At 40.5% G+C, this 144,179-nt stretch overlaps 7 protein-coding genes and 3 long non-coding RNA genes across 20 annotated transcripts; 5 read left to right on the top strand and 5 right to left on the bottom strand.

Annotated features, from left to right (window-relative positions):
* Positions 1–605: 605 nt before the first annotated feature.
* Positions 606–2,367, bottom strand: LOC121720303. Its single transcript, XR_006034493.1, has 4 exons — positions 1,578–2,367; positions 1,437–1,470; positions 1,207–1,278; positions 606–666 (listed from the first exon to the last, which is right to left on the bottom strand). It is a non-coding gene; the product is annotated as an uncharacterized LOC121720303 (long non-coding RNA).
* A 10,197-nt stretch (positions 2,368–12,564) lies between these two features.
* LOC121720247 (carcinoembryonic antigen-related cell adhesion molecule 1-like) lies at positions 12,565–18,037 on the bottom strand. Its single transcript, XM_042106239.1, has 4 exons — positions 17,924–18,037; positions 17,278–17,601; positions 14,751–15,026; positions 12,565–13,016 (listed from the first exon to the last, which is right to left on the bottom strand). Exons 1-4 carry the CDS (start codon positions 17,973–17,975, stop codon positions 12,892–12,894), a joined length of 777 nt encoding a protein of 258 aa, XP_041962173.1. The 5' UTR covers positions 17,976–18,037; the 3' UTR covers positions 12,565–12,891.
* Positions 18,038–33,552: 15,515 nt separating this feature from the next.
* On the top strand, positions 33,553–73,862 carry LOC121720197 (carcinoembryonic antigen-related cell adhesion molecule 6-like). Of its 4 annotated transcripts, XM_042106156.1 has the most exons (11): positions 33,553–33,628; positions 36,583–36,906; positions 46,028–46,300; positions 53,928–54,194; positions 58,732–59,007; positions 61,900–62,017; positions 62,674–62,702; positions 62,944–62,969; positions 64,163–64,303; positions 64,624–64,746; positions 72,580–73,862. In XM_042106156.1, the coding sequence occupies exons 1-11, from the start codon at positions 33,583–33,585 to the stop codon at positions 72,634–72,636; spliced, it is 1,680 nt and encodes a 559-aa protein (XP_041962090.1). In that variant the 5' UTR covers positions 33,553–33,582; the 3' UTR covers positions 72,637–73,862. The 4 variants fall into 4 exon arrangements, with proteins under 4 accessions (XP_041962090.1, XP_041962091.1, XP_041962092.1 ...); XM_042106157.1 differs by lacking the exon at positions 46,028–46,300; XM_042106158.1 differs by lacking the exon at positions 58,732–59,007.
* LOC121720322 lies at positions 51,965–75,704 on the bottom strand. Its single transcript, XR_006034514.1, has 3 exons — positions 75,506–75,704; positions 59,462–59,463; positions 51,965–51,975 (listed from the first exon to the last, which is right to left on the bottom strand). It is a non-coding gene; the product is annotated as an uncharacterized LOC121720322 (long non-coding RNA).
* On the top strand, positions 73,910–75,456 carry LOC121720323. The gene is made up of 2 exons (XR_006034515.1): positions 73,910–74,718; positions 74,909–75,456. It is a non-coding gene; the product is annotated as an uncharacterized LOC121720323 (long non-coding RNA).
* Positions 75,705–78,285: 2,581 nt separating the features above from the next.
* LOC121720232 (pregnancy-specific beta-1-glycoprotein 8-like) lies at positions 78,286–82,826 on the top strand. Its single transcript, XM_042106219.1, has 6 exons — positions 78,286–78,517; positions 78,780–78,824; positions 79,439–79,687; positions 80,366–80,629; positions 81,318–81,584; positions 82,384–82,826. The coding sequence occupies exons 1-6, from the start codon at positions 78,466–78,468 to the stop codon at positions 82,497–82,499; spliced, it is 993 nt and encodes a 330-aa protein (XP_041962153.1). The 5' UTR covers positions 78,286–78,465; the 3' UTR covers positions 82,500–82,826.
* A 6,159-nt stretch (positions 82,827–88,985) lies between these two features.
* LOC121720163 (hemicentin-1-like) lies at positions 88,986–101,931 on the top strand. 2 transcript variants are annotated; one of them, XM_042106074.1, is made up of 17 exons: positions 88,986–89,241; positions 89,866–90,171; positions 91,320–91,598; positions 92,078–92,341; positions 92,608–92,877; positions 93,075–93,326; positions 93,594–93,872; positions 96,243–96,494; positions 96,940–97,215; positions 98,012–98,263; positions 98,409–98,687; positions 98,902–99,153; positions 99,635–99,910; positions 100,190–100,441; positions 100,790–101,065; positions 101,276–101,509; positions 101,692–101,931. In XM_042106074.1, the coding sequence occupies exons 1-17, from the start codon at positions 89,184–89,186 to the stop codon at positions 101,787–101,789; spliced, it is 4,155 nt and encodes a 1,384-aa protein (XP_041962008.1). In that variant the 5' UTR covers positions 88,986–89,183; the 3' UTR covers positions 101,790–101,931. The 2 variants fall into 2 exon arrangements, with proteins under 2 accessions (XP_041962008.1, XP_041962009.1); XM_042106075.1 differs by lacking the exons at positions 98,012–98,263; positions 98,409–98,687 and having other exon boundaries at positions 88,989–89,241.
* A 3,861-nt stretch (positions 101,932–105,792) lies between these two features.
* On the bottom strand, positions 105,793–109,014 carry pafah1b3. 2 transcript variants are annotated; one of them, XM_042106258.1, is made up of 7 exons: positions 108,947–109,014; positions 108,718–108,831; positions 108,306–108,408; positions 108,102–108,191; positions 107,847–107,963; positions 107,444–107,566; positions 105,793–106,848 (listed from the first exon to the last, which is right to left on the bottom strand). In XM_042106258.1, exons 3-7 carry the CDS (start codon positions 108,399–108,401, stop codon positions 106,579–106,581), a joined length of 696 nt encoding a protein of 231 aa, XP_041962192.1. In that variant the 5' UTR covers positions 108,402–108,408; positions 108,718–108,831; positions 108,947–109,014; the 3' UTR covers positions 105,793–106,578. The 2 variants fall into 2 exon arrangements, with proteins under 2 accessions (XP_041962192.1, XP_041962193.1); XM_042106259.1 differs by having other exon boundaries at positions 108,306–108,387; positions 108,947–109,013.
* A 14,975-nt stretch (positions 109,015–123,989) lies between these two features.
* si:dkey-250k15.4 lies at positions 123,990–130,404 on the top strand. Of its 6 annotated transcripts, none has more exons than XM_042106117.1 (5): positions 123,990–124,119; positions 125,450–125,500; positions 125,616–126,802; positions 127,082–127,269; positions 129,546–130,404. In XM_042106117.1, the coding sequence occupies exons 3-5, from the start codon at positions 125,641–125,643 to the stop codon at positions 130,167–130,169; spliced, it is 1,974 nt and encodes a 657-aa protein (XP_041962051.1). In that variant the 5' UTR covers positions 123,990–124,119; positions 125,450–125,500; positions 125,616–125,640; the 3' UTR covers positions 130,170–130,404. The 6 variants fall into 6 exon arrangements, with proteins under 6 accessions (XP_041962051.1, XP_041962048.1, XP_041962052.1 ...); XM_042106118.1 differs by lacking the exon at positions 123,990–124,119 and adding an exon at positions 124,126–124,271; XM_042106119.1 differs by lacking the exon at positions 123,990–124,119 and adding an exon at positions 124,670–124,968.
* Positions 130,405–136,836: 6,432 nt separating this feature from the next.
* tlr21 (toll-like receptor 21) lies at positions 136,837–142,098 on the bottom strand. The gene is made up of 2 exons (XM_042106091.1): positions 141,958–142,098; positions 136,837–140,362 (listed from the first exon to the last, which is right to left on the bottom strand). Exon 2 carries the CDS (start codon positions 140,162–140,164, stop codon positions 137,204–137,206), a length of 2,961 nt encoding a protein of 986 aa, XP_041962025.1. The 5' UTR covers positions 140,165–140,362; positions 141,958–142,098; the 3' UTR covers positions 136,837–137,203.
* Between the last annotated feature and the right edge of the window lie 2,081 nt (positions 142,099–144,179).

Genomic DNA, 144,179 nt, shown 5'->3' with positions numbered 1-144,179 from the left:
ACCCTCGGTCTTCCCTAATCACTCCTTCGATAATTTTTACTTCTGACACCAGTGTAGCATTTCACCAAGAGCCAGAGTTTCATGAACTGGTTTATTGTCACAAAGCATACAATGCAGCATGTAACACACAGCGGGCCGTGTCAGGCCCAGAACCGAAAAGAGCAGAACTTCCTCGAACCGTAGCCTATATTCCCCGGGGGTCCCACCCCCCTCTCGCCAGGCTGCCAACCATGAGCGTGCCCGGGGTTATGCATAGCACGGGCACTCCCTGATTGACAGCCGATCGCTACAATACTGATTATCATATCACATCATATCAGAAAATATAAGGAGTGCACACACCAAATAATGTCAGTGATGTTTTCCCTCGTTGCTCTACACCACCAGTGGTGATGCTCAGAGTGTACTCCCCAGTATCATTGAAAGTCAGGTTCCTGAGCTCCAGTGAAGCCGTGGTTTTGTTCACAGAGACTCTACCAGTATAATCAGGATGTATAATCTCTCCATCACGAAGTGAAGCGAAGATCTCTTTATTGCTTGGAGAAGTCCAGCTGATTTTTGTAGGTGGTGCAGATGGAGGGTTGATGAGGGTGAACACCACACTCCCTCCAACTGCTCCAATCAGAGGCCCATCCAGCAGTAACTCATTTTGGCAGGAGCACAAGCCTGTTGGATCAGATCATTTACAGATTGAATATTTCACAGTGGCAATAAATGCTATAGCACCATCCACTTACAATAGGATTACATCACTTCCAGTATGTTCAAAGACAGTGTTTACAAAGTAGATAGAAAAACATATTAAAAATCAACGGTTCTGTAGACAAAATATGAAACAAAGCATGTCACAATAAAAATATCACAGAATTATAATTGTGTTATGTTTAGAAATACATTACCTAATAAAAGAAATGCAGTGGTTCTGTAGAGTAAATACTCCATAGAACATGCATACCGGTAACAAGCTGTAATCAACTCTTGAGTTCAATATTTGCAAATGCCCTACACTACAGTTCAGCTTCAAACAGGGGGGCCCCTTTTATAATGGGAACTCTTTTAACAAAAACCCCACCTCCCTGGTTGCAAAATAAGTCACATTGTCATTTCAGGGTGCCACCAGAAGTCACTTTTTGAACATTCCAGTATGCCAATAACTGTATAAGACGCCATGTGGTAATTTTGTGAAAAGTCAAAAGGTAGAATTACCTCCACATTATCCATAGCACATAATTTAGATACCTGACAGCAGCAGTCAGTCTGGCAGATACTGTAAGCCATCTGCAACACAAACATACTGGATCCAGACATATTGTATGTTATAACAAATTTTACAGGCTATTACACTGCATTGTTTTCTAGTCATTCTAAAAATCAAAGACATGAAAACAACAGCTTAAGATTCAGAATTCATATGGAATTTGGGTCTGAGAATGTACCTTGTTTTAGCCCTCACAGAACAGTAGAAGAATCCTGTTGGACAGAAACAAAAATATTAATTCATATTATAGGTTTCCACACACTTTTTTCTTGTTTGTGTTTTACAAACCAACTTTAATTTTGAGTCCAGCATGCATTACCTTCAGCCATATCTGCACTGCATGAAGTCGAATGAGCCTGTGTGAAGTACAGACAACAGGGCATTTCCTCTTGTTTTCATCACAGAGGGCGCTGTTGCATCACTTGTTCTAGCATGGCAGGGCACCAGGATAGGCTGTTGCTGAGTCTGCAAAATAAATCACCCACCAATTGCAGCCAATCACCCTCTTGAAATGCAGATATCTCAACAGGCATTCAGAAACAGAAAACGAATGTAATAATTGTTATAATATAAGCACATCTCCCAGGTTCTCTCCATGTCCTACTCCTGCAACTCCTTGCAAACTATAAGTCATGCTTTTATGTCCTCTCCATACCCTACTTCTGTAACTGTCTTGCATGTTCTCCCTTTCATTACTCAATCAGTGTTTAACAAATGTTCAGCAAGAGAAAAATACACACAGTCTGAACTACTCGAACATCAAGTTTGTGTGTGTGTTTGTGTGTGAGATAGAGAGAGAAAGAGAGAGAGAGAGATTGAACAAGAAAGGATTCTTTGGTGACACCCAATGCATGTCAGTAAATATGTTTCTCATGTGTATACTGTATGTGTGTGTGTGTGTGTGTGTGTGTGTGTGAGTACACATGGAAGGATTGTGAAATCAAGCTCCCCTAGACACAATAGCCTCCTGACACCCCACCCTAACGCAAACAACAGCTCCAACTCCAACTAAAAATCTCCAACTACGCTGTGCTTACAGGGGGATCATTTTAACTTTTAACTGGCAGTACTTGTGTTAACGGTGGTAATTATACTGGACTTGCCAAAGATGCTGAGATGCTAGACAATAACCTGTTGCTACAAATTCTGGTAACACTCCATAATAAGGTGCCATAATAAATAGCAAACTAGTAATTACCTTATATTAATAGTTATGTATTACTAATATATTAATAAAGCTTAACCAACTTTATTATAAGGGTCCCCCATACTGATAGTTATATATTACTAATATATTAATTAAGCTTAACCAACTTTATTATAAGGGGCCCCACACTGATAGCTATATACTACTAATATATTAATTAAGCTTAACCAACTTTATTATAAGGGTCCCCCATACTGATAGTTATATATTACTAATATATTAATTAAGCTCAACCAACTTTATTATAAGGGGCCCCACGCTTATAGCTATATACTACTAATATATTAATTAAGCTTAACCAACTTTATTGCAAGCGGTTCCGACAAGAGTGGCAGCATGTCAAGGTAGCTCCGTGTTTTTTTCTTGAATTTCCCCTTGGGGATCAATAAAGTATCTATCTATCTATCTATCTATTGTAAGGGTCCTATGGGGAGTGGTTCATATTGGGATGGGCAGAAGCACAGTTTAATAACAATTAGTTAAATAATAATAATTCATTAACTTTTCTATTAACATATAGTTTGTAAATAAACATTTAACATTTAAATGATGTAAGAAATAACTCTTAATTAGTGTCAAAAAGACATTAAGTTAACTCATGTTAATACAATATTAGTTAATAGATTTGCTAAAACATTAACAACTAATATTTCATTGATGATGAAAAAACTATTAACTTGTGCCAAATAGATATGTTAGTAACAATTAACAAATATTAACAAAGGGTTAGGTAATTACTAGTTTGCTATTTATTATGGCACCTTATTATGGAGTGTTACCCAAATTCTTGCAGATGAGACTCCAGACCTAAAATATCACTGACATAAGACACATTTCTAATTGATTTGTTTGGCTGTATGTGGGAGAGATACTGTTTATATGCCATTATATTACTACCCATAACACATGGTGAAACTATGATTCACTACAAGTTAACTCATATTTTATAACCCTCTTCTTCTGCCTTTTGGATTTCTAACTGCAGTTTAGATTAATAACCACCAGAGATCAGTAAATATTTATGTCCCATGACTATATCACAGATGAATAGCCAACATTTTTTTCGCTCAGGTCTTGTAGTTCACAATGAATTTAATGTCATTTTCATGTACATTTTAAAACTTCCAGACAAAGCTTCTGTTGTCAGTATTCTACATGTCCCCTTTACATTGACTAGTGCAGTGCCCGTTCAAACATGCCATTCCTGAACATTCCCGTAGCCCAATTACATGCCCACAGGTATGCCTGCTTTAAAAAATAGAATGATGGGGAAACATCATTCCAGCTAAGCATTCAATACTGAATACTGAATATTATAATATATTAGCCTATAATTAATGTGGCCTCTAATACATGTGTAGCAGCTAATAAATTTAGGCATGGCTGCATGTGACATTTCTACAGATCAGAATGACATATTAGCCTAACAACTGTTTTGAGTTAAGGCTAAATGTGTATTAAGCTTACTGAATAACTTCCTAATACCGAAGACAGACCATTTTGTGGAATGATGCGTCGTTTGAAATTTGCAACGATGTGACTCAAAAACAGTCTTTAGCATAAGTGACGTCGCTCAGTCTGCCACTTGTTGTTGTCTAGCTATGTGGCATTAGCCTATCGCTCGTTTCAATTTGGGACCTTGCAGTCGGAATTGTCGTTTTTTTAGTCAAAATCTCAATTCCAAAGTAGCCTGGGCTATTCGAAGTTTATTGCACATACTTTTATTTTGTGTGCTAACTACATAGGCTACCCGTGTTTGTTGGCGTGTTGTTGCAAAATCCGCGTAATCATTTTATGCAAGCAAACTGCATACAGGGAGTCTTTATTGTTGAGGTCAGACGTGATAATCATCTTGCATCTTAACCCACAATCAATCGGTTCCCGTAATCCGTTTTTTAAATTGTGACTGACTATCATCAAAGTGAAACCTGTCGGTACATGATCCATGGGGTGGAGCTCCCCTGAAACTGGTCCCCTTGAGAACAGTGCAGTGCAGCGATAAACGTCCTACGTAAATAAGCATATTTTGAAATATGCATTCAAAATTTTTCAAAATCGAGAATGCACACCTTTGTGCCACTCGCGAGCCACATACGAAATCTTAGGTCAGTCTGACAAACGGTCAGCGAGATATGCGTGCCACAGACACACACACACACAGACACACAGACGCTTCTTGCTTTATAGACAGATTAGGCCTACATCACTGCTGTGTCTTTAGGGTTAAAGTTTATGTATTTGAGTTGCGAGTTGAGAGAACACGGAAGTTCAGTGAGTGTTTCCATTGGCTTGTTGCACTTCACTGTGGTCACATCTCATATCATTACTTTCAGCAAGTGTCTAATGGTTCAAAACTGAAGTGCAGGGAAAACGAGGTGTTAAGAGAAGGAGAGACACCACTGATGATAGATTATAACTAGTCTATCAGACATACTTTAAAGATGGCACTATGGCATTATCTATATATATGGCAAAATAAATGTAACAATGAGTTCTCGCTCTTGGTTTTAACTGTTCAGATATGTTCAATTGTTAATCTAGTGTCAAGGCACCTAGGCATTATCAATTTAGAGACAGGCCCAACTCTAAGAAAAACATTTCTCTTTTGTTATATTTGTATGCAACTTCTATGTTTTGCATTTATATCAAAACTCCTCTCAACTGTTCTTTTGTCCATTAGACGTCACACAAAATGATCAGCTCAAAGGTAATTTCTGCTACACCTTATCAAAAAGGCAATCATTTCCTACTTGGTGAACATTGTGAACTTGGTGCACATACAGCAGTGAGTGAGTGAACACCAACAACACTACTCCCTCGCTTGCATTATGAACAAACAAATACTTGTATTTGTGAATGGAAAGAAATATTGATTCCATGATGAGTCTAATGATGTGAAAAGAGAAATGTTATAGGAGATAAGAGATATCAACCAAAATCAGTGGAATCAATGCTGGGGGTGGGGTCAAAAGAGGTATATTGAACTTGAATGTGAGGTCAGATATGGACAGGAACTGACAATTGAATATACAGACAGATCTAGACAGAAACAGAAAAATTGATAGAATATAAACAGGAACAGAAAAAAATAAACGTTTGTATTGTAATTGATAACTTATTCTCTGTTCATCCTGAGTAACAGCATCAACAATGATTAATTAACAATGTTGATGTCAAAGTCCAACACTCTGAGGCCTGCTATTAAATTTGATCATGTCCAAGATAAGAAACATTTGACTGCCATTTATTAGAGACCTATATGAGGGGGGAAATAAAGGCTCAGGATGATATTGGAGAGGTCAGCCAAAGATTAACCAGGTTTATGACGTTCGGTCACATCTCGCATCATGGTTACTCTCAGCAAGTGGCAAGAGTCTAATGGTTCAAAACTGAAGTGTGGCCACTGACAGGCAACAGCAGAAAAAGCCCCCCCGCCCCATTATACAAATAGTTTTTACTGGTGTTGCTGTTAACAAAGGAGGAAGTTTAAAGTCCAGACCTAAATGGAAAATGTGTCTGCTGCCCAAAAAAATAAGGTTAATTCATTTAGATAGACATTTCTGAGCATTTTAGGTAGGAAAGCATGGTGGATCAGATCTTTACTGGTGACCTACTAAGCTTCTACTTTATATCATTCTAAGATAATGTAGCTATCTATGTCTTTGAGTGTTTCAAAGTGTCATAGTTCAAGTCATTTCTCAGAGCCATATCTAGTGAGTGAGTCACAGTGAGTTATCCTGATCACTGTTGGTAATTGTGGTCTGTGTACCCCTGGTAATGTAAATGATTAAACCTGTGTACAAGTAAGCTCTTTAAATGTTCAAACCTGGAGTGAAGAGAAGGACACAGTCAAAACTATATGGTGAAATGCACCTCTAGCAAATACAGACACTGGTAGTGACTGGCTGCTGTGTATGAAAGAAACAATCATCCAAGACTTTTAACAACTCTTCTATCACAGATCATCTATCACATGTAAATTGTTACATGTTTTACATCACAATTCCTGTTTAAAAGTGTCTTGTAGCCACCATATATTTTGAATAGCGTAGAAGCATTTACTGAGTAAAATTTATAAAATCAGTTTAGGAGATGACAAATTTATCTCACTTATTTTCAATCTAATCTGTAATATAAATCTATTTCTATTTCATTTCTAATTATACTGTTTGACAGTAAACAGCTCAGTGTCACAGATGACCAAGTGTTAAATAATAAGACTTAGTCTCTCCACCATTAAGCACTACCATACGCCAGCCATCTTAGTGCCGAATGCTATTAAGCACACAACAAGAGCTACACCTGCAATGGTGCCAATAACAATCCCTGCTATTTCTCCATCAGACAGTCCACTGCTTGAAGTTTCAACTGGAATAAATTAAAGAGACAAATCATTTCCTTACAGTATGCAAGCTGGAATGAAGTCTACCTTTTATAGTTTTAAACCAAACTGAGTTTTTCAGTATCACTTTACAGTTAAGAGACAAAGCTTTTCATCACCAGTTATGGTAGCTAACATGAGGAGTCACTTTTTATCAAACTTAACTATTGTGTAAATATGGTTAGGTATTAATCAGCGTAATGTATTCAATGTGGCTATATTGATGGAATAACTGGTGACTGGTGGATAATAAAATAAGGTATCTGCTTGAAAACCCCAATGCAACCCTTAAGGCTGCATTATTGTTAATGTTATGTAAATATAAATCAGGTTTCTAGGCCAAGTATACTGTGTATACAAGGAATTTGGTCTCTGCATTTATCCCATCCACGAATTAGTGAACACACAGAGCACACAGTGAATACATAGTAAGGTGAAGCGCACACACTAACCCGGAGCAGTGAACTGCCTTGCTGCAGCGGCGCTTGGGGAGCAGTGACTTTTTTCACTAGGAGCTCAGTGGCCCCCGACTGAAAATTTAGGGGCACACACCGTAAATCAACATGCTAACCAAATATTCACATTTCTACTAATTTCCACTATATTACTAATAAATACTTATAATGGATGCAGAAATTACAATGTGCTGTTTCAAATTCATTGTGCACTTTTGAAGCTCTGGTTTACAGCCTCTTGTCTTCTAAAAGCAACAGGCAGAGTAAAGAAGGACAAACATCAGTGCATCTCTCCACCAATTAGGCCTTTATGGTAGAGTGGACAGGTAGAAGTCGTTGTTTGCCAGGAGTTTCCCAAAACGCACCTCAATGACTGTCAGACCATGAGAAGTAAAATCATCTGGTCTGATGAAACGAAGACTGAACGATTTGGCTCCCAACAGCGTGTGTGGAAGAAACCAGAGCTGCACTGATGTTGGTCCTTCTTTACGCTTCTCTCATCTTCTCAAAGGAACTCTAGATCTCATTCATAGTGACCATTGGGTCCTTGGTTACCTGTCTGACCAAGGCCCTTCGTCCCGGATTACTCAGATTTGATCGTGCTCTTGGACACTTTCAATGCTGCAGAAATGTTCTTGTATCCTTCCCCAGATCTGTGTCTTCACACAACCCTGTCTCACAGGTTTACGGACAATTCTCTCAACCCTTGTGGCTTGGTTTTCACTCTGACAATACACCAACAACAGTGAGACCTTATATAAAGAGATGTGTGCCTCTCCTACTAATGTCCAGTGAATTAATTTAGGCTCAGGTGGACTCCAATCAAGTTGTAGAAGCATCTCAAGCGCCATTGATAGAAGTAGGATGCACCAGAGCTCAATTGCAAGTGTCATAACAAAGGGTCTGAATACTTCTGTAAATGGAATATTTATGGAATAATATGTCTTTTATTTTTTTATAAATATACAAAATACTCCAAACACCTGCATTTTTGTGGAGTGTTGGAGTATTGTGTGTAGATTGATGAGAATTGAATCCATTTTAAAATCAGTCTGAAAAATAACAAAATGTGGAAAACTTGAAAGGGTCTGAAAACTTTCCGGTTGCACTGTACAAACGGCAATTTTTATTTTTTAATAATGATAAGTTATCTCTCTTCGTTTTGGTTGTTCAGATATTCTGTTCAATTGTTAATCTGGTGTCACGTCACCTAGGCATTATCAACTCAGAAACAGACCTAACATTCTTCATGCTGTTAAGAATGCTATTTCTCCTTTATTATTATGACTGCCGCGCAGCGAAGCGGCGGTCATATAGACCCTTTCAAGAGACTTCCATTATCAGCATCATAGTTGGCCCCACAAGATTTCCTTTTTAACATTCCATATGTTATCTTAATGCAGAGGAAGTAGATTGGGGCCCAAATAGAACGTTCAAGCATTGTTTTTGTTTTTATTGTTGAAAGGGTCATATAGGTTTAGTCAGATTATTTGTTTTTTTTCCTTTTTTTCTTTTTCGCATTGCCAATTTTCCGTCAAGGATTCCCGGGACACTGAAAGACTGGGGTGCACAAAACTTGGTGGGCATGTAGCCTCACAAGGATAGCATGGAACCATTGTTTTTCGTTTTGATCTGTAGCCCCCCCCCCCCCCCCGCTGGACTGGACCCCCCCGAAAGGAGGGTAGGGCGGACACAGTTTTCTCCGAAATTGGAAGGATCATTATTACACCCTCTGAATGCACGCCAAGTTTCGTGGAATTCCGTTCATGGGGGGCCATATAATATAATAATAAATCATTTATGTTACTGTACACCAACTGGCCTGTACTGTAGGTGGCCGGACACAGTTTTCTGTGAATATCTCGAGAACCGTAGGGCCTAGGAGGACCACCTTTTTGTGTATGTTGGTCTTAAGGGGCCATGTCAACCCATTCCATTACCACTTAATTCATGTATAGCGCCACCTAGTTAAAAATTAAAAAGCAAAAAATTAGGTGTTGTAATCACAATATCTCTGGCTGACATGGTCAAAACTGCATGAAATTCACGAGGATCATTATGACACCCTCTGAATGCATGCCAAGTTTCGTGGACTTTCGTTCATGGGGGGCCATACAATAAATTAATTTATGTGTACATTTAGTGACCGTACACCAACAGAGTTTTCTGTGAATATATTTTTTGCATATGTTTGCCTCCAGGGGTCATGTTAACCAATTCCATATGCACACATGTGCATAAACAGATATTCACACACACGCATATATTCACAGTAATCATACGTATGACACATACACACACAGTAGATATACTGTATGTACGCACACACGCACACACACACACATGCACACAATTCAACAATTTCTCAGAATTATGAACAGGCAAGATGGGGGTGGGTTTGTATAATATGTATTTTACATCTGAAATCTATGAACTAATCATGTTTTGGTACTTGTTGTCTAGCAGATACCAGTGAGAATTGAGTGTGCATAATGCAATTCAGTGAGACAGTTAGAATCATATATGCCTTTCACCTTTTGTTTTTAGCCAGCAGCCAGACCAGCAGATACCCTGACTTTGCTGAATTACTGACGCTAAGCAGGAACAAAGTAGGAAATTAACACAATGTGACAAGTGTGACTTATTTTTGTGGAAAAAATGTGCCAGACTGGGCGGCGGTCATATTTTGTACCGCTCTGCGGTACATCTAGTTTTTGTAGCAACTTTTATGTTTTGCATTTCTATTAATGGAAGCAAGACACCTCTTAATTTCTTGTGCATTACACGCCACACAATGACAGCTCTAGCAAATTACTGCTACACCATAGCAAAGGAAATATTTTCCCTGTACTTGTTATGCTGGTGAACATTGCTCCCTTTATACAGCAGTGAGTGAGTGAACACCAACACTACTTCATTACTTGCATTTTAATCAAACAAATTGTTGTATTTATGAATGAAAAGAAATATTGATTCCATGATGAGTCTAATGATGTGAAAAGTGAAATGCTATAGGAGGTAAGAGATATCAAAGAGAGGTATAATTAACTTGAATGTGGGGTCAGATATACAAAGAAATGTATGGACAGAAACTGACAAATGAATATATAAACAGATATAGACAAAAACTGAACAATTGATAGACAAAGTATAGACAGAAACAGAAAAAAACATTATCGTAATTGTACATTTATTTTCTGTTTATCTGTAGTGTAACAGCATTAACAACTAGAGAATGTAATTCCAGGGAATTACGAGTGCATGAAAATGAAGCTAGGACAGACCTAGCATAGCTTAATAAAAGTTGATAGTTTAGAAGTAGACAGTTTAAAAGTTGAATGTAGATAGTTTAACAGTTGTTAATAGACAGATCGTTTAATAGACAGATAGTTTAATGAATGTTGAAAGTTTAAAAGTTAAATGTAGATAGTTTAAAAGTTGTTGACAGACTGAAAGTTTAATGCGTGTTGATAGACAAATAGTTTAAAGGCTCTATATAGCTAGATAGTTGAAGATAACTGACAGTTGGAATGGCTCTAATGTTTGCTAGCAGTTATGCTAACAAAGCTAATTATTTTGACCAAGTTACTTAGCTCATATTTTCTAGCAGTTTTGAAAAACAATGCTAACTATGCTAACCATGTGACTTAGCTAATCATTTTTAGCAGTTATGCTAAAATGCTAACTATGCTAACAATGTTAACTATGCTAACCACGTTACTTAGCTAACTTAGCTAATCATTTTTAGCAGTTTTATTAAAAATGCTAACAAGTTAACTATGTTAACAATGCTAACATGCTAACTATGTGACTCAGCTAACTTAGCTAATCATTTTTAGCAGTTATGCTAAAATGTTAACTATGCTAACAATGCTAATGATGCTAACTAGCTAGTGAAGACTTTTATTTTGAAACAGTTTAAGGCAGAGGATACAGTTGATGGCAGTCATAGTTGACAAACAGTTACAACAGTTGAACAGTTAAAAAGTTGGATAGTTTAAAGGGACTTTTATTTTGAAACAGTTTTGGGCACAGGAAGCAGTTGAACAGGATCTGTAGTCTTAATACAGCCATATTGTATGCTTAAAGGAGAATTCCGGTGTGATATTGACCTAAAGTATATTGAAACATGATACCGAGTGTGAACGTATGTCTCATAGCCCATCTCGGCTTGTCCCCTGCACTCCAAAATCTGGCGCTAGTTAGCCGATGCTACCAACAGCTTTTTCAATAGTGGTGCTTCGGCATCGGGCTAGCCATGCAAATAAATCAGTGTTTTACACCCATTTACGAGGCTCAATGTATCTCCACACTTCATTGGTAGACTTCCGAAGGCCCTGACATTTAAAATGAGACATTGAGAACTTTGAAAAAGCACTGGTAGTTTACTTACAAGACTATTTATACAGACAGTATCTTCACGAAGTTTAGCGTTTGCAGCCATCTTGAATTTAGTCACGATAAGTCGAGCAACGAGTAAGAATGAACAGGTATGATAAGGGATCAGATTCCAAAAATAATTCAGTGGAAATGCATGGATTCCAGTTGCTGCTACTGGAAGAAACTGGAATCCATGCATTTCCACTGAATTATTTTTGGAATCTGATCCCTTATCATACCTGAACATTTCTGGTAGGGGAGCAGGGTGGATAAGAAAGTTTGATTACTGTCTCTCATCAAACACAAATGTTGCTATTACAGCTGATGGTTTACTTTCTTAGTGACCTACTAAGCCTCTAGACTCGTCTAGAGTACTTTATTTAAATTTAGCGTTTCAAAATGTCATTGTTCAAGTCATTTTCCTGAGCCATATCTAGTGAGTGAGTCACAGTGAGTTAACCTGATCACTGATGGTAATTGTGACCCGTGTTGCCTTGGTAACGTGAATGATTAAACCTGTGTATACAAGGAAGCTCTTTAAATGTGTTCAAACCTGTGAGTGCAGAAAATAACAGTCAAAACTATATGGTGAAATACAGCACCTCTAGCAAATACAGAAACTGGTATTTGTAATGATTTCTGTTGAAAAAGAAAAAGACATGTTTTATACTTCTTCTATCACATATGCACCCTTGGCATTCTAGAACACACTCATTGTGGGCGCATATATGCACCGTTGGCAGTAAACGGGTTAAAAAAGCATATCAAAACAATCCTTGGCTATGCAGTAAGGAAGGTGTCAAGGTACAATATTGTAAGATTTCGGTTAGGTCAGTTAGGGATAAATATGCCACCCATAACAGTCAAACAATGTGTAAAGGTGCAAGGTCCAACGTTGTTTCAACATTTTTATTAGAAAAATATTTCGTACACAATTACAAATGATACGTGTAGCCTAAAAAAATGTAAAATATATATTTTTAAAATCACAATGCCTGTTTTAAAAGTGTCTTGTAGCCAGTAAATATTTTGAATAGCATTGAAGCATTTACTGAGCAAAATATGTAAAATCAGCTTTGGATATTACAAACTTATCTCACTCCGTTACCTTATTTTCAATCTAATCAGTATTTGATTTCATTTCTAATTATTTGAGAGTAAACAGCTCAGTGTCACAGATATGACCAAATGTTAAATAACTACAGACTAGCTACCATACCCCGGCTTTCTTTGTGCCGAATGCTATTAAGCACACAACCAGAGCTACACCTGCAATGGTGCCAATAACAATCCCTGCTATTTCTCCATCAGACAGTCCACTGCTTGGAGTTTCAGCTGGAATAAATTAAAGAGAAAAATCATTTCCTTATATGCAAGCTGGAATGTAGTCTACCCTTATAGTTTTAAACCAATGACAAACTGTATGTCAGTATCACTTTACAGTTGCTGTCTGTCTTAAGAATTAAAACCCATCACCAATTATGGTAACTCACATGAGGTGTCAAGTTGTATCAAATGTACTGGTACCTATCGTGTAATAAGTATTAATCAGTGTTTATGTATTCAGTGTGGCAATATTGATGGCCTAACTGGTGACTGGTGGATTATGAGAGAAGGTGCCTGGTTGAAAACTCCAAAGCAACCCCTAAGGCTGCATTATTGTATTTTTTTTTATATATATATTTTTGGGGCTTTTTGCCTTTATATTCAGATAGGAAAGTGAAGACTGACAGGAAGCAAGTGGGAGAGAGAGATGGGGCGGGATTGGGAAATGACCGCAGGCCGGACCTGAACTCGAGTCCCCGTGGGCACCCGTACTCGCACATGGCATGGGCGCTGTAGCCCACTGCACCACAGCACCTCCCAGGCTGCATTATTACAGTGCATGAAAATGCACTGTACTGTTCTTCCTAGGCTTTTTATTACAGTGCATGAAAATACACTGTACTGTTCTTCCTAGGCTGCTTCTTCTTCTTCTTCTTCTTCTTCTTTCTAGGTTTCTTCTTCTTCTTCTACCTCATCTACCAAGTACCCTAGCAACAGCCTAGCAACCACTTCCACAGTTACAACCTAGCAACCAATGAGGTTAATCTAGCAACCACCACAACTAACCTAGTAACAGCCTAGTAACCACCTCATGTACTCTAGCAACAGCCTAGCAACCATGTCAAATACCCTAGCAACAGCCTAGAAACCACCTCAAGTGCCATAGCAACAGCCTAGCAACCATGTCAAATACCCTAGCAACAGCCTAGCAACCACTTCCACAGTTACAACCTAGCAACCAATATAGCAACCAATGAGTTTAACCTAGCAACCAGCATAGCAACCACCACAACTAACCTAGCAACAGCCTAGCAACCACTTCAAGTACCCTAGCAACAGCATAACAACCACCATAACTACCCTAGCAACAACCAAGCAACCAGCATAGCAACCACTTAATTTGGCATAACAACCAACATATGTACCCTAGCAACACTATTGAAACTATATCTGGATTATTTGTTTTTACTCTGTATGATATTTTACATCATATTTTTTGTGCTTTATTTTCATGCACTATTTCCTTCAGGAAATGCTTTTCTAGTTGTTAATGCTATTTTCTGCTGTTCTATGGTTAGGCAGTTATATTAGCTATTGTTAGCTACAGTCTGTAAACCTTGTAAACCAGACTCTTGACCACATCTTCTACTGTGAAGCAGGGCCTTTATGGATCTCAGGTACAGCATACGGTGCATGTTGCCGTTTTCAACAGCCAATAATGCATTACGTCCTTCGTGCTGCTGTTGTTTATTTAAGTGGGTTGATCTGCCACTGTGGGAAGTCCCCAACCAATCTCAGTAGGAATTATAACTTAAATTACTCCATCAAATGTAGGCCTACTGTTGGCTTACATCAAATGAGTTAGCAGCTCACTACCAGTAGCCTAATACTCACTACTGACAAAAAAAGTAACATAAAATATATTCCATCAAATGCATTATTGCATTGTTGATGCTACATTGTTTATGCAAATGCACTTTTTATGCTATCACTTCTATTAGTAACTCAATGAAGAATACTCACGATTGAACGCAAGGGTGTAGTTCTTACTATCAACGCTGAAAGGATTGCTGACTGTGCATGTGTACTGCCCATTGTCCTCCTTCTCTACTGGGCTGATGGACAGTATTCTGTTCTTCTCATAGAAGGTGGTTCTGTTGCTAGGAGACAGAGGTTTTCCATCCTTTGTCCACTCTCTGGTGACAATGGTGCCCTGAGCATCACAGGTCAAGTTGACAGAACGTTTGCCTGCCATGAGGGTGCCCCAAGTGCTTATGATGGGAGATGTAGATATTTTCCCTATAAGAGTAATTTACACAGAACATGTTTTAATATACACTTTTCTTCAGGTTTCTTCAGTTTAATTATAGTTTGGACATTAACATGACACAATCAACCTGATGAAGGTTGTATTAAACAAGAAACAAGTGTGTATATATAAGTTGTCCTACAGTTACAAATCTTTTCTGCAGGTGCACAGACTTTTGCACCACCTTAGGGGTAAGAAGCGTCTCATATGTATTGTGTGCGCAGCGAAGCGGCGGTCATATAGGTTTAGTCAGATTTTTTTTTTTTCGCATGGCCAATTTTCTGTCAAGGATTCCCAGGACACTGAAAGACCGGGGTACGCAAAACTTGGTGGGCATGTAGCCCAACATTGATAGCATGGAACCATCGTTTTTCATTTTGATCTGTAGCCCCCCCGCTGGACTGGACCCCCCGAAAGGAGGGTAGGGCAGACACAGTTTTCTGTGAATATCTTGAGAACCGTAGGGTTTAGGAGGACCACCTTTTTTTGTATGTTGATCTTAAGGGGCCATGTCAACCCATTCCATAACCACTCATTTCATGTATAGCGCCACCTAGTTAAAAGCAAAAAAGTAAAAATGAGGTGTTGTAATCACAGGTATCTGTGACCTAACATGGTCAAAACTGCACGAAATTGAAAGTGTAGGATCATTATGACACGCTCTGAATGCACGCCAAGTTTCGTTGAATTCCGTTCATGGGGAGCCATACAATAAATTAATTTATGTGTACATTTAGTGACTGTACACCAACAGAGTTTTCTGTGAATATTGAGAACCGTAGGGCCTAGGATGATCAATTATTTGCGTATGTTTGCCTCCAGGGGTCATGTTAACCCATTCCATATGCACACATGTGCATAAACAGATATTCACACACACACACATACATTCACAGTTATCATACGTATGACACATACAGTACACACACAGTAGACATATGTACGCATGCATGCACATGCACACACCCAGGCACACACCCACATGCGTGCACACACACACACACACACACACATAAACACACACACACACACATGCACAAAATTCAAGAAATTCTCAGAATTATGAATAGGCAAGATGGGGGTGGGGTTGTATAAAATGTATTTTACATGTGAAATCTATGAACTAATCATGTTTTGGTACTTGTTGTCTAGCAGATACCAGTGAGAATTGAGTGTGCATAATGCAATTCAGTGAGATGGTTAGAATCATATATGCCTTTCACCTTTTGTTTTTAGCCAGCAGCCAGACCAGCAGATACCCTGACTTTGCTGAATTATTGAAGCTAAGCAGGCTTAGTTAGTACTTGGATAAGAAACCTCCTTGGAAGACTAGGTTCCTGCTGGAAGTGGTGTTGGTGGCTGGCCAATAGGTGGCACTCTTCCCTGTGGCCAAAAGCCACCAAACAAATATCAATCCCAATGTCATATTGCAGTGACAGGGACACTGTACTGCAGTAGATGTTTTCCTTTGCATGAATGTTAAATTGAGGTCCTGACTCACCATGGTTGTTAAAGATCCCATGGCACTTATCGCAAAGAGTAGGTGGTTCCCTGATTTTCTTTATTTATGTACACATACATAAAGACACACACACATGCACACACACACACACACACACACACACAAAACACAAAAACAACCACACACTCTGCACACACTCAATTACAAACACACAAAAAAGGAACAAAGTAGGAAATGAACACAATTTGACAAGCGTGACTTATTTTTATGGAAAAAATGTGCTGGATTGGGCGGCGGTCATATATTGCACCGCTCTGCGGTACATCTATTTTATTATTTAAACCATTTGTTAAAATATATTATTTATTTTAATTCATATTATTAAGGTATTTTAACATGCATTCCTCTTCCTCAACTATGTAGTATATTTAATTTTGCTATTGTGACCATGTACTGTAATCTCGGCTCCATTGTAAATGAGGGATTTCCTCAATGAACTTTCCGAGAAACTAAATAAAGGTACACTACTACTACTAGTATTAATACCCATGGCACACATAGAACAGCTAATAGAAAATATACCAAACTGACTGCATTTTTCCAGTAAGGGAAAATTAAGAGTGCAAACATAACAAACATTTTTAAAAACTATCGGGAAAGTATCGAAATCGCAATTCTTGACTTGGTATCGGTATCAAAACAATAATTTTGGTATTGTGACAACACTACATTACAGCTTATGTAGCATAATTATACACTTTGTGTGGAAAAGTACGTACCAAACACTGTCAGTGATGTTTTCGCCTCTTGAGGTACACTATTTATGGAGATGCCCAGAGTGTACTCCCCAGTGTCATTGGTAGTCAGGTTGCTGAGCTCCAGTGATGCTGTGGCTTTGTTCAGAGAGATTCTACCAGTATAATCAGGATGTATCTTCTCTAAATCATCAAGTGTAGTGATGATCTCTGTTTTGCTTGGAGAAGTCCAGGTGATTCTTGAAGGTGGTTTAGATGGAGGGTTGATGAGGGTGAACACCACATTCCCTCCAACTGTGCTATTCAGAGGCCCATCCAGCAGTAACTCATCTTGGCAGGAGCACAATCCTAAGGCAACGGGAAATTCAAAGACTGAATATCTAATAGTAGAACAAAATACTACAGAGAATCCATCACTTACTATAGAATTTCAACATTGCAGTTATCCTGACTAAATTAAGAATGTGCTTGCAAAGTAGATGGACACACACTTACACTAACAGCTACAAAGGGGTAAAATAATGTTCTGTTATGAGCAAAATGTTTGAAACCTTAATACCACATCTGACATACATGTAACCTGTACAAAATATGGCATTTAAAAATAAAACGGCTAAAATCATGTGTGTTAACACATAATTACAAGGCATTATTTATCCACATACATTACCTAATACAAGAAATGCAGTGGTTTTGTAGAGTAAATAATCCATATATAGCATTTATAAGTATGATTGTTAGAGTACTGCTTAAAGTAGGCTACAGTATTTGCAAATGCCATACAATTCAGTTCCAAAAGTACTTTTTATCACAGGAACTTCCTTAACAAAAAACCCCGCCTCCCTAATGTGATGAATGAAGACACAATGGATCTTAAAGGTACAAACACTGAATTGAAAGTCCTTTTCTAAGAGGAAAAACAACAATATATACAATGTGATGTTTCATTGAAATGTGCTGTATAAATACATAACAATAATATTTATGAATGTTCAAGAGAGATGTACAGTAGTAGTAAGGTGAATGTGAAAGTCTGAAATTACCTCCAAAGTCATTACTTACAGTACATACCTCACTGGGATGCAATACGTAACAGGTACAGTCAATCTGGTAGATGTTCTAAGCCACCCACAAATATTGTAGCTGGAGCAAAAGAAACAAAGAAATAAACAATGCTATAAACAGTTATAAAAGCGCCACCATCTGGTAACTGGAAGAATGGCTAATTGATGCCTCAATATTGAAGCACTTCTCGACGGTTCATCCGATTCATGTAAAATTTAGCATACATGATGTCAAGATGTTGTTGATGGTAAATTGTGAAGGGAAGGTGATATGTATAATTCAAATATCTCACCAAATGAATGGAAAATGTGTAATATAGCCACAACGTATTGGTTGATTTGGCTGAAAATGCACAGGTTATTAGCCTGGCGGGCCATCCTATATCATTGAAATGTATAGTCTGGAATCGAACCATTTACCTCGCTTAATCCAAGGGGCGGGCAGAGAATTGTCTTCCAAACTGCCTAGGCATGCAATAGGCCAGCGCTACGACCATATCCGTATCCGGTTGGCAAAACGGCAAATACATCCTGCTTCGAAAGGAATTACTTAAGTGCATTGTGTTGCTCAACTTTCAAAGAAAAGCACAAGTCGAACTCCTCCAAAGTTGACGCCAACGCCGATTCAAACAACTGCTCTTCGTTAGCCATAGCCACCTTCCTTGTTGTTCACCGTCACAGGACTGTCGTTATCCTGTTAAAGGAGAATTCCGGTGTGATATTGACCTAAAGTGTATTGAAACATGATACCGAGTGTGAACGTATGTCTCATAGCCCATCTCGACTTGTCCCCTGCACTCCAAAATCTGGCGCTAGTTAGCCGATGCTACCAACAACTTTTTCAGTAGTGGTGCTTTGGCATCGGGCTAGCCATGCAAATAAATCACTGTTTTACACCCATTTACGAGGCTCAATGTATCTCCACACTTCATTGGTAGACTTCCTAGGGCCCTGACATTTAAAACGAGACATTGAGAACTTTGAAAAAGCACTGGTAGTTTACTTACAAGACGATTTATACAGACAGTATCTTCACGAAGTTTAACGTTTGCAGCCATCTTGAATTTAGTCACGATAAGTCGAGCAACGAGTAAGAATGAACAGGTATGATAAGGGATCAGATTCCAAAAATAATTCAGTGGAAATGCATGGATTCCAGTTTCTTCCAGTAGCAGCAACTGGAATCCATGCATTTCCACTGAATTATTTTTGGAATCTGATCCCTTATCATAGCTGTTCATTCTTACTCGTTGCTCGACTTATCGTGACTAAATTCAAGATGGCTGCAAACGCTAAACTTCGTGAAGATACTGTCTGTATAAATCGTCTTGTAAGTAAACTACCAGTGCTTTTTCAAAGTTCTCAATGTCTCGTTTTAAATGTCAGGGCCCTCGGAAGTCTACCAATGAAGTGTGGAGATACATTGAGCCTCGTAAATGGGTGTAAAACAGTGATTTATTTGCATGGCTAGCCCGATGCCGAAGCACCACTATTGAAAAAGATGTTGGTAGCATCGGCTAACTAGCGCCAGATTTTGGAGTGCAGGGGACAAGCCGAGATGGGCTATGAGACATACGTTCACACTCGGTATCATGTTTCGATACACTTTAGGTCAATATCACACCGGAATTCTCCTTTAAGCCCGCCTTAAGACTCTCTAACAAAATAGAGCGCTGTGATTGGAAGTCCACGGCGTCAGCCAATAGAAATCCCTATGGTTTGATACTAGACGTACAGGCTGAGCAAATTAATTTGCCGCCGCTAGGGTGCGTCTAGATTTCTAGGCTAACAGGTTATTGAATATTATCGGAATGATGCTATTCACATGCCAAAAATGCATGTCTGGCATAGTGCCACCATCTGGCAACAGAAATAATGACTATTTCACTGGTCTTCACAATTCCTACATGTTTCATCAGATTCATTTCAAGCTTGATGTAGTTCAGTGGTTTTCAAAGTGGGGGCCGGGGCCGCGAGGGAGTGCCAGGGGGGCCTCAGCAAGTTGGAAGGAAAAATAAAAGCAACAAATACATTTTAAATATACCTATTACTATGAGGGTTGTTATACAATGCCATTAGAATAATTTGTTGCATATCTGAACATTATATTGTCCATGATAATGACTAGGAATAATAGTAGAGTGATAGCTCTCATATAGCAGAAAGCCCCAAATGCAATTTTTACACACTGTATGCTCCATCGCAAAGTGCTTGTAGCTAAAATAATTATTAGAATTAACTTAATGTATTTTTACATTTGCCGTAGTATTGTCGATGGGTTTAATAACACATCAAGGGGGTCCTTGGCCAGAACCTAGTGGTATTTGGGGGGCCTTGTCGTGGAAAAGTTTGGGAACCCCTGATGTAGTTGACCTTTCAGGTGTCCTGATTTTCACCCGGCAGGTAGGCTGAAATCAGTGGTTCCTTTGGATGAAAACTCATGAAATTTGGCACATCCATCAAAGGTTTGGAGTCTTCTTGCCGGTAATACTGTCAGTGTAAAATGTTACGCCCAAAAAGAAGTGGGTAAGTGCTTCCAAAAAAAATGATTACACACATCAGAGGTGTGCATTTGACATGCACACCTCATGTGAGTGCATTGTTGGATGACGAAGTGCCACAGTTTGTGGACCGCCATCGCAGTTTGTGGTTATTTTTTTCCTTTTTTCTGCCACTAAAAGTGGTTGTGCAGCAAGATCTATAACTCACACATCAGGCTCCAGACTGGGTAAGTAGGTTCATAGTAATAATAATAAATATAGCCGCAAGCGGCAATGGCGGGCCCGAGCACCTGCGGGCCGCAACCCGTGACATGTCCGAATCCAACAAAGCACCGACGTGGTGCGTTTGTGAAATGTACATATTTGATGCGTGTGCTATTTGTTTTTGTATTTTATTTTCTGCCACATTTACTTGCTTGGCCAGGTGGGGGCGCAATGCAAGTCAGGCCCATTGGGTGTCATCATAATCATAATAAATATTAACCTGAGAAATTTCAGATCATTCATTGTAAGCAAAGAACATTTCTGATATACTTTTTGGCCAGATGGTGGCGCTATATTAGGCATGTGAATTACACATGTGAATATCATCACAATAATATCCAATATTTTGTAAAGTTTCAGATTAATCAGTTAAGGCATCGTCCATTTCTGGCACATTTCCTGCTTGGCCAGGTGGTGGCGTTATGCCAGGCAGGCCCATAGGGTGTCTGGATATCATCATCGGTTTTGAAATGATATTTTGAAAACCTGAACCATTAAAAACGACTGAAACACCTCCTTGCACACACCCGACCAGCCTATCTCTCTTCCTTTGTCACGTGAACTCGCGCAGTCGCGCGCAGGGCACGCCAGATGCGCAGCACCATAGCAGTTCAGTAAGCGTCTTCAGATAGCAGGCATGATCGCTGACAGGCTGCTTCTCCCGTGCCCCATCAGCCAGGTAACCTACAGATCAATCAAAATCTTACAGTTTGCCCTCTAAGCCCAACATGTAATAATTTTGTTGTGCAGTAAAATGTCTCATTCAGCACCAAACAAGCATTTTTGCCGACTGGTCACCTGATAAACTAGTTAGATGAAGCTAGATAAAGTTTCACGCTGTAGCCCAAATCAATGACAGATAACGTGACGACCACATACTAATAATTTCGGTAGATTTTGCAAATTTATGTGTTAAGAAGAACGTTTTCTGTTGTATGTTTGTTAGGCAACATGCATTAACACATTCATTTGTGACAGAAGAAACGGGAAGTTCCCCATTACCTGTGAAAAATGCCCATCTGCATTCATGTAATGACAACAGTCAGTAGCCCACTATAACTCCTTCTCGTACTGTTTGGTCTCTTTATTGTCTTACAGATCAAGTAAAATCGTACAGTTTGCCCTCTAAGCCCAACGTGTAATCATTGTGCAGTAAAATGTCTCATACAGCATCAAACAACTAAGCATTTTAAGTCACCTGTTTTACGCTGTAGCCCAAGTCAATGACGGATAACGTGCGGACGACCACATAGGCTACAAATAATTTCAGTAGAGTTTGCAATTGTTAAGACGAACGTTTTCTGTTGTATAGGTTTTGTTAGGCACATTTTGGTCTCTTTATTGTCTTAATTGTATATTGATTTACTAATTGCAGCACAAGTCAAATTTCATTCAACATGTGCGTGTAATTTTTTTATAATTAAGTGTTCCACGTGCGCTAAAAAGTGCCCCCCCCCCCCCTCCTGAGCACCTGCCCCCCAAAATGTCTGTGCACACCACTGATGCCAACCACAAGTCACAGTGACATAAGGGGGCGCTATGGAGTTCCTGGGCAATGCCCGGTGCCAAGCTTTTATCCCTGTCTATTCACTGTGACTGTACCACTTGATGTGTGTGCCAAATTTAATGCGATTTCACCCATGGGAAGCACCTCTTTTGGCATCATGATTCATCACATATTTCATCACATATTAGTCTGCACAAAATCCCAAATATCTCACTTCCTGTTGGGCGTGGCTAATGCATTGTACATATAAAAGTTGTTCATCTTGGGGAGATACAGACACCTACCAAATTTGGTGTGTGTAGCTGAAAGCATATGCCCACCACGGGATCAGTCACCTAAGGGGGCGTAAGGGCGCGCTAGCGAGTCCCTGGGCCACGCCCGGGTCAAGCTCTTGTACCTAACTGCATTGTGTGACACCTGACGTGTGTGCCAAATTTCAAGAGGTTTCGACCATGTTAACCACCTCAAGAACAGGACAGCAAAAAAGTAGAATAACAATAATAACTAGAAAAGCATTTCCTGAAGGAAATACAGTGCATGAAAATGCAAAAAATATGATGTAAAATATCATACAGAGTAAAAACAAATAATGCAGATATAGTTGCAATAGTGTTGCTAGGGTACATATGTTGGTTGTTATGCCAAATTAAGTGGTTGCTATGCTGGTTGCTTAGGTAATCATGTTGGTTGCTAGGTTGAAGTTGTGGTGGTTGCAAGGCTGTTGCTAGGGTATTTGACATGGTTGCTAGGCTGTTGCTAGGGTACTTCAGGTGGTTCCTAGGCTGTTGCTAGGGTAGTAATGGTGGTTGGTATGCTGGTTGCTAGGTTAAACTCATTGGTTGTTATATTGGTTGCTAGGTTGTAACTGTAGAAGTGGTTGCTAGGCTGTTGCTAGGGTATTTGACATGGTTGCTAGGCTGTTGCTAGGGTACATGAGGTGGTTGCTAGGCTGTTGCTAGGTTAGTTGTGGTGGTTGCTATGCTGGTTGCTAGGTTGTAACTGTGGAAGTGGTTGCTAGGCTGTTGCTAGGGTACTTGAGGTGGTTGCTATATTGGTTGCTAGGTAGATGAGGTTTAATAGTTAGAATGACTAAACAGTTAAATAGGTGGATAGTTGAAATCAGTGTTTTTCAACCACTGTGCCGGGGCACACTAGTGTGCCGTGAGAGATCATCAAGTGTGCCGCAGGAAATTACCCAAATGTCACTCACTGGTCCAGAAAAGCAACTGTTGCATCAAAAAATGTATAACCACATGCTCTCATTGATTGTATGATTGCACTATTTGTGGTATGCAGGCATTGTACAATGGGGGCCCCATATCCAGTATTCACAGAATCATCACATACAGTATCCAGTTCATAACAACAATTAAATTATAGATACAGTCACCTACAAATGAAACAGAGGGCGCTTGTTTTATTGAGCAAGTCTTGCATAGAGGCCATAATAAGGCCGTATCTGTGTATTATTTGAAATTTTAGGCTATGGTATGTTTATTTTTTCTTCACACAGGATGTTAGTGTGTCGTGGGACATTTTAAGTGTCAAAAGTGAAAAGGTTGAAAAACACTGGTTTAAATGGTTAAATTATTTGTGAGGTTGATGAGGTTTAATGTAGTTGGAATGCCTGAACAGTTAAATAGGTGGATAGTTTAAATGGTTAAATTATTTGAAAGGTAGATGAGGTTTAATATAGTTGGAATGACTGAACTGGGTAGATGAGGTTTAATATAGTTGGAATGACTGAACAGTTAAATAGGTGGATAGTTTAAAAGGTTAAATTATTTGCTAGGTAGATGAGGTTTAATATAGTTAGAAAAATGACTGAACAGTTAAATAGGTGGATAGTTTAAAAGGTTAAATTATTTGCTAGGTAGAAGAGGTTTAATATAGTTGGAATGACTGAACTAGGTAGATGAGGTTTAATATAGTTGGAATGACTAAACAGTTAAATTGGTGGATAGTTTAAAAGGTTAAATTATTTGTGAGGTAGGCTAGGCCAACCATGTGACTTAGCTAACCTAGCTAATCATTTTTAGTAGCTATGCTAACTAGCATGCTAGCAATGCTAACATGCTAACTATACAAACCATGTGCCTTAGCTAACCTAGCTAATCATTTTTAGTAGCTATGCTAACTATCCTAACTAACATGCTAGCAAAGTTAACTATGCTAACCATGTGATTTAGCTAACCTAGCTAATTATTTTTAGCAGTTATGCTAACTATGCTAACTAACATGCTAACAATGTAAACACTCTTTTTTCCAGTTCTACAATAAGTAATACTTTTCAGTTCCTTGGATAAGACAAAAAAAGACTGTGATAGAAAATCGAACCTAACGAACTGAGAATTTGATTGCTACTTGAAAAAAAAGAAGATATCATGCGCTCGCGCATTGGCTACGAGAACTTATTGATTGGTTGTCATCTGGTGACATAATGACGCTACAATATATAAGTCTACAGATTTGTCATGATCTTTCTCTTTTTCATTCTCGCCTGGCTGAGAACTGTTGTTTTTGACTTTAACTTGGGTTGAGTAGTACATGCTCCCCCATTAGCTGTTGTTTATCAACATAATCGGATTCGGAATCTTCGCGTCTCCCGACGGATAGCCTACCCTCGGCTTCCAGGATCTGGTTGGAGACGTTAACGTTACCGGCTTGTGGATATAGCAGTGACTGAACTCTTCTCTGGTAAGTACACTATTCTGCCAGCGAGTACCTATTGGTATCCAGGGTTCCCTCGCTTGGTATTTCACTGCTATTCCCAACGAATACCCTTGGTGTCCAGGGTCACTTCGTTTGTTGACAGTAGTAGCTAACTTACGACCAGTGCTAGCTGCAACGAAGGTGAGTAAGCTACATTATCGGGCAAGCCAACAATTACTTCTATTCCAACGAACACCCTTGGTTTCCAGGGTTCCTTTGTTGGTGTAGATAATAGCTCGCAGCTATTTACATCTGCTATTCGTTGCTAGCCCCGCCTAGCTACAGTGGATATTGTGAATTAACGTTAGCTCGACTCTTGATTACCCGCCGTGTCAGCGCTGAACCTCCGTTACATGGAGCACTCTGCTTTTTGCACACAATGCTTTGCCGGAATGGACATGTTGGATGGCCATGACCGCTGTCCATCCTGTTTGGGCATGGAGCATCTTATGGAGGCGCTATCTAACCCCTGCCCTGAGTGTAGCATGATGCCCCTTGAACAACGGCAAATCCGGTTGTCAGTTGCCTATCCAAAGGCATAGGAGATTTCGCTTAAAGCTGCAGGCAATATGCGTGGTGTCAAACGTAAACATTCTGAAGACCTGGAGCAATCGACATCCAAGCGCAGATCTTCTTCTGCTAAGTTAGAAAAGCGAATGGATGAGCTTGCTACTACTGTTCTGAAATTGCAGGCACTCCTATCGGATCCTGTCATCAAAGCCGCTGAAGACCACACCGATCAGACTGGCGGTGTAGCACAGCATAGTGCCCACACTCTCCCATTGCTTAATGATTCCTTTCACCGGCAGCCACAAGAAGTGGATGTTATGTCGGTGGCAGTCGGTGGGATCTTTATTGATCCCAATGGTCAGCCACCCACTGACACACCGCTAACGCCATCACAGCGGTCCTCATTGCACTCAGCGAGTGGCAGTGAGTATGAAAGTGACATCTTCCGTACACTTATCAATCCGTGACAACATCAAAATGGCGCTTGCCAGGTTGAAACTGGACTTGCCCCAGGCCCCAGTGGGCCCTACCAACCTCCTGTGCCGCTCAGTGCCAGGGCCAAAGGACGTGCACGTACCTCACTGCAAAGACTTCACTGAAGTTGTGTCTTCAGCATTTCAGTCAGCTTTGAATTTTCGGCCTGCTCGCACGTTGGCGGCCATGAGCGCGCCAGATACCATCGGTCTTGGATCAATGCCGGCATTGGAGCCATGTGTAGCCTCTCTCATCATGTCGCCCGATGAAGCCCTACGCCAGGATGTGCGATGCCCCAACAAGGAATGCAGGCGCACTGATGGCATGCTGGTTAAAACCTACAACACGGTTGCAAGACTTGGACGTGTGGACAACTCAATGGGGCATTTGCTCCTGGCCTTACATTCTACTTTGGACACAGCCACTCCAGACGTTGCTACGTCTGTTCTGCTTGATGTCTCTCTACAGGCACTTGGTGCAATGGCCAGCGAATGCGGGCGAGCTCTGGGTCTCCTTGTCCATGCGAGACGACAGGTCTGGCTAGCACAGTCACCCCTGCCAGAAGTGTGTCGGAACAACTTGCGCCAGTTACCGCTGTTGCCTGGCCACCTGTTTGGGCCAGCTGCACAGGAGGCATTAGAAAGGAGGACGCGGGTGACCGGGTCGCGTTCGCAACATGTTCAGCGCCGGCTGCCCTTCAAGGAGCCACAGGTAGCCATATCAGCACCCCACCAGATGCCTACTAAGCGGCGTGCACCAATGCACAATCTTGGCCGGCACCCCTATGGCCAACTCCGCAGGTCCACCCCGCCGCCACCCCGTGCGGCTATGGGCGCATGACCACAACCACCGCCTGCAAGGCAGCCGCCTTTTCGGCGCCCCCCCAAGGCCAATGAATCCACAGGTAGACGCTACTGACTGCTCAAGGTCGGTGGTGGCTTGTTTCAGCTTCAGCTTCAACACTTCAGCTGCAATGCTGGAGGGCAATAACAACAAACAGTTGGCTTCTCAAGACTCTCGAGAAGGGCTACCGCCTGCAGTTTCGCTGCCGACCTACACCGTGTGTTCATGTTCGTCCCACCATAGTGAAGGACCCTCTTCAAGTTCTTGCCCTTAATGCAGAAGTTCAGCAGCTGTTGCAGAAGGGTGCGATAGAGGAAGTAGACCCTCAGGTTCATGTGGAGGGATTCTACTCCCATTATTTTCTGGTTCCAAAAAAGGATGGGGGGTTCAGACCCATCCTGGATTTGAGACGCTTGAACATGTTCCTCAAGCGCTTGCCGTTCCGCATGTTGCGAACAGCAGATGTGATTCGAGCCATAGAACCAGGGGCATGGTTCATCACAATAGATTTAGAGGAGGCCTATTTTCATGTGCTCATTGCGGTGGAGCACCGGCAGTTTCTTCGGTTCAGTTTTCTGCAAAAAACGTATCAGTTCAGAGTACTCCCCTTCGGGCTTTCTCTTGCGCCCCGTGTCTTTACAAAGTTCATCCAGGTGGCTCTAGAACCCTTACAACAGGAAGGCATCTTAGTGCTACCGTACCTGGACGACTGGCTACTGTGTGCAGCAACCCCAGAGCAGGCGACAGCCAATGCCAATCGCCTTTTACGCCATGTCACAGCCCTAGGCTTCAGGATCAATTGGGAGAAAAGTTGCCTCGTTCCTTCCCAATCGGTGAATTTTGTGGGCATGCACCTGGATTCCAGGACAATGCGGGCCACTCTCACCAGAACCAGACTGGATTCAATTCAACATGCCCTTACAAGAATCAGCACAGGATGCAGGATACCTTACCTTCAACTACTGAGACTGGCAGGACTGCTCACAGCAGCAACCACAGTCATTCAGCTGGGACTACTGCACTTACGACCTTTTCAACGGTGGCTGATTGCGCTACGCCTGTCTGCAGTGCACAACAAGCAGACCTTGGTACGAGTGACAGAAAGTTGCAGCTCATGTCTACTTCGCTGGCGTCGGGAGGACTTCCTGCTGTCCGGAGGGACTATGGGCCCACCTCCTGCACGCAGGGAGGTAATCACGACGGACGCCTCCCTCATGGGCTGGGGCGGCGTGTGGCAGCATCGAGGAGTGAGCGGTCAGTGGGGTCCTCACATGAAACGATGCCATATCAACTTTCTGGAATTACAGGCAGTCTTCCTGACTCTGAAACATTTCGAGCATGTTCTGGTGGGAAAGCATGTGTTGGTCAGGACCGACAACACTTCAGTGGTGTTTCATATAAATCATCAGGGCGGCACGAGGTCCCTCCCCTCCCTTCAGCTGACACTGGCACTTCTGACTTGGGCGGAGACACGATTTCTCTCTCTGCGTGCGAGACCCCTTCCTGGCCGCCTCAACACCGTGGCAGACACTCTGTCCCGGGGGGGCCCGAGGCCAGTGGATTGGTGTTTACACAAAGGGGTGGTGAAAATGATCTGGAACACTTACGGTGCAGCAGCAGTGGACCTGTTCGCCTCGAAACAGACCACACACTCTCCCCTGTGGTATGGGGAACAATTAGAGTCTCTGGGCAGGGATGCTCTGGCCCACGAGTGGCCGAACCTCCTGCTTTATGCCTTCCCTCCGATACCACTGATCTGGGCAGTGTTGAGTCGTGTCCAGGAAACAGACCACAGGGTGCTTTTGATAGCTCCCAGGTGGCCGAGCATGCCATGGTTTCACTTGTTGCAAAAGTTAACAATGGGACCACCGAGTCCTCTGCCCTTGAGGAAGGACTTATTGTCTCAGATGGAGGGCTCTCTGTGGCACCCCTGCCCGGACAGGCTAAAACTTTGGGTCTGGCCACTAGGGGGAACCAGAGCATCATGGATTGTTCAGAAGGGGTTCAACACACTGTTCTAAATGCTCGTGCTCAGTCCACGAGGGTAATGTATGCTAGCAGGTGGAAGCTTTTCAGTGATTGGTGCGCGGCTCACAATCTAAGCCCTGCTGAGTGTTCTGTGGCAGCAGTGCTTGAGTTCTTACAACACCTCCTGGATGAAGGACTGACTCCAGCCACGTTGAAGGTGTATGTCGCTGCATTGTCAGCCCATAGGGCTCCTATAGATGGGGCTTCCTTAGGCGCTCACAAATTAGTGGTGGCCTTCTTGAAAGGCGCACGAAGATTGCACCCACGGCCGAGAGTTGCCATTGCCTCCTGGGACTTGCACACTGTTCTCAACGGTCTATGTTTGCCTCCATTTGAGCCGCTGGAACATGCTGACATTAAATGGATCTCATTGAAAACAGCCTTTTTATTGGCAATCACATCTGCCAAAAGAGTTGGGGAACTTCACGCCCTCTCAGTAAGTGCTTTGTGCATGCGATGGGGACCAGATGACAACCAGGTTACTCTGTGGCCTAACCCTGTTTTTTTGCCTAAGGTGCTGTCCCCGCAGTTTGCCAATCAGCCTATTACTTTGGCTGCATTTCAGCCTGATGAAGGATCCCGCTCACCATTGTGTCCAGTGCGAGCCTTACGGCTGTATCTTTCAGTGACTGCGCAGTGGCGCACGACAGACTAACTGTTTGTGTGCTTCGGGGCCTGTCAGAAAGGGGCGGCCATTTCGAGACAGAGGCTGGCGCACTGGGTCTCGGACGCTATCGTTTCTGCGCATCATTCTGCTGGCAAAACGGCTCCCACATCTGTGAGGTGCCACTCAACGCGTGCTATCGCGACCTCTTGGGCAGCTCTGAAGGGCATAACTCTTGCCGACATCTGTTCTGCGGCTACTTGGTCTACGCCCTGCACTTTTTCAAGGTTTTACCGGTTGAACGTGGTTGCGCTTCCTCCGGTCTCTGCAGCAGTACTCCCTAGTGAGGACTAGGATTGTTGCGTTAACCTGTGTGCTTTAAATAAAGTTGTTGAACTTAACTGTGATGCTTGTGGGTATTTATTCCTCGTGACTTGGTGGTATAAGTCTTCCACTATGTTTTCATCGCCTCTGGCGGTCTGTAACTATGAAATAGAATGCTGGTTACAACTGTAACCGTGGTTCTATGAATAGTGGAAGACCGCCAGAGTCCTTGGTCACTCGGATGGCGAGAATGACCTTGGAGAAAGATCAAGACGAATCTGTAGGCTTATATATTGTAGCGTCATGATGTCACCAGATGACAACCAATCAATAAGTTCTCATAGCCAATGCGTGAGCGCATGATATCTTCCACTATGTTTTCATCGCCTCTGGCGGTCTTCCACTATTCATAGAACCACGGTTACAGTTGTAACCAGCGACTTGCTAATTGTATTTCTGTTACTTACTGATGTTTCAAATTGCTCCACATGTTCTATGTGGATTTGAATGTGCATTTTGATTTGAGGGTTTGAAGTGAGGTTTAAATCATTCCAATAACTTGAATTTAAAACTTAACTTTAATAGAGAATTTAGCTTACAGTAAAATATTCAATTAGTTTTTCTTCAAAATAGGAAATTAAAAGACAAATAAATAATTTTCTTTAAATAGGAATGAAACTAGAAACAAATAGGAAGTAAATAGGAATTAAACAGTGCTTTAATTCCATGAAAGTTTCCAATTTGGAATATTCCCAAAATTCCCCAGCTTAACTTCCCATGGAAAGTTTCCGGAAATTTACCGGAAATTTTCCACCCCTTTGCAACCCTATTCAGGTCACACTATTTAGTATGTATTTAGGTATAAATATGTCTGTACATGTGTGTGATTAGGAATGGGGGTGTGTGGTCTGAAATGAGAATAAACAAGAAATAACATTTCCATTAATTGCCCAATAAATTACATAATAATGCACCTTACTTGCATTAAATTCTTAACTTCCAGTCCCATTTTGAGTTTTTTGCCCGACATTGCACATCATCTACTTAAGAGGGCACTGCTCCCACATACTTTGGCCCATCATCAAATGCTTGACCTCTTTTGAAAGCTAAGACCCAGTAGAATTCTCAGAAACAGTCAGTATGACTGTGTGATGTACTGTACAAATTACAGAGGCTTGAATTATTTGAACATATATCTCTGGAACTGTCCACATTTGGGCCCTCTAGGTCACTTGAAGTGGCCTTGAAACACAATTGAGGCCTGGAACCAGGTCTTGTGAAGCCGTCACTCAAAGTAGATGACTATAGAGTAAAATATGATTTTTTCACAAATTTATTTGTGTTAGAATACTTATGTGTTTAGTTCAGTGTCATTTTTAGAAAACTTGAATCTGCTACTGTGACTGAATACTTTTTCTTCAATTCTATGACAGTCATTGCCATGCAATCTACAGTAGATGCTCCAGAGGTTCTAGAAACTCTAGAAACTCCAGAGGAATCTAGAAACTCCAGAGGTTTAGCTTTCATTTGACATCAAGATGCTTCTACTCAAAGGGTTGTGTAGTAAGAGTTTTATTGTTAGTATGCATCAATAAGATTCAATAAATATTTCACTTCGAAACACATTTCCATGACTTTTAAGTGGTGTTTAATAGGGCTCACATCTTTGATGCTTGCTGTAGGCTCAAGTTATTGTCAATCAATGCTGGGATGCCTGATTGACAGCTTGTTTGCCCAATTCCCTGCAGTTTCTTATATCTCAAGAACCATATAGCGCAACAGTCCCGCCCCTCCGAGAGACCTTACCGTATTTTCCGGACTATAAGTCGCTCCGGAGTATTAGGCATATTCGATCTACATAAAAATCAGGTAATAACGTTCGCAGTGGCCATTTTGTTGATATAGAAAATGCATAGATAGGTCTATTTAATGCAGCTGTCAATTGACAAGCGTGACAGCGCCGATATTATCGTTGTAGGCTATTTATTTAAAATATCCCATATTTTACTACTCTCATAACATTAGCCCTGTCTCTGTACTGTTGTCCTGTTGCTACCCCCTGCCCTTCCATGCTATCTCCGTGAGAGCGAGAGAATTCTCATGTACCACATTAGCGTTTTTGTTCAGTGAATCTTTTGTTAAGCAGTAAGGGGTTTGGTGCCTTGCTCAAGGGCACTTCAGCCGTGGATGTGGGCATGGGAGAGCAGTACTCAACCACTTCCCCCACCCACATTTTTCCTACTGGGTCTGGGATTGAACCGGCAACCCCTCAGTTACAAGCCCGAAGCCCTAACCAGTAGGCCACAGCTGCCCTTAAATTTCAATTGAACGTGTGCTGTGCTGCTATGGAAACCTAATTGCGTAGGCCTAGCCTAAATTGTTATTTTTTAATTATGCATGATTTACTTTTTATTAAATTCTTAGGCTGGAATTTTTGTGTTTAAATGTAGGCTAGGACTGCTTCAGCCTCTGGCAAGCTTAGAGGGGGCGGCAAGCGACTGGTAGCTTGAGAGCGATGTGTTGGAGACCCATGGTGTAGGACAACAATTTTTCATTGGCAACAGTATTAAACCAACCAACAATATAAAATATTAAGAAGAAATTGAAACCATGTAGGCAATTATTATCCCGGGTTCGGCTTTTTGGGGGCCAGCCTTTATTTGTCCGAATCTGAGGCCCGGCTATAGGCCTACAGTAGTTTTCCTTTGATTGGGCTTCACAGGCGTCCGAGATTGATTTCAATGATCCAAAGAGCCCTGAGACACAATACCATGCATGAGTTTAATTGAAAAACAAAAAAATAAATGTTTATGACACTTAAATCCAATGTGCATAATAATTTGTAACACAGTGTATTTCTTGGTTTTACCCACCTCCTTTAACATGGACCCTTTTAACACATGGACTTTTTATACACATACAAATTTAAAGAAATGGTTTGAATGAAATGAATAACAGGTGCTTGAATGTGTTCAGGGAAAAAAGAGGAAAAGCAAATGTGAACTAATGTTAAACCACAGCATACTAAATGTCATGTCATAAAATGGTTAGGTGACAATAACAATTTTCCCAAGGAAAAAACCTGATTTGAATTGGTGAATGAGGCAGACATGTGGGAAGGCATCAAAGTGACATTGCAACAGTGGAATAGTAACAATTATTCCTCTCTGAAACTCTATTGCAATTCAGTATTGTACTCACCAGAGGTCAGTAAAAGCTTAAGTGTCACACAATTACAGATATATGTTGATGTCCCACAGTTTAATCACATACTGTACAATAACCAACACTTTTTGGCTTAAATAAATATAATCTAACCTTCACTCTATTTTTTAAATCTTTAAAAATCAAAGCTACAAAGCCTCTGTAGTCTGTATTCTGTCCCACTTAAATGTGTTCCATTTTGCCTTGTCTTTAGGGTTAAAGTACAGCATGTTTTTGAGTGAAGGTAGATTCAATAAACACACCAGTTCAGATAGTGTGTTGCAATTGAGCTGAATGGATTCTCACACTTTACTCACCCTTTGGATACTAGCAGCAGTTGGTAAGAGGCATGATTTTAATGGTTTAATGGATGAGGAAAAATATCATAAGTAATTAGGGAAAGTGGTTAGGGAAAGAGTGACCATAAAATTCATGTTTTGTGTACTTCAGTAAGACATAATATTGACAGCACAGTGCACCGGCCATAATTATGTTTTCAATGGTTAGACATGTTACTCTAATTTGTTTTTCCTCTTGATGTTGGCTATGAAAAGATTCATGTGGGCTTTGAGCACTGATTTATACTTCCATTTCTTGTGTAGAAAATGCATTTGTTTCAGGGTGGTTTTATTTGTATGTTTGATGTTGTTATATAATTACAAATGGACAATATCATGTATTTCAGACATAAACAATATACAGCCAGTACAACCCTGTGCATTAACACATAAATATCAAATTATTCAAAGCCTTCTAAAAAGCTTTCAGTAACCACATTACTTGTTACAGTAGTGTATTTCTTTGTTACTTGTTACTTGTATTACAGTAGCTTAAGTGTTAGCTTTCAGCGATCTAAATATAACACAATAGATTCACTGTATTAAAAATACAGGCTCCCCAATGCAATAAGACTCAATAGACCTTTCATGATACTCAAATGTTTCACGTTTGTTTTATTTTTTTTAATCAAAATGTCATATGGCCACCTCAATGACTAAGTTCTCCTTGACATGACTTTTACCGCAACATCTGGACATTCATGACATGCATCTGTAGCATTTTGTCCTGAACTCACAAATGCCAACCTAGCTGGTGCCCCACATCAGTTCACATCATGCTACATTAATTACTGTTTTACCTTACCACTGTGCAGCAGAAATCTGCTCAGCGGATTACAAAACTCTGAAAGAGGCATAAAGTACAGTACCCTCCAGAATTATTGGCTTTAAAAACCGGTATAAAAAAAATCTGTTGGTGATTTATTGTAATCTCACAATGACAAAAATGAGGAAAAATCCAACCTTGAAGGGAAGCACATTTATTTTGGGAAAAATGAAAATCTCATAAAGAAATAAATATTTTTAACAAAAACACTTCGCTCACAATTATTGGCACCCCTGCTTGTAATACCTTCTTAAGCCTCCCTTTGCCAATAAAACAGCTTGTAATATTCTCCTATGACACCCCATAAAGTTGGAGAATACAAAGCAAGGTATTTAAGACCGTTCGTCTTTGCAAAATTTCCCCAGATCGTCCAGATTCCTAGGTCTACACTTGTGCATTCTCCCCTTTGACTCACCCCACTGTTTTTCTATGGAGTTTAGATCAGGGGACTGAGATGGCAATGTCTGAAGGTTGATTTTGTGTTCAGCAAACCATATTTGTTTTGGTCTGGACATTTGTGTTGGTTCATTTACCTGATGAATGATCCAATCATGACCAACTTTTAGTGTCTTGGCAGAGATTGACAGATTTCCTTTGAAAATGTTCAGGTTTTTCTTGGTGTTCATGAAACCATGCACCTTAATTAGATTCCCAAGGCCTTTGGGAATAAAAACAGCCCCACAATAGCACAGCCCCTCCACCATAATTCTCATTAGGCATGGGGTTCTTTTCAGTATAGCCATTCTTCTATGTATGCCAAACACACCTAAAGTGTTTCTAGCCAAAGAGCGCAATTTTCATTTCATCTGACAATAGACCACACTTCCAGACAAAGTCACTGTACCATTCAGTCTCTTAAATTCCAATTAAATTCTTGAATTTCACTTGCATTTCAATTGAGGTAGCAAACAGGAAGCAGAATTGCAATTCTGATTTTGCACAACCCTGCTGGACAGTCTTTAACCTGGCATGCCCTCTAAATAATCTATTAGCAGTGAGGTCACTTTTGGGGACTCAGTAACCCCAAGATGATACCTTTGTCTGTAACTCTCCAACAGTGCTTCTTATGGAATCTTACCATCCTCCATACTGTACATGGGGGCAAGATAATCATGACTCTTTGTCCAAGCATGTTTGTCACATTTCCAGATGATTAGAACCTTTTCATAATTGTTTTAACTGTAAATATAGACATTTTCAACAAAGTACCTAGTTGTCATAGACATTCTCTGACTTACAAATGTCAACACACTTTCTTTCTATTTAACTTTAGTGTATTCTCTTGTCTTTCCTATGTTGAAAAATGACTAGAGGATTTAGCCTCTGTGTGACTTTATTTTCATACCATAGTAAAAAAGAAAGTCATGAACTACTTCTGAAAGTTCACAGACACTCTGATTAATTTAAATAAATTGAAATTAGATAGGAAAATGCTTCTGTTATGTTTTGTTTATAAGATTTTACAGGGGTGCCAATAATTGTGAGCAATTGTGTTTTAGAATATTGGAGGAATATTAAAGAAGAAAAATATTTACTTCTTTATGAGATTTTCCTTTTTCTCAAAATAAATTTGCTTCCCTTCAAGGTTGGATTTTTCCTATTTTTTTCATTGTGAGATTACAATAAATCACCAACAGATTATTTTTTATACCGGTTTTTAGTCAACTTTAGCAGAGGTGCCAATAATTCTGAAGGGTACTGTATATATAATTCAAGTAAATGTTTGGGTTTTTTGCTTTTATGTAGATAAGATAGGATAGTTGTGACAGGAAAATAGTGGGAGAGAGATGGGGGTGGGATTGGGAAATGACCGCCATCCATAATCAAAATAGCAGGTTTGAAAATAGCAGGAGTAAATGAAGTAATACAGCAGCCATTGCCTTATCACCAGTATCATTTGACTAACATGATATCTATCTTTAACCACACGCAGCCCATGGAAAGTTTTTCAATGTGGCTTTTGTTGACCAAAACAATGTGTCTTGCAGCAATGGTGGTGTGGTAGTGTTCAGCTGAGTTTATAAGTTTTATTTGTTTGAATTCATTGAAAAGTCAAAATATGTTTACAAAGCTTTGCAGTCTCTGTTGCTACTTTGAGATATTGATAGTATCACTTTCCTGCTGCCTCAGGATTGTGCTCATGCCAAGATGAGTTACTGCTAGATGGGCCTCTGAATAGAACAGTTGGAGGGAATGTGGTGTTCACCCTCATCAACCCTCCATCTATACCACCTTCAAGAATCACCTGGACTTCTCCAAGCATAACAGAGATCATCACTACACTTGATGATGCAGAGAAGATACATCCTGATTATACTGGTAGAATCTCTCTGAACAAAAGCACAGCATCACTGGAGCTCAGCAACCTGACTCCCAATGACACTGGGGAGTACACTCTGAGCATCTCCATAAATAGTGTACCTCAACAGGCGAAAACATCACTGACAGTGTTTGGTATGTACTTTTCCACACAAAGAATAGTGTCATAACTATGTTACATAGCTCAAGTCAAGTATTTCAATACTTTTTCGATACTTTTTAAAATATACAAGTGGGACTTTTTGAAAAGAAATAAACTAATCTGACTAATCTAAAGTAGGCTAGTTCATTTATACACTCAATACTTGGTCGGGCTGATTTTGCACAAATTACTGCATCACTGTGGTGTGGTATGGAGGCAATCAGCCTGTGGCACTGCTGAGGTGTTATGGAAGCCCAGGTTTCTTTGTTAGCGGCCTTAAGGTCATTTGTATGTCTGTATCTCGAGTCTGGTGTCTCTCATTTCCTCTTGACAATATACCATAGATTCTCTATGGGGTTCAGGTCAGATGAGTTGTCTGGTCAATCAAGCACTAATACCATGGTAAGCATGGTATCCAGACTCTTGGGACCTTGATTTGACCCTGATATCCAAATAAAATGCTATATTTGTTTTTTAATGTGAAAAGAGGAGTTTGGACCACTGAACAACGGTCCAGTTCTGCCACTCCTGACACTCTAACCTTGTCTGTGATTCAGCAGTGGCTTGACACTAGGAATGTAGCCTATTTCCTGGACACGTCTGTGTGTGGTGGCTCTTGATGCAGACTCCAGCCTCAGTCCACTGTTTGTGAAGTTCCCCCAAGTTCTTGAATTGGCTTTGCTTGACAATCCTCTCAAGGCTGCTGTCGTCATCCTTGGTGCTTGCACACCTTTTCCTACCACGCTTTTTCCATTCCAGTCAACTTTGCATGAATATGCTTTGATACAGCACTCTGTGAACACCCTGCCCTTTCAGCTACCTTCTGTGGCTTCCCTTGTGGAGGGAGTCAGTGAGTGTCTTCTGGACAACTACAGTACCAGCAGTAGTCAGCAGTCTTTCCCATGATTGTGGTCTAATGAAAGATTCACTTTTTTAAAATAATTTAGGTGGGAAAAATTAACTACACAATACACAATATTCAAATTTTTTGAAACCCACCTGTAGTGTGATCATTCACACCAGTGGCCATCCTAGATTCTGCTCAACCCTCCACACACACACAAACATACATGGAAAATGATGGCTTGTGTCATATGTTTCTTTTTCATATATTTTGGAATTCATACAAAATGTATATCTTTAGTAAATAATGAATAGTATTGTATAATCTGCATAATTATTAGTAGCTAAAAAGATTTAGTGATTTGAATACTTTATATTGTTTTTTTAAACTATTACACTTAGGCATATCTTTGATGTGGTGTGTAGGTGTACTTGAGTGATTTCCCTAAGTTGCACAAAACTAGGGAACGTTCTGGGAACGTTCCTTAACGGATAAAAAATGTATCCTTAATATAACGTTCCCTAAAGGTATACTCAGTGCCCGCTTAGAAGGCTTCGATTTTTCTATGCTCGAGTTTTAAACATGGTTGAAAGAACGTTCCACGAACATCGCCGTAACCAAAGATTTAACGATGAAGGAATGTTCCGACGAGAAAACTTTCCCGAACGACCGTGAGGGAACGTTAGCAGCGAACAAGCAAACGTTCGCAGAACTTTCCCCGAACCGAAAATTGTTTGCTGGGCAAATCAATTTGATATTAGTCTATTATTATTATGTGTTGCTGTGCGGCCACAGCACCACTGAAACTAGTAACCATGTCTCACTGTTTATGGCACGACAGCTGCGCATAAGTGTGTGTGAGGAGAAAATACGTGCAGTTGTTCAGTAGTCATTACCACAGGCGTTGAATCACTAAGTGTAATTTGAGAAGAGAGAGAAAGAAATGAGCCTAGAAAAGAGGAAATGTGGTGTGGTGTTATTGAACATATGCAAAAAGCCTTAAGGGACTGTTCGTTATTTATAAACGGGGCCACCGGAGGAAAATAGGGGAGGGTCATGTCTTTTTTGTTTTTTGTCTAGGAGGGGGGTCTCCCATCTTTTGTATTAATGAAAACAGCAAAAAATCAAAGTGGCTTGTTTGATTGTTGATTTCTGTCGCCATATAACGTTCTCTTTCGATCCATAGCTCTGTCAACATTGAACAATGAAAATAAAGGAGATTTCCCGGGTTTCTCATGCAAAATACGAAAAATGTCAACATTCGTCCCCATTAACGTTGGAAGGGTTGGAGCAACAAAGTAGCCTACTTTATTCACGCCTAACAGCCTGTATCCATTTGGTCAACTTTATCCAGCCCTAAAAAAGCTAAATTTAACTTTGGTTTGCTTGTAGTTTACTGTGTAGCCTAAGTTTAAACAGTGTGCATGCTTAACATAAAGCATACTTGTGCTTCATTCATCCACATATCCAGCTCCTAACGTTTTGACAAGCATTTCTACCAATTGACCTCGTTCCTGCCCATCTCTAGCTTTGCTGTCTTCATCCTTTCTGTTTTTGTTGTTTGCAAAAAAATATATAGTATTTATTGGTAACCAGCAACAAGTGCAATTTGTTAATCGCTTGTCATTCTCTCTCCCGCCAACAAAAATGTGTTACGTTTCAAGTAGCAGTGCGTAATTCTGCTTCATAAAGTTGGAACAAATATATTTGGTCATATAAATAGCCAGTTTATGGTCTACAGTGTAGAGTTGGTAAGTTATGGTAGGCCAACTTGGAGTGAATACACAGGGGGAATTCTTTGTCTACTCGTAGCTGAGTAGCCTGGCAGGTGCGCACGTAGACATAGCCTACGGCTGAACACTGCAAGCGCCAATGAATCGTGCTCTCACGACAACTACGTCGTTAACTTAAATAGGCCTAGGTTAACATCACTCTGAGTTCGCATTCAAGCAAGCAAAATGAAGCAGGATGTTTTGAATACTGGAAGGGCAAGGGGTAACAACAGGACAACACATTGACAGGCCAGAATGCAGGACTAATGTTATGAGAGTATTACAGTAATATGGGACATTCTACGGGAAAATATTAAAACGGCAAGACAGCGGGGAAAAGTTAAAATGATAAACCCGGAAAAAGTTGGCATGTTAGGTATTTTTCGGTCCCTGTGATTATTTGTGAAATTGTGCAAACGGCAAAAGGAGTAACTTTTCAAGCAGGCTAATGCAGTTGCAGGAAGTGTGCATTTAGTTTCCATGCTTATTGTGTTTCTACAACAATGTTAGTGAGTAAATCCACTGAAATGGCCACCATCTTGGTGAAGTGTGATGTGTAAGATCAGAAAGCAGAGGTTGATTTTATCTTGGTAGCCTAAGTCAATTAGCCTGGTGGGCCATCCTATATCCTATATCATTGAAATGTATAGTCTGGCATTGAACCATTCTCCTCGCTTAATCCAAGGGGCGGGCAGAGAATTGTCTTTCAAACTGCTTAGGCATGCAATAGGCCAGCGCTACGACCATATCCGTATCCGGTCGTCAAAACAGCAAATACATCCTTCTTCGAAAGGAATGACTTAAGTGCATTGTGTTGCTCAACTTTCAAAGAAAAGCACAAGTCCAACTTCTCCTAAGTTGACGCCAACGCCGATTCAAACAACCGCTCTTCGTTCGCCATAGCCACCTTCCTTGTTGTTCACCGTCGCAGGACTGTCGTTATCCTGTTAAGCCCGCCTTAAGACTCTCTAACAAAATAGAGCGCTGTGATTGAATAACATCCACGGTGTTAGCCAATAGAAATCCCTATGGTTTGATACTAGACGTACAGGCTGAGCAAATTAATTTGCCGCCGCTAGGGTGCGTCTAGATTTCTAGGCTATAAGTCGATGTGTTTTCATAGTGCTTAAGAGCGTGGGCGGAAGGTATCGACAATAGGCCGGGGAGGGTCATGTCTTTTTTGAAAATGCTGCTGGAGGGTCGTTGAAAATTTTCTTGCAGACGGGGGAGGGTCATGCAACTTTTGATTGAAGCACTCAAAATCCCTCCGGTGGCCCCGTTTATAAATAACGAACAGTCCCTAACTGCTGAATGCTTAGACTATACACTTTTCTTACCCTATTCAATGTTGATCACACTGATCAAACTGCCATTACATTAACATTAGGAAACATTAGGAGGTGGGGGGTTAGTAGGCTACATGCTCAACTGAAGTGATCCCCACTGAATGGGGATGAATAAAGCTGGAGCTCCTGCCTACACATAAACGGTGTGGCATCTCGGACTCCAGCATAGACCTGTAGCACAATGATCTGACGCCAACTTGCCCTGTCATCCTGTCTTTACTGGACACTGTATAAAATAACAGGTAAGGTTGTTAGCGTTATGTGTCAGTGTTGTGTATCAACAGCTATGTATCATTCACATCAACACATCCTACAAGTAGCTAGCCTGTCGGTTACATGATAGAGCTACCTCACGCGGCTTAGTGTTAGTTAGGCATAACGTTACGGTTGACAGACAACACTGTCAAAGTATCCTAAGCTAATGTTGTGAATTCACCCTAGACACCCTTGTGTTTACAGTGCTACTCAGATACTCATCAATGAAAATAGCAAATGATCTTTGCTATACTATATCACTTATCAACCTTCTATAAAGAGAGCTAGCTAGAGCTAACATTTATTTAGTCGGTTAGATAATAGATATGTTCATAGTTGTGTATGTAAGTGCCCATATACAACCTAAAATCCTTGTCCATTTTGATTGATGGGACCTTGGATTTCTTGCAGATCCGGTGGACGTCTGTCATACTCAATTTTGGGAGCTCTTGAAGAGAGCGGGTGTAAAAAACGGCTGTCGCCATTGTTGCACCGGAAACAGCTGAGCAGTACTAAGTAGAACGCGGAAGTGATTGTGACTGATTGTGCAAGTAGCGAATTTGACAGGTCTGGACTGCAGACAGGCCATTTTAGCACCTGAGCGCTATGACAAGTTGGATCAGTTGGATAGTTGGAAAGGCCCTCTCCTCTTTAGCCCAGAGGAGTCCTTGACTTCCAAAAATAATTGCAAACCACAGGACCCTTTTCCACGTTACCTCAGTCCATTTTAAATTAGCTCAGGAGAAGATAAGACGGTGGCATTTCTGTATCATGTCTAAATACAATTTTGTCTTTTGCATGGTAAAGTTTAGGGCAATTCCATGGAAAATTACGTTTTTTGTAACATCCATAACGCCAATAAAATGTGATGGTATGGTATGATGTAAATGATTACATGTAATTTGAGCATTTGCTATTTTTGGCTGAAGAATGTACATGAGAAAAATGCACAAAAAATAAATGTTATCATTCACATCATACAAATACCAAGGCATTTCACTGGCGTTATGGATGTGACCAAAAGTCAATTTTCCGTGGAATTGCCCTTTACACTAGCATTTGTGAATTGAGTATCAAACTGTGCTCATAAACAATGGTTATCAGAAGTTTACCTGATTCCATAGTGATTTTCTTTACAGAAACAGTTCTGGTTTTAATGCAATGCCATCTGAGGTCCAAAAGACCACAGCCATCCAATATTGTTTTTCAACTCTGTCCCTTGTTTGCAAAGACTTCTCTGGATTCTCTGTGGATTCTATATGAATATGTTAAGGATGGAATGTACCGTAGATGATGAAATCCCCAAATTCTTCCTAACTTTAGGTTCTCTAAGCACAGTTTGGTAACGTCACTTCTGTTGAAGTTTCAAACCAAACAGAAAGCTAGCTCGTCCCTCCCTCCCCCTCCCTTCTGTGCAACTGAAAGTGTCATGAACATGTGGTCAAAATGAATCCAACACACACATCTCGTCGGTGATTGGCTGGAACAGTTTGTTATGTTTCATGGTCCAGGCTGGACCAAGCTGTTTTTTGTTGCAGTTCTTGGAGCCTAGGCTGTCCACAGAGACTGCGTTTTTTTAAAAGCGTATTCAGGGGACAGGCAGCTAGCGGATCGTGAGGAGATGTTCCTTGTATGTGACAAAAAATGTTTTAGCTTAGAAACCGCGTAACAAGACTTAGGGAACCTTTAAGAAGTATGACTCTTATGTTTCATCAATTGCCCACACAGTGATGAATATCTCCACAACTTTACTTCTGAGAGACTCTGCCTCTCTGTGATGTTCTTTTTATACCCAATCATGGTGCCAGTTATCCTAATATGAAATATTCCTTCTTTTATTGTGTTAACTCATTGAATACCAGGCTGTTTTCGGGAGCTTTGTCCTAGAGTGCCAGCAATCTAGACCATTGTTGATGATTTTTGTACAGCCACAGCATATTCTGTGTTATAGCTATGAACATATACAATAGCTTGATTAAAAGGTGAGACTTTAAGCTCTCGGTGGGTGCAAACCGTGTATTTCTACACTCCTCTGTTCCTGAGAAATCCCAAGTTAAACAGTGGCTAGTTTTCATCAAAATCGCTGTTTTTTTCTAGAAATGGAGATATAACGTCTTTCATGAAATATGAAGCGTTGCCTGTTACTTACTTGTGTAAACTTTCCGGGAAGTGATCAGCGGGACCTGGCGAGACTGCCACCTTGTGATAGACCCATGAAAATGGCCTGGTTTTGACCTGACGTGCATGCGTCACTGATTCGACCCAAAGCGGCAACCGAGTTATGATAAAATGTCCAGATAAAATGTCCAGATTGTGCGTTTTCATGAGTTTCACGATCGTCATATATTTCATTTCCATTCATTACAGAGTTCCAAAATCACATATAAGGTGTGTTAGAGTGTCTAGTTTCGTAATTAAAAAAAAAGCTAAAAACGTAATTTTACGTTTTTGGCACTCAACGCATGGGAAGGAAAAACGTAATATTACGTTTTTGGCACTCAATGAGTTAATCATTACACAATTTTTCCAGCATTTTGTTGGCCCGGTCTCAACTTTCTTTGAAATGTGTTGCTGTCATCAAATTCAAAATTAACATATATTTACCATGAAATAGTCAGATTAGATTAATAGATTATCACATTCTGTTTTTATTTGCATTTTACACAACGTCACGACTTTTTCTGATTTGGGGTTGTAAAACATGTATAACTAAATGGCATGTGTAGTGTTCAGTGAAATGGGGTTTTCCCCCCTGCCTTATTGGGGCAACAGTCAACTATTCCTAACCCTAACTTGTTATGATAAAAACCGAATGACACTTAATGACAGAAGTGTTATGTCATAAACGTTTATGACTTGTTTATGACAAGTTCATGACAGTGTCATGTCACTGTTATGTCAATACTGTCAAGTAAAGTGTAACCGAAAGATATATTTATATATTATAAATAAATATAAATATATTTGTGGTTATCAGGTAAGGGATCGAGTTTTGCTGGAGCCTGACGGGCTGTGAGTCATGAAGGGCACTTATTTGGATGTGCAGTTGAAATGGTATTTTGCACTTCAGAAACATGATCGAGCTGTTCTAAAATGGCAGAATAATCCATATGTGCATGATATTTCCATAACCGCGATATGGCCTCTGAACACCAAAAAGACCAAAGAGCTCATTGTGGACTTCAGAAAGTCTAAAGCTGGCGCACGCACCACCCTTCTCATCAACAGGACTGAGGTGGAGTTCTATTTATTTACAAATGTACATACTGTTTACACTTATACATAGCATTATTCTACTGCACTTCATACTATCCATCCTGCACATACACTTATTCTTAATACTCTTATAATGCTACTGTATCTGCACTGCAATGGTACTGTTACCACACTGCACATAGCTGTACATATCTGTCTATATGGTTCATACTGAATATCCATATTTATTCTGTTTTTCTCTTAACATATTATGTTAATACACTGCATTTATCTATATTATTCTTACTTATATTGTTACTGCTACTACATTGCACATATCTGAACATGTTGTTCATACATTGTTCATATCACATAGCCATATATATTCTGCTCTTATAAAGTAACTGCTAATACACTGCACATATTTATATCTAATTTATATTACTCTAAACCACCTTCTGTAAACAAACTGCATACTACTGTTTACACTGCACTATGTTTATTGTCCTGCCTATGCAACAACTGTCTATACTTTGTATATCACATTGCACACATTTCTGCTTTTTTGCACTTCTGGTTAGACGCAAACTGAATTTTGTTGGGTTTGTACTTGTATTCTGCACAATGACAATAAAGTTGAATCTAATATAATCTAATCTAAAATAGCCTACACATTTCATGATGACGGCAATGCATTGGTGACAGACATTCAGAAATAGCCCCGCAGCAATCTAAGATGACACTTTTTTGAAATATCATTCATGATATATTGTCAAATGTTGTGGGAAGATTACATAGCTTAACTGCATGTTTCTTTCGTCCCAGCTAGGAGGAACGAATGAAACAAAACGTGCATTTGACTTTTTCTTCAATAACTCCTGAAAGGTTTTGTTCAGAGCTGAAAATACAACTGTGTTTGACAGAGGAGAGGTGTAAGTTGCTAGTGACACAATATTAGCTTTCAGTATGGCACAATGTCTTTGTAAGTGATCTTTAATTGAAAAGTGTTTCATTTGTCCCTGTTCTCCCTATCAAAAACACTGTTGCTAGAAGCTAGACATTTGGATTACACTATCGCATCTGTGGTACAAGATATTGACACCGCAATAACTTTTTAAAAAGACCAGAAAACAATGTTAAGGCATGTGTGGAGAAGAAGGATGGTTTGGGTGTTCTTCCTACAGGATTCACGCACGGTAGCCTAAACTATTCCATTGCTCTGATTGATTAGGTCAATTGAGCGTAGAGGCATTTCCCCCTGTATTGGTTGAAACACGCCCTATAAACACGTCCCAATGGAGCAGTATCAGACTCTAATTCTGACTAGAATTGAGTATGACAACGTCAGACTACAATCACTTTAACATAGAAAATCTGCATATTTTCAACACAATACGCCCATTTGAACTTTTAGTCTAATGGTATTTAGTCTAATGGTATTTAGTCTAATGGTATATTTTAATTCAACAAAGGTTAATTCTGTTGGTAGTATTCCTGACTAAATGTAAAATTCTGCACATCACTTACTTTGAGATACAACATTTATTTAAAAATAGGACCTTCAGAGGAAATTGGTGGTGTATGATGTTCTTCCCAAGACCTTAATTGTCTGACATGTTTAGTTGCCTTGGAAAACCATTGTTACTGTATGTGATCTGCTCCAACAATGTTAAGAGTTTTCCATGTTGTATTTCACCTCCAGTGAATATCTCCAATGTGAGAGCAGAAGCTGATCAGAATGAGCTGGTGGAGTTCAACAGTTCTGTCACTCTCACATGCTCCGCCTCTGGCACCTTGCCCTCATTTCGATGGCTTAACGGGAGTACTAGTGTCACAGGAAGTGACAGAGTTCTGCTAGACAAGAGGAACCTCACTATATTGAACGTGACTAGATATGATGATGGACCATTCCAGTGTGAAGCTTCAAATATGTTCAGTGACCACATGAGCTCTGATGTCAATCTGACAATTCATTGTAAGTGTAGAATTCATTGAGATGCAATACAGGGCCCTCCACATTTATTGGCCCTGGTGAAGTTGAGTAAAAAGAAATACCTCATAAAGAAATATATATTTTTAGCAAAAATACATTATGACATGCGAGCAAATATGGCCAAATGCAAGCTTACCAAATTTCAAAATCATAGCTGAAGCGGTTCTTGGGATAAAAAGATATATAAATTGCAGCTCCCCCTACAAATTCCACAGAACTTGACATGCATCCAGATTTTCTCTTAGTGTTATTTATAGCGAGTTATTCTGCAAGAACTGCTTGGCTTCAGGGGACGCTGTGTGCGGAGTGGCAAAATATCAACCATGTGGGGCTCCATGCATGTGCCCCGTGCCCCATGAATCATTGATGGAGAATTGTTAGGAAAAATAAGTACTCGTCTGAAAATGCCCATATTTAAAGGGGTGGTTCAGGATTTTGGACATAGGACCTCATTTCCAAGTAAGCAAGTGTGATATTTATCAGTGGAGACCGTTTTCAACACGTTTCATCCAGACGTTCTAATTGCAGAGTTCGCAGGTGCTAGGCTAGCGCAAGTCAACGGTATGTGCTAGCCTGCCACTAAAAACAGTCTTACCTACTCCACCTACCCTCCCGTGCTGCTCCCGTGCAATTGAAACTCTCCTAAACGCGCATCTCGTCTGTGATTTGCTGAACTGTTTGTTATGTTTTTATGGGCTAGGTTTGCCCAGGTTGTTATTGTTGGCATTTTTGGAGCCTGGGCTGTCCACAGAGATCGCGTTTTTTACAGTGATTCAGGACACAGACAGTTAGCGGTTGGTTAGGGGATGTTTGCAGTAAGTGACATAAAATGTTTTAGCCTAAAAAACACGTGGCATCGCTTAGAGCACCTTTAATGAAGATATCCAGGGGTCTTTATGCCTCGAATAAGTTGATGTTGCCTATAAACAACAATTAATTTTCATAGAAACAACAAGGTCACAAAGACATAATATATTTCATACCTGTGTTGAAGCATATATCCTAGCTGCCTAGCTAGGCTTACAATAAGCAGCAGTAGGCTTACAATGGGCAGCCGTAGCCTACTGGTTAGCGCTTCGGACTTGGGTTGCCAGTTCGAAGCCCGACCAGTAGGATCGGCTGAAGTGCCCTTGAGCAAGGCAACCCCTCACTGCTCCCCGAGCGCCGCTGTAGCAGGCAGCTCACTGCATCAGGATTAGTGTGTGCTTCACCTCACTGTGTGTTCACTGTGTTCGGGGTGTGTGTTTCACTAATTCACAGATTGGGATAAATGCAGAGACCAAATTTCCCTCACTGGATCAAAAAGAGTATATATACTTAGGCTACTTATATAATAAAATGCAATGTCCAGAAATGCTAGCGGTTGGCTTGTCGGCTACCTGAAGTTTGAGTGTTTAAACTAACATTTACAGTGGTCTATTTGGTGGTGTATTGGCCATGCCTAAGTTCGTTTGTCATATAAACCACAATCCTTGTTAATACAATGTAACAATGTTCATCTAGAAAGTGTTTAATCACATCAAGATGGTCCTCATTTGCATAAAGTTAAATTTCGCTCTCATTTCGCCCAATCAGGGCGAATTTCACCTCCATTCAACCTCAATGATAGCGATGCAACATTTTGCTGTGTGGAAACCTACCATTACAGTTAAAACAAGTAGTCCCAATCAACTAAAACTGTGACAAACTTGCCTGGACAAGGACCTATTATCTTGCAGCCAGGGACAGTGCAGAGTAAGAGATGGTAACATTTCATAAGGACCACCACTGCATTACTTGTCATTTAATTACAAATGTAAAAGGCTGGAGCAAATGCTATTGCCTGGAATAGTGTTCTGTGGTCAGATAAAATTAAAATGCAGCTTTTTGGCACATGCATACACATACACGATTCCTGGGTTCCTGGGTCATAAAACTTGGCGGGCATGTAGCCTTACAAGACTTGTACGGACAATAAGCCTTTTGGTCCCCAGGGGCCACTCCCCCCGCCCCCCCACCCCTCACGCTGGGCCCACCGAAACCTGAAAAATGACTAAATAACTACCTGAACTGTTGCACCCAAGATGACAAAACTTTTTTCAAAGCCCACATCAACCTAGCCCACAACCACTCATTTGTGATGTGCACCCAAAAATATGCTGGTTTAATCGCCCGTATCTCTGATTGAGATGTTCTGAACTGCACCAAATTTCATGTATATGATTACCCTGACAGCATCTGGGGGTATGTAAGTTTCATGGATTCCGTCCATGGGGGGGCCATACAATAAATGAATTTACGTGTACATCTAGTGACTGCACACCCATCGGCCTGTAGATGGTGGTGTTGAGTGAAGGGTTGCCGGTAGAGGATGATGTTGATATGTACTTTCTACTGAGATGAAAGGCACAACACACATAAACACACGCACGCAGGCACACGCACCCATAAAGACACACGCACACACACATAAACACACACAGGCACTCACACACATACAGGCATGCACACACACACACACACACACACACACACACACACACACACACACACACAGAAACACAAAGCAAGGCAAGTTCATTTATATAGCACTTTTCATACACAGGGGTAATTCAATGTGCTTTACATAAACCAAAGATAGCATATATACATGCACACACGTGTACGCACACACACAAATAAAAACACACACACACATAAATATACACACACACGCACACACACACAGAGAAATAAACACACACGCACACACATACACCCCATTAGCCCCCCCTCCCCAAAAATTGAACGTAACCCCATGCAGAGACACACATAGCAAATACATAGAGTGGCCATGAGACGCAAGGGTGTGTTGATGGGGAGGGAGCCTTTTAGTCAGGAGAAATCAAGCGCAGACAGTGACAATGAAAGTGGGTGATGAAAAAATATATGATTTTATTTTAACCGAATCCAAAACCTGAGTGAAAATATATACAAAAGTGAAAATAAAGTAGAGAAAAATATCTCTTTAAAGGAGCAGACTAGACAAATAACTTAAAACAAGCAAAAGAAAAACAGTAAGTCGCACACCCAACTGGAGAAAACACTGCAAATAAACCCGGCAGCTCGCAGCAACTGCCACACAGCACATTACGTGCATACAAGAAAAAGAAGAGCCCCCTTAGCACTCCCAACACTGGGATTTAAATACTCAGGTGCTCAGCCAATTAACCAATCACAAGGCTCTTCTAAGGATACCCAATTAACCCCACTAATGGGGAAACAAGGGGAACTCGCCCCACTGTGCAACATGCACAACTCAAAGCAAAGTAAGCTGACATACATAGAAAAGTAACATACAGACAAAGACATAACAGAACCCATGTGCACCTGTGGGCTATACTACGAATCTCGATTAGTGGGTTAGCGAGGTATGTTGCACTCAAAGCCAGGGTATGCTGTGACACGAAAGTGGCTCTGTTTCAGCGTCGCTGTATCACCATGGTGTCTTATGCTGTCAACCAAACCTGGTCGGGAGCAGGTTATGTGCTAAGTTATAGCTCAAATCGTGTAAAACTACCGCCCACTGACCAATCAATTATCTTGAAAAATGAAGTTCTCGCGTGTAGGATTTTGTCATATATCTTACAGGTGGAGCTCCGCCTCTACAAACATTTTGGATCTCAAATGCGCTTTAATAGTGTGCATGCAAATATGCAACTATGGACGTGCATACCATACAACATCTGAAGACAATCGATTTATTTGATGTTATAGGCTAGACACTAAAAATGACCGCAGTGTAGATTACGCTATCGCTCATAAATGCGGAAGTAATTGCTTTTTAATATAGGCAGTCTTGTGCGTCTCCACGTTTGACGATTGGCCAACATCATCCCAACACCGAGAACGCGCACAGAAAGCCTGGTTTGACAAATATATCACGGAACTGCTATCGTAGTATCACTTAACTTATACCCCTGAGTCAAGGCTTTGTGTAGCCTGGATATGTCTAGATAGCCTAGATATGTCTAACCAGTGCTTCGGCACTGGTTACTGTCAAAAGTATACAATAATAAAGCAAGGGCAAGCAAACAATAAGCACAAAAGGCAAAATGACCGAATATAATTAAATGAATTATGCGATGTGGATCACAGTGTCACAGGTGTGTTCTCCATTTGAGGAACATAATCGATTACATTATCAAATTTATCATGACGTGTTAATAATAATAATAATAATAATAATAATAATAATAATAATAATAATAATAATAATAAGCTTTATTTGTATAGCACCTTTCATACACAGAATGCAGCTCAAAGTGCTTTACATTTGGAGCAGGTGATACGATAATAAAGTCAGTCAGTTATTATCAATCACTTTCACTTTTCTTCATTGCTGTGGCCGTTTATGATCCAATCAGCAACATATCAGAAATACTGATAGAGAAAATAACATGTAACACAGTTATAGAGAAGAGTCAGTCATTCCCCTTTGTTGCTGTGGCCGTTTATGATCCAATCAGCAACATATCAGAAATATTATTATACGGCCCCAGCTGTGGCGCAACTGGCTGGGGCACCTGCACCGTACGCCGGCGACCCGGGTTCAATTCCCGCCCCGTGGTCCTTTCTGGATCCCACCCCTGCTCTCTCCCATTCACTTCCGGTCACTCTCCACTGTCCTATAATTAAAGGCATAAAAAGCCCAAAAAAATATACTAAAAAAAAGAAATACTATTAATCATATATAAAGGCTTTGCTAACAAATGCCTACAGTAGGCTAACAAATGCTTAGGCCCCATTGATGCGGACTCCAAGCAGCCAGCCTTAGCATGTTCTTAGCATATGGATAGGATATATACTCTTTTGAGTACCCGTGAGGGAAATTTGGTCTCTGCGTTTATCTCAATCCGTGAATTAGTGAAACACACTCAGCACACAGTGAACACACAGTGAGGTGAAGCACACACTAATCCCGGCGCAGTGAGCTGCCTGCAACAACAGCGGCGCTCGGGGAGCAGTTAGGTGCCTTGCTCAAGGGCACTTCAGCCGTGCCTACTGGTCGGGGTTCAAACCGGCAACCCTCCAGTTACAAGTCTGAAGCGCTAACCAGTAGGCCACGGCTGCCCCAATGTCGCAATTATTTGACTTTATACACAGACATTCAAGACTGGCAGCCTTAACCCTTTACCCCCCACAAGCACGCCATATGGCAACTGTGGCAAGGAAAACTCCCATATTCCAGGAAGAAACCTTGAGCAGAACCTGACTTAATAGGGGGAGCCCATCTGCTTCTGGCTGGCTGCGCCCTCCAATGGCAGCAGATGTAGAATAATCTGAAAAAGTAGTCTACAGGATAAGATGAGTTAACTAAAGGCTTTCTTATACAGGTATGTTTTCAGATCTTTTTTTAAAAATATTATTATTATATTAATATCATAAACACTTACGGTACTCATGTCATGTAAGTAAAGACTATGCTAAGTGTTCTCTCATTGAGGCCTGTAATAAGGAAAATGCGATTCCGGTTTGTAAAATGTACCCCCCCCCCCCCCTAAAAAAAAAAAAAAAAAACTATGAATCCCCCCTATATACTGAAGGCAAGCGTGATTTATTTTTGTGGACAGAATGTGCAGGCAGTCATATTTAGTACTGCTATATGGTATATCTAGTTTTTCTAACTAAAAGCTGGTCTCAGCAGCTTTTTGAATAGGTTTTAAGTTAGAAACCTTTAGTGTGATTTAGAAGAAATCTGTGCTTCATTTAATAAAAAAAAAGAAAAAAACGTCAGAATAAATTAATTTGCTTTAATCCCTTTAAAATGCAAATCCATGAGTAATAGGTTGCACACAGGTCATATTTAATAACAATAACTTGTTACTGACTGCATTATTATTGTTGTTAGGATCCTCTGTGCTTTCATGTCCATCAAACAAATCTCACGCATGCTCAAAGCTGCATGAATGACATAATCAATGCTAGAAGTGGATTTAGGTACCTTAAGGCAGTGGTCCCCAAACTACGGCCCGCCACCTCATTTTGGGTCATATTTCTGGGACTTTTTAGGATAATTATTTCTATTTTTATTCACTCATTCACAGAGTTCTCATCAGGTGAGTGAAAGTTAGAATGGTGGTCATTTCAGATGTTTTTGCCAGCACTTCATAAAACTCTCATAGTTTGAGAACTTTAAATGAGTTGCTTGTTCACAACTTGAGCTGTGTATGCAAAGACACAGAGTTCAGAGTTCACACATTTTTGAATAAAATGCTTTTGGGAAAAGTCTTTTTATTCATATTATTTCATTTGAGCTACATTTTACACTGATATGACATGATGGCAACATAAACACAGCTAACAATGGTATTAAATTGCAGTAGCCTATGATTAAATGTAATGGAACATTCAACTAAGGTACACTGCTGTTCACAGCACTAAGCTATTTATGGTTACTGATATACTTCGAGCCTCTGGCCCTCTCTTAGAGCCAGGCATAGTGAGCAGGCCCTCGGAAGAAAAAGTTTGGGGACCACTGCCAACATAGGAGAGAAGTCTAGTAAAGTAAACATCTTTTGTTTAGGTAGGCTATACCTTTAGAGTCGTAACATGTTGAAAGACAACGTTATTGGGAAAACTGACCCTGGACGATTTTGAGAGATTCCATTGGAATAGACTCAAATCCAAATAAAAAAGCTGTTTTATTGACAAAGAGATTATTAACAAAGTATTAAATACAGGGGTGCCAATAATTGTAGCACATGTGTGTTATTCAAAATATGTATTTCTTTATGAGGTATTTCTCAGACTAAATTTGCTTCCCTCCCTGGTTGGATTTTTACTCACCTCTTTCTTTGTAAAATGTCCAACTTTAATAATGTATTTATTGAACAATTATTGATAGATTTTGTTGAATGCACACATGCTTGTTGGCCGAAACACTTTGCTTTTCACTGGGAGTTTTTTTGTTTATATTAGTGCTAAGAGTGACTAACATTTAAAGCTAATTAAAGCACACAATTAGCTTAAAAAACACTGAAAACATTCCGAGCCGATGAGATTTGTTTTGAGGCGCAAGTTGTCACTTAATCCACAGGTTGACTATGGTAGTCCTTCTATACAATATTTTTTCTATCCCAGTGCACTTGTTCAAGCAATTTTGTAACTGCTGTTGTTACAGTGGTCATGTCAGTCTCCCAAAAACTTTATTAGAACCTATTACAGTTTATTGGCATTCACTTATGCCTCAGGTACTCATGTGCTGTTGACAGTTGCAATCCACATGATGCAAAATGTGCTCCTGTCATCACCAAAACAGAACCATCAAATTGCAAGACTATGGTCAGAATAGCCATACTTGTTTTTTGACATAATAAGCACATAGTTGGCACCGTTGACAACTGAGTTATCATGCCATTAATACATGTTGTAGTATAAACCCTAAGACTTCATTACTGTGGCTAACGATAATTACATACAAGTAATACAAATCGGCCTTTACCCATCAAAAGAATAAACAGTCTCGCAAATGAAACAAAAATCACTCCCAGTGAACAAAGTGTGCAGGCAACTGTAAATGTAGGCACCATATTATAATGATAATGAAATGTAATGTGCTATTAAACTATTGTATTTTACTATTGTACAGATGGCCCAGATAGTGCTGTATTTTCAGTGACACCTGATGCCTCGAACTACAGTTCAGGCTCTGACATCACCCTGTCCTGCTCCTCTGAGTCCAAACCTGCTGCCCAGTTCCAGTGGGCACTGAATGGAACCTTTCTGGGTAGAGAGGGAAAAGAAATGGTACTGGAGAATGTTCAGACCAGTCAGAGTGGAGCCTACAGCTGCTGGGCATATAATAGTAAAACCCAGAGGTATAAAACATCATCACCAACAACCATCACTGTGATAGGTAAGGAAGTTATTCAACTGATATTTTAGAAAGAGGCAATTCAATTCCATTCAATTCAATTCAATTCAACTTTATTTCGCCATGTATACAGATATTAGGAATTTGATTTGGTCTTCTCCATGCAGGCAACACACAGTAAACAGAAAGACAAAAACAAAGACAAAAACACAATACAAGGACAAACAAAACCATTATGAGCAATAAATTAATAGGAATGTAGATAGTGCAGTGTTAAATAAAAATAAAGTGCAATGGAGTCCAAGTTTAAGAGATATTTAAGAGGGCTATTGCTTGGGGGGAAAACTGTGGTGGAAGCGCGATGTTTTAGACCGCTTTCCAGAGGAGAGAAGATTAAACAGACTATTGGCAGGATGAGAGCGGTCGGCCGCAATCTTCCCAGCTCTGTTAATGGACCTGGAGCTGTGCAGGTCCATGATGGGGGGCAGGGGGCAGCCGATGATCTGGCCTGGCCTTTGCGTGGGCTGACGCAGAGGCAAACCAGACCGTGAGGGAGGATGTTAGCACACTCTCAATGGCTGCTCTGTAAAATTGTACCATGATGGGGGGACTGACCTGTAGTCCTTTCAGGTGGCGGAGGAAAAACAGGCGATGCTGGCCTTTCTTCACTAGTTGGGAGATGTTATTGTCCCATTTGAGTGTGTTGGTGATGGTTGTGCCCAGGAACTTAAAGTGCTTTACCACAGTAACGGATGAGTTGTTAAAGGAATACGCCACCCCTAGCTGAAATTTGGTCACTCCCCGCAGTCCCTAGAGTTGGAGGAGTGAGCCAAAGCATTCTATAGCCGACCCAGCCATTGTCCTAATCTAGAAACGGCCCGGTTAGCTTTATCTTAGCGTAGTCGCTGTAATCCGACGATTCCAGCTAGCATGTCATGTCAAGTGAAATCAAATAACTCAAGATTTTATATAATTATTTCTCGTAACCTGTACATTCACATCGAGTACAAATATCAATGCAAATTAACACGAAGGGATTTACTAGACCAATTTAGATTTGGAACTATTTTCGGGCATAGCACCGGCAAAGCACCGCTGCAAAAATGCTGCGTACGCCACTTCTCACACTCACGTCCGGATGTACGAAGACTGACTTGAACGTGAGAATGTGCGGTCCTCCACCGTACACACATGTGGTGTACGCACATTTCCAATGTGTATCGTCAGTTGGCGACACTTAGAGGCAATGCAGCGCAACAACATTAGTTGATCGCGAGTCTAGGCCTTTATTTGCACAGTGTATTGTGAAACGTGGGTTATTATGACCGCCGCGCAGCGAAGCGGCGGTCATATAGGTTTAGTCAGATTTTTTTTTTTCTTTCTTTTTTTTTTTTTTTTTTTTTTTTCTTTTTCGCATGCCCAAATTTCCGTCAATGATTCCCGGGACACTGAAAGACCGGGGTACACGAAACTTGGTGGACATGTAACCCCACATGGATAGCATGGAACCATCGTTTTTCGTTTTGATCTGTAGCACCCCCGCTGAATTGGACCCCCCGAAAGGAGGGTAGGGCAGACACAGTTTTCTGTGAATATCTCGAAAACCGTAGGGTTTAGGAGGACCATTTTTTTTTTGTATGTTGATCTCAAGGGGCCATGTCAACCCATTCCATAACCACTCATTTCATGTATAGCGCCACCTAGTTAAACACAAAAAAGTAAAAATGAGGTGGTGTAATTGAAGGTATCTGTGACCTAACATAGTCAAAACTGCACGAAATTGGAAGTGTAGGATCATTATGACACCCTCTGTATGCACGCCAAGTTTTGTGGAATTCCGTTCATGGGGGGCCACACAATAAATTAATTTATGTTACTATACACCAACTGGCCTGTAGGTGGCCGGAGACAGTTTTCTGTGAATATCTCGAGAACCGTAGGGCCTAGGAGGTCCACCTTTTTTTTGTATGTTGGTCTTAAGGGGGCATGTCAACCCATCCCATTACCACTTATTTCATGTATAGCGCCACCTAGTTAAAAATTAAAAAGCAAAAAATTAGGTGTTTTCATCTCAATATCTCTGGCTGACAAGGTCAAAACTGCACGAAATTAAAAGTGTAGGATCATTATGACACCCTCTGAATGCATGCCAAGTTTTGTGTACTTTCGTTCATGGGGGGCCTTACAATAAAATAATTTATGTGTACATTTAGTGACGTACACCAACAAGGATTCCCGGGACACTGAAAGACCGGGGTACACAAAACTTGGTGGGCATGTACCCCCACATGGATAGCATGGAACCATCATTTTTCGTTTTCATCTGCAGCCCCCTCGCTGGACTGGACCCCCCGAAAGGAGGGTAGGGCAGACACAGTTCTCTGTGAATCTTTTATGGTATGTTGGTCTCAAGGGCCCACATCAACCTGGCTCATAATCACTCATTTGTGATTTGCCCCCCCCCGGTAAAAAATGAAAATCAGTAGGATTAAAAGAAAGCCAAAATAAATATTCATCATCATCATCATGGCTGCATTTTCAGTATTGGCGAGAAGTAGTCGTTTGTCCACTAGATGGCGCATCGTTGCAGTGAGACGTAATTTTGTTGGAAGTTAAAAGTGGGTTGGAAAAAACAATGGACGCTTCATACAAGGACTGTAATTTACCGCAACGAACATCTAATAAGGATAGGACGATGTTCACATGAAGTGTAATTCCCATTTCTTCTTGAAGCCGAAATAAATCTGAGGATGTTTATCGGACATGCTTGGTTTTTACTGCAGGTACGTTAATCTTGTAATATCAATAAGGACCTAGGTAATGTTACCGTTAGCGTTGGTTGAGTGATGGAGGCATTTGATTTATTGCATTTGTAGAAAACTATAAATGCGGTTATACCAAGCAAATGTATAGCAGCACTGTTTGTATCTTTCGACTGTCATTTATTGCACGTGCTACAAAATCATTCTGTGCAATGGAAGATTTACCAACGTTACACCGGTCTGATACAGTTTTGCCTATACATGCGTGAGACTGAGACACCTGTTTATTTTGTTTTAAGTGCGTGCAGGGTGTGAGAGGGGAATCGATGTGCTTTGATTACAGCTTGGTAGTTGTAGTCTGTGAAATTAAAAAGCACGTGTGTGTGAAGTATCCAAACAATGTCACCTTCATTTCATTATGGCTGCTTTAGCAAAACACCTTAAGCTACTGTGTAGTGGGTCCCGTTTAGAAGTGGCTACTTCATTCGCGCTTTCCTTGACTCATGGAGCTGCGTGAATGTTATTACAACTTTTCGCCACGATATGACAGTTTAAGTCCGCTTGATACTGTAAGGCGTAAGCCATTGGTTTCCAAAGGAGATTTTATTTGTGTCGCCAGCATAGCCTATTGACAATTTATGTTGTAAATAGGCCTACCTTATAATCCTACCTGTAGCTTAGGGAAGCTAACAGCTTTCTATTAGAATCTAGTTTGTTAGTTACCGTTTTGTCGTAACTCCCTGATGCATTTTTGCATTTAGAATAGCCAGAGCGTGTATATCTCAATCGGAAAATTAAACAATATCGGGTGCCTATGGACTAGGCTGGGTGAACCCAGCCTGATCTGCCCGCTATTTATTTTTTGATTTCTTAAAAGATTGAGCTTGGTCTGATGAAAGCCAGACTAGCCATGGACCTCAGTTAAACAATGCAAGGGAACATGAATCAGCCTATATTTGCACTAACAATAACGGACAAAAGCTCTTCAACTTTGGCCCGTTAAAATGTGTATGAACAGTCTAGCGACGCATTTCATCAAGGCCCATTTGGACATGTCAGTTATTTGCACCACTGGTTAGATGTAAAACAGCATTTCGTTTCAGACTAGGCTACTGTTACTTAATTTGTGCATTAACAATAACGTTTCAGACTACTGTTACTTAATTTGTGCATTGACAATAAAGTATTACATGAACTAAAGATGACTAAAATCTTATGTAGAAGAAGAAACATTCACAAAAAATCCATCCATCCAAAAATGACCTTTGTTTTTGATAGCTGTTGAAAACGGCATGGAACTGACAGAGATGTTTTTGTTTAAAAATACATAACAAATAAATAAATAAATAAATAAATAACATTATGCTGATACCTTTTGCTTTTCCCAAATACAATGTAGCCTACAGGTGTAAGTGACCTTTCATCAATCCAGTTGCAATGGATGAACTGTGATGAACTGCCCTACTTGTGATTGTTTAGAGATTTTAAAGGTTTTATAACAATTCTACATCTTCTTTGGCTATTCTACAATCTATTCACCTTTTCAGCACCAGTAGGGTACTTTCTGTGCAGCCGCACACACACACTCAGGCATGCCAAACAAGTATACACAAAAGTTTCAAGAGTGGGGGATGGAGTAAAATATGGAGACAAATTGAAGTGTGATTTATTTTCGCGGAATGGATGTACAGGACTGAGCGGCGGTCATATTTTGTACCGCTATGCGGTACATCTAGTTAATGTATATTTTAGCTAAGTCCAGCAACCCAACATGTCATAAATCATAAATGCTATCATTATTTTTTCACTTAATACAGAGACTATAGCTGGTGTTGCCATTACACGCTCTGGTAACACCTTGATAGCAGGTGAGAGTTCTGTCAACTTGACCTGTGATGCTCAGGGCTTCATCGTCGACAGAGAGTGGACAAAGGATGGTAAACCTCTGTCTCTCAGCAACAGAACCACCTTCTATGAGAAGAACAGAACACTGTCCATCAGCCCAGTAGAGACAGAAGACAGTGGGCAGTACACATGCATAGTCAGCAATCCTGTCAGCTCTGGCCGTGATGACTTCGAGCTTGTTGTCAATCGTGAGTAAATCTGAATTATGCCCTGCCTTGATGCAAGATAAAACAAGCTGGATGCAAGATGGCAGTCTCAGACCCATCTTAGACTTGAGGCACCTGAATGCTTACTTGAAACAAATACCATTCAGGATGATTACTCAGTGTTGAATCCTGAACAATAAAGACAGTAGAAGATAAGAAAGATAAGAAAACTAACAAAACTATATACTAAATACACTATATAAGTTAAATTAAGAAAGTCCAATGTGCTTGAGGGTGATCAAGCATAAGACGCTTGTAGTTGATCACCCTCAAGCACATTGGACTTTCTTAGCAGGGAGTCCCAAAAGTATATTTTATTCAAAATGTGTGAACTCTGAACTCTGTGCATACACAGCTCATATTGTGAACAAGTAATATCCTACAAATAATTCATATAACTCAAACTATAAGAGTTTTATGAAGTGCTGGCAAAAACATCTGAAATGACCACCATTCTAACTTTCACTCACCTGATGAGAACTTTGTGAATTTGTATGAACATTTGAATGAGTGAATAAAAAATAGAAATAATTATCCCAGAAAGTCCAAGAAATATGACTTGAATAGAAGTTAGTTAGTTATTAACAATTAATTGATAAACTTTTAAGAATACTTTGAGCACTGGTGCAGTCAGTCTCTTGCACCTCTTGCAAAACAGCGCCAAAACAACCACCAGTGGACAAAAAGAGTATTATATGTGTACTGTTAAGACTCGCCATAGAGAATGAATGGGGGAAATTACGGAGGTTATAGTTTGACGATGTTGTACTCCCGTGCAGGCCAGATGCTATATACCACGGACATGATTTGGGGGGCCACCCAAAATGAGGGCCGTAGTTTGGGGACCACTGCTCTTGCATGTGAGGCCTTGGGCCTAGTTTCTCACGGTGCACCTATATAGGCCTGCAAAACGGGTTGGAGATTGGTTCAGATCGATGTCACGGCGCCTTCACACAGTTGCGTGCGTTGGAGTGCTGGAGACGTATCCCATTCACTTTACATGGGCTCACGTCATCCGTTGCCCAACTGAATTGTGGGTCCGTGCGTCACGTTTCTCACGTCGCTCGCGTTGAGAAGTTCAGCTGTTGCTGCACCGATAGACGGCACCGGCCAATCAAGCCAATCGATGGACGGCACCAACCAATCAAATTACGGTTATACTTCAAGTCATTTGCATAGCTACCGTCGGGAACACCCACTGGCATGTGTTGACTGACGGAACGCAACTGTGTGTGGGAGCCGTCACCATCTGAGAATTGTTATTGTCTCCTGTTCTCCTTCAGAATACAAAGGTTATATTCAGAACCATGATTTTCTGGAGCCATACGTCACACAGAATGCTCAAACTCACTCACAAATCACTCAAACTATATTTTATATATCCTGTTGTTCACCAAATTCAAAGGCTACTATCAACACTAACAATAACAACAATGTTTTTAGCTCATGGGAAAAAAGACCTCAAGCATTGTGTCTTTGTTGTGTAAAATGAGCTAGATATATTATTTAGAAAACATATTGAACTACTATAGCTAGCACTAACATCAGCGCTATGTACCTAGGGCCCTATGTTCCCAAAGCCCCATGTTCCCCAGCGATTTAAAGCCCAAAAAGTCCTGCTATAATCCTATGCACAACGCTATTGCAAATAATTATACATGATATGATCTCACTAGCGGCTGTCATGATAATATTACGCATAAAGCACAAACATTTATCATGAATACAGAAGACAACGTAATAAAACACAGCATATCCCTGCTGTGGAAAGGTCGCAAAAGAGGCAGAGAAGGGGTAAGATTGTGAGTTTAGGGTCCCCTACCATGGTATAAGTAGTATAAGTATATATACTCTTTTGATCCTGTGAGGGAAATTTGGTCTCTGCATTTATCCCAATCCGTGAATTAGTGAAACACTCTCAGCACACAGTGAGCAGTGAGGTGAAGCACACACTAATCCCGACGCAATGAGCTGCTTGCTACAGCAGCACTCGAGCAGTGAGGAGTTAGGTGCCTTGCTCAAGGGCACTTCAGCCGTTCTTACTGGTCGGGGTTCGAACCGGTAACTTTCCGGTTACGAGTCCGAAACGCAAACCAGTAGGCCACGGCTGCCCAGGTACAGTACGCAGGTACTGAGCATGCACAAAGTATCAATGGTTCCATGGCACGTCTCCAAACTCAGTACATGCATCCATCTGTATCACACAATGCCGTTGAAACTTTGCATTTAGTATTGCAAAACTGTTTCACAATGCATGTAACATTGGTGTCTTTGACTCAGATTTCGTTGGATGCTTAGGAGGCTTAGTGCATTTGCAGGTCAGATGCTCACTAAAATGGGGTGAGCTATGTCAGACACCGGATGATAAAGGTGGCATAGTTGATGATAATTCTATGCATATGAGGATCTTTTCTTGGTTTAACTAGTCATTTATTGTCATTCATAAATCGCTACAAACTTTTTTTTAAATCGGTAGTTGACATGGGAAGGGGATGAGGAATGGGAAGGGAATTTTCCCCTTTGTTGCTTGACCCAATGATTTCTGACTGAAAACACTTCCGCATAGGATGCGCCATTGCTTCCTTGCGTATCCATCCTTTCTCCTCTCTCCTCATCTCTTCTGGTGGCGATTAGACAAATGAGACATCCTTGATGACGTCGATCTTTGAACAATTTCCAGAGCACAAGTCAGGACATGAGATGCAGCCCATATGACAACACATATTTCTTTAGGTTTATAGACCTTCATGATTCACATTCTGTTTCAAGTACATTTGAAATGAGTATTATGATGTGGTTCACTGACACAACTTCAGTCCTTCAGTAAACTGGTGAGATAATTAACAAGAAATGTGCATGTTTTTTGTCATACAGTAGCACCTGATCCTGGTGTCGGAGTAGGTGGATTTCCAACTTGGGCTATAGCTGTTATAGTAATAGCTGTCTTAATTGTACTTGTGATCCCTGTCATCCTTGTATTGAAGAAAAAAGGGTGAGTTCAACTTCACTATATCATCAACTTGCTCATCCTGATCACTCGGTAGAAACTGAAACTGTCTACTCTTACCATTGTCCAGCTTTCAAAATCATACCACTTCCATGTATGGTATGCTCTCAATTACTTTTTATTTTCTATTACCCTCTTTTGTAATGTTCTAAATCATAGCAGTTACTTATGTTAAAGGGGTGACTCAAAATTTTGGATATAGGACCTAATTTCCAAGTTAGCCAGTGTGATATTTATCAGTGGAGACCGTTTTCAACACATTTCATCCAGTCCTTCTAATTGCAGAGTTCGCAGGTGCTAGGCTAGCGCAAGTCAATGGTATGTGCTAGCCTGCCACTAAAAACAGTCTTACCATGCCAAATTAATTTTCCATACATATTTATTTCAAGATATCTCTTTTGGATTTTAAGTAGTTATCTCACTTGGTTTTCACATTTTTTTCCAAAAGGGATTTGAAAGTGTGTATACCCCAGATGTTTTTATTTAGGGTGAGAGTAGCAGACAGGAGCTGTCTCAGAGCTGTGGAGTGTGTAAAACCTCACTTCTATAAACATTGTGAGACATGATAGTATAGGCACACTGGAACCCATGGGAATTTTATGGATAAACATATGCTAAGTTCTCATTTTTACTATTTGTAGAAAAATATGCCCTCCAAAAAGCCGAGAAGGTAAGAATATGTTATCTCTCTCTTCCACTGTCTTTCTTTCTATCTTTCAGTGTGTGTGTGCGTGCATGCATGTGTGTGTCTAGTATGTGTGTCTGTGAGAGAGAGAGACAGAGAGAAAGATGGAGAGAGAGGCTGAAAATGAAAACCATTAATTACATTGCATTACACGTTAAAAATGTCATCACAGAGTAGCTACAGGAAGGACCACTGTTTGATTGTTTGATATCCCTCTCTCACACAGCACCTGCCAAAGATAATAGCCCAATGGTGAGTCCTTATCCACATTCTTCTTTAATGATCTTTGGCTGCATGATTCAGATATACTTTCTTTTGTGTTATCAGTGTAATGAGCTGCATGCTTCACTGCTCTTGTATTATCAGTGTAGTGAGCTAGGTTCCCGTTAGTGTTCTCTTCCTGTTTCATCACACCACCACATAACCACTTTGGTCATCATGACTGTTGAAGGGTAAAGTGTGGAAGTACTGTCTTGAGCTAGTTGGTCACACTCAGGAGAACGCAGAGGAGTAAGTTTGATGATGGGAAAAAAAAATACTTTCAATAAATGAAACAAAAAATTGACATGATAGTCAAAAAAACAATACAACAATCGTAGCAATAATGTTTGACCTTAACAAGTCACCATAGCACAGAGAGCAAATAGGACTCATGTCCTGTCACTTACTGCTCTCCCTATAAACTGACTGACACAGTATAAATAGGCCTGAGAATCACCACTAAGATTGGCACATACCAACTCTAAACCAAAAGACAGGGGTGTTCCAGGTAATCCATCATGAAAAAGCTAATACAGCCATCACCAATCAATCTATTACACTAGAAATACATATAAAATATCATTAGTCACCATGCTCCATTTGACATAGTCAAAACGTATATGAAACAGCTAAAAATATAAATTCACTAAACTATGAATCACTTCCGGTTGACCCGGAGGTTTCAACGATATTTAAACTGGACACTCCCGTCACAATGACTATCTTCAAAGGAAGTTCCCCACGCAGGTCAAAGCATTTCCAGGCAGGGGTAATAGGTCAATATAACCATAAGCATAAAAGGACTTTGCACCATAGAGTAGCTATGCATTGAAGATTACCTTAAGGCGGTTGGTCTGTGAAGCACAGTTGTTTGGGAAATACCATCATGATGTTCAAATGTCAAATGCTGACTGTTAAGCAATACAATACACTACATTACAATGCTACACTCTGGGGGCATGAATTTAAAGATGGAGTTGTCCTTTAACATTTAAATGCACATTGAAGTCTCCTGATGCCTCTGAAAGGGCACAATTGAGCCCTAAATCTACTTGAAATCACTCAACATCCTTCACCTGTCACTTTACAAAATAAATTAGTATAACTGTGTTTAGACATTGAACTATTATATTTTATGAATGATAACAAATTCACAAGCTTGTTTCACATGTACTTGTTTTCAGGAGTTGAATTATGCGGACATCAGCCACTTTCAGAGAAAAAATGTGCAGAGGGTGGATCAGGGTAATCAGGGTGGAAACGAGGAGACGCTTTACTCAGGAGTCAGACTCCCCAGCTCCCCCGCTGGCCCCACCTCAGGCCAGGTGTGTGAGGAGTGCCCTCCCTGCTTATTGCATTTGTAGAACAATACATTACATTTTAAAATGTTTAAAGACCATCCTTTTCCTAGTCAGTGTGTGTGTGTATTTGTGTGTGTGTGTGTGTGTGTGTGTGTGTGTGTGTGAGTGAGTGAGAGAGAGAGAGTGTGAGTGAGTGAGTGAGAGAGAGAGAGAAAGAAAGAGAGATAGTGTGTGTGAGTGTGTGTTTGTGTGAGCGTGGGTGAGTGAGAGATTTATGTACATACACATAATACAAATACATTTTTAATGATTTAGAAACATTTTTGTCATGCATGTTTTTCCAGGGACCTACCTATGCAGATATCAATTTTCAGAATAACGCCGCCGGTATGAGGCCAACGCTGGGACACGGAGGAAATGTGGGAGATCAGAGCACAGTGTATGCTGCAGTCAAACCCAAAGGCCAGGTCAGTGGCAAAGTCCAGTATATAATGTAACGTCGGCGCACAAGACATTGCGTTGTGAACTCCCACGCAGGGCATGCTGGGATGCGGGAGCGAACATTTGGGGGTTTATGTCTGTGTTTCTCCTTAGTTTTGAGTGTAATGTTAGCGTCTTTATTGTAACATGTTTCCCTTTTATTTCTCCCTCGTGTGTGATCCTCTTTCTGTGGGGTTGCGTCCTCCCCTGTATGTGTAGCGTGTGTGTACTTGACCTGCTCCGTGTGTATTGTGTTCTGTGTCTGTGTCCCTGCCCTCGATCCTTAATAAAGCTTGTGTGACAGTAGCCTACCGTGTATATAAACATTCACCAGCTACCCGTTAAATTAACCTGAGAATTTCCTCTTTACCACTAGGGTCACACAAGTTGGTAGTCTGAATAATAGGCAGAGACGTGAGATTACAATACAAAAATATAACAATTTATTTATTTAAGACAGGATCAATGTACATGCACTTCAATAACAGAGCAACACCATGTAATGCTACATGTAAATAGTCAGGATCAATGTTGACACTAGATTGGGCTTACCGTAGAGGGCAGATGTCAAAGCCTCTGAGGCGAAATCTGTGATTCAAACCACACTGCAAATCAAAATGAAAAGGTGACTCATCTAAACTAATTAACACAGCACACACAATAAGGGATAAACACCACCAGAGGAGAATAAACCCTCCAACATGCGCCCAATGTAGCCCCCAGCAGGAGAGACAAGCAACATACACAGGGAAAGCCCACTTGACATTACATGCAGTATAAAACAAACAAAAACAAATGAGTACAAATAAGACAAAACAAAATACAGAGCAAAGCACAGAGCATCAAACATAGCAGCAAGCAAACCAAACTCCCACACATGCACACTCATGCAACAAACACGCACGTCCGCACTAAACAGGCCCAAGCAGATAGCCACCACCAGGTTAGCTAGCAATCATGCATCAGAGACGCAGCGATGGAAGGCCACAGAGAGAAGCGGAAGGCGCTCCACACAGCAAACTCCAAACAGGAACAAAACAGCAAGGCCGTCACCACATCAGGATACCATACAGATCCTATAGGGAGTACAGAGTCATTACTCTAATGTTATGCTTAATTTAGGTAAATCGATGTAAATAAAGCTAAAACCTACCATGCAACAGCTAACGTCAGATGTAGGGAGCCCGGACAGCGCAACACTCCGTGATGTTGCTGTAATTAACAGATAACGTAAACGAGTGGCCTAGCTATGCGATAACGTTTGCACACAGGAAGGAGTACACCTACCTAAGCTGGAATTGATGAGCACACCGGGGGAAAGAGCAGCCGTGAGAATATCCAGCCAGTAGTTTAGCAGCGACTGCTGTTACTGGAATGTAAACAAAAGTTCTGAACTTTCCCGCACATTAGTGCACAAACGAATGTTCCTCAGACAAAGACTCAAGCCTACCTGGAGCAAATGGTGGAACAAACTACAGCCAAACGTCAGGGATAGGTCGGTCAGAGTCGTCCCTGGACAAAGCAGACGTCTGCCCTGGATAGCCCCGCTTCCTTTTTATGGAGCACAGCTGCCAATTACCCACTTACAAAGTAGGCGGGGTAGGAGAGAGACACAACAAAACCTATCACTATACTCCAGGTAAGGACTCGTCCGGCTACACTTGCATTGAACGAAGCTCTGTGTCCTGAAACATCAAAACGTTACAGTGGCGTCAGAAGTGAAAGCAATGGAGGCCTCTGATGTGGGAGCGTGCGGTGGAGCTGCCCCTGCCCCAGGAGTTATCCTGGGGGCAGGCGACCTGACCCCGGAGCGGGGGCTGTTCGAGCTCCCGCCAGCCCTTGTAAGGGCTCCAAAACTGCACACCAAGGCTCGCCGGAGGAAGGAGAGGAGACGAGGCGCGGTTATTAAAGCTTGGCTCCGCGCAGCACAGGAATCCCCGGGCGACCTCTGCACTGGAGAGGAGGAACGACTGCTAGAGCTGCAAGAAGAGGAGGAGGACGAGTTCGGGAGTAGATGCTCGGGCCTTGCAACAGTGGAGTTCGGGCCGGCGACGGGCGAGAGCGAACTCAGCGGCCTTGAGGACGGCAGTGAAGGCGGTAGCAGCGCGGGAGCCGCGCGACCAACAACGCCAGTCGGGGAGGGCCTGCAGCGGCTGCCCCCGCCGGGGGAACGCGGCTCACCTCCGGCCCTCCTCGACGGCCCGGCTACTGGTCTGCCCGAGACGGGGCCTTTTTGTCGAAATAGAAATAGAGGCGGCGAGGAGAAGCGGAAGCCTGGGCGGCCGCGCCTGGTTGGCGCCGTACTGGAAACGGGAGGAGTGCGCTGACTTTTTGGTGGGAAAGAGGGTGGGGGCCCTCTAGTGTGTTTGTTTTTGTGTGGGTTGGGACTTTTGGGTGCGTGTGAGAGGCACCGTGCTGTGTGGGCGCCCGTTCTAGTTGGCCTGTTGGCCGGCGCCTTTAAAAAAAAAAAAAGGCTTTTTTGGCTTGTTTCAATGGCTTGTTGGGGGAGCAGTGTAACATCGGTGCACAAGACATTGCGTAGCGAACTCCCACGCAGGGCATGCTGGGATGCGGGAGCGAACATTTGGGGTTTATGTCTGTATTTCTCCTAAGTTATAAGTCTAATGTTTGCGTCTTTATTGTAACATGTTTCCCTTTTAGTTCTTCGGTCGGGCACACCTAATTAAATACAAAATCCTTCTTACATTACAGTACCCTTTAAATGCATATATTTACAACAAATTTAAGTGTCGTGGAGCACTGAAAATGGACAAATGTAGGCCTCATTGGCTATTGTGGTGGAAAAAACTCACACCTACCCGTTCAATTCAAGACACAAATTAGCACGCTGGTAAACCTCAATCCAAGGAAACACGCTGAGACAAAAGTAGCCATTGAACTGTCAATATTTTCATCACAATACTACAAAATGACACATCCTAACTAAGTCTAAGCCGATGTAACACTGAGCAGTAGAATGAATGTATATTCTGCAGAATATTTAACTCAATTTGAGATCTGCGCAAAATCTGAGGCTGGAGCAGCTGTGCTTCATCCAAAGGGGTCAAAAAGCCTCTTATTTCCTAAATGCAACAATCCAATAAGAATTTGGTGTTCATCTTCTCAGTAGATGACTGTTGTCTTGGCAAACCAATAAGGGATATGCCATCAATCCACCGTACAAAGCGTTTTTGGGTGTCATGGAAACATTTCTATCCTCAGATATCCTTTTGCCTTAATGTTCTTGTTAACCAAATATACACGTGAAGCTATGGTCACACCCCAATAACTGTCCGCAACTGCCATATTCTTCAGCTGGCAGATTTCAATCAGCAAAATAAAGAGCTGACTGACAGACTGAGGGTAATAAAAACCTGAGTTATGAAGAATAAATATGGCCAGGCTAACATTTCTCTGACCGCAAACACTTGCTGTGTTCAGATGGCTCTTCTCAACAGAGAGTACAATCTTGACCTTTTGTAATCTATGTACTCTGACTGATTAAATGTGTCCATGAAGCACATGATTTCCATATTCATGGAGGCTATACAAACAATTATGAAAGAAGAACTTCTGCTTGAATTCAATGTATCATTTAAAAAATTATTCAATATGCTACATTTAAACTATAGCCTACAATGAACTTTAAGTTGCGCTGTTTGTTATTATGATCACAGCACCGCCTTCCTATGTTATCATTACCATGTCATTACATTATCGCAATTAATTAGTCATCATAATCATCATCATCAGCATGGCATGTCACATAACCTACCTGGTCCATCACTGAGTTCTTGTTGCATGTAGCATTATAGGCTGCACTCTCCACAGCCTGCTCTGTAGATCAGATTTATAGACCAGTTATGGTTATGGTTATGGATTTAGCAGACGCCTTTGTCCAAAGCGACACATAAATACAAAACAACATAATAATATTTAAAATTGAACAGGGAACAGATTAGAATGTTGATCAAATATAATAAGGAGAATAGTTATAATAAACAATAATATCAATTCAATCAATAGCCTAATAAAAAAAGCAATGAAAATGAGGGGAAAGGCAATAATAAAACAATAATGTCCATTCAATCAATAATATAAAAACAATGACATGCTAAGACTACATTAAGGAGAATATCAATAATAAACAATAATGTCAAATTAATTAACAGCCTAATGAAAATAAAACAATATTATACAAACCATAACACATAAGTGCTTAAACAACTAAGTACATGTTGAATAGGAATGTCTTTAGACCCCTCTTAAACGACCCAAAACTACCACAGGAACGGAGAGCACTGGGCAACTCATTCCACCAACATGGAACCACTGAGGAATAGTCTGGAATTAGACCTAGTTTTTATGACTGGTCGACATAACAGACGCTCATCAGAAGACCGCAGTGGGCGGTTGGGGATGTAAGGCTTGATTATTGAATTAAAATAACTAGGAGCAGATCCTGTCAGTGTCCTATAGGCCAAAGTGAGAGATTTAAATTTAATTCTGGCTACTATAGGGAGCCAATGGAGAGTAACTAGGAGAGGAGTTACATGTGTCCTCTTTGGCTGATTGAAGACCAGGCGTGCTCCAGCATTCTGAATCAGCTGTAATGATCTTATTACACAAGCGGGTAAGCCAGCTAATAGTGAATTGCAATAGTCCAGCTTAGAGATGACCATGGTCTGAACAAGAAGTTGTGTGGAATCTTGTGTCAGATAAGGTCTGATCTTCCTAATGTTGTAAAGCATAAACCGACATGATTTTGCAATAGAAGCTACATGCTCAGAGAAGTCGGTCATCAATTACAACGCCCAAGTTACGTGCCGATCTAGTTGGGGTCAGTGAAGTTGAGTCAAGCTGGATGTTAATTTGTTGGGGAATAGCTGTTTTAGCTGGAAACACCAAAAACTTTGAGAGATTAAGCTGAAGGTGCCGATCTTTCATCCAGGCTGAAATATCCTTAAGGCATGCAGAAATCCGGTGGGAAACACTAGAGTCATCAGGTGGGAAAGACAGGTAAAATTGAGTGTCGTCTGCATAACAGTGATAGTCAAACCCATGGGAGCGAATGGTATCAACTAAGGAAGTGGTGTAAATAGAGAAAAGCAAGGTAATACTGATCCCTGAGGCACACCTGTGGTGAGGTCATGAGACTTAGATACCTGTCCCTGCCAAGACACATTGAAAGAACGCCCTTTAAGGTAAGATTCAAACCAGTCAAGAGCTTTTTCAGAAATTCCCAGTTCAGATAGTATAGAAAGGAGAATGTCATGATTAACAGTATCAAAGGCTGCAGATAAATCTAGTAGAATTAATACTGATGACTGAGCAGAGGACTTAGCTACTCTCAATGCTTCAGTCACAGACAGAAGAGCAGTTTCAGTAGAATGACCACTCTTGAAACCAGACCAGTAGATTATTCTGATGAAGAAAGCACAAACTTGCTTGAAGACCACTTTCTCCAAAACCTTTGACAAGAAAGGAAGAAGGGAGACAGACCTGTAGTTCTTCACCTCAGTTGGATTAAGTGTACTTTTCTTTAGCAGAGGTGTAACCCTAGCCTGTTTAAAAAAATAAGAAACTATTCCAGAACTGAGTGAAGCATTAAATACATGTGTGACTGCTGGTAGAACAGCGGGTGACATAGACTGTAGAAGAGTGGACGGGACAGGATCCAATGAGCATGTTGTTGGACGACTTTGCTGAAGTAATTGAGAGACTGCTTCCTCATCAAGAGGAGAGAAAGAGTCCAATGATGCTGTCATACTAACACAAGGCAAAGCCCTCCTTATAGGTGCATTAAACTGAGCACTTATGTTAGCAACTTTTTCAGTGAAAAATGTTGCAAAGTCATCTGCTGACAGTGAAGTAGTTGATGGTGGTGGTGGAGGATTGAGAAGAGATTTGAAAGTAGAAAAACTGCTGTCTACTGTCAGTGGCGCTCTCAATCTTGCTTTGATAGAATGCCTTTTTTGCAAGTGTAACAGTGGATGAAAAGGATGACAGCAAAGACTGATAGTTACTAAGATCATTTCCATCTCTGGATTTACGCCATTTCCTCTCAGCAGCTCTAAGTTCCTTTCGTACTGAGACTATACTGTTCGTCAGCCATGGATGACGAGGTTTAGAATGAGTAGGTCTTGAGGAAAAAGGACATGCTGCAAGTGCCAAGAATGAGCTAGGAGTAGGTAAAGCAGATGTTACTAATGTTGCAAAATGATCGCTTGAGAGGCTTCTGGGGTTACGCCGGAACGAAATTGTCGGAGGAGGAGCTGCTGGGTTATCCAGGAGACGCACAGAGAATCTGATAAAGTGATGATCCGATACATGTAATGGATTAACCAAAACGTTGTCTGTATTACAGTTACGTACCAGAATTAAATCAAGATCTTTAGCAGCCTTGTGAGTAGGAGGACTGTGGACATGTGTGATATTAAATGAGGAGAGTAAGGACAGGAAGTCAATTGAAGACAAGTTATCCAAATAAATATTAAAATTGCCAAGGATTAATAATGGGCATGCATCCATTGGAATAGCAGACAGTAGAATGTCCAACTCATTTACAAAGTTCCCAAGTTGTCCTGGAGAGCAATAAATAACCACCAAGTATGATTTGTATGGCTCAGTTATCATGATGGCATGATATTCAAACGAGTTGTGGACCTGAGCAGGCAGCAACTGTGTAAACCTCCAATCATCAGAGATGAGAAAGCCTGTCCCGCCTCCTCTACCAGACGAACGACTGGTATGCGAAAAAGCATAATTGGTCGACAACGCTGCAGGTGTGGCAGTATTCTCTGGCCTAATCCACGTCTCTGTAAGCGCAAACAATTGAAGCGATAACTGTAAGGCCAGAGCAGGAATGAAGTCCGCTTTATTCACTGCAGATTGGCAATTCCACAACCCTACAGAAAAAGTAGGACAAGCCTGCTGAACTGATTGTTAAAGTATACCTGCGTATACAAGGAATTTGGTCTCTGCATTTATGAATTAGTGAACACACAGAGCACTCAGTGAACACACAGTGAGTTGAAGCACACACTAACCTGGAGCAGTGAGCTGCCTTGCTACAGCGGTGTTTGGGGAGCAGTGAGGAGTGAGATGTGCCTTGCTCAAGGGCACTTCAGCCGTGGATGTGGGCATGGGAGAGCAGTGCTCAACCACTTCCCCCAGCTCTGTATGCTTGCTTACATATCCTCGCTCAAATTTAGCGAACTTCATCATATTGCTGACATATAGCCTACTCGCAATATTGTATATTTGAAGCTTCTACATAGGTGCACTACCGGCCCCCGCCGCAATTTCAACGTGTAGGCTACTTCTAGTAACTATTTTGATGCGATCACAGAATCCTAGCTCTGAGCCAAAATGGGAGGGGGGGGGGCTGACAAGACCTGTTATTGGATCAGTCCAGTTTCAGTATGGAAAATGAACCAATGGGCCGCTGACTGTTCCTTCCTTTGAGCCAATCGTTGGCCAAACGAATTAAATTATATAGCCTATTTTGTCAGCCAAAATGTGTGTGTATATGAATGCATGTGGCTACTAACCCTCCTAGCGCAATAATGGTCTAGATATCCTATATTCCACATCCACTAAATGTCCAACAAATGCTGTGGTCTACAGTAGACCACAGTGGCCACAAATGACAGATGGGTACCGGAAAACCAGACCTTTATGGGCAATAAACGATGATTACGTGCTGCACTGAGGTGATGAGAAGCTCTCTATATGTCTGTCAGTGTGCTCTCCTGTCGCTGACCAGATGTAGTTAACTGTAAAGTTTATTACATGATTTGCATGTGTTTTTCCAACAGGCTCCTGGACCACCCCGTCAGGTACCAGATGTGACGTATGCTCAGGTCAAGAAGTGACCATTCTTTCTTAGTTTCTCTGACCGCACTTTTGTCCTGCTACTGTCCATGTGTCTCTCCAAATACCATCACTGTGTTCATTTGGGTTGCACATATTCATTATTTCAAATACCATCACTATGTTTATTTGGGTTGCACATATTCATTATTTCAGTTAATTTAAGCCCCATTGCAGTGTGTATTTGCAACCTTAACGATATGTTATTGTCATAGTGATGTAGTCTGATAAAACTGATTGAGTATAGAGTGTTGATCACTCTGTTTAAGTTCTCAAAGAGATGACATGGATATATTAATTTGTAGACCACAGAAGTCCCTTGTTGTAGAGAACTTGTATCAAGATTTGGAGCACAAGCTGCAATATTTGTCTAATATGAACCTGCACTTTATCATTTTTATGTGACACATGTGATAATGCATCTCTTAAAGCCACAATTATCAATGCTGGTAATTATTAGTTATCGTATTTTGAGAATAGCATAGTGAGGTGTTTAGTAACACATTGTTGTGATGGCGATGTAGAGGAGATGATGCATTCAGCTGGAAAAAGTGGATATCACTTGATAATGCTTGGCTTTATATGCGAGTACTAGCTAAATATTTTTATTTTCTAAAATTGGTTGGTTAAAATCACTCCCGAACATTTGCTGGGGTAATTTTGTGCTTTGGTACTATGTTTTATTAGTTATTATTTTTGTCATTTTTCAGAATTATTTAATTTTATCATTTTGGGAATATATAGAAACAGCTAAACAGCTAGCCTGCTTTACTTTTAGGAATTAAAGATCCGGTAATAATTAAGTGTTATGAAATTACAGGTTAGCAACAATTTATTGTGTAAAGAGTTTTAATATATTTTATCATATGCACTGTGTTATGAAAAATGTATTTTCATCTGTTGGATCATTTATATTCATCAGCCATATTGTGGTTTGTTTCTCAACTGCATTTTGTTTTTTTGTTTTTTATTTTGTGATATATACATGTGAAAACATGCCTCAGGGATGCCTGTTTTTAGTAATACACTGCAGTCTTTTCATCAAGGCTGAATGTACACATTTCCCCCTTTTAATTGTGCCATGTACTGTGCAAATGCACTTATTAGAGGTGTGATGCCTTGTGATGCTCAAATGTACAATTATTGTATTTTTACATCGACTTTGAGCAGATTGTGAAGATTAAGACGCATTGATTCTGTCGCAAAATAAATTCTAAATGCTAAAACAGTTCTCTGTTTGCCTTTTACCCCACCCCCATAAACTTGCACACATTCACTGAGATAAATTTACATCCAGTTCCAGGTTCTGAGAGGAAGCTGCTTTTGTGCAAAGTTGTACGGTTAATAGTTTCACAATATTTCCTTCCCATTTAAATTGTATAATTTCACCCTATTAATGACAGTGATGGGAAATTAACTGTAATAACTATTCATCAAATATATGTCTGACTGTATCTGCAATCTTCCAAAGGAAACAGGTGTACGTATTCCAGTGAGCATGTTGTGGTGAACCCACTAAAGTTTGCACCACAACTGCAATGCTGCAAACATACCCAAAAGTGCTTTGCATCAGCTCATAAGTAGAAAACAGGATGTGTGCCCACCACCTGCCAAACCTCAGGGGTATTTAGAAAAACATAGCAAGGTAGCACACAGATGTGGCTGCCAACAGACTAAAAAAATATTTTCACTTCAAAAACTCTGTGTATACAAATTCAATTATTGTTCATTAACACACTAACATGCTTCTGAGAGCAAGAAATGGTAAAAACCAAAAGATCCCTTCCCCCACCGCAAACATGTGGATGGAGCACACGGACTGTTATCATGCATGCTGGAAAAAAACCCTTGTGGTCTATTAAACTCTGACTGTCTATTACATGTGTTCACACAGTGTCTATACTGTCCTCTAGTATGTTGTTGATCCTGAATTTGGTTCCATTCTGAATGCCTAACGTATAGGTAACCCTATATGTTACCCTGCTCTTTCCATGAGATGGAGGTAAGCATAAGGAGCAGAGATATTTGAAGTTGTAATAAGATAAAAGAGACAGCTGACAGCTTGGCTTAAAGAGAGCGAAGGGGTTGTCATGTTCCAGTGTGTGGTGTGTTTTTAATTAGTTGAACACCCAGACTCTTGGCACACAGCAAATTTTCCCACAGGAGTTGCAGAGAAAGTCGTCAGACTGCAACAGTTGTGTCACAAGAGATCAATGTTTTTCAGTGATGGATGCTTAAGGTAGAATTACTCGTGTTATCAGTGTAGTGAGCTAGGTTCCCGTTAATCTTCTCTTCCTGTTTCATCACACCACCACCACCACTTTGGTCATCATGACTATCTTCAAAGAAATTTCCCCACACAGGTCAAAGCATTTCTAGGCAGGGGTAATAGGTCAATATAACCATAAGCATACAAGGACTTTGAACCATATAGCTATGTGTATTAAAGATTACCATAAGGTGGTTAGTCTGTGAAGCACAGCTGATTGTGAAATACCAGAATTGAGTTTAGACCATAAATGGCACATTAGCTGATTGTAATTAGTCAAGTCAAGTCAAGTTTATTTACAGTATATAGCGCTTCATACACAGAGGTCATTCAATGTGCTTTACATAAACAAAAGCAAACAGGAATAGCTAATAGGTAGGTATACTTTTGCGTTCATTCATTATTTTATTTGGGTAGGGAAATGGAAAATGGAAAAACAAGTGGTCTATGACTTTTTGAAGTTCTGTAGTCACATGCTATGTAAAAATGATGCCGTATTTTGACCTAGGATTACAACTGTTGACTTAATGAATGGATAATGTGAAATGCAAAATGCAATAAAGGAAAAATAAATGTCATTCTAACCATGCTACAGTATATACAGACATATTCTGTGACCTGTTGCCAAAGCATGCGATGCATTACAGCCATTTCACAGCACCTCACAGACATTAGCGCAGGCCGCGGATGCTGAGTGTAGATTTTGCGATGTTCACAATCACAAACTCAGGCGAGGAGTACGTTAGGCTTTCTCAGGATGCGCAGCTGGGACTTGACGTTTCGTCAGAAAACAGAAATAGGCTAACGGCCAACCCGAGCGCATTCAAACTTCTGTAGGTCCAACCTGATGAAAATGTATGACCGGCAGGCGACCAAAGGAACCATTGTTACAGTTCAGACCTTTTAGTCAGCCTATAAGCTCACCAGGGTTAGCTGTACCACTGCCAGTAAATGTTTGACTAAAGAAACAATGAGTAGGAAAAGTACAAAGGTGGAGGAAATAATAGGTAAGAGAGAGAGAGAGAGAGATAGAGAGGAAGAGAGAGAGAGAGGGGGGGGAAGTAGATACAGTCATAAATACCCATCTGTATATCTCTCACTTCAGAACACTGATGGTGTTATTTTGATACGTAAACAAGGAAATAATCTTAAAATCCTACAGAAGATTTTGTGACCCTATGGGTGACAGTGGGAGCGGATCTGACAGTACAGTGGAGTAAGTGAAAGAGTGACCAGGAACAGCCACCACCTCTCCTGTTAAATGTTAACCACTCAGAGAGATAAAGAAACCGCCTGTGGCTCTATGACTACTATAAACATCTGTAGCATTTGCACTTCATGGATCGCTGGTATAGTTTTGAAATAAGGATTAAAGGTACTATATTCTATGTACTTCCTTACCAAATTCACACAGGAATTAATTCACAAAGGGAAGAATAAAACTGCCAACCAGACTTGCATTGTTCAGTGTCTTCTCCCTATAAAATGTAGCCTGTGTTGATTTTGTGACCTCATCTCACACTTATCACCCCCCCCCCCTCTCACTCGCTACTTCTCCCTCCCTACTTTGTCATTTCACTTTTTCACTTCTGCTTCTCTCTCTCTCTCTTTCTCTCTCTCTCCCTCTCTCTCGCATGCATGAGTGCCACCATCTGGCGTGTGTTCATAATTGCCCAGCAGACAGCATGGCTGAGAGTAACAAAAGAAACTCAAACACATAAAAATACCTTGAAATTTGAAACATTTACTCCGACATTGTATCAGTGAAGAGATCACAAGATACAAGATAGCTTAGCCAAATTTACTTTGGAGCACTTACATGAATAGTTTGCACATGAATCTAACAAAAATCCATTACATACAAAATCAAACAGTGTTATACAACAAGGAGGGAGAAACTAACCTTAAAATAAACAGAGAACAGAGAGCCACAGTATTCTAATGTAAACATATCAAGGGTTAAAAGAAATCTTAAATTATACGTTTTGGGTGGGCAAATTTTATTAAGTGCATTTAAAGAGAGATCTATAAAATAACAGATCGAAACTCTGTTTGATGTTCTACATTCATCTAGAATGTCAGCTGATGTCATACTGTTAAGAGTTTTTAAGCAAACTATTGCTACTGTTCACATACTACTTAAACCAACAAAAGCTAGACTGACTAAGAAACTAACAGTACTCATGCCAACAAAACATACATGAGTACATCTGTACATGAGTGTTTTTCAGCCCCTCAATCATATGAAGTGTACCAAGTGTTTCAACAGTGAAATAAGAGGTGGGTAAACTATGAATTTGGTGATCTCGGTGAGGTGTATTGCGCCATGCGGTATCGGATTTTTTAAAAAGGCATTCAAAACGTTTGGTGATGGTGGATGTTATTGTCCAATGTTTATAACAATACCAGTGGTATCAAATGGTTCCTAGAGTGTTGATCAGTGTACATATTGTGAATGTGGATAATACAGTGTGATTTTTGAATGTTAAAAGTTGCAATAAGATGAATAAACTCTTTTGAGAGGTGGATAAGAGGCGGATAAACTATATTTCAGAATTTTCAGAGGTGGATAAACTGTGTTTACTTGCATTTAGCCTCCACTACATCCCTGAGAGTGTCTGCTCACCCATGGCGCACGTGGCATCATCACACTAATGGACCCTTTCAAGAGAGTTCCATTCTCAGCATCATAGTTGGCCCCACAAGACTTCCTTTTTAACATTCCATATGTTATCTTAATGCAGAGGAAGTAGATTGGGGCCCAAATAGAATGTTCAAGCATTGTTTTTGTTTACCTTGTTGAAAGGGTCTATATGGGTCAATGAGGAGTCAGAGGCAGTGAAGAAGAAAGGCACTGACAAGACCCTAAAAACCAGGAAGAGACTTAAAGGTGCCATGTGTAAGAATTGAAGTAAAAATATCCAAAAGATGAGCTACACGCATCAAAAGAATGAGTAGAAATATGGGCGATGATGTCATTAAAAAAATAACAAGGTATAGTGCTGCAGAGATATCAACCTGAATTAGCATGCTAAATTACTAGCCACAGCCCGACAGGTGTCATAATACCAGTTTCGGCCATGGGAGGCAGTATGCGGACAACATAACCGCTAGCCAAACTGCAATACACGAGTCTCGGTTGTTACTCTAGGGTAAACCAGCTCACTTTCTGGAGGTATACTGCCCCCATCTTTTATGGAATGTGGAGTATGAATTGATTTTTGGATTTTTGGATTTTTGGACATTACCTAAAAACCAGGAAGAGACTTAAAACAGTGAACATGGTTGAGCAACTATTTCCTGCAGGAAGGTGTGATGTACTAAAGCAGGATATTATGAAAGGCAAGTAGCTCTGTGTTCCCTGTACAGAAGAAGTTCCCACATTGCATGACACAATGACACATTAGATCAATATATAGAAGACCTCTAGAAAAAGAGAATATTGCCAAGACTTTGCGCAGTCACATAACTCTTTAAAAGAGAAAAGGTAGCTTTCCAAGGGAAAGAGAACAGCTCAGTCTTCAAAGAACAGAGAACAGGCCCTTGAACTCATACTTGAAGAATGGCAGATCATATGAAGCTCCTATACACTATTTTTCTATTTACAATAACAGGTAATATATCTCCCGATATCAGTATCTCTCTCTCTCTGTCTCTCTCTCTCTCACTCACACACACGCACGCACGCACGACGCACGCAGGCACGCACGCACGCACACGCAAACACACACATACACACACACACACACACACAAGCACACAAACACACACACACACACACACATGAAAAATGATGGTAATCTTTGAATGATACATTTTGAAAGATGATATGTTGTGCAGGATCTCATGCTTGTCCTCTGTCTGTCTGACCCACAGAGTGTGTCCTCTCCCTGCCTCTGAGCGCTCCCCTGTCTGACCCACGTAAGCACTGGAGCCTGTGTTTCTCACAGTTAGACTAAATTATATTTGATTATATTTAATCAATATTATTTGATTATATTTAAAAAGTCCTAAAAGTAGTTTAGGAATATTTCACAATGAAAACAGTACTTTGTTATTTGTCACAATGGTTCTTTGGCTTGCCTGATATCACTCTGTTGCCTGCTATAAAACCATAAAATCATAAGGTCAGAGCAGTTTCTATTGTGTGTTTGCCATGATATGAACCAAATGAAGAAGTAACTCTTTGCTTTGCCTTACACTACTTCACTTCATCGCTAATGTTTCAAAACTGAAAATACGGCTTTGCGTTCCATGTGTTAAAATGCTTATTTCCTTTTATATATATATATATATATATATATATATATATATATATATATATATATATATATATATATATATATATATATATATATAAAAGTTATGTATATATATAACTTATATAACTTATATAAAAAGAGTGTACTGATGTTCATGACATACAAGCTGACAGATGAATAAATAAGGGACTGACTGTATGTGTACTGCATGTTTAAATAGCTCTCTTTATTGTTTTGGACTTTTGTTTTGAACACACATGTTTTCCTAACTAGGAGGCCCGTACTTTATGTCTATCAGTGGGCCCAGCGTAGTAACGGCCGGGGTGCCAACAGAGTTCATCTGCTCAGCAGACTGCACCCCAGAGTGTGTCTACACCTGGCGGGTGTCTGGGAAGGAAGTGGAGGGGGACGTCTTGACTCTGGCGGTCAGTGGCCGGACTGAGAGCCTGGAGCTGGAGTGCACTGCCGTCAACCCTGCCAGCAACGACTCACGGAGCACCAGCCAGACCGTGGAAATAAACAGTGAGTACTTCCGCAGAATATGCTGTAACCCGTTTGGCCCTGGGAACAAGGAAATGCTTGCGCTACTTACTGTAAGTAGGAAGTCAACAGGGGCATCAGCAACGTGGCAATTGCTATCAAAGTCTTTGATCAAGGTCCAGTTGGAGCAAGTGCAATTGCAGGTGAATCGACATATACGGCCTACAGAAATAGAGGTTATAAAACTGGTAATTTCAATAATGCAAAACCCACAGACACATCAGAGGACAATACAGACCTGGTCAATACACTGAGTCAGTCCTCATCCTCTTACCTGGCCTCTTCTGTAATGGAACATTGCCTTTGTTTATCTACGTAATAAAGGCTGAACAGTGGTGTAGTCTACGTGATACGCAGGACTACGCAGTATACCCACTTAAAAAGCATCACCATCTCAGTACACCCACTTAAAATAGGCAAGGATATATATTAACATTTGGGGTTGATCACAGTGTACCCACTAAAGCTAACTATTACATCACAGTAGGCTATATCCACTACAGCTAACTAGACTACACCACTGAGGCTGAAAGAAAAGACACAAACACACTGTTTTATGAACTTATACTAGTAAGCAGCACTGCATGCTCTCTACTGTGCATAGTTTACTGATAACCTGTCCCTGGGTCTGTCCTCACGTATGACTGTTTGGTCCCACAGATCCGGTGATAGTGAAGCCCACCACCAGCTCTAATCCCCGGGAGGGCCAGGCCTTCGTGCTGGCTTGTCAGGGCTCAGGCCCCACCATCGCCACCGCCTGGTTCAAAGACGGTCAACCCCTCGCCACTGACACCAGGGTGCTTCTCAGCAAGAACAATGTCACGCTAGCCTTCAGCTCTCTGCTGCCCTCCGATGGTGGCTATTATGAGTGCGAGGTGGCAAACAGCACCATCACCGTGACTAGCAGAGGGTACCTGCTGAGCTGTGAGTTCACTGCCTTATCACCTTATTTTGATATGAAAGGTTGTGGGGGTAATGATATGCTCATGTAATAGAACGTTATGGCTGTACCTATTGCCATGTCATGTGACATTTCTTTGAGATGAGCCCCACAATGCCCTTTTATCTAAATTACATGTAAGATCAGTTATATACATTGCACCTTATCAAAGACAGACCAGTGTACAAGATAGTTTTGTGTGCCATTCTCATCTACATGATCTAATCTAAAATGCACCAGTATGTCTTAAATCAGATAGACTATGTATATGTGTAGCAGAGGTCGTAATTCGTCCGCTGCTCACAGCCCTCGAACCCACCACCTCGACACACACCGGCATGGGAGTCGAATGCTCTAACCACTGAGCTAAAAGCCCAGGCTTCCAACTCAGCGGTTAGAAGCGTTCTTAAGGTTAGGGGTGTGAGGGTTTACACACGCAACTAGCATGCTCAGTTCGCCTCTGTTACATATAGCTATACAGTATGTATGTTTGTGTACATATAGGCTAAATGTAATCACAATGAGATCAGTATCTCATTGTGATTCCTCAGTATCCAGACCACAGTATATGTAAAAACTAGCACACATTCAAACACCTATTTCATGTCAATAAATGGGATAGCATAGCTGGAACGTAATACATGTGGCTGTGTTTGTCTTTTCCTTTCCTAGTTGGGACAATAGCTGTTAGCATCCTTGGCCCAGACACAGTGGAGGCCGGGGTAGAGCACAACTTCACCTGCCAGGCCAACTGTGAGCTGCCCTGCTCCATCTCCTGGAGGTTCTCCCACGGCTTCCCCGAGGGCTCCTTCTCGCTCAGGAGAACTGAGATCCGATGGACCCCGGCTAGACCCGAAATGGTCCAGTTGTTCCAGTGCATCGCAGAGAACTCACTGGCCCAGCGAATGGCCCAAGCCACTAAGAATGTGACAGTTCTTGGTGAGTCACACTTAGTAATCGCCTGATGGGTTTGTACTGAACTGTATATGCAGTATGTATGGGTTTCATTGTAAAAAAAGCTAGGTGACTGCTGCCATCTGCTGGTAATTAAAATGTATATTAAAAAAAATCAAGCAAATCACTTGTCTTTACACCTACACTGCTTGATGGAAGCATCACTGAGTTAAAATGGTCATTTACTTATTTATTTACTTACTTATTCATTGGGTTGATTTACATATGGCAAGTACATACATATTTACATATTTACTAACTACTAATGGAGACCTAAGAGAAGCAAACTCCACTGTAGCTAAATACAACCTGATTGAGAGAACATATAGGACCCGTTCCCTTCTACTATTTTAAATCTATTAACTGACTAAAAAGCTATATAACTATTATTATAATAACTATTTTATCAATTGCAAGACTCTTTTCTTCAGTGGTTCCTCATTGGTGGGATTAATTGCTTGGTGTTCTGCATTCCTGCAATAGTGTTGGATTGTTCAAGATTGCTCTAAAGACTTATCTGTTCAGCTTACACTTACAGTAATTAATTAATCCTTAATTAATAATAATGGTTGTATATTCATGATATTTGTTTATTTTTTATAATTTATATATCATATTGCGTTGACATTATTGTTATATTTGTCCTAATGTTGGCTTACCAAAAAACTGTTTACTGTTAAATATAACTATTGTACGGTTCATATTATTATATTCTGTAAAACAGAAGTGTCTGCTGAATACAATAACCAGCACCATTACTCAGATCCCATGCTTCTCCCCACAGCACGCCCTAACACCCCGGCCCCCCATCCTAACCCCAGTGGCTCTGTGATGGTGAGACCAGCGCTAGCTCTGATCTCCATGGTCAGCCTGCAACTGCTGTTTGCCTTGCCTGTCTAGTGGGGGCGCTCCTGTTCCACTGAGTGACATATTGCATGGAGCCTTGTTTACAATACACCGAGCCAAACTGCACTTTTACTAAATGGAGTAGTCGCCCTGTTCATTAAATGTTAATTAGGTATTGAAAGGTCTTCTGTGGAAATGTGTATGTCTTTGGTTGCATGTCTTTTACCAAAGTCTTTCCTGATGCAAAGAAATTGACTGCAATGTATACATCAATTTATCTTTGTATTTTTTGTTTTCTCAGACGTATTGCTACTCAGACATAACAGAATACATTTTGCTCTAGATAAATGTGCCACAGGCGAATAAAAGATTTTACACATATACAGTATATGGGTATGATGACTATATTTTTCGTACTCACAGCTGCTTGTTCATCAATTCAGCCAACTCAAAGGCCCCTTTCTTTCTGCTTGATTAATGTGCTTGAAAATGGGCATGCATTGTTATGGAGACATAAAGCTTTGACCGCCATACATTTTTCTGAACAATGTTATTGACTCTCCTGACGCAGAGTGTATTTTTAGCATGAGCAATCAGACATGGCACAGGGCGACTGAGTTAGGACTGCTGTGTGCGTGTGCGTGTAGCTGATATGGCCCCCCATGAACGGAATTCCACTAAACTTGGCATGCATTCAGTGATTTTGCACAGTTTTGAACCTGCCAAAGATAGATTGCCTTTTCATTTTTAACTAGGTGGCGCTACACCTCACATGAGTGAATATGGGGGGGGGGGGGGGTGTTGACATGGCCCCTTGAGACCAACATTCGGAAAAAAGTTGGTCATCCTAGGCCCTACGGTTCTCAATATATTATATTATATATTCTGTATATTCACAGAGCCAGCTAACCAGTATGCCACGGCTGCTCCTTAAATGCAGTTGGAATATCAAGACAAACTGGGACTGACAGTCAGTAACATTGTTGTGCATACACAAATCCTCCTCACCCCATTCACCTTCACTCCCTTCATTACATAGGGTACAGAGCTATCTCAGTTCCATAGCAAAAATATCTTATGTATTAGGTTGCGTGTTTTTTTAGCTGTTTTTTTAGCTAGACCTACTTTTAGTGGCGAGTATACCAAGAGAACCAGCAATGCAACTTCAAGAATTGCCAACCTGGAGATATCTTGCAAGAATCGTGAAACATTACCTTTACATGTAGATATAGCTCTTTGGGGATAGTTGTTGCCTTTTGTTAGTCTTTTGCCTCAACAAAAGCATTTTCATTGTGTACAGGGGGAACAAGCCATGAGAATAGACTATTTACAAAGGCAAAGTATAATATAAATATATTGCGACTCTAGGGGGAGCTCTAGAGTTGCCAAAATACCTGAAACTGCATAGTAATTTTTTGAAATTAAGCAGAGATGGTTAAAGTACACACTTTCCATACTCAAGTAGAAGTACAGATACTTCTGTAAAAAAAAAAAGTTGAGTAGCGATTCAGCTTATTTACTCAAATAAAAGTAACAATGTGCAGACTCTATGTGCAGACTCTCAATATGCTAACTGTAGCCTTTAATAATATTCAAATCTTATCCAATGTTCCCTGCTGTCTACTACCAAGTCAAGGCTGAATTTGCAGAGAAACAAACATTCTGGGGTACCCTATTCAGTCAAATGGTGATAGTAAACTTCATAGCAAGAGTGTCTGAAATCAATCCGTTTGAATGCCACACACCTTCATCTGTACCAAAAGTTTGTGTTTAAGTTTGTGAGCTGGAATTTTTTAAATTTTGTGAGCTGGAATTTGTGAAATTGAGAACCTGCCATGGCTATGTGGAACTCAGCTGAGGTTTTTCACCACAGTGAGGTTGATTTAAGGTGATTTTAACTTGTCATGGTACTGTATACAAAGTCTGGTGATGCAACAATACTATAGTTGTTCTATAGTACAGTTACAGGCAAAGTGACCTGCACAGGCCTTTGGAGCATACAATAATTGCTCTAGTTTTTTCCATATAGCTTTTGAAGAGCTTTTGTTTTCTATCCTCAGAAACCAGTTAAGCGAGCTATTCATTCTATTTCAAATGAATGCTTTATCAAATAGCCCCCGTCCTTTGTAGTTGATTTTAAGAGTAAAAGGTCTCCTGTATACACCACACCCATGGCATACGGCTGTATGTTTCTCTTTGATGGTTAAACCGATACTCCCAACCTTTGGGTCATAATATTGACAGACTGGGTTTACACTTTATGCCAAGAGAACATAACACAGTGTGTCCGACCAGTTCACAGACTTTAGAGGTCACAGGCTAGAGACAGCACATAGTCATCTCCTGTGTCCAATGACTGGCTGTTTTGTGGGCTAAAAATGACCCCTGTTGTAACAACAGTTGCTCCTTCACAGAATGAATGTAAAACATGTTGGGGATTGATTTCTTTGTTTAGAGTGGATTAACAAATGTTTGCAACAGTAGGGGTGCTTTCAGAGAACTGAGTACAATACTGGTGGCGACTGGTCTATTTGCTTTATGTGAATTAGTAAACAGCGTGTGATTGAATCAAGAGCAAGTGTTGGGAAATATACCATGTCAACAGGAGGAAGTCTGAATCATTTCTCAATGATTGTATAGTGAAGCTGACGGGAGTGGAAAATGTGAATATTTCTTGAAGTAGTGATAAATAAATAAAAAAACATTGTTCAAAGTAAGTATGGGGATGGGGAGGCGCAAGTAAGGTAAGTGAAACATATTTGTCATAGTAGAAGTTCATTTTCCATAAAAGGTTTCTTTATCATTATTATAAAAGAGTTTAGGGGTTTAATAGTTCACCAAGGTTATATGCCCTGTCTGGCAATGTTAACAAAATAATTTAGCTTTTTATCTGATCTGCTCTCAAATGCAATGGGTTCTTGGACCAACTCCAAACCACTTGACACACTTTCATGAAAATGCAGCTGGTTTTTTGCATATTATGCAGTACATTTTTGCATATTAAAAACAGCGCAGTACTGTACTCTCTCTCTATTTCAGTCCTGTTCCGCTGAACTCAAAATTGAAAGAAACTCTTTGTTATGCCCTAAACACATGTATTGTAATTGTATAAGGGCCTGCGTTTAACCCTTGATGTGAAGAACAGAACTCCAGTTTGTTTATGGTTTCAAAGGCCAGGTTTATCCTGTATGGTTTCCATGGATAACCTGAATAACAATGCCTGGAAGAGGTGACAGACCTCATGCAGAGAGGCTGTAATGTGTTTCGGACAAAAACACCTCCCTAATGGGTCATTTGTCTTGGTGTGGACACACTGAGCAAGTCGATACCGAGGCTTTGTGAAATCCCAGTGATGATTATCGAGGAGAGGTGTAACCGAATTGCACTCACCCCTTCACTGACCTCACACACTCAAATGCCATGACTTTTCAGAACTACATAAACAGCCATGCCATTACAGTACTTTATTTTTCCAGGTGCAACATAGCAGCCCCTCACCAACTCTTACTGCACTTTTTCCAGCATTCACGTCAGGAGCGCATCACTAGATCAGTCATTCAAACACTTCTTCCAACACTTGCCTACCAAAACAGCTTTGGTCAGAGATCGTTTTTTCCATACATATACAAAAATCTGAAATGAGATCCTCGGCCTATCACATCAGAACCCTACCATCTTTCACACACAAAAAGGTGTACAAACACCTTCTCTTTGACAGCTACACTTGTGGCTACTGGCTTATTTCCATCACTGGTCTGATGCCCTCTAGAGAGACTATCATTTTAAACACCATGTGTTCCTCTGCAGATGGACCAGAGGACATGAGGCTGGCAGTGAGGGGCTTCTTGCTGGTTGGCTCCATCCTGACCCTGTTCTGCCAAGTCAGCTCCCAGCCACCAGCCCTCCTGGAGTGGCTGGTGGATGGGGAGTCACTGAACGCGACAGGCCAGGAGACGCTGGAGCTGGGCAGGGTTGAGGAGAGACACAGCAGGCTCTACTCCTGCAGGGCCTTTAACAACATGACCCTGAGGTGGACAAGTATCACCAAACACCTCGTCATCAGCAGTAGGTGTTTGGGTTTACATATGAATACAGATATTTTAATATTTTGCATGATCTTATCAAAAAATATGTTGTTTCTTCCATCACTCATTGGGATGTACCTGTTTATTCATGTTGAATGTTGTCTTAGCAATGCATATACAGCAGACATTTGCATTACAGGGTTAGGGATCATAGCCTTAGCATTAGCTTTGTGGTTGCACCAACAGACCTGGGTACATGTTTCTCAAAAGTATGATTGAAAAACTACTATATATTGTTAAGGGATAGAGAGACTATCATTTTAAACACTGTTTTTCTCTCCATGGTTACCAAGGTGGATCCTCAATGATGCTACACAGTCCTACACAGTCCATATAGTCCAAACTTAGAAATTTTTTTCATCTCCATTTTGTTTTTACTGTACCTGCAATGTCAGCTCCTCCTCTGTCAACAGCCGTTGAAGATCTTAACCCGGTCTTGGTTATTTGTTTTGACTATGGTCCTATGTGTCCTGCTGAATATTCACAGTGGCACAGGTAACGTGAGCTTTGATATTGACATTTCTAAGCCACCCTGATTTTCACATGCATGTCTAAATCAACTTTTTGAGGCGGATGTGGTTTTCAACCGGTTTTGCTACTTCACTGACAATTGTGCAAGTTAAGAAAAAAATACTGTTGCTATCAGAATTTAAATATTGGCTTTTGACTAATCATCTATGGACTTTCTAGGTCATTCTTTCTGTGCTTGTCCCACCCTAGAGTGATGTCTCAAAACAGATTTCAAGATTATGAGGCCAAATTTCTAAATTCCTTGAAAACAATGGAGCAATCGCTGATTATTTCACCTGTCATCCATACACAGATTATATTCCATGTTTGGTCCAAAACCATGTGTGTAAACTATATAAAATATGACATAGTACACTTTGGTGAACACTGTAATATAATCATATACTTTCAATTTGATGTAGTGTAACTTCTTTTAGCAATTTTATTTCCAGTTACTTTTTGTCTCACTCACTTGGTGAGTTGTCTCATTTGTGTGAGTATTTCATGAATTCTAAATCATTTATGGAGTGCTTTTTGATTGATTGCATCAAAGTAGCTAAGACGAACACTACTGTGATGTACTAATTCCAAAAGTTCAAAACAAATGAAGAGCAAATTAGATCATAAACAAAACAAAATCTATCAAAGTCTTATGATTCGATGTTGTCCTTGCACTGTCTGAATGAGTTTATAAATGTGTGATGTGCTGAGTCATTTCAGCAATGAAGGAGTTTTTCCAGGGAGACGTTATAAATTCTTAATATATGACAGCAAGCCCTCCAGGAAGGCAGCAGAACAATTCCTGCCATAGTTGTGAACACAGACACTGCCTGCATCCACATGTTGCAACTAACAACAGTGACTGGCAGTACACAGCCAGTGTCATTTTCCAGCTTCCTTGTTGTATGTTCATCATGTCTCAGCTGAGTGGTCTCAATCGATCAGCAAAGGTTGATTATTCTACAGTAGGACAGTTTTATTGCCTAGTCAGGCTTTCATATTCAGAGTTATTGATATTAATATGAATCACAATACCTGCAAATTAATTAAGTTTTGTTTGTTTGTTTGTTTCAGAGATGTGGGATGTATAGGGTGAAATTTGTGAGGTTCTTTTTGCTAGATATAAGATAAGAGCCTACAAGATAAGGTTTAACTTCAGTACCTTGTTTATAACTTTGTAATATCTCTTTCTTTCTTTAACAGTACACAATCAAACTGTTTTACACAATCTTTATTTATACAAGTATTTTAAGAGTTTGTTGAATATTTGAATTGAAATACTGTATATGACCAATTGTGTGAAACTGTCTTTTTTCTACTATTTCTATTTTACAATCAGACAATCCATCATGTACCTCAACTTAGTGTAGTAGCCACAGGCCCGCATGTAGTAAGAGCTTTTCCTCTGTGAGGAAAAAAAACATGGCTGTGTTTAAGTGAGCGTTAAATATTTCTCAGTAGGATTTAAAATGAAATCCACATATTCATTAACTTATTTTGGGCCCCCAGCTACGTGTCCAGAACTTACTCACACCTCTGATTTCACCATAGTTCAGAACTGTGACACAGCCATAGGTCAACAAGCGTATATGCCTGAAATACAATGAAGGACAGCCTTAGCACACAAGACAACAGAGAGCATGGGATCTGAGCTGACTCACAGCCGGCATTCAAATGAGAGAGCTATTATCACAATAAACAAATGTGAGGTCAGTTCAATTGAACAACATTCATGCTCTCTGATTGGCTGGCTCACACGCGTAGAAACTAAGCCCATTGGTCAGCCTCCAGCATTCCCAGCGTGATTGAGGTTTACTGTAAACCTCTGATGATGAACACCAAGGCAAGGCCACCAATTGGAGAGGTTGAGCTTAATGAATAATTAGAGGCAGAGGCCAAGTGTGCAGGTATAGTCATGAGTGGACATAGGTGGGGAGGGTGGGGTTTTCTTTTCTCGCTTTTTAAGCGTTAAGTAACATGGTGTGTCTGTCCCACAGTTAGTCCAGCATAAATGTTTGTTCAGAGAGAGAGAGAGAGAGAGAATATTCCCATGATTGAAGACTTTATTTTCATATTCTGCCAGAAAGAAAGGCTTTCATTTTCAGCATAGGACAAGCACTGGACACTTTTTCCGACCAGTCACATGAAGATGGAATATATGGTGCCCTTTGCATTATTCTTACATGTCTGCCTCGGGCAAGGTAATATGAGTTATATGAAAGAGATGAGTAAATATGTTTCTATATTGTTCAATATTACATCTCCAAAAACTACAGATAAGTATGTAGGTCATATTAGGGTGTTAACAAAAATATGTCTGTTTCCATGGATTTTGGACATCTGATGGTGGTCAGATGCATCTTTAAATATCAATTTAACTTGCACCTCTTAGTAAGTCAAGTAGAAAGATGAAATGTAGATGAAATATGAAATGTAAACATATGATAAATGTATATATTACATTAGCCCTATACTGTAGCGTACTCTGATATCTGTCTGAAGGGATTTATTGTAAACAGGCTCATAACTCTGATCATTTGGTTAAAACATTTTAGAAGAACTCAGTCAACAGAGGCTCACTTCTTTTCACTTGAATCATTAAAGTTCAGCATTCTATGTCAAACACAGCTGCAGGTTTGTAATGTCCTTGGGGACTCTATTGTCAAGTTCAATGGAAGCTACAGGGATTGCTAGGCTAACAGAATGCAAGGACCCAAGGACCGTAATTGCAACTCAGCGAACATTGTTACTGTATCATTGTGTACATAACATAACCTGTCATGGAAAATTGCCATCATTACATCTGTCTTTTATGTCCCTTTAAGCTCTTGCAGTGGTGGTGACTCCTGAAAACTCTCCTGCCGCCATAGTCGTGGGGCAAAATGTGACCCTGAAACCTAATCCTCCTTACACTATTACTCATGGAGCATGGAATTTTGAGAGCAACCTAATACTGTTTTGGTACCCCGGGGATAATGTCACCCAATCACCGTACGAAAATAGGATATTTTTTAACGAAAGTAATGCTTCCCTGACTCTAACGTCTCTCCAAGTTGGTGATTCTGGACAATATCGCTGTAATGGAGTCAGGCCCAGAGCCTTTAACAGGGTGTTAACTTTATCAGTTCAAGGTGAGTCACCAAATGTTTCTCCCTTGTCTTCCCTGTGCTTGTCTCTTATCTGACTACACATTCACACATTAATTTAGCCCAACAATACAGCTACTATTGACACCATACCAGAGATGAGACTTCTTTCTCTGTGTTGTCTATTGAAGGTTGCACAAATAGACAGACATGATGAAGCAGGTGTAGATTTGTTTATGAACAAGGTGATCTTATCAGTAAGCGTCAGGAAAACAAAGACAACACAAAGAGAAGGGAAAACAATTACAATTGTCAACAAAGTAAACACTTTTGATTACATTTGGTCAAGTTCAATATTAAAGGATAATTCCGGTGTGATTTTGACCTAAAGTGTCTTGAAACATGATACCGAGTATGAACGTATGTCTCATAGCTCATCTCGGCTTGTCCCCTGCACTCCGAAATCTGGCACTAGTTAGCCAATGCTACCAGCAGTGTTTCATTGTGGTGCCTCGGGCATCGGCCTAGCCATGCAAATAAATCACTGTTTTACACCATTTACGAGGCTCAAAGTAGCTCCATACTTCATTGGTAGACTTCCGAGGGCATTGACATTTAAAACGAGACATGGAGAACTTTTAAAAAGCACTGGTAGTTTATTTGCAAGACGATTTATACAGACAGTACCTTAAGGAATTTAACCGTCCGACGCCATCTTGAATTTAGTCACGATAAGTTGAGCGACGAGTATGAATGAACAGGTATGATAAGGGGTCAGATTCCAAAAATAATTCTGTGGAAATGCATGGATTCCAGTTGCTGCTACTGGAAGCAACTGAATCCATGCTTTTCCACTGAATTATTTTTGGAATCTGACCCCTTATCATACCTGTTTCTGAGTGCAGGGGACAAGCCGAGGTGAGCTATGAGACATACGTTCACACTCACTAACATGTTTTAACACACTTTAGGTCAAAATCACACCGGAATTCTCCTTTAATTTTACAAAGTAGATGCCAAATAGTTTGATACAACACAATTGACATAATTTTTGTTTACACTCAGGAGCAACACATTTTTGTTTTATATTTTCCATTCTGCTCACATCAATGCTTAATGAGGAATTGAACAGTGTACCAACATATTTTCTTCAGTGATATAATCCCTTGTGTTCATGTTCCCCCCATTGCCAGTGCCAATCTCAAATGTGAACATGACGGTGTCTGACACCAATTTAATTGAGTTCAACGACACTGTCACTCTCAACTGTTCTGCCTCTGGAACCCCTCTCTGGTTCCAGTGGATCAACGGAACGTCTGCTGTGACAGCCAGCGACCGGGTCCAATTTAATAATGGCAGAAATGTTCTCACTATCAAACCTGTGACTAGATTTGATACAGGGCCATTTTCCTGTAATGTGTTCAACAACGTAAGCCAGGAGCATAGCTGGTCGGTCCACCTCAACATCAGCTGTGAGTATTGACTGACTATTGTGAATATTGTGTGGTTGATGTGATATTGCTTTGAGGTTTAATATCTCTCCCTAATGCCCCCTGCAGAGCAAAACACTTATGACCTTCAGCCATTTGGCACAATCTCAGAGGCTTGTAGGAAAACAAATTTACATCATAAGTAAACTTCACACTGAAAGTCTTATTTCTTAAGTTTTTGATGTAGCGATGTAGACAGGCCAAAGTAAGTGCACAGCCTGCCTAAGAGAGATCAATGGACTCATTCAAATATGATTTTGATTCAATGCAAATGTGAGGAAAGCTATTGAATGTCATGTGCAGTATGCAGTATTTGCTGCATGTAAGACAATGTGTGTCTCATAATAATTTTTTTGCAAAGCATTAGGTCAGGACAGTAACAAAGTTATGTCTTAATGTTAAAACAAACTGTATCATTGTTTTTCACGCTTAAAACATATGTATGTCTTCATTGTTCACAGATGGACCGAGTAACCTCACGTTGGAAGTGGCCCCAGACAAGATGGCATATATGTCTGGGTCCAGTGTTACGCTCACTTGCTCTGCTGAGTCCAACCCGGCAGCTTCATATATGTGGCTGTTTAATGATACACCGTTGAACAAAGTTGGTCGGCTTCTCGAACTCACCGATTTACAGATGAATGAAACTGGCCAGTACACATGTCTGGTCCACAACAGCGTAACTTCTAGATATGAAAAAATCTCAAGATCTGTCATCATTGTTGGTAACGATCATCACGTCCACTTGACCTAAATATATTTAATTATATTATCAAAACATGTAACATTATATTATGTAAAGTTGTATTATTTGTATTATTTAGTATATAATAATATTCATCACAGATTCTAAAATTATATTTTCAGGTTGTTTGGCACAGTGAATAATAACTAAACATAACTAAAGATATGGAGATTTATGGAGTAAATCAGTAACCAACCGATAATCTTACATTTATGGTGAATATCTCTTATAACATTTTTATTCTAGATCCAATATCAGCTGTGGCGGTAAATCAAGTTGGAACCCCCATACTGAACTTGACATTCACACTGAGCTGTGTTGTGAAGGGGCCTGTGGACTCCATTCACTGGATGAAGAGCAATATTTACCTCCCTGCAGACAACAGGATCTCCACCTCTAACAAGAATGCGACGTTAACTTTCACACCATTGGAAATGTCAGATAACGGAACATACTCATGCATGGCCTCCAATGCTGTGAGCAACAAAACAAGCGATTACACGCTCACGGTTAACTGTAAGTCTCAACCTGTCCCAAGCCATGAGATGGTTTACTTATGTTTCACTAGTAGTCTATGATGATCTGATTACTTAGTTAGCTTTAAATGTCTTCACAAAAGAGGCCTATGTCATTGGTAAATCAGCTTACACTAAACGTTATGCAAATGTCATGAACTCAATGCATGTCAATTATTTGTCTCCTTTATGCCACAGATGGACCTAAGATGCCCGTCATTTTGGGACCCTCAATCATAGCAACAGCATCCAACTTGATGCTTAGTTGCTCTGCTGCATCTTGGCCACCCAGTAATTTCACCTGGTACTTTAATGGCCTGCTGGTGAAAGAAGGCCCAGACTACAAAGTGGACAACGTTAGGTTGAACAACAGTGGAAACTACACCTGTTCAGCTCATAATGACATCACAAATATCACTAAGATGGTCACTAAAGAAGTCAAAGTCATCGGTAAGATCCCTTTTTTTCTCTCTAATGTCAGACAGCCTTCTAGTGGTTATCATGACACCCTCATATTAGTCATGGTTTATGACAATCAAAGACTTCCTACATGTCCTGCTGATGAAAATAAAAGTAAACAGTTTTGTTATATTGATGAAAACTCTTTGACACCTTTGCTCGGGAATCATGTGTTTAGTAAATAGCGCCTCTCGGCACAGACCATGAGGGTGAAACTGTGTGTTTTCGCTATCAACTATTCCCTCGCTGTATTTGCAGACCTCATAAGCAGTGCCACCATTAAAATCACCGGAAACCCCCCTGTCGATCTCAAGCGTTTCACGCTGACCTGCGAGGCCATTGGCGCTGTCTATGACCGCTACTGGATGATGGACGGCATGGCCCTCAACCTGAACATGAGCCGCATGTCCCTCTCTGAGGACAACAGCACGCTGACCTTCAACCCTGTGCTAACGTCAGATGATGGAAGCTACACGTGTATGGCCTCCAACCCTCTGAACAACGTTACTAGCCCCATGTTTTTCCTCAAAGTCAACTGTGAGTTTACGGATAAACCCTATTTTCTTTTTAGTTAAGAAGCTTACAATATTCATGATGTGATGTTATATTGGATCCACACGCTAAAACTTTTTTTTTTAATCCTTAGTCCAATTGTTTAATTGGTTTAGCTGATTTAACTGATTTAATTCAGTGTAATATAAATGCTCCTCAACAGTTCTATCCAGACCTCTCAAGTCTCACGCATTGAGCGTGAGACACACGCATTTAATTGACGTCACACGGTCACACGCCACACATGCCATTTCTAACTCCGAGAAATTATTAACTTGCCCGCACAGAAATTTCTAAGGGCTATATTTTACAAACGTGTCACACAACGTTGCTGTCTGTGCGCTCATTCAGCTCAGAGAGTTGCTGTTCAGTTACTAACCTATCTGCCAATGAGAAAATAGGATTTCTCAACCAATCAGGAAATAGTTTTGTTTTGATGTGGGTCCGTAACGTGGAGACTGCTGATCCGCGGTGTCGTGGAGTGAAATTAGGCCCGGTGCTTCGTCTGATAATTTGCTGCGCAGTTGATCAAGATACCGCGGACCGAAAACAAACGTTTCTGCTATCGATGTCATTAAACATGGAGCCATACAATAAAGTGGTGGTATAAGCGTTCATTCAATGCAGGGGTCTGCGCGAGAGAAACTGAAACTAATCGATAACGTTCGTATCAAAGCTCCGCTTCAACCTGTTGAATGCTATTTAATTGTTTAACGACACTTAATAGAACAACGTTGATTTTTGGAACTTCCATAGAAACAGAGCAGAGACTATAATACACTGTATAGCACTGAGTATTGTATAGTCAAATTTGATTATAACGTGGCCAAAAGCTATTGTAGCCTTCTTTCTATCTGTTAAAGATCAACAGATCAGTGATTTACGCCTATCTGCTCGCCAAAAAAATTGGTATTGTGTTTCCTGAATCCTTACATTCAGGCATTCAAATTAAACTTAATTAAAAAACATGTATTTTTTTCTCCATTTCCTACCAATGTATGATGCTTGCATGAGGGAAACATCCCAAAACAATAGCACCCATATAATTGTTGCTGTTTTGAGAAGTATTTCTGTTCTTATGCAAGCATCATGCAACCATGCAAAAGCAATGAAACTAATAATTATATCTTACATTAGTAAAGCAGTCCTCTGATGTGCATGTCACAAAACATTTAAGTGAAAGTGCATGTATAACAATATAGGCATAATAATGATTGTGATAATGACAATTTGATTTGGAGGGAGTGGGGTTGGGTACGTGTAGATGGGCCCTATGACCCCAAAGTCTGCCATGACTGGGCCTCAGGTCAAAGAAGTTTGAGAAAGGCTGGTCTACATAACCTGCATCAGATTGAGGTTTGCAGTGATGCGCCTGAAGGCACGGGTTGAGGACCCAGTCAGTTACGTCACAATATGCACATTTGTTTAAATTCATACCTACGTAATCACCATGACCAAAATTGTACTTTTTTTTTACTTTGAATCTTGAAAAAAAAAATATTGACCTACTGTACCTACCGACCCATTTTTTTTTTTTTTTGGCTGTTACTGCAAACAAGAATATTTTTAAGGATGGCCTCATGACTGTGAAAATGGCTGACATTGAACCACAGTGCTTCAAATGGGAGTCCCCAGTATCAGTCATCAAGGCATCAAAATCTGCCACAAACACTTACAACACACAACATCACTCATAAACACACACACACACACACACACACACACACACACGGACAGAACCACCACTGTTTAAGAGACCATTTTGGGGCTAAATGTGCTTTTTCTCATTTGGTTGTTTTCTGTTTGTTTAGAGAAGAATGAGCCACTGCTGTTCAAAGGGCCCATTTGGGTGAAATTATTATTATAATTTATGTTATTATTATTTGTTATTATTTACTATAGGGTTCTAGAATAAATAAAACAGTGTGTTTGAAATAATGGAATTTGTGCTCTCTCATGAAGCTGGGTCGATGGGACATGGAGAGGGTGGGTCTGTTGATCGGGGGAGGGGGCGTGGCGCCACGAGTAGTTCAAGCAGACGTAGGACTTTCATGTACTTCGATCACTATTGTATGGCTCCATTAAACATGGAGCCATACAATAAAGTGGTGGTATAAGCGTTCATTCAACGCCCTGAGAAACAAAGTCTCACTCCTTGCAAACTTCAAAACTTGAGAGCCCTGGTTCTATCAGTGACTGCACTGATAGTGAGTCAAAAGTGCAACTAATGTGTTCAGAACAAGGAGAATATGGATTATAAGTATGCAAAGTAGGGGTGACTAATTTCTAGTCAAAGACAGGTATGAGCTTACTGGGATGGTGGTGATGACATTAATGCGTTGTTGTGTTTCGCAGATGGACCTAAGACGCCTGTAATCACTGGCCCAATGCAGCCTGTCAAGGCTGGCTCCAATGTGACCCTCAACTGTAACGCAGCCTCTGAGCCACCCAGCAACTATACCTGGTACTTCAAGAACGGGATGGAAAGTGGCTCGATGTATGTGATAAATGAAGCCACATCATCCAACAGTGGAAATTACACCTGTGTTGCCAAGAATGATGTCACCAAACAGAATAGCAGCACTCTCAAAGAGCTAGTGGTTATTGGTGAGTGATGATATGCCTGTATCTCCTCTTTTCTTTTGATTGAAGAAGAGGTAGAATTGCACTGACATGACACAAATTATTTAATGCAAATTTAATTCTTCATTGCAATTGCAATCAATTGTAATTGATTCTTCATTCAATTGGTCCCCTCTAAGCAGATGCTTAGACTCAGAGTGACAGTTGACTAGTTTCTTATGTTGGCATGTGGCTGTTTTGTTTTGAATTCATGATCTCCCTTGTCAATAAAGAAAGGCATTATTAAAAATAGACACAAAAAACAAATTCCCTCAGTTCTTCGCGCCCCACCTGTCATGTCCCCATGGCCCGTCCCACACTTTGCTCTAACTGAATAACATGGGATGCTTCAGCACAGAGCAATTTCAGTAGCCCCCAAAACAGTTTGTGAACCAAAAGCATGATTTTGTTTGTTTCTTTGCTTCCTCAGATCCAATCTCAGCAGTCATGATAATGGAAGGCAAGCCCCCCATACTCAACATGACATTCACCCTGAGCTGTAATGTGACTGGGCCCGTGGACTTCATTCACTGGATGATTAACAGCAGCTCCTACCTGCAATCAAACGACAGGATCTACTTCTCTAATGGCAACAGGACATTAACTTTCAAACCTGTTGATCACTGTGATAACGGGGATTACCAGTGTGTTGCCATGAATGCTGTGAGCAAACTAAACAGCTCTGAGTACATGCTGATGGTTAACTGTAAGTTTACTCCCACTGACTTGTTTTGTGCCTGTTTGTGCAGCTCAACTGTAACTGTACTTTATGAGTAAAGAATTTAGTGTTACTTTTTGGCTATTGCAGTATGCATTTTGAAAGGAGAAATTAATATAGACAAAGATGAAATAGTATTTTTTCTCAGGATAAATGTATGCAATTGCTGCACACAAAAGTTTAGAAAAAATTTATCAGAACTTAGTCAGGTCAAGTAGGTTTCATTGTCATTTCAACCGTATATCTGTACACAGTAAAAACTAAACAACGTTTCACCAGGACCATGGTGCTACAGTACATAAAACACAGTGCTGACAGGACACTAAAGAGCACACATATCACAAGCAATTTACATGTACATAAAGTGTTGCATGAAGTACAATACATTTAGACAAACATTAGATAGAACAACAGACACACATAACAAACTTGTTTATGGATATGCAGTTATAAGAATGCCTTTGTATAAAAATTAGATGTTGACTTGGAACCCAGAAGTCCAGACTTTGTTTTGAGATTAAATCATAACGCCTTTAATGGTAAGAGATCGTACAGGGATGGATAATGAGTGTTGTTTAAGATTAAATTACAATGCCAGACACCTTCAGATATGAGAGACCCCGTCAGATTTTTGACTTTGTTGCTTTCATGGGAGCCAGTCCTCACTCTATGGGAGCTCGGCTCCCTCTGGCTCCCACTTAGACCACTGAATCATTGAAATTCATGTGCACAGTTCACCTATGCATATTTCATACATAATTCAATTGCATCTTTGTTTTTTCAGATGGGCCTGATAACGTGACTATATCTGGGCCATCCATCCTAGCCACAGGATCTAATGCAACCTTCACCTGCGATGCCTCCTCTTGGCCTCCCAGTATCTTCCTTTGGTTCAACAATGGGTTTACAGTGGGAATGAGCTCCGTGTATAAAAAATACTCACTCAGCCCTGCTGATAGTGGGGAGTACATCTGCACTGCACACAACAACATTACTGACCTCTCCAGCTCTGCCACTAAGATGCTGACAGTCATTGGTGATTCTCTTGTCTCATATAAAATATCACAGGGGAAACACAGAGAACTATGTATGTCATACATTGATATTTTAGTTAAGTAAGATATCCATATAAAGATTGTGTGTGTGTGTGTGTGTGTGTGTGTGTGTGTGTTTGTGCTTAGATCCGATATCAAAGGTTATGGTGAATGAAGATGATGGACCCCCCATACTCAACATGACATTCACCCTGAGCTGTAATGTGACTGGGCCCGTGGACTTCATTCACTGGATGATTAACAGCAGCTCCTACCTGCAATCAAACGACAGGATCTACTTCTCTAATGGCAACAGGACATTAACTTTCAAACCTGTTGATCACTGTGATAACGGGGATTACCAGTGTGTTGCCATGAATGCTGTGAGCAAACTAAACAGCTCTGAGTACATGCTGATGGTTAACTGTAAGTTTACCCCCACTGACTTGTTTTGTGCCTGTTTGTGCAAAATGATTCAAGCACTTTGGATGGTGACCTCAACAACGCACTCACCTGGTTTCTGCATTAGAATCAAATACATGGCTCACTTAATGTAAGAGGTAAAATACAATTGTGGTGTTTATATGTTCAAAAAAGCTTGTAAAAAGACCATTAACCTTATTTCAAACTTCCCACACAGATGGACCATGGGATACTGTTATCACTGGGCCACACGTAGCAGCGCCTGGATCAGACGTGACATTTCACTGTTCTGCTACCTCCTTGCCCCCTAGTGCCTACAGCTGGTACTACAATGGATCAATGATTGGAGAGGGTGCTCAGCTGGAGCTGCCTAACCTTACCTTCAATAAGAGTGGAGAGTACACCTGCAAGGCTCATAACAATAAAACAAGCATGGACAGCTCTGCCTCCATAAACCTACGGGTGATCCGTGAGTATCAAATTATTACAATTTATTCACTTTGTTGGAATATTCCAGTAGCCACCATCTTTTATTTTAACATGCTTACTTGTATTTGTTTTAATACAGCAAGAATATTTATCTATATCCTCCCTATGATGTAAAAAAATGTACTCAATTTAAAAAAGTTATATACCAGACTCTCATGAGAAGATTATATTTCTATTCCTGCTCACCATACACATGTGCCTGACCTCTGGTGACTACAGGTTGTAACCTTTTTCCAAGATCGCTGGCATGATCTAGATAGACTGAGGTATTCATGCTTCCACTCATTTAGTTTGCCATTGTTTTCAGAAGTCACAGTGGCACACAGAACACTCAATCCCAAAACAAAAATGCTGTTTTTAATTCTCATTTTAGTTTCTCCAGTCTGTCCCAGGAACCTGATGTGTGCACCGTTCTTTATTTAAAATGTCTCTAATATATCTAATACCTCATTTCTTTGCAGCCCCTCTGACAGTAGTTACAATTGAGACTGATGGTCAGCTACCGATACTTGGCAGATCATTCAAGTGTAACTGCAGTGCTAACAGTGAGACCACCTCCATTTACTGGATGAAAAATGGGATGTACCTGAGCTGGAATGGCACAGTGTCCTTCTCTGAGGACAATGTCACCATGACCATAGCCTCTGTGATGCATGATGACAATGGAGAATATCAGTGCACAGCCATCAATGATGTCAGTGAGAAAACCAGTTCATTGTACAACCTCAGAGTGAACTGTGAGTGAAGTAAAAGGCTCATTTGACTTTTCTCAAATTGTAAATACTGTACATCCTCTATTGTGTTCAGTAACATTACCCTTGTCCCTTTTTCCTTATGAAAAAACAATTTACCAGGCCTATTCCCTTGGATGTACAATACTCTTATCTTAATAAAATCACTACCGTAACCCTACACACATATTCGGATCTGACGTCTCCAACATTCCCTCTGAACTGGGGAAATCCTGTGTGAAACAGTGTACAATTACACAATGTCCTGTTCTGCTTATTTGACAGTTGGGCCGAATAATGTCAGCATCTCTGGACCTGAGCTTGCAGAGACAGGAGAGAATGTGACGTTTAACTGCTCTGCCACCTCGTGGCCCCCAAGTGGCTTCAGCTGGTACTTCAGTGGCTCTTGGGTGGCTAACGGCTCCAGCTACACAACTGAGCCACTGGCCTTAAAAGGCAGTTGGAACTATACCTGCATGGCACACAACAACATCACAGGACTTCACAGCTCTGCCTCAATGAAGTTAATGGTCTTTGGTGAGTATGTGTTACGGTATTTGGAAGACTGTTTCGTTTCAGCGAATTGTTTCTCACTTTAGATATGTTGTGGTGGGAGTGCTTCTGTGCTGTGATCGATCAGCTCCTCAATCGTGTTCAAGTTCTTGTACATGTATCTAAAAATGTTGTGTATCAAATTGATAGGGAGGTGGTGGGGAATTTGATGACAGATCAGAAGGTTAATAACAAACAACATAGAGCATTCTGTCTGCCTTGTACTGTCATTGGTGATTCCTTCCTTATACCTCATAACCAGATTATTAATATGACTAGACTGGACAAAGAAATTGATTTCACATAATGTCATTACTTTAAATGTTGTCACAGATGCCATAAACTCTATTGTGGTGAAGCCAAAGCCGGTCATTCCCATGGATTCTGAAAACTTCTTGCTCTACTGTGACATTGATGGGCCACACGACAGTATCAAGTGGATTAGGGACAGTCAACCCTTGATCTCCAACAACACCGTTACCATCTCCAATGACAGGACCACTGTATCTTTCAAACCCCTCGGGACGGCCAATGATGGGCTGTACCAGTGTGTGGCAGAAAACATTGTGAAACAGCATTTCAGTGAACCCTACAACCTCAGTGCCAGTTGTGAGTGATTCTGCTAATAACTTCCGATTCCCCTCTATATTATGAGTGATTCTGCTGATCACTTCCGATTCCCATCTATTATCCACTCATTCCTTCCAATGCAAACCTAAATCCAGATGAAGACTGGTCTTAGCAAGTCAATTCAGATCAGTCCTATACACTTTAATTTCTAATGGGCTCAGTTGACGTATATACTGTTTCTTGTTTCAGATGGCCCAAGTGACGTCCTTATCTCCATTACCACTCAGAACCCCTTCACTCTCACCTGTAAGGCTGAATCTCAGCCACCCAGTCAATACGAGTGGATCATTGATGATGAGCTAAAAGGAAACAGCAGTACAATAGAGATGACGCTCTTCGTCGCACTTAGACTTGACACAATTACGTGCAAGGCCAAGAACCCACGGACCAACGAGACTGTTGCAGCCACCTTTGAAATGCCAGGTAAGCATTACCAGGGTTGAAAATAAGATTTTTTTGGAGGGGCTATGGTTGGCTCTACCATGGAGATTAAGACTAGATTAAGATAACAAACTAACCAATGCACAATATTTCCCCCCAACAGCACAGTACACTATATTGATGTTACAGTATGTCACTAACCCCCCGACCCCCTTCTCTCTCAGATTTGAGTGCTGCTCCTCCTCTTCAGTCTCGGGTTGACCTGATCCTCACAGTCCTGCTGGCTCTTTCCCTCTGCCTGCTTGGGAACAGGTTTTCTTAAACCCTTCCATTTAAAACTCTCATCTGTTCTTCCCACTGTCTAGCTACATTGTCTTCTTCTTATGTCAGATTGGACATTGATGAGGCAACCCAGCTATGCCTAGTAATCTTTTGTATTAGATTAAAGTGTATTTATTAACACATACTGTCTCAGAGTTCAGTCCATAAGATATAGTTGTGTTGCAAACGTGTGCCTATAACATGTACCAGAAACAATTGAAATATGAGGCATTTGAATGCAGTAAAAATCAAGAATATACGTCATTCAATATATATATATTAATGCAGTTTCAAAAGTGTCAAAAGTGACATTTTGCTTTATTTATACTTATATTATCTTATTTATGAAGGGTTAACTGTTCTCATATCATGATGCACTTTTTGTTGAAAGAACTATGCCTTAGACCCTTCAATACCTTTCGTTCTGAATAAATGCATATATATTTTAATCTGAGCTGCTTCTGTCCATTTTATTTGTGAAATAACACATTGTCACTTAGCAACAGAATCCCAGTCACATTAAATGGGAATACCAAAGACAGGGCCATCAGGTTTCAGTTTACGGCATTTAGCCACATGTCGAATCCCTTTCCTCAGGCACTCCTTGATCTCTGACTTTTTGAGAGGTCCTGTTAGAGTAAGAAAATATTGAATAATATAAGAGATGTAACTAAAACTTAAAACATTCTGTAACAACTGGTTCTTACAGAACACATATTTGATAATAAATTAATCATAGGGCAAACTATACTTACTTCGGTTACTTTTACGAGTTGACTTCGGGGGTGACTGACAAGGACAGCTCAGGTTCACCAAGTCATTCCTCTGCCCTGATGGATACATGACATGTCACAAAAAATTATAGAGCCCAACGACTTACTACAGACAACTTTGTTTACAAATGCTGGAATCTCATATTTTTGGAGCAATGCATTGGCTCGCGTGATCCTCACACACTACAGCATGCATCTACATTAACTTAATAAAGCAAAATTTCTGTCAGGCATTATTAGGTCACTTCAGTTTCAAATAAAAAATACTGTTTCAAATACTGTATAAAAAATACATGTCTAGAAAAAAATCCTTGAATAATTCAAAATCATACAAATTCAATACAAAAATAACAACAAAGTAATATGTTAAGTAATATTCAATCCCTGTATGCTATACTCACTGATGCAGTTGCATGAGTGTCCACGAGACTTTGCACCTCCACCACTGATTTCCACCATAGCCTCAGAACCCTCAGATCTGGATGCTTAAGCAAGAGACAAATAAATCCCTATTACAAACACCATATCTATACACACATCATATCTAAGTATTTCAGTAATCAATCTTTTCTTTTGGTTCCATCCTCCCTAACAGGTTAGCAACTATGGTTTTGAGAAACGCACCCCTGAGCAGTAGTGAGTTACTTACTGTCAGACTGTCCTACTGCAGACGTGTCACCTTGCACCCTGGTCTCAGACCCTGGGAATCCATAACAAAAAACAATAATAATGTATTGACACACATATACATGAGTATAGTTTTACTTTTAAAAACTTTGTAAAACATGCCATTACAAATGCAGCAACTTTGTATTGTTATATACAGCATGTAAGACATGTATACAAACTACTTGCAGTAAAAATAATTTACTATAAAGCAGAATCATGTCAAGGCAAATGCCAGATTGAAATGGGTACCTTGAGTCTGTTCCAGGGTCACCAGCAGCACAGACAGGAGCACCACTAACATTCCTTGTTTCATTTTGATGTTCAGGTGGATAAATTTCCAATCAAAAATAATCAGAGTATGAGCAGTATTCAGTTTATAACGTATCAGGCCAGACACACAGAGATGGTGCAGATTCTGGTTAGCAACTGCCACCAGTGGAATTTACTGGAGAGTTTTATAGGAGACTTATGATAGACATGCTTCATTGGCCAAATCGAGCCCCGCTCAGACTTGCTCCCTGGTATCCCCAACTTGACGTGACTATCTGCTTATTGCTGAGATGATAAATGATGTAGGCATAGAGGAGAACATAATAAGATTTCAGTGAGATCAGCCTCAATCCTCTATCTAGCAAAGCTAAAGTGTTGTCACCCGCATCAGAGCAATGGAGAAATGTCCTGGCAATCCCCATCTCCTCGTCCTCTGCCTCCAACAGCTCCGTCACGTTATGAGGACATGATAGAAAACACAAATACTCCTGCCCCAGGTGTGGCCTCTCTGGGTCATCTAGTTCCACAGTGTGCTGCAGACTGCTGCAGGCATGTTGAGTTATGCCACTTGTTGGACAAGTTGCTGCTCAAATTCGAACAGAAACAACAGTGATCGAGTTCCGTAGCCATGGCCATGACTGTTGTTCTTTCTCATGGTTAAATTGTAGTTATGTAATGTTTTAAAATAGCTTATGCTGGAAAACACTTAAAATATTATTTATTAAATGACCGTTTTATGCACAAATATACATTTTGTCATTCTGACACACATCTTCTCTCATCTACACGACAATGAATCATCAACTAAAAGACGCAAACAACCAAAAGACTTACCTTTACTTTTGTTTTATCTTTATCTTTGTCTCTAATACTCAACCATTATTATGTACCGTATTGTCTACCGTAATTTCCCAACTATTAGCCGCGGTTTATACATTCATTTTGCAAAATTTCTTCAGTGAGGTTAATACACGGGGGCAATTAATATGGTATTAATACAGTTTTGTTTTTTTAACTTGCATAAAACACTGTCCTGCTGTTTATACACAATGTGGCTACTACACAGGAAATTACTGTATTAGAAATTAATATACCTTCTCTAAATTCTACTTTTTAATCTTGAGCTCAATCATTTTCATTACTGATAAATGTTTATTTATGAATACAGGACAATAAAACTTGAACTTTATTGAATGAGATATATTGTATATTTATGAGTACATAATGCGTGTCTTAGTGTATTCAAAAAGAATAAAGAATCTTACACATTTAGTTACTGAAAGAGTGTCTGTGTGGTCCAGATAGAGGTCTGCCTTTGACCTGGCATTAAATATCACCAGACCTTCACGTTTGTCAAGACTTGGCATGACGGTTGCTCGCCTGCATATCCTGTCTTATTTTGCCGTGGATCATCTTAATGTCATCTTTGCTGCATGTAAAAAGCTTAGGAAGCTTTGTTGCCAGCAATCTGTCTTGGGAAGAAGTCAGCATTACTGTTTTTGATGTCCTGCTAAATACCGGTGTGAACAGAGCATGTCCACTCATCCTCTTAGTCCTCCAGTCGAGTGTTTCAGATTTGCATCAGGCGACGTCTTCTGGGAATCATCGTTATTGTTCTCAGGATCATTTTTCATGAACACGTAGATAAATAACTTTTGTTTTCCTATAAAATAATCTCAGGGGTAACTGAGCGCTTCTTCAGACTATAAATCAAGTTTGTACAGCTATTTTCACTCCTTAGTTGTTTCACAATGTTTCTACATTAATGTCACCTACACTATTTGACCCTTCCGTTGGTCAGTGGTGACATTCATTAGCGTATTTCATTGCTACATCATCAGTGAAAATATCTGTAAACATCTACATACTTTCAGGCTCCTGTCTGCATGTTTTTTTACTCTATCTCAATCTCTGATTGCCATTGTCCTTATATTTTGCCAATGTTTACCTTTATGCCAATGCAGGACTGGGATGTCCCTTCACCATGGTAGCAATGTGGGCATGTTCCCTGACAAAGTCAGATACACAAAGATCTTAAAAGAGCAGTAAGTGATGCAAATACATGCAACTGTGGATTCTAACTGGCTCAGACAGGGTTGTGTGCAAGCAATTAGAATAAACCATCAAAAGATCATCAGTGTAAATAGCTGACCTACTGTACTTTAAGCTGTTCTCTTCCTAAACTACTCTTGTACAGGCTCCTGAGACTAAGGTCATGTGAACTAGCAGTGAATATTTGGGGTTGCAGTGAAGAGTTGTTTTTTGTATATTGTATCGAGTCAGTGGCAAGAGTTGTTTTTTGTATATTGTATTGAGTTCAGCAATGATACAGTTGAAAAATGACAACAAAACAGTAACAAAAACAAAACAACTTGGTCCAAACAAAACCAGCGAATGCCAGCAAAGCAAAAGCATATTCACAACATCACCATCATTGTGTGGCTGCAAACAACCTCTCTGGTGTGCGAGATAGCTTATGTGCTTTAAAGGATTTGGTGCTGTGTCAAAAGCAAGCTTCCAGTGAGGCAGAGTCCCTTTAAGGATTGTTTAACAGTCCTCAGGAACTAAAAGATTTGGGAAGTCAGAGACAAGGTCATTAGGTGTCTGTTAGTCTGAGTCCAGTCAGTTCAAATCTAACCATTTGATTTATGAGCAGGCCTTCAGCTCACTAGGACAGGGTGGATGCCTTTGGTGAGACACATGGTGACATGTTCCTGACAAATAATAGCCACATTTGTGGTGCGAGCCAAATGAGTTATGTATTCACAAATGGCATGGCTCATTGGCCTAAAATCCACAAGGTGCTGATACATACTGATATGACAGCTGGTTTTAGGCCTTAGACTGCAACAGCAAATGCAGTGTAGGATTTCATCAAGCAACAAAATAAATTCACTGAGACAATTTTACACAGTATGCAGCCTGAATAATTCTATCTAGTTTTTGAACAGATAACATGACATTACAGACCTCAAGTAGGCTTTAGTAGGCACAGCTATTAGAGGGTATAAGGGGGTCATAAGGGCATGTTAGAGCTTGCATTTGCAACCAGGTGAGCAGGTGAAGGTGGGCTGCTGCTCAGGACACCTGGTTTTCGGCCGGCTGGTCCAGCAGGGCCTTGATGCGATCATGGAGAGGTTCGCACACCTTCTGGTAGGCTGGTGGCGTCAGGTGCAGGTAGTCGTACAGGTCCTGGTGCCAGATGGTGCCGTCGGAGTGCACAAAGCCGGGGTCCACGTTCAGGAAGGAGGCGTGCGGGAGGGCGGCCACCTCAGCCTGCACCAGCTCGTTGACCTCAGCGTTGCGCTCCCGCAGTGGGTTAGGGTTCCTACCACGGGGGAGCAAGCCCTGTTGGGCACAGAGGCTCAAATCACGAGAACAACATGGACTTGGAGAGGTGAAACTTCTACCTGTACACATACTCCTCTCTTCTCAGAGTAAAGATAATAATACTGTACCTCTAGTGCCAACTCCCAAATTAAACTAACATGTTTTGTATCTTCTCCCAGAGGTTTACCTTAAGCATGATATTACACACCCTCCATACCTCTGCTTTGCGCAGTGGCCACATTACCACCTCAAACGTGCATTAACCTTTTGATACCTGAACGCCTTAGCATCCATTAGGCGGGGATCACATCAGCCAGTGGCAGCGGCAAACGTAACGCAGCGCTCAGACCATAATACGTTTTATCTCGTTCCTAAGCAACACAAACGTTTTGTCAATTGAATACACTCGCGTTGCGCTTTTGAAAGTTGAACCAAGTTCAACGCTCAGCTTGTTCAACGCCAGTGTTACGCCAGCGTTGCCACCGTTCTGCTGCCGAACCATAGAGAACAATAGGAAACCTGCCACTTGCCGCTGGCTAATGTGATCCCCGCCTTATCCCTTACATATGTCTTCAGCTTGGTAGGATGGAGACCGTGCAAACAGAATACTCACCAGCACAAGAGTATGAGCATGAGGGAGTTTCTGGTTGATCAACTTCACAATTTCCATGATGCCATCACAGATCTGATGTGGGCTGTTACCATGATTATTTGTCCCTACCCATAATACCACAACCTAAAGGACATTAAGGGAGAGAAATGATGAGGGAATGTTAGGAATTGCCAACCAACATTGTATAGATATACAGTGTCATGAGCCATGACAGGCCGTCACAACAGATAAACAGGAAATGATTTTCTAATGTTGGAGATTCTTTTACAACAGGATAGCCGATGAGGTCAAATATTAACAACCTCTTTGCCAAGAATCAAACGCCACAACATTAATTGGCTTCACAGTATGAAATTCAGTAAGTAACACGATACACACAGCAGATCATTATGCTAACGCCTACCTTTGGACTGATATGATCCAGTTCACCATTGCCGAGTCTCCACAGTACATGTTGTGTAGCATCCCCACCAATTCCAAAATTTAAGGCATGGAGTGGGGAAAACAGTTTCCTCCAGATCTAACAACAATTCAGAAAAGTGAGTCCATTTGAGATAACACATTTGAATACAGGAAGATAGTATACATTCTGTGCCTGCGATCTAACAGTGCCACCCTACAGAGGCGCGTGGCATTATGTGGCATCTAATGTAATCACCTCAAATTCATGCAAGAGCTGTACAAGGGAGTCTCCCACAAAGAGAACATCAGGCTCCTTCCCTTTGCTGTCTGACACGAAGCGGTTGTGCTATGAAAGTGAGGACAAAAACTGTGTTACAACGGGCAGAGTAAAGAAAGTTGCATCGTGTCATGATCATGTAAAGTGTAGTCAGTGAAAAGCGACAGTGACCGTGAGACATACCATGCACATCCAGCGTCCATCCCCTTGGATATCTTGACATGGGGTGGGAGTTGCAGCGGGGTTGTCATCAGAGCTCATTGCCCTGTCATTGGACATGGGTTATCTTTTAATACAAGGTTGATTTTTTTATTAGCATACACCTCTGAACACATGGGCAACTAATTACATAGATTTTCTTTTGACACTAAAAACGGAAATACACAGTGGTAATAGCTCTAAAACTGATAGCACTAATGTTAGCGAGAATAATGTTAGCTTCGAAACGTGCTTCCCTGTTTCAGGCGTTACAACACACGTACGCCTGCAGCTGCTTCTTCACATAGCTCGTATCTGTTCGACAACAACTGCCTGCGATGATCAATTCGTTGTATTATGATGAAGATAAAATCTCAATCAAAACGATATGCCAAACCTTTGAGTGGGACAGGATGCTTCCTCCAAGTTGACTGCAACAAATTTAATTCCTGGATGTCACCATTTCTTTACGATAGGTGGTTGTATAAGAATGCAACAGCCAGCACTAGAACTAAAACACAAACATAAACTTAATTTTAACGTAGAAATAGAATAAGCTAAGATTTTACCGACTTAATAGTATATTTCTGTATTTATAGCCATCCTAAGAAGTAAAATTTGATTACACTGTACAATGGAACTGCCTCGTAATGGACTCTTCCGTTTATCATGAGTGCGGAAGAGATGCGCTGGCTTGCTGATACTGCTACAAATCACAGGAGAGATGAGGAAGATTACCAACCAAAAGATTTTACAGCTACAATTTCTCTCAAACATGCTGAACCTAAAAGTGATGGTATTTTCCATAGTCCATGAGCCAGGGCCCCAAATGTGGGCCATCGGTGTCATCTGGGGGGACTAAGTCTCAATAGTGATTTTTGGCAAGGTATAGGTACACCCCTAGGCTACTAGAAAAATCACGATATAGAAGGAGAGCAGATAGCTAAGAAACGTTCAGAAAAAGTCCAGTTGGCAAATTTGAGGAAAAGTCGGTAAGGGGGCTATTTCACACAATTTGAGGGTGCTGAATTCAAATATTTGGTTTACCAAACTCAATTTTGAGTTTTAAGCTTGCTAATTAGCATAATTCACATACTTTTTGGTTTTGCCATCAGATAGCATAGGAATTGCAAAAAAATAAGGCATTAATATACTCTTTATGTATCAGATATGTTGTAGGACAGGACAGGAATGACCCCAATGACCCTAAAGTAGCAAATGAAAATAAGCTAAAATTAAAATATAAATTGAAATAATAACTAAAATTCAGTATGAAATTAATTCAGTAGGTGACTGCTCGTTTTTCTGTAGAAAGTACTTTGTCACTAATTATTATGAACAGTTGTCAGTCTTTACAGAGGATTTACACTGTATTTTTCTTTTACTGTAAAGGCGACTGTGCTTGCCTAGTTAAAACATCTCACTGGTGCTCTTTCCTATCATTCAAATTCCAGCCATGCAAAAAAATGGTAGTGTGCCTGTTTGAGGGTTGCTGAACAGTGCTATGGAGATTGCATTATTGCAAAATTTAGACAAGATATCCTTTATAGTGCAACAAAAAGAAACATTCTCCAGTGCCCCATACAAAAATGTGATATATGGCAATATATGTAAAGTACATATATTATGTATGTCAATGTATGCCTCACACATATAAGTCACATATATACACATACATGTCAAATATATTTCAACATATAGCAACATTGGCCGTTTTTATATATGTCACATATATTTTCCCAGATATACAAATATATTACAAATATATGTCAGTTGCATATATGTTAATATATGATAAGTTATGTATTTGTACGCATACTAGGGATACCAATATATTGCAAATATATGTCTATGGACATATATTTGCACTCATATTAGGTAAATATATTGCAAAATATATGTAATGTTCTGCTATGTCACATTTATAGAAATGTCACAATATATGTATATTTCAGAAATATAACATTGTTGATGTTCCAAAGAAAACACACAAAATATTTGTTTAACCTTTTATTAAAGTTTATTTTTTCCCACACAAACAGTGAGTAAACTCTCCAGGTAGAAACTTTTTTTCTCTGTATGGAAGTGGCACACATTGATTTGGCAGAATGCACTCAGTGTTCTCAGGGCAGCAGTCCTCACAAATCACCACCTGCAAACAGGGAACAGAGAAGATTAATATGCTGTAAAACACACAGAACATGAAAAGACCATCACTGAAGCACTACTACCTTCACATGCATCTTTAATAAACACACGCCTTGGCACAAGTAAGCTTAAATAAGGGCTATGAGATGAAGAACATGTAGCCTAATGATCCATACATCAGAATACTTTGACAAGATTTGGGAAAGATTCTTGAAAGATTGGAGTCTTTTAACTAATGCCCCCCATTCAAGCTTTACTCAAAAGACTTTCAAGAATCTTCCCCAAATCTTGTCAAAGTCTTCTGTTGTAAGGATGGCTTAACACTACCCTTCACAAACTAAGGCCTAGTCCACACGTACCAAACCGATCTTTTTTCCCTCCGTCTTCCCTGGAACCGTATCAAGAATATTTGCGTCCAAACGGATCCATCTCAACGACTCAACACGTTACTTCATACCCCAGGCCTATAGGTGGCACTGTGTCTTTACAGAAATTCACCAAAACTTGCAAAACGTGCGCTTTAAAAACAGACAGAATAGGCTACGGCGAAATGGCTAGTGCAAGGAAACCAGAATTGTTTGTGTGGACTGATGGTGAACTCAGTCAACTGTAAAACTAATAAACTGTAGTCAACTGTAAAACTAATAAACTTTATTTTACGGTTTGTGAAGGGTGCAGTCCCGTCCTTTATTTGGCTAACGCAGGTAGGCCTACTAATCACCTTTACTTTCTTTGGTTGTAGGATAGTCCGTGATTCACATTAGTTTTGGCTATCACCGCAATTAGGCTACTAAACGCAAGGCTTACCCAAGTTCTAGGCTATTCTGTCGCCACATTTATAATATTGCTATAAAACCTTCGTTAGTAACAGTCAATACTTTTGCCTGCATCAAATCGTGCATTCGCATTCAGTGTGCTACCATCGGCTTAACGTGAGTTCTAAGCGTCTTTGTATGCTTATATCTGATTTCACTCGACTGTGAATGCATGTATATATGTTGTAAGACATGTAAAATAAATGAATGACACTGGCACTACGCACAAATTAATGTAGCCTAAACTTACACCGCACTTTCCTAATAACTTAAGTTCTCTCGCGTCACTGACAGTAGCTAGAATGCATAAAAAAACACCGGGAAAAACAGTCCACCAAGTCATAAGCTATCGGCGCTGCACAGCATCAGTTGTGATATTTATCTTAACGGAGTGTAATCGTAGGTAATGTCATGTATGAAAACTAGTATTGTTAGGCAATACTATAAGTGCAAGTCCAGGGCAGCTGAGGTGTGGCGATGACATCATCGATACGCAAGCAGGATGTGCGGTTTCGCTGTCTAAACGAACTCAAACGGGCTACGGTTTCAGATTTCTCCACTCTGGGACCAGGTTTCAGAAAAATGCGGTTTCGGGCAGTGCGTTTACAGGATTCGTTTGGACGCTCGGCCAAGACGAAGCAAAACCTCTGCGTTTAACCTAAAAAGCGTCTCCGTGTGGACAGGCCCTAAAGATCCATTTAAGCCTACTAACGTTCACGTTAGCCTGCATGGTTATTAGCAGCCACTTTAAATGTAGCCTAAGTTATAGCTAGGTTAGCTAACTTACTTACACCTGATATTTCATTCAAACTCAAACTTATATTCATAACGACATCTCAGACAGGCTTGTTGTTGGATATGATGTTAACTATCATTCTAGATATTCCACATAATGGTAAAGTTAGTTAATGGAAAAGTTAACATTAATAGCTAACATCGCTAACGTTAGCAATATTAGCTCGCTAACGTTATCGATAGCTAATTGATAACATTAACATTAGCTAATTCTAACATGATGGTTAGACTGTTAACAAACGGATTTGGTTAACATTACATTATAAAAACAATATTTTTCTAACTAATTCCCGTTTACTAAAGGCCTTCTTACCTTGGATATGATGACAGCAGAGTTTGTACAGCTTACAAAGTCAGATGCATGACAGGACAGAAAAGTGACAGTTGAAGTCTATGAAGGTATATTGGGTGCAAAAGTGGCGAGCACATTTAACTGCAGATTTTGCATGTGCACACTAAAGTCATAAATGTGTAACAGTAAAGTTGAAGTTGTACATATTTTTTTATATCTTGTTAACACAAAATAGGGGCTACGGGTTCACACATCCTTTTTACAGGTACACAAATCCTATCCTGTGAGTCACAACTTTCAAGAGTCACGCACTCGACACTTTTGCTCCAATCGTTGCAGCGCAGTTGGTGCGAAACACATTTGCACATCTGTGTTTCATAATCTGAGAACATGCACAACATTCGTGCATTTGTAAACCCAAATGTGAACTAATGCATCCGAAGTTGTGCATCTGTGAAATGATTTCTCATTAATAAAATTCTACAGATCGCTTTGATTTTCTTGCACGACTACAAGTCAATTGATACAAGTGCTCGAATCTGCTTCTACAAGTGACGATACTTTTGCTCCTGGCTAGGTGAAATAATAGGAGCAAAAAGATTTGTATGTGTGCACGTCGAGCGAATCGATCGAGAAAACAAGGCGGCCGGATCTGGATCCTGGATCGCGCTCAGACTACCATTGCCTGCTCATAAAGTAAGTAACCTCAGTATTTCCTTATCAATGAAGGACACACGATTTAGTTTTTCTTTGCACAAAGCGAGGAAAAAAATGTTGCGGTGTGCGGTGTTAAGTTTTACGACCTTATTATTCATAATGTCTGCACAGCAAACAATTGCTGCCTAGCACTATCCAATAGTCTTCATGCAAGATCAGCTGTTCGAAAATTGCAGAACGTGTCCTAACAACGATTTTGGACGGGAAGTGTTATATTTCTGTACTTCTAAACTAGTTATTTATCTAGCGATAGCTAGCTTGATCTGGCACTGGAGGATTTAGCAAGCAGGTAAACTAAGCTAAACATAGCTGTCATGATAATGTAAACCAACAAACAAGATAACTTTCTTCATATTATTATCATGTTACTTACCTTATGAGCAGGCAATGGTAGTCTGAGCACGATCCAGATCCGGCCACCTTGTTTTCTCGATCGATTCGCTCGACGTGCACACATACAAATCTTTTTGCTCCTATTATATCACCTAGCCAGGAGCAAAAGTATCGTCACTCGTAGAAGCAGATTCGAGCACTTGTATCAATTGACTTGTAGTCGTGCAAGAAAATCAAAGCGATCTGTAGAATTTTATTAATGAGAAATTATTTCTCAGATGCACAACTTCGAATGCATTAGTTCACATTTGGGTTTACAAATGCACGAATGTTGTGCATGTTCTCAGATTATGAAACACGGATGTGCAAATGTGTTTCGCACCAACTGCGCTGCAACGATTGGAGCAAAAGTGTCGAGTGCGTGACTCTTGAAAGTTGTGACTCACAGGATAGGATTTGTGTACCTGTAAAAAGGATTTGTGAACCGGTAGCCCCTATTTTGTGTTAACAAGATATAAAAAAAATATGTACAACTTCAACTTTACTGTTACACATTTATGACTTTAGTGTGCACATGCAAAATCTGCAGTTAAATGTGCTCGCCACTTTTGCACCCAATATACCTTCATAGAAGTCACTGTGGTTGGTGTTCAAAAGTCAGTCAATGGTGGGAGATGGGTATTGTTGTGTGCGCATGCGCATATCAAGATACGCATCCGTTATATTTAAAGTAGCTTTGGCCTCACACATTTTAGTATGCACATGGTGCAACCCAAACGCTCCACACAAAACATTGACACATAAGGCAAAAGATGCCGAGCAGCATAGTCGACACCATACCTGTGACGCCAAGACATAAACAAATATATTCACACTAAGTTCTCCATTTGGAAAATAAGTAGGCTAATGGAATCTAGTGTATGGATTTGTATGCCACCATATATGGAGACTACAAATATGTCTGCCACATATTCACACATAAAGTTCTCCATATATTTAGAAAATAAGTAGTGGAATCTAGTGTATGGATATGTATGCCACCATATATGGAGACTACATATAAGTCTGTCACATATTCACACATAAACTTCTCCATATATTTGGAAAACAAATAATTGAATCTAGTATATGAAGATATATAGCATCTTATATGGGAAATTAAAATATTTTGTGTGCATGTATGGACATATAGCTTTGAATATATGTTTGACATAAATATTTGAATCGCATATATGTCCATATAAGTAAAATTATAAGTCCCTGTTATTTGACATATATGTTCATATATTGCTATATATCACATTTTTGTATGGGGCATCATTACTGCATATGATGCTGAACGAGAAGTGGACCTAGGACAAATCCTAAGCTATAAACTAATTAATGTCCCTGTACTGTAGCTATTGCAGATAGCGATGGTTATTTGTGAAGTGGAAATAAGTCTATCCTCACTCAAGTGCTGTCTAGCAATGTGGAATGTCCAGTAGTGATCACTGCAAAAACTGCTCATTCAACACTGGTAATAGATGCTCAAGATCTAGTTATGTCTTTAGGACACCCATCTGACTGCAGCACATTTAAGAAGTATGCAGGAAAGTTTGTAAGAAACTTTTGTATTGTTATTTGGTATTTGTTATGTGGTAGCAAATGATGTTGACTATCAAAGAAATAGACCTAATGTAGGAATGCACACAGATATTGCAACAGATACGCTCAGGCCAATCCAAACTTTTCTCATCTGTTGTTCCTCATTGGTGGAACACACTGCCAGTTCCTACAAGGGCAGGATCATCCCTCTCCATTTTCAAAAAACTCCTGAAGACCCAGCTCTTTAGAGAACATCTCCTCTCATAACACCACTTACAACAAGTCTTGCTGATGCTAGCACTTACCACCTTGAACTGACACTCAACTGTTTAAAAACAGCACTCACTGATGCACTTATTCTTACTGTACTCTACCGTTTTTAAATTGTCCTAACATTGTTAAGAGAATTGCTTTAAAACTTAACTGTGACCATGTTGTTAGTCGCTTTGGTTTATAATGCGTCAGCCAAATGTAATGTAATAAAGGTGTAGGCCTATCTGATTAAGACCCAAAGAGTGGTTGAAACGTACTTATTAAATTACGCTGGGAGCAAAGAAGACTATCTTCACTTTTTTTCCCTTAGCAACCGTCAAAGAAATCCCATAAACACAGGAAGGCCTAGGGTAGCCTACATCAGATGGCCTAAAGATTAGTCTCTTCTGCATAACATTAAGTGATTTGCATGCAGTAATTTGAGCACTGACCTTGATCTAGCCTACTTTGGCTATTTAAAGGTAATTTATTGCCAAAACATCACACAATATAAATTAGCTTTAACAAACAATAAAGGACTTAATCACACACAATAATGTAGGAAGTTTAGAAGTTTAAAACCCGGAATTGACCAAAAGTGCACCAAATTCAACACAAATAACTTAATACACTTGGAGGAGGCCTGCGTCCTTTCTTTTCCAGATATTTTAGGATTTGGATATCGTTTCAGTATCGAGTATCAAGATATTTATGGCAGGTATTGTATCGAAGTCATAATTTTGGTATCGTGATAACACTATGCCAGAGCCACTATGTTTTGTAGAGTGATATTGCTCAGTGGCATATTAGAAGAGCACATTATCAAGCTCTAGTATGGAGGCAAGCACACATGCCAAATCCAGTGTTACCAGGCATGGACTGGCCATCGGGCGTACGGTGGGCCGACGCACATTTTTGGGCCGGGGCTGTCATGATTTAATAATAATAATAAAAATATTCACCGCGACGGTATTTGAGACACGAAACGCGGCCCATTGGTTGATTTTCTTGACGGACATTGGGCTAGTCCTATGACATCTCTCAGCCCTCCCCCTTCCCTCCCAGGGTTATCAAATTTTGCCATTTGAGCTGTCTGACCGCGGAGAGAAGTGAGTTTCCGTCTGTGAAATTGTGGAAATGGATAGTAGGCCTAATAAACCACAAAAGCGCAAGGGGGGCGCACAGAAGCTGCGAGACAAAAGGCTAAAAAGCCTACAAGTGGACGCAGCAAAATGTGTCAATCACAGAAATGTTCACCCCAAGGTCAGCAGGTGCAGGGCCGTCGACATCGAGTGCACAGGCTGAAGGAGTGGAACACAGCTTTGATGTGTAGTGTATTAACACAGAGGAAGGCGAAGTACAGGTGGATTCGGAGGAGGAGAGAGACGTTACGTTTGATGTGCAGTGTAGTGACAGAGGAAGGAGAAGTAGGCCTACCGGTGGATTCGGAGGAGGTGGACAGAGACGTTACGGAGGAGGAGACGTTACCCAGCAGGGACAAATTGAGGAAGAGGTCAGAATAGCTACTGTAAATGTTAGCAGAATGAAGAGGGACATTTCATGGAGGGAGCTGTTGTGTGTGTGTGTGTGTGGAGGGCTGGGTGGGCATTTGAGCGTTTTTCTGCAACATGCATCAGTAGCAAAGAAGCCATCTGCATTTTACATTGCGCTATTCGATTGTCGTCGACGCGGAGAGGAGAAAAATCAAATAAGTTATCCACAACAAATCAACGAGTGGTCGGCCTCAGAACGCACTCAACTTTTTAAGATCTGAAGTCAGTCATGATTGGTCGAAATTGTTGTCAATCTTGACGCAGTACTACAAGCAAACCTATCACATTTCTGTGCGCATACAGGCAGGTACACACATGTACAGTAGGACTAGGCTACACACGCACGCACGCTCTCACTCAGAAAGACACTAGAATGACACAGCGATTATGATAGCCTGTAACAATGAAAATGTTTTGGGATGTGTGTATCTTCACTTAATAGTATCTGACTGGGGAGATTGTAGGCTAAAAGTGTGTAAATGCTCAACATACGAAATAATTACAGGACTCATTTTATTCAGTCAGACTTAAAACATGCATAATAATAGTAGCCTATAGAGTTTTGTGCACAACCTCCTCCTTGCTAGTTTGGAGGTGGTCAGTGGGTGTGTGTGTATGTTTTAATAGCCTTTGTTTTCAAATAATGCTATGAGTAGACTCGGTGTCCAACTTACAGTGTTATTTTAGCTTGCCATAAAGTTATAGTTTGCAGGTGTTATAGCTTACAGTTATTATTATCATATAATATTAGTGAAACATTGCTTTTTCCGAAATGAATGATAAATGTGCGCATATATCCTCTGGTATGTCGTGTGCCTCAGCATATCGTATACATAATCATGGTGGGCCGCCATGGCCAAAAATGCCCGGGCCATTTTTTGGTCCCAGTCCAGCCCTGAGTGTTACTAGAAGTAAAATGTTTTTTACTTGTCAGTTGTTGCTGACGGTAGATGCAGTTCTGCATTCGGCTTATTCCCGCTAACTATGTTCATATGTAGCCTACTGTAGGATATATTCTGAGTTGAAGGTTATCTGTGCAATTAGTTATTGTTATGAAATGCATGAAACACCACGAGTGACTCACTGTTAGCAATACAATGTGTTTTGATTAGAATTTCCGAGTTTATTACATGTTAAATGTAATCATGTTCCCATTAAATATGTTAATAAACTATAGTATGGCTTCTTTAATGCTCAAACATGTATTTAGAGAACACTTTTATTTGGTTTTAGTGATTACTTTTGAAATCAACCCAATTTAGGGAAAAATGAGCAAAAATAATCGCTATTTTGTTAAAATGCTGATTATGTGGCTTAGAACTCAGAATTGAGCTTGGTAAACAAAATATTCTGAATCAGCATCCTCAAATTAGGTAAGAATGGTGGTTTACCAACTTTTCCTCAAATTTGCCGTCAGAAGTTCTCTTCTGTGAAGCTGCTCTCCCTCTAATAGCAGTGCAGGGGTGGTAGCGAAATCACTTTTTTCAGCCCATGAAGTTACTAACCCCCTAAGATAAATTCCGTTTTTAAATCTGGTGTATATCTTGTTTCATCTCATGGTAGGGATATTGTCAATATTCTATAATATGGTGCTTGGTATCATTGGAAAGGGGGCCTTTTAGGCTTTCATTTAAGCCCAGTGCTGAATCTGTCTGACAAACACAGACGTCACGTGACTTCTTTAAACCAGAAATAACACACATTTTCTCACAATTTCCGCCTAAACTGTATGCTTTCTTTTATCCCTGTGGCTTGAAAGAACACCAGGGACACAAAACTCAACAACTTCAATACTCAAGGCACTCTGATGATTCAGAAAATGTACAATATATACAATATAGCCATACTATGTATTTGTGAGAGCCTTAAATTAGACTTGTGTAGCCAGCACAAGTCTTCAAAATAGAACGGAGCCAATAGAATGGACAAATAGAATACCCTATTAGGCGGGGCCAAGTGGCCTAGCTCCACCCAATCATGTTTTTTTATATCTTTGATATGTCTAGTTTATGAAATGGATTGTTGTAGAAAAATATTTTACCGCACAACTCGTTTTTTGGATGGTATTTGAATCCTCCCCAAAACCGGATCTTGTGAAAATTTCGGATTCTGCAAAAAGGACATTATTTGCTTTGTCACATATATCTTTGGAAGTAATGATCAGAAACTCGCCAAATTTAGACTGTATGTTCCCAGGTAGTTGGCCCATAAAATGAAGTGATAAATTAACTATTTTTTATGAGTATGTAGCAAAAACATACCCTTCAACATACATGGAATGTAGGCGGACATTGAAAAGGTAATACGAAATATGACATAACCATGTTTATTTTAAATTGCTTTCAAAACAAAACAAAATTGAGCAATAAAACAGCTTGTTCATTTCTAATGTAACATCGAAGAACAATGACAGAATACACAAGACAATGAAGAACAGGATAAGAAAAGTGCAAATTCAAAATGGGAAGGAGATACTATAGATTTTATTCAAAGGTAGTGCTGTCTTGAAGATACTTTGCTATTAGATTTAATTCAAATGTAGTGTTTTCATGAAGACATATATAAGCAATGTATAGATAGATAGATAGATAGATAGATAGATACTTTATTGATCCCCAAGGGGAAATTCAAGGTAAAAATTCAAGGTAATATCTTTAAGTCCCACAGTATCTTGGCTTGGTCATTCTTGACCACCTTTGGAGGTGTATCCCATTTTGACTGCAGCCCATACTTAGCACAGATGTTCCAATATACTATCCCAGCCACCTGATTATGGCGCTCCATGTATGCCTTGCCTGCCAGCATCTTACATCATGCTGTTATGTGTTGGGACTGTCTCAGGGGCTTCCTTACACAGTGTGCACCTTTGATCTTGCCTTGCATGGTAGACCCCAGCCTCTATTTATCTTGTACTCAGGGCCTGCTCTTGCGCTGCCATGATCAGTGCCTCTTTGCTGTCTGTCAGTCCAGCTGTATGGAGCCACTGGTAGGATTTCTCAATGGCAGCTACCTCCTCTATCTGTCGGTGGTACGTACCGTACAGGGTTGAGTCTTTGCATGATGGTTCCTCCTCACACTCCTCTTTTTCAGGTGTTTGCTGCCTGAAGTATTCACTAAGTATCCAATCACATGGGGCCATCTTCTGGATGTATTGGTGGATCTTAGTTGTTTCATCCTGGACACTCACTAGTCCTCGGCCCCCATTAGTCCTCTTAGTGTACAGCCTCGTTTGATGACAGGTAAGGTGTTTCTGTTGATGGCCTGCATCTTGTTCTTCCCATTCAGCTGGCTATTCAGGACCTATCTCACCCTCTGTACATACTTGGCAGAAGCACCTCTCCTTGCTAAGTCCACTTGGTTCCCATTGGCCTGTGGCATTCCAAGGTATTTGCAGCTGTCCCCCACATTTGCTAGGTTGTCCTCTGATAGTGTTATCCCCTCTGTTCTGACCACCTCTCTTTGTTACCATCCTGCCACACTTGTCTAGCCTGAATGTCATTCTGATGGCACTGCTGTAGATCCTGTGGTTCCATTCTGCAGTTTGTAGCCGTAGCCACTCTTGTCAATGATCTGGCTCAGGGGGTTTAGGCCTATGCAGAACAGTAGTGGTGACAGAGCATCCCCTTGGTATATATCGCACTTGATGGTGACCTTGGCAATGGACTCAGAGTTGGCCTTGGGTTGTCTTCCACAGCACCATGGAGTTCTTGATTAAGGCTCTTGTCATTTTGATGTTGTAGAGTTCCAAGCATTCCAGGATCCATGTGTGCGGTATTGAGTCATAGGCTTTCTTGTAGTCAATCCAGGCAGTGCACAGGTTGGTCTGTCTGTTTTCCTCTGTCGCACGCACGCTATTTGTTTATCCAGCAACTGCTTTGCAAATAACGATGTCCATAGACAAGGTAGAATATGTTGCATGATTTTATGAAATTACGATGTATTGCAACAATATGCAAGTCAAATTTGTAGTTTCTTATGTCTCATTGCATCGAACTACAGATCCGCTACCCGATCTGGCAAACTTACATAGTGCGGTTATAGCCGATAGAGGGCCGCGAAGCGAATGCAGAACTGCCGTTCACCCTGTTACGAGTTGATAACCCACGGAAACAACTTTGGAAACATTATTTTAAGGTACAAAAATTCTTTGGTGTTGCTTTAATATTTGATCATGTGTGTTTTTGGGGGTGTGCTATGGTAATTTTTGATGTCATGACGTTTGCTTTAGATGTCCGCCAGGTAGGGGCGGTGTGCCCGTTTTGGGTGTTTAGACTTCAACGGTGTCGGCGGAAGTAATTAGTTAATTGGCCATTTGAACGCCGGCTTTTCTCTATGCAGGGATTCAAAGTTTTGTGACGCACGGTAAGGGGCTGGTGTGAGTCCTGCGGTCAGGTCTGCTTTATACTGGTATGTAGCCTAGCCATAAGAGACCTTTAACCTGCTGTCTCTGCCTGATTTCTCCTTCACCACTCGGATACTCTACCACACATCCACTATGATGCCAGAGAGGAGCCTCCACATTGTACAGAGGCATGTTATTGGTCTGTAGTTGGATGGGGTTGCCCACTTCTGGGGGTCATTCAGGATCAGGACTGTTTACCCTTCAGTCAGCCATCCAGGGTGGGTTCTATCACTCAGTATTTGGTTCATATGTGTGGCCAGACACTCATGTAGGGAGGTCACTCTCTAGTAGCTATGGACCATGTCTAGTCCAGGTGCTGTCCAGTTCTTCATGCATGAGACCCTTTCTTGGATGTCTGCCGCTTTGATGGTCACTGGGTCTTCAGGGAGGTGGCTGTGTTCAGCCCTTAGTTCTGCTAGCCATTGTGTATTCTGTGACAGAAGCCTTAAAAGAAGCCAGAGCAACAGAGCAGTGCTCAGTCCTCATCCTGCTTGACTTATCAGCAGCCTATGGTACAGTTAGCCACTGTATTCCTTCTTTCCATACTCTCAAACATGGGCAGCTCTGGCTCAACACTTTACTGCTTTAAATCCTACCTCACAGGACACTCGTTAAATGTGCCAGCAGCCAGACCAACGGATACCTTGTCTTAGCTAAATTACTGAAGCTAAGCAGGTGTGGGCCTGGTTAGTACTTGGATGGGAGACCTCTTTGGAAAACTAGGTTGCTGCTGGAAGTGGTGTTGGTGGGTGGTCAGTAGGTGGCACTCTTCTCTCTGGCCAAAAAGATCAATCCCAACGCCCCAGTGCAGTGACGGGGACACTGTACAGTTAGAGATGCGGTCCTTTGAATGAGACGTTAAACCGAGGTCCTGACTCACTGTGGTCATTAAAGATCCAATGGCACTTATCGCAAAGAGTAGGGGATTTCCAGGTGTCCTGACTAAATTACCAACCTGGCTCATTCAATCTGGCCCCCTTATCATCCCCCACTGTAATTGGCTCATACACTCCCTCACTCTTCACCTCAAGCTGGTGTGTGGTAAGCGTTCTGGCGCATAATGGCTGCCGTGCATCACCCAGGTGGGTGCTGCACTATCTTCAATAACCTCCTGAAGACCCAACTCTTTCGAGGGTACCTCCTCTGCTAGCACTACAAACAATTGGGCATGCTTAATCTAGCACTTACCACTAGACTATGTCTCTTCTCCTTTGCTTGAACGGTCATCCAATTCTATGCGAGTAGTGCTTATTGCTGCATTAACTAGTCGCACTGTACCTTTATTGTTCCCTTTTTTGTCACTTTGGATAAAAATGTCACACTACATGACTACAATATGATACAATTTGATATTGCAGGAGCCAAAATTTATATATTTTTTAAAATTATTTATATATTTAAGGGCTATGTTCATGAGTGTGTGAAAAATGACATTGATTTATGGTATAATATTTAACTGTATAGTTGTTAGTTTCTGATTTCAATCTCTTTTCACCTAACAAAACCCATATTTGTCAGATATTTTTTTTATAAATGGCCACCAAATCTGAGGCCTCTACGATTCTAAATCTGATCAGACCCCCTTTGTGATTTGTGTGTGCGTGTGTGTGTGTGTTAAATAAAAATGGTTAATTTATCACTTCATTGTATAGGCCAACTACCTGGGAACATACAGTCCAAATTTGGTGATCATTACTTCCAAAGATATATGTGACAAAGCAAATAATGTTCTTGCAGAATCCGAAATTTTCACAAGATCCGGTTTTGGGGAGGATTCAAATACCATCCAAAAAACTAGTTGTGCAGTAAAATATTTTTCTACAACAATCCATTTCATAAACTAGACATATCAAAGATATAAAAAAACATGATTGGGTGGAGGTATCTCAAAAACTAGGCCATTTGGCCCTGGACTAATAGGGTATATTTGTCCATTCTATTGGCTCCGTTCTATTTTGAAGACTTGTGCTGGCTACACAAGTCTAATTTAAGGCTCTCACAAATAAATAGTATGGCTATATTGTATATATTGTACATTTTCTGAATCATCAGAGTGCCTTGAGTATTGAAGTTGTTGAGTTTTGTGTCCCTGGTGTTCTTTCAAGCCACAGGGATAAAAGAAAGCATACAGTTTAGGCGGAAATTGTGAGAAAATGTGTGTTATTTCTGGTTTAAAGAAGTCATGTGACGTCTGTGTTTGTCAGACAGATTCAGCACTGGGCTTAAATGAAAGCCTAAAAGGTCCCCTTCCAATGATACCAAGCACCATATTATAGAATATTGACAATATCCCTACCATGAGCATAAACAAGATATACACCAGATTTAAAAAACGGAATTTATCTTAGGGGGTTAGTAACTTCATGAGCTGAAAAAAGTGATTTCGCTACCACCCCTGCACTGCTATCGTGATTTTTCTAGTACTAGGGGTGTATACCTTGCCAAAAAACAATGATAGCATTTGTCCCCCCGATGATACCGATCAACCCCCCTGGCTCATGGACTATCATGCCAATATCCAGATTTTTACATTCGTTTTTGTTTTTTTATTCCAATAAAAATTAATGTTCTTAGCAACGTGATCGATTGTTTAATTTTTTTCTCAGTAATTGTTGTAACATTATAAACCAGCTGTGGTTAGATGTAGCCTATTATTATTATTATTATTATTATTATTATTATTAGGCCCTATTTGTTTTTGTTTACGGACTTGCAGAACAACCTTTGCTGAAGTGAGGTTAGTGCCAGAGCTAATATTGCCAGGCAACAGTTCCTATTTCAAATGTAAATAATAATAGAATGCGGCATTACACAGTAACGAGTGAAGCAAACATTTATTTCACCTGTTTATTGGAGCTCCGCAGAGACACACTAGAGAGACAGCTGGCTAGCTAATTAATCAGTGGTAAGACATGCGACTTGAAGACTAGCTATCCATACACAGAAAAGGAAGGACATCTCATTCCTGCATATAGATAGCACAGTTCTGGTTGCTAACTGATTAGCAAAGTTATTTATTGTTAAAAGTGTCAAACTGACAATTGATCAACATGGCAGGTAGGCTATGTCGCAATCAAATATAAAATACATATAGTAAGTTAAAGGGAAACTTGGCAGGATTTCCCCCTCTGCTGGAGAAATTGTGCATTATGCTATTTCAAACTGTGGGAAAAGGTAACGATAAAGCACATGGATTTGTTTACAAGCTAGCGAACGGTTAGCATAAGTTTGGCAGAACTATGTGGATGTTACAAGGTAAGAAACACGATTTAAAACGAGTTCATTGTTTCTCACTTCTCTTTCCGGGACGGTAGTCTCAATGTTGCAAGGTTGGTTTTCCGCCTGGGGACGCTAGGCGTAGTGGGGAAAGTCACCATTTTCACAGGAGCAGGTCATTTAACCATCCAAATGATTTCTAAACAGGTTTATTACGTTGAAATAGTTGCCAAGTTACCCTTTAAGCCAAACGTTAGAGATAGCAAACCAACTGCCATGCCATCATATACCGTTAAGTTGCTTAATTGCCAATCATGATAAACATTTGTCCTAGTTAGCTAACATTAACAGTTATTATATCGATATTGTTAACATGTGTCTAGTGTTAGCATAGTTTTCTGGTGCACCTTGCATACTTGCTAACAAGTGACAAGTTGATATGTCCGTTTATGGTCTCGCTATGGACCGGTAATTATTATTTTGGTGCAGAAGTAACGTTAACGCTCATTTGCCTTGAATAAGCTGGCATTACTCCCTGGTAGGTTGGATAGTATATAATACTAATAGGCTAATTAGCTGATGTGATGGTAGTATAATAGGCATGTTATTAATCATGTTGTTAACTACCCTACTGCACAACAGACTAGGCTACTCTGTCCCACCCATAGTGTTCTACTTATTTATTTACAAAGGTACATACTCTATACTTATACATAGCTTTATCCTACTGCTCTTCATACTATTCTTACTGCTCTGTTTTTATTCCTTATATGTTAGTGAGTGTTGTAGGCTACTTTGAGAGCAACTAGATTAACGGGAGTCAAATTGCTTGTTTGTTTATGCAAACCTGGCCAATAAGCTTTTTTCTGATTATGATTACAACAGAAAATCTAACTGATTTGAATTATGTTAGGCAGTTAGCTTTTACAAGTCCTCTTGGATTTTCTCCTGCAATGCCAGAAAATGTGTTGAAGAATGTGAGCATTAAGACCATATTTTCTCTGTTTTTATTTCCACAGATTAATTTGAAATTCCAATAAAGCTGATTATGAGTCAACAGAACGTCAAGGGTAGACCACTTACAGATAAAAGAAATGTGCTAGGTGTTTTTACAAAACACTACAAATCTCAAAATATGACCCTTGTACCTACTAACAATGCTACTGCTTGCTGCTCGTCTTGTAGTCATGCAGATGGACCAGGCCGACCAATGCACAGTAATGTAGTGTCTTCCAAGGAGAAACGGCTAAAGACTCGTAAGGAAAGAGACCATAAAAGGCAGGGATGTGGTGGGCAAAAACATAAATCTCACTCTCGTACTAAGCAGAGCTGCAGAGGAAAGGAGCAATGTCAAGGATCCTATCAACCACAATCTCACTCGCACAATTGTGAGAAATTTGCAAAAGCGTTTGGCCCTAAGGAGCCTTCTTTTATCACAGAGCGCCGTCTCCTTGGGCACCAAGGCTTGTTCAATCATGAAGTGAAGTCATTTGACATTGAACGTCTACTGAGTGAAGAAAGGAGAGCAGAAAGATCAAAAAAGCCAGTGATCCATACAAAGAAAAGTCTTTTTTCACCCACTCCATCTCTCACACAAAATTCAGGTGATGAAAAGAAATGCCCCCCAAGCTGTAAAGATGAAGTGTCCGGCAAGTGCAGCAGACAGGGAGTTTCACCTGAGACTGAGAGTCAAACATGTGTACAAAGTTATGATAGAGGAGACAGTGATACAAACAAACAGGGATCAGGACCCTTGCCTTGCCAGAGAAAAACCGATGGTATGGATCTGTCACCATCTGAAAGCAATTCCGTCATCGTTCTGTCTTCAACTCCCAAAAGCACTGTGTCAAATAATGTGCCACAGTCAACTCCAAGGATTTCAGTGGAAGAGCACAACTCCCCAAAGGTGCAGTGTGCAGGGAGTCCCATTCAGACAGTGTTTTCTAACACAAATGCTCAGCATTCAGAGTGCACACCTACACACATAAAACCCCCAGTACCTTACCCTAAGGAGCAAAAGCCCAGTAACCCCCCCGAATCACCTGCAGCTAAAGATGTTACCAGTGCTAGTCTGGATCAGACGGGTAAGAGTGGCATTGAGAGGGCACAGGTGGAGGCAAAAATAGCCAGGCACCTAATTAGTGTTGTTGCTGACCGCCTATGCCAGTCTCTGGATCGTCCACTATTGCTGCGCCACCATCTGTTGGCAGAGAGCAGGGCCACCCTTCTGCATGTACTGCAGGAAAGGCATGGAGCTGTGCTCCAGCAGAATCTGCTGAAGCTACACACAGTGCTAGGTCTTGGACAGAGTCAGGTGGACAGCGGACGTGGCACTGGGGTGCACAATAAAACCCCGAAGGACAAATGGACAGGTATCAAATACTAAAATACACAGTGGCTGCACATTTTATATGAATAACAGAGATGTACACACCTTTAGGAGTAAGATGTCATGCATATTACAGTTAATCCAAGCATTTTACCACATGGGAGAGACCTCAGTACTTGTACTAGGCAATTGGCATATCAAATGTATATGTTGGCTAATAATATGATTGAGGTTTATTAGAGTTGTTGCTGTGGTATACTGCGGTATTTGCTCTGTCTCTCTGTTCCTGTCAATAAGATATCTCCTCTTCTCCTCTGTGTAGCAACCGTTAATGACGTGCATGACAGTGACTCAGGGCCAAACACTGGGCCGCAGTCATGGCTGGGCTCTCAGCAGAGGCCCACCAACAAAAGGAGGAGGAAGCAGAAGTGTCCCCAGAAACGGACGCCACCCAGTCCTTCGCCTCCACAGGGACTTCTCAGTGAAGGCACTGGCCAGAGGAACTCACAGGTGAATATGCCTCCTCAAATTGCTCAGATTTTGTCAGTAGTGTGAAAATAGTTTATTAATAAAATAGTTACTACGCTAACTAGTACATTTGAATTTGGGGGATTAGGAGAAGCTTTGAGAGGGGGTGACATTTTTTGTGTGTGTGTGTGTGTGTGTTATTATTATTATTATTAGTAGTAGTAGTAGTAATAGTATTCAGGGACAGACTGGCAGCAATAACAATTCTTGTCCAGCTATTGGCTATGTCAAATTTGACACACTAACCGATCCATTAAACATTAAGTCGGCTATGATAAGTAGGCTATTGTTAGTGTTATGATGTAGGCAGATGAACATCAGACACCGTCTGATGACCGTTTTGGCTCCCAGGTGCTGGTGATGAAAAAGAGGGAAAAAATGGAGATCATGGCACACTGGTCTGAGAGTGAACCTGAAGAAGCTGATGGCAAAACGAGTCGGTCGCTCCTACTATACAATTCAAAATATGAGACCAGTGTGCGGTGATCTACATTTTTAAAAAATCATTCTTTAAGAGTTAACCTCCCCATACTTCAGTACTCAGAAAAGAAAAATTCACCATGGGTCACTACAGAGTCGATTTCCTCTAACCTTTCCCTGTCTATTCATTTGCTTGATATGTATCTTGGAGCCTATCAGACACATTTGGTCTATCTTAAATGATTATGAAACATGGCTATGTTGTATGCTATGGGCTATGTTGTATCATTAAATTCAGAATCAATATTCTATTAGGCAAATATATGATGTATAATGCAACACATTTGAAGCCTGATCATATGCATTGATTGATGTGTTGTGCTATGTTTGACTTAAAGGTTGTATCAGCAATAGCGGGGTAACGTCACTTCTGTTGATGTTCAAACAAAACAGAGAGCTAGCTCGCTACTCCCTCCCCCTCCCTCCCGTGCAATTGAAACTCTCCTAAACGCGCATCTTGTCGGTTATTGGTTGAAACCCTTTATTTTGCCTTTGAGTGGTTGCCAACACTTGTTCGTAGCAATTGTTTTTGTGTACAAATCTCGGAGCCTAGGCTACCTACAGAGACGCGTTTTTTTGACGACCTGCTTATGGGGCAGGCAGCTAGCAGATCATTAGGATAGATTAGATAAAAGTACTCATTTATGTTTGGGCCTTTTTTGGGCCTGAAATCGCTGATACAACCTTTAAAAGCAACATACAATAGTGCCCCAGACAGTTTGTTGTGACACACATTGTAGTAATGAGACTATTTGACATTAGGCCTGCAAAGACCATGCAGACAGTTCATTGTGGGGAAAAATAGAGGAAACTTGCAGCCCATGGTGCAGAAAAATGCAGCCCATGGTGCTAGGACGCATCAGAATGTGAGCAGATAGCTGGTAGTTCATTGACTTAGTTTACAGCACCTAGCACAGCACTTCACTTGCTCCCAGCTCTTATTCTGATGCATCATTCTAGCGCTCCTTTCCCAGGGCTGGATACTTTTCAGTTCTAATTCAGCTGCAATGTCAATACTCTCATTGGTACTATTGCATGACACACACACACACACATCAGTCGTGTCACTGCATCTGTAGAATATTATCTGTCTTGGAATAAACGGGAAAATCATTACCAGTCCACGCGTCTTATTATGACCGCCGTGCAGTGAAGCGGTGGTCATATAGGTTTAGACAGATGTTTTTTGTCTTCTGGGATTTTTTTTTTTTCTTCAGTGATTTTTTGTCAACAATTCCCGGGACACTGAAAGACTGGGGTGCACGAAACTTGCTGGCATGTAGCCCCACAAGGATGAACCATTGTTTTTCTTTTTGATCCATCGCCCCCGCGCCGGACTGGACCCCCCGAAAGGAGGGTAGGGCGCACACAGTTTTCTATCAATATCTCGAACCGTAGGGCCTAGGAGGACCACATTTTTTAGGATTGGTCAACCCATCCCAGTTAAAAATGAAAAAGCAAAAATGAGGTGTTGTAATCGCAGGTACTGTATCTCTTGTTGAAAGGGTCAAAACTGCACAAAACTGGAGGTGTAGGATCATTTTGACACCCTCTGTCTGAATGCATGCCAAGTTTTGTGGAATCCTGTTCATGGGGGGCCATACAATACTGTAAATTAATGTATGTGTACATTTAGTGACTGTACACTAACTGGCCTGTAGATGGCCGGACACAGTTTTCTATAAATGTAATTCGCCAAGTGTGTAGTCATTGGTAGATATATACTGAGCAAGAGAAAGAGAGCAGTATTCGGACATTGTGTGCTTTTCTTTTCTTAGGCTTTGCCTTGGACTCTAAACATGGGAAACGAGCAACAGGTCCTTATGGAACCAGCAAATCCAACCTCTGACCGATTTTCACTGGGTCTCCAAACAACTGAAACTTTCCCAACTGATGGTGATGACACATTCTCCTCAAAATGGGGACCCCATCCTGGACTGCCCCACAGTTGGAACAAGCAAATTAATCAGGAAGAGATCCGTCCCCAAACCATGAGTGACTCGTATGAGAAATGGAGGCATGACCCAGATTTGAGCTTTCTCTGCCAAACAGAAAATCAGGGACAACACCAGCAGTCTTACTCCAGTTACAGAGCCATGCCACAAGATGGCGCTCTCAGAGAACCTTGGCACTTGTCAGAGCATCATCCGTTTGACTTCCAAAGGCACCCTGCGAGTGCTTGCTTTCCTGACACTGCCCACACTTCTCTGAAGAAGCTCCAGCTCCAACCCTACTACCGCTTTCACAATCCACTCAACTCAGCCATCTCATCCGTCACATCCTACAGGCCAGATATGAACTTTTATCCCCCTTCAGAGCTTCTGGACATGGCTTTGTCTCCACGGAAGCCTCCCTCTGCAAGTCCAGAAGGCTGGTCTTACCCTCGGATGAGGTTATACTGACCTAAACTAATCTACCAGAATTTGATCAAGATAGCAAACCCAGTCCCATCTTTTTGAGGTGTGAAAATATGACCTGGACCAGACATAGTGTCGTAACAAAAATGATTGATCTCACTTCTCTATATTTTAGTATTATATGTAATAATAATTAATATCAGTCTACCTCCTCATAAAGACTCAGATTGTTTTTCACAAATGTTTTGTTTGTAAACATTTCAGTTTCTAAATGTACAAAAATCTGAACAAAAAATAAATGATTTACAGTAAGGATTTTTGAATCATTCATCATATTGATCATTTATAGTGCACAAAATCTCACAATTTTTTTTTTAATTTCTGGGATTTTCTTGCACAAATCATATCATCTTCAAAATCTGTTTTCATATTATACACATACATATATTTGTACACTACCGTTCAAACGTTTGGAGTCACTTAGAAATGTCCTTGTTTTCATCATTAATATTGTAAATTACTGTTGTAGAAAGAAATGGCTGATCTTTAATGCAATATCTACATTGCCCATTATCAGCAACCATTCATCCAATGTTCCACAGGCACATTCTGTTGATGTATAGTGCCACCTAGTTAAAAATGAAAAAGCAAAAATGAGGTGTTGTAATTGCAGGTATCTCTGTCTGACAGGGTCAAAACTGGAGGCGTAGGGTAATTCTGACACCCTCTGAATGCAAGTTTTGTGGAATTCTGTTCATGGGAGGGCCATACAGTAAATTCATTTATGTGTAAATTTAGTGACTGTACACCAACTGGCCTGTAAATGGCTGAACACAGTTTTCTGTGAATATCTCGACAACCGTAGGGCCTAGGATGACCAATTTTGGATGTTGGCTCCAGGGGCCGTGTCAACCCATCCCCAGTCCATTCATTTGATGTACTGTATAGATCAGGTATCTTCGGCTGACAGGTTCAAACCTTAACAGAATTTGAAGTGTAGGATCATTATGACACCCTGTACACTGTACAATATGCATGCACACACATGCACACTCATGAACACATACAAAGACACACATAAAAATACGTGCACACATGCAGACGCGCACACACACACACACACACACACACTTAAACACACACACACACACACAAATACACATAAACGCACAAACTCACAAGCATACACACACACAGGCACACACACAAGCACACACACATAAACACAATCACGTACATATACGCATGCATAAACACACCCACACACATACACATAAACAGGTTGGCCCCCGGGGACCAAACAAAAACTTTGTGAAAATGTGAACTTCTGGCAGAGGCAGAGCAGAACGCTCTTAAGAAGGCAGGGCCTTGTTGAATATTCACTGATTTTATGCAAATATCACCAGTTAACATGATATCCAGCCAAACTGGCACACCGTACTTGTTGGAATGAGACCTCATAGGCAGGGGCGCAGGAGATATTTTGAAAGTGAGGGGGACCAAATTGTGAACACAAACCCATAGTGAGATCAGATTTCCAGATATCGGATCGCCACCTCTGGCCCACTTTCGACCATCATATTTTAAACTTGCCAGAATATTAAGATAATACCATTGATTGTTTTCAAAATATTTTTTGATAAAAATGGTGAAAACTGTGAGATGAGCACAACGCCAGATCTGCCCTCAGTCCAGCTTCTTGCTATGTGCAATTCTACTTTTATTTATTTATTTTAGATTTATTTCACACTACTTGGGCCAATGGTAGAATACTGGTCACTACTTGGGCCAATGGTAGAAAAAAGCAACATGATATGTTGAATCATCATGCCTATGATCCAAACATAGACTACATGATCAAATAGCTTAGTTAGGCCTACTTAAATTGTCTGGTATAAACCAAATTAACTCTCCACTGTGTGTTTGCATTTATGTTACGTATTTATGCAACGTTAGAACTTAACAAGTGTTGGCTTAACAATTTACCAGTCCAGAACACACAGAAAATTGCAACAGAAAGTTGCCTTTATAATCAACTATTTGTTCCAACAGCATTTAAACAAAGCTTTTATAAAATGTAAAAAACAAATTACATAAGAAGTAAAATAAAAAATTGTTACTGTAGTAACTGTATCACATTATCCCAAGCTTCTAAGAGCTGCCCACGTCTGTGACAGGCAGACGTGACACCGCTAAATTCTCAGCTTGTTTATACCCCACACTGAACGGATAAGAATGCTAGGCCCATCACTCAGGCCTAGTCCACACATACCAAACCGATCTTGTTTTCCTCTGTCTTCCCTGGAACCGTATCAAGAATATTTGCGTCCAAACGGATCCATCTCACCACGACTCAACACGTTACTTCATACCCCAGGCCTATAGGTGGCACTGTTTCTTTACAGAAATTGACCAAAACTTGTGCTTTACAAACAGACAGAATAGGCTACGACGAAATGGCTAGTGCAAGGAAACCAGAATTGTTTGTGTGGACTGATGGTGAACTGTCAACTGTAAAACTAATAAACTTTATTTTACTGTTTGTGAAGGGTGCAGTCCCGTCCTTTATTTGGCTAACGCAGGTAGGCCTACTAATCACCTTTACTTTCTTTGGTTGTAGGATAGTCCGTGATTCACATTAGTTTTGGCTATCACCGCAATTAGGCTACTAAACGCAAGGCTTACCCAAGTTCTAGGCTATTCTGTCTCCACATTTATAATATTGCTATAAAACCTTTGTTAGTAACAGTCAATACTTTTGCCTGCATCAAATCGCGCATTTGCATTCAGTGTGCTACCATCGGCTTAACGTGAGTTCTAAGCGTCTTTGTATGCTTATATCTGATTTCACTCAACTGTGAATGCATGTATATATGTTGTAAGACATGTAAAATAAATGAATGACACTGGCACTACGCACAAATTAATGTAGCCTAAACTTACACCGCACTTTCCTAATAACTTAAGTTCTCTCGCGTCACTGACCGTAGCTAGAATGCATAAAAAAACACAGGGAAAAACAGTGTTCAGTCCACCAAGTCATAAGCTATCGGCGCTGCGCAGCACCAGTTGTGATATTTATCTTACGGAGTGTAATCGTAGGTAATGTCATGTATGAAAACTAGTATTGTTAGGCAATACTATAAGTGCAAGTCCAGGGCAGCTGAGGTGTGGCGATGACATCATCGATACGCAAGCAGGATGTGCGGTTTCGCTGTCTAAACAAATTCAAACGGGCTACGGTTTCAGATTTTTCCACTCTGGGACCAGGTTTAAAAAAAAAAGTGCGGTTTCGGGCAGTGCGTTTACAGGATTCGTTTGGACGCTCGGCCAAGACGAAGCAAAACCAATGCGTTTAACCTAAAAAGCGTCTCCGTGTGGACAGGCCCTCAGTCTGGGGTGTGGTAGCCTACTCTCTGGGATTTATGCACCAAGGTAACTGAAGTATCCAATTTGTGTCTTGATATTATGTTTGAAATAAATGTCTTAGAACAAAAACGTTGATAGAATTGTATTTTATAGTTAGGCTAGTGAAAACGAGTTGATAAGTAGGCTAGTTGAGTTTGTTATCAATGAACAGCTAATGCCATGTTGAGCAGGAGGAGTTGAGCACTAGGCTACCATAAATCCTCAAATTATGCCCGGGATTGATTCTATTTATAGCAGGACAAATAAAGGCAGGTTCCCATATACAAGACGGGGTAACAATTGCCTACTATACCAATTATTGCCATCAGTCCACTAGAAGACATTGTTTCGATTTAAGTCAATGAAATAACACCTCTTATTAATATTTTATTATATGTTGTATTGTATTGTATTATGTTGGTTGGATTAATAGCCTACGGTTAGCAAAGAAAAGTCGTCTTTCTACCATGGGTCTCCAACACACGTTCTCAAGCTCATTCTCTTGCTGTCCCTTTCGAGCTAATTGCCAGAGGCTGAAGCCTACTACATTTAAACACAATTGTTGCGACTCAAGGCATTCCAGCCTACGAATTAAAAAAAAAAAAAGTAGGCTACTAAATCATGCATAATTAAACAATAACTCAATTTAGGCTACTTGGCTACGCATTACGGTTTCCATTACAGCACAACCCCTATTCAATGTCTTGCTATAAACAGCAGTGGAAATCCTGACACTTTTTCAACTGCATGAAACTTAACAGTTAACCATCAAATATCTCCCAGATTTCAGTGCCCATCAGTCCCAACATTTAGCAATATAATCAAACAGTCCAAAAGTAAATTAAATCCCAAACCAAACCGAAAATGCTTTTGATAGCCTACCGGTATGCCGCTCCAAATAAAACGCATGTCTAAATGCAGGTTAGAAATATTTTACAAAGCCTGCCTCGAATACCAGCCTACCTCAAATAAAGATGATGATGATGAATGATTTATGCTAAGCAAGTAGCCTGGATTATTTTATGATTGTTAGTAGACAAACTGGCTTCAGATATCCAAGAGTGAATATGAGATTGTGCCGTCTTACAGTACTGTAGATGGCTGTGGTTAGTGATGTGATGCTGTTAATGGGGAGTTTTACATAGTTAGCGCAAATCCTATAGATTATTATTTATTTAGCATACCTATAAGGCGTTTTTTCCTTATCAAAAGTGTGGGGGACGTCGGCTGTCTCTTCAGCACTGCGGGGGACATATCCCCCACATCCCCCGTGCCTCCTGCGCCCCTGCTCACAGGGGCCGTCATGGTCATGGTCATTATCATGCATTATGCATGGGTGTCAGTGTTGTTTGATGATATCCTTTACAGTACTATACCCACTTATGAGCCAACTAGTACAAGTCATGTACTGCTGTCATATACAGCTTTTTTCCTCTTAAAATACCATACTTCCATGTCAGTTTTTTTAGCTACTTCCTTCTTGAGGATGTTTTAATCAATTTATCATATCATAGAGATATTGCTTATTACGCATTGTTGAAGACAACTGGATGTGAATATCTTTTTTTTCTCTCTAATTTTCTCTTCCTACCCAGAACATCTGGGGGGGCCACATGAATCCTGCTGGCGGGCCTGATCTGGCCCCCGGGCCTTATGTCCAGGTTATGCTATTGAATTTCATAACTGGATAATAACTCCACATACCACAATTTTTAATATTTGTTGCACGTTATGTATTTATTCAGAGCATACTATATTTATATTTATTCAGCGTATACCAGTTTTTATTATGCCATTGTCGTATTTATCCAGCCACACATCCACAAATGTGGATGTTGAACTTTGATCTCGCTGCCAACTAAAGTCTCCATAACACCACAGTTCGAATTATGGGAGTGATTGGTAAGGACCTGGTGCCCTCCAAATGGGATGTTTTTGGGTGGATTGCAACATTCCATATATTATGCTTGCTCTGTTAAGGTATTTCTGTTCCTCCCAAATGGTGTTAAAATAGTGGGGTTAGAATTTCTCGTGGGAGAACCCTGGACCCTAACTGATAGCCTATCAATCTTCACCCACTCTCAGAAAATACTTCCAACGTCCCTGCCGTGTAATGCCCCCCAGCGTAGCTTTTGTAAATGGTAATGAAAGATCCAGATTTAGGCCATTTTTCGGTTATCTTAGAATTGTAGAAGACCAAATGCGTGTATGTGAAAAATATGTTTTGCTCACACATCATCTTAGTATTTAGAATGTACAAAATGTTTTGGGATATATTAAAATCATTCTGGATTATTTATAAATTAATCAAATAATCATAGTTCATTTTGTGTCTTCATATAACACAGCTTTATGCTGCTATTTGCTCTTTAGATTACAGTAATAACTGCAGACTTTAATGTCATGGCTGTAGATGTACCGGTATATGATTTTGCAGAATAGTACTGGCACCACAGGAGTGACGCATGTTGGTATGTTCCTGTTTCTATAGTTAGTTATGAAAGCGGGCATATCCTTAATTGAATTTCACTTCTTAGCAATTTCACTCTTCCACTTTCTTCTCTGTTAGGACAAATGCGTCAGCCAAATAGGCTACTAGATTATAACCATAACCGTCACTTCTCACTGAAACAAACAGAGCACAACAACTTTGTGTAAGAACATAGCTCAAAACTGACAGTTTTTTTAACAGATTAGCCCAGAGCTAGAACAAGCTTGAACTTGATCAGGGAGAGATCTACCTCTCTACAGTAAGTCAATAGCGATGTGTGCTAGAACTGGAGGCAAACATAATATCAGAGATGGCACAAGCATTTTTTCCAGTTTCAGATCCATGCTACAAGTTACCATTCTCAGAGAACCTCTCAGGATAGATTCTCAGTATATCAGCAGTTTGACATGACATCCTACAGACCAGACATGAACTTTTACCCCCCTTTGAAGCTTCTGGACATGACTTGGTCTCCACCAAAGCCTCCCTCTGAAAGAAGCCTGGTGGTCCCCTCAGATGAGGCTGCACTGACCTACACAAATCTTCTATTATTTGACCTGGATACCAAGCCCAGTCTGTATCTATTTGAGGTGTGAAAAATATGATCTGAAACATTTCAATTATGTTTATATAGTGCTGTTTAAAGAAATTATCAATATTTATCAATCTCAATTGTCTGCATTTCTCCATATTTTGTGGTTATAAATAAATTCAGTTGGCCTCAACATGTAAAAAGATTGTTTTTCATATTGAATGGATTTATTTACAGTTATATCAAATCTGAGCAAAGAAAGATAGATTTACAGTAAAGAATTGTGCACACTTTGATTGATTGACCTCAAAATATTCAATCAAAATATTTCAAAATGTCTAAATATTTTGTGGATTCTTCTCAAAGCATCACATTATCAAATTGATCAGTTACCATTATTGCAAGAGAAAAGTAAGGAGTGGCATCTTATGATGAACTTGTTTAAAGTCACAATTTTAAACAAACATTACAGTGTGGATAACTAAAAGAAAGAAAGATAAGCAAAAACAAAGAAGCTTGATCTGAAAATAACCTTGTAACCACTCTCTGTCACATATTGTTATGTACATATAGTCATGGTTATTTCATGATACTTTTATGCATCATTAGTAATGTCACAATAGAGAACACATTCATGGCAGAAACTCTTCACAAAAGAATAAAATTCCTCCCGTTATCTGTCTGCGGCTGATTCACTCGAAGCTCTTCTCCTAGCGTGTCCTCTTCCCCAGCACGTTCCTCCACATCGGCCAGGCCTCTGCTGCCACTGCTCCTCAGAGCCCTCCTCAGTTGGACCCAGAAGAGCTCTTGGGCCTGGGCTGGGTCAGCGCAGTCGGATCCGGGCCACTGGAGGTAGGTCTTTTTCAGCATGACCTTCCGCATGCGGTGGTAGGCTGAGATCTGCCTCTCAGGGATGTGCTCCAGGAAGACCAGCACAAGCACGTCGCGGAGCTCGTGGAAGAGGAGGTGGCTGGCCAGCTGGATCTCCAGGGAGCACCACTCGCTGCGCAAGAAGTGCTGGCTCACCACGCACACGGTCTTGCGGCTTTTGTACACGGCCGACACAATGTTGTCCACGATGTAGCGGCCGGGCTCAAAGTCGCGGTGATGGAGGCAGAGTCGGAGAGGCGAGCTGTTGCCCTCCAGGTTCGGCACCAGCTTCTTTAGCACCCACTCTTCGTCTGCTGAATTGTAGGAGATGAAGGCGTCATATTTGCACTCCTCTTCCGCATCACGCAGCCGACGCCATTGTTCCCCAAACCATGACCGAAAGACATAATAGCTGTACTTCAGCTTCCAGTAAAGTTTAACATAAAGAAGAGGTAATATTGTCAGTAGAAACACCACATTACTTGTTGAGGCAAAGAGGTAAACTCCAATGTCCAGATAACACACCTTGGTGTCAAAATTGTAAAAACTTGAATTAGACAGATCAGGGCATCTCATGCTATACAAGTAGACTATCTGCACTCTCTGATTGGTGTTGGTCCAGTTCTGGAGCTCACTGTTGTGGCAGGTGCAGCTGAGTGGGGTATTCCTCAGATCAAGGTATGTCAGATTGGGAAGTTTCTCAAAAACAACAGGATCTACTGTTGTCATGGCATTGCGATTCAATTGTAATCTATGCAGTGATGTTAGATTCCAAAACACATGCTCTGAAATGGAACCGATACCCATGTTTTCTGCTTGTAAAATTTTCAATTTCTGCAAGTTTTTGAAGATTCCTGGCGGTAGCGGTATCACACCAACACATGAGGTGTCCAGATGAAGATACTCTAAATTGGGAAGGTCATCAAAGGTGTCTGATCTAAAACTAGAGATGTGGTTGTTGGTAAGGGAGAGGGACGTTAGAGATATCAGGCCAGAGAAGAAAGCATGAGGCAAAAGCGTTATGCCATATGGCTGCTGTGCATCCAGTTTCAGATCTTCTAGCTTTGAGAAATTAGCAAATGGAGAGGTGGTCTGTTCTTTCATATACCTAATGTTGTTGGACTGCAGGTCTAGAACTCTCAGAGTGGCAGAGAGCTTTGCAAAACTATAAATGTCTATTTTTTTGAGACGATTGCGGTCAAAGTAAATATTTCTGAGGCTTTCGAGTCCAGTGAATGCCCCTTCTCTGAATTGAGTGATTTTGTTCCCTCCAAGATCCAGGATATTGAGCCTTTTTAGAGATTGGAAGGTTTCCTTGAAAATCACAGAGATTTGGTTATTGCGCAAGTTGAGTGTTTCCAAGCTGTGCAAATCAATAAAGCTGTCATTGTAGAGATCTGTCAGTAGGTTATTGTCTAGGCGAAGTGTGGTGAGATTTGTAAGATAACGCAGTGCATGATGATCCATAAAGGCGATTGTGTTGATGTTGAGTTTGAGAATCTTTAAACATGGAGTATGCACAAATGCAAATTTGTTGACCTTCAGAATGCGGTTGTAACGAAAGCTCAACTCTGTAGTTAAGTTGAAATGATGTTGAAATGGAAGAGACTGACAGGAGTTTAGTTCTGTTAGAAGATTGTGCTCCACAGTAATATTCTGTAGCCCATATTGACCCTCAAGAAACTCAAGGCACCCCACTCTCCTCAGAATGTTCCAAGAAAGATCCAAGGAGCCCTTTAGATTAGTACAATTAAGGAAAAGTCTGTCCTGCAAATAGTAAATATTGTTATGCTGGAGCACCATAGATTGTAATTCGGTAGATGAGTTCCTCAGCAACCAGCACAATGTCTTGATCAGTGAGTTGTTTCTTTGGCCTAGATTTAGCCCCGAGAAGTCAACATGTGCAGGATTTAAAGATGGGGCGAGTTTGAGAAGTTCTGGCACAGTCACTTTAGTTGATCGCAGACGGAGACATTTGATATTACTCAAGTTTAAGCCCTTGAAATGTATTGAGGAAAGATTATTATTAGAAAGATCCAACCTGCAGATTCTGCTGAATAAATCAGGCTGACATCTTAAGTGGCTAAGATTATTGTTATTTAGATACAGAAGCTGAAGTGATGATGGTAGGTTTGCAGAATTCTCAAGAGATGTTAGTCTGTTGTAGCTTAGATCCAGCGTTGTCAGATTTGTCAACCCTTTCACAGACTCAAGCACTGCTGAGAAATTAGACAAGGCATTGTTTCGGATTATTAGAGTTTTCAGACAAGTAGATGCATTAAAAATGCTTGGAGGAAGACTCTGCAGCTTGTTATTACTTAACAACAATTCAGTTAGTGCGTAGAGGTTTTTGAAGGTGCGTGGATGAAGTCTGGCCAGATTGTTGCTGGAGAGGTTAAGACTTTTCAAATTATTCAGATTATTGAAAACATTCTCAGTTATGTTAGATATGTTGTTAGAATCCAGAGTAAGATTAGTGAGGTTTTGGAGATGAGCAAAAGAGTGTGGAGGGATCTTAGAAAGTGTGTTGTGAGATATGTTAAGAATAGTTGCTGTAGGTGGTAAGTCCTCCACAAAGGCAGTGAGTGACTTTGCATAGCGGTTGATGCACTTGAATTCATTGTGATGGGAAACTTCAATGCAGTTCTTATAGCTGTAACCAAAGATGACTTGGATCAGACAAGATGCTATTGTCAAAGCTGGCCCTAAAAAAATGCTAAGGAATTTGTACTTAATCATGGTAATTAATTAGTTGGTGAGTAATTGAAAAATCTCTGCATAAAAAGAGAAAAGAGTGTATCTTGTGAAAAAAGTTTCAGAAAAGTTCCATTAGTTTGGTTCTCTGTTGTGATATCAGGGTTCAAGATTGTCCTGGATTGAATGGCCAAGTGGGAAGATGTCTTATAATATCACATATTCCCATATTCTCTCAGGCTCCTGAAAGAGAGAAAAAAGTCAAAAAATTAAAATGACGGCTTTTATAAAAATGACCACAAAGAGTTCTAGATGATCTCACACTTTAGTTTAATTTCTATGTATTGCTTAGCCATAAGGCTCTTATCTATCTCATTTCAATGGGAATATCTATTATTCAGAAACTCTCTGTTGATGGCTCTAGTCAGTGAGGGGTGGTGGATAACTGGTCCTAGTTCACTTCTCTTCACCACTTTTGAGTCATATTGTAATGGTCTCTCAATATATTACTCTGACCGCCACTTTTCTTTTCTTTTTCTTCAGTACATTTGTGTCAACAATTCCCTGGACACTGAAAGACCGGGCTGCATGTAGCCTCACAAGGATGACACGGAACCACCAACTAGTGTCGCGACCACCATGCGCGTGTATAAATGGTTATGCCGCTCCTGTGACGTCACATTGTTGTGCTACAGGTCGGGAATGGCGAGTATGCAGAGGCTCTTACTCTCCACTGGCTCCCTAGTGGCCAGACTTAAATTTAAATCTCTCACTTTGGCCTATAGGACACTAAGGGCCCTATTTTCGCCACCTGGCGCATAGCGGAAAATTAATTATTATTCCAGCGCAGTGTATTCTCATCTTGCACGTCTCTTATTTTGAGCAACACGCCAAGGGATGTGCCAATTAACGACCTTAGAAGGGGTCTGGCACGTTGTCTAAAAATACACTATCTACAGTTAAAACGCTAGAAATGTCCCAACAGGTTATAAGGGGATTAGATTTAAAAAGAGAGACTGAGAGACACTCTTGCACTCTAGTAACATTTTGTGTGGTCCAGGTACCGTTGCATAAAAAATGGCTGTCATTCACAAGACTACTTTTACTTTTATACTTTAAGTAAATTTCCAAGCCTGTACATTGTTACTGTTACTTGAGTAAAAAAGTTAAATCAGTGCTTCTACTGATTTTCTAGCACACATGAGTATGGGAAGTGAGTACTTTTGCCATCTCTGACTAAACCACACCCAATATGGACTGGACAAACCCCAAAATTTGTTTAAACTATTTGCCAGTGACACTGTGGTTTAGGCTGTCATAATAGGGCCCCAGGTTGACGGAACCCGTCTTTTGGGTCTTGTTTTCCCACTGATGTTTTTTTGTTTTGCAACACAGCTTGATTAAGCTTGAAAGTTAACCTACTATGGAGTACCAAATAGTTACCAAACTGGGCTCCATGTAAACCACACTAATGGAACGGAACTCTCACTAAATCTAGCGATACTAAGCCAGGTTTAGCCTTTAGCAAGGTTGATGGAATACCCCCCAGGTTGTAGCCTACCATTGTTGTCAGTGAAGTCTGTATTTGAAAATAACATGTTTCCTTAATCTCTGATGGCATATTATGGTCATTTTATGATTTATTACAAAACAATCTTACATATAGCATCTTTACATTCCACTAGAGATAATTTGTGGGTTTATTATTGTACACTGTTAAATGTCATTCACACATAGCCTATAGGCTTACTCATTAAAGTATCAATTGAAATAAGGTTAAATCTAAAAGATATGCAAATCATGAAGAAATGGCATACACTGTGTTAAGTTAAACTTACCTGTGAGCAAGCCTTGGTTTCAAAATGCTAATTCCAATGAAAGTGCTCTTCTTTGTATCTGTCTCTGATTTTTGTCTCACATGATGAGAGAAAAGAGGAAGAGGGATGTATGCTCTTTAGTGGCGTGCCTTTGGGAAACCACAGACATGTGTAACAGTTGTCTCACAATCGCACAAGGTGAACACCATGTTGCTTTATGTTATATTTCAGTCAAAATCTGCATCAAATAATAGATTCATTTATCAGTGTACTGTTGGAGTACATAATATTATATCATTTTTATGTCAGTGATTTATAATAATCTAATCAGTATCCAATACCACAATCAGTGGGGTATTATAGGGCAGATCTTCTGGCTCAGCACATCAGTAAGAGCCGCTCTTCCTAATTTAGCTGGCTCTCATTTAGCAAGCTTTTGAGCTATGATAGCCCCTGCCCCTCTGACAGGATTGGGTCTGCCTGTGTGTGTGTGTGTGTGTGTGTGTGTGTGTGTGTGTGCGTGTGCGTGTGCGTGTGTTTGCTCACATAATAATACTACTTGACAACCTCCAATGACCATATTGTGGCCCTCTATTTTTACAGACAGGACACATATAAACAGGCAATATGGTCAAACAATGTACATAAATTGTAGACGAGGTAGTGTAGATGAGGTAGTGATAACAGGGTTCCCATAGGTCATGGAATTTCTGGAATATCATGGAATTTTGATGAAGTCTATTCCAGACATGGAAAGTCAGGGAATTTTATCATATTCGGGGCAAAGTATGGAATGGAATTCATGGAATATCAGGGAATTTTGTAGTAGCAGTTTAGAATATACTTGCCAAAACACATTAATGCAATACATTTCCACACAGAATTGGTGTATATCTGGTTATTACTGTAGCTTTACTGCTTGTTTGCGTGGTGATGGTTAGCCCAACTTTGTTTATTCAATGCCCATTTATTCATATTCCGCTCTAAAAAAGGTAAAATATTCTTGAACACTATGGTCATGGAAATTTAGGGTTTTTTTGTCAGGGAAAAGTAATGGAATTTTAGACTTGACTTAAAGTGGGAACCCTGGATAACAACCGAGTATGTTATCTGTGCATGATGTTTTAGATGTAAAGCAGGAGGTAAAGTTTGGACAAACAGGAAACATGATGTAATAAGGCTGATGCAAGTGGAAAGAAGCTGTTCCTGTGTCTGGTGGTTTTGGTGTACTGGGGTCTGTTATGTACATCCTGTTGTGTCTAGAGTGTGTGAGGGGATCCTGGAATATTTTCTCTGCCTGCCTCCTGGTTCTGAAGTCCTGAAGGGCAGATAGGGAACCCAAGCCTGACACCACCTGTCTCCTGACACCACCTGTTAGTATCAGTTCCTTTTCTCACCGAGTCTGAGATTTGTATTGGTGTAACGTTTCCCTCAGTCACAAGGATGGCGAACCATTCAATGACCACAAGGGACAACGCCATTTTTGAATAGAAAGTGACAGTTGGAGAGGTAGATGAAGCAATAAAACAGTAACAGCAACGCCGGCAAGCATCAATGAATTGCCACCCGGAAGAGTCTGTGAATTTACATTGTTTCCTAGCTGACAGTGCAGTTTATTATCAGCTTGCAAAGGTTAGGGGCGAAGTAGGAAGTAACGTTAAGAATCCCTGTTTAATGCAATTGATTAGGCTGGTCCAATGATTTTTAAAGTGAATGCAAAGTCTGCATCAATACTTCTAAAGTTCAACTACATAAAGGAACAAAAGCTGGCCATCTTTGCCCATATAAGGAGATCCAGGTGTTAATTGAAGATTAACTGCATTGCAAGTTAGTACTTAGGTAGCAGAAATCAAAGTTCACTGTCTTACCATACCGAAGATCACAGTACCCACTGGAAGGCAGAGGACTAAAGTGTGTAAAGCAAAACGTCTGCATTTTAAATTTCTTTGTCTTCGCGAGAGTTTAACAGGTGTCAAACCAGGAAAAATCACAAGATACCGGATCTCCTTATATTGGCAAAGATGGGAGCTTTTCTGTAGGCAAATTTCAGAGGTCTATTAGCTACGATTCCTACGAAGGAAACATTTCCCTCGAGCAGAGAAAAATCTGTTCCGGGGATGTTTGCGGAACATTCTTTCAACCACGTTTAAAACTGAAGCACAGAAAAAATGAAGCTTTCTAACCGGGCCCTGCGTATGATTTGACATAGGAGATATCAACTCACGATAGGACAGAGTTCAAGT

The sequence above is a fragment of the Alosa sapidissima genome, chromosome 10 (assembly GCF_018492685.1).
Source record: "Alosa sapidissima isolate fAloSap1 chromosome 10, fAloSap1.pri, whole genome shotgun sequence".
NCBI lineage: Eukaryota > Metazoa > Chordata > Actinopteri > Clupeiformes > Clupeidae > Alosa > Alosa sapidissima.
The sequence above is the reverse complement of the archived record's forward strand: the minus strand, read 5'-3'. Positions and strand labels throughout refer to the sequence as shown.

Bases quoted from the DNA above. Each gene is read 5' to 3' on its own strand.
- LOC121720232 (XM_042106219.1), top strand. From the start codon at position 78,466: ATGGCAGATCATATGAAGCTCCTATACACTATTTTTCTATTTACAATA. The intron at 78,518-78,779 runs GTAATATATCTC...TCTGACCCACAG, and splicing joins TTTTCTATTTACAATAACAG to AGTGTGTCCTCTCCCTGCCT. The intron at 78,825-79,438 runs GTAAGCACTGGA...TTTCCTAACTAG, and splicing joins CGCTCCCCTGTCTGACCCAC to GAGGCCCGTACTTTATGTCT.
- si:dkey-250k15.4 (XM_042106114.1), top strand. From the start codon at position 125,479: ATGAGTCAACAGAACGTCAAGGGTAGACCACTTACAGATAAAAGAAAT. The intron at 126,803-127,081 runs GTATCAAATACT...TCCTCTGTGTAG, and splicing joins CCCGAAGGACAAATGGACAG to CAACCGTTAATGACGTGCAT. The intron at 127,270-129,545 runs GTGAATATGCCT...TTCTTTTCTTAG, and splicing joins CTGGCCAGAGGAACTCACAG to GCTTTGCCTTGGACTCTAAA.
- pafah1b3 (XM_042106258.1), bottom strand. From the start codon at position 108,401: ATGTCCAATGACAGGGCAATGAGCTCTGATGACAACCCCGCTGCAACT. The intron at 107,567-107,846 runs GTAGGCGTTAGC...AATGTCCTTTAG, and splicing joins TGGATCATATCAGTCCAAAG to GTTGTGGTATTATGGGTAGG. The intron at 106,849-107,443 runs GTGAGTATTCTG...TGTGCCCAACAG, and splicing joins ATGCTCATACTCTTGTGCTG to GGCTTGCTCCCCCGTGGTAG.
- LOC121720247 (XM_042106239.1), bottom strand. From the start codon at position 17,975: ATGCTATATATGGATTATTTACTCTACAAAACCACTGCATTTCTTGTA. The intron at 17,602-17,923 runs GTAATGTATGTG...CCGTTGCCTTAG, and splicing joins CACTGCATTTCTTGTATTAG to GATTGTGCTCCTGCCAAGAT. The intron at 15,027-17,277 runs GTACGTACTTTT...TTACTCTTATAG, and splicing joins AACATCACTGACAGTGTTTG to GGAAAATATCTACATCTCCC.
- tlr21 (XM_042106091.1), bottom strand. From the start codon at position 140,164: ATGATTAAGTACAAATTCCTTAGCATTTTTTTAGGGCCAGCTTTGACA.
- LOC121720197 (XM_042106156.1), top strand. From the start codon at position 33,583: ATGGATTCTCACACTTTACTCACCCTTTGGATACTAGCAGCAGTTG. The intron at 33,629-36,582 runs GTAAGAGGCATG...CTGCTGCCTCAG, and splicing joins TTGGATACTAGCAGCAGTTG to GATTGTGCTCATGCCAAGAT. The intron at 54,195-58,731 runs GTAAGGAAGTTA...CACTTAATACAG, and splicing joins AACAACCATCACTGTGATAG to AGACTATAGCTGGTGTTGCC.
- LOC121720163 (XM_042106074.1), top strand. From the start codon at position 89,184: ATGAAGATGGAATATATGGTGCCCTTTGCATTATTCTTACATGTCTGC. The intron at 92,878-93,074 runs GTAAGTCTCAAC...TTTATGCCACAG, and splicing joins TTACACGCTCACGGTTAACT to ATGGACCTAAGATGCCCGTC. The intron at 99,911-100,189 runs GTGAGTGAAGTA...CTTATTTGACAG, and splicing joins GTACAACCTCAGAGTGAACT to TTGGGCCGAATAATGTCAGC.